The sequence below is a fragment of the Schistocerca piceifrons genome, chromosome 10 (genome assembly GCF_021461385.2).
Source record: "Schistocerca piceifrons isolate TAMUIC-IGC-003096 chromosome 10, iqSchPice1.1, whole genome shotgun sequence".
In the NCBI taxonomy this organism is placed as follows: Eukaryota; Metazoa; Arthropoda; class Insecta; order Orthoptera; family Acrididae; genus Schistocerca; species Schistocerca piceifrons.
The window spans coordinates 123270750-123392645 of record NC_060147.1 but is presented as its reverse complement, the minus strand read 5'-3'; the positions used below and the strand labels follow the sequence as shown (position 1 = coordinate 123392645).

At 41.4% G+C, this 121896-nt stretch overlaps 1 protein-coding gene across 1 annotated transcript; it reads left to right on the top strand.

Annotated features, from left to right (window-relative positions):
- The first annotated feature begins 2765 nt into the window (after positions 1–2765).
- On the top strand, positions 2766–108913 carry LOC124718920 (carbonic anhydrase 1-like). The gene is made up of 7 exons (XM_047244575.1): positions 2766–3064; positions 10736–10774; positions 46760–46924; positions 64631–64769; positions 79839–79944; positions 93344–93571; positions 108686–108913. The coding sequence occupies exons 1-7, from the start codon at positions 3013–3015 to the stop codon at positions 108854–108856; spliced, it is 900 nt and encodes a 299-aa protein (XP_047100531.1). The 5' UTR covers positions 2766–3012; the 3' UTR covers positions 108857–108913.
- The last annotated feature ends 12983 nt before the right edge of the window (positions 108914–121896 follow it).

Genomic DNA, 121896 nt, shown 5'->3' with positions numbered 1-121896 from the left:
AGTTCGTAGTAATAGACGGCAAATCATCGAGTGAAACTGAAGTGATATCAGGTGTTCCCCAGGGAAGCGTCCTGGGACCTCTGCTGTTCCTGATCTACACTCCTGGATATTGAAATAAGAACACCGTGAATTCATTGTCCCAGGAAGGGGAAACTTTATTGACACATTCCTGGGGTCAGATACATCACATGATCACACTGACAGAACCACAGGCACATAGACACAGGCAACAGAGCATGCACAATGTCGGCACTAGTACAGTGTATATCCACCTTTCGCAGCAATGCAGGCTGCTATTCTCCCATGGAGACGATCGTAGAGATGCTGGATGTAGTCGTGTAGAACTGCTTGCCATGCCATTTCCACCTGGCGCCTCAGTTGGACCAGCGTTCGTGCTGGACGTGCAGACCGCGTGAGACGACGCTTCATCCAGTCCCAAACATGCTCAATGGGGGACAGATCCGGAGATCTTGCTGGCCAGGGTAGTTGACTTACACCTTCTAGAGCACGTTGGGTGGCACGGGATACATGCGGACGTGCATTGTCCTGTTGGAACAGCAAGTTCCCTTGCCGGTCTAGGAATGGTAGAACGATGGGTTCGATGACGGTTTGGATGTACCGTGCACTATTCAGTGTCCCCTCGACGATCACCAGTGGTGTACGGCCAGTGTAGAAGATCGCTCCCCACACCATGATGCCGGGTGTTGGCCCTGTGTGCCTCGGTCGTATGCAGTCCTGATTGTGGCGCTCACCTGCACAGCGCCAAACACGCATACGACCATCATTGGCACCAAGGCAGAAGCGACTCTCATCGCAGAAGACGATACGTCTCCATTCGTCCCTCCATTCACGCCTGTCGCGACACCACTGGAGGCGGGCTGCACGATGTTGGGGCGTGAGCGGAAGACGGCCTAACGGTGTGCGGGACCGTAGCCCAGCTTCATGGAGACGGTTGCGAATGGTCCTCGCCGATACCCCAGGAGCAACAGTGTCCCTAATTTGCTGGGAAGTGGCGGTGCGGCCCCCTACGGCACTGCATAGGATCCTACGGTCTTGGCGTGCATCCGTGCGTCGCTGCGGTCCGGTCCCAGGTCGACGGGCACGTGCACCTTCCGCCGACCACTGGCGACAACATCGATGTACTGTGGAGACCTCACGCCCCACGTGTTGAGCAATTCGGCGGTACGTCCACCCGGCCTCCTGCATGCCCACTATACGCCCTCGCTCAAAGTCCGTCAGCTGCACATACGGTTCACGTCCACGCTGTCGCGGCATGCTACCAGTGTTAAAGACTGCGATGGAGCTCCGTATGCCACGGCAAACTGGCTGACACTGACGGCGGCGGTGCACAAATGCTGCGCAGCTAGCGCCATTCGACGGCCAACACCGCGGTTCCTGGTGTGTCCGCTGTGCCGTGCGTGTGATCATTGCTTGTACAGCCCTCTCGCAGTGTCCGGAGCAAGTATGGTGGGTCTGACACACCGGTGTCAATGTGTTCTTTTTTCCATTTCCAGGAGTGTATATAAATGACCTGGGTGACAATCTGAGCAGTTCTCTTAGGTTGTTCGCAGATGATGCTGTAATTTACCGTCTAGTAAGGTCATCCGAAGACCAGTATCAGTTGCAAAGCGATTTAGAAAAGATTGCTGTGTGGTGTGGCAGGTGGCAGTTGACGCTAAATAACGAAAAGTGTGAGGTGATCCACATGAGTTCCAAAAGAAATCCGTTGGAATTCTCAAGGCTGTCAATTCAACTAAGTACATGGGTGTTAAAATTACGAACAACTTCAGTTGGAAAGACCACATAGATAATATTGTGGGGAAGGCGAGCCAAAGGTTGCGTTTCATTGGCAGGACACTTAGAAGATGCAACAAGTCCACTACACTACACTCGTTCGTCGTCTGTTAGAATACTGCTGCGCGGTGTGGGATCCTTACCAGGTGGGATTGACAGAGGACATCGAAAGGGTGCAAAAAAGGGCAGCTTGTTTTGTATTATCACGTAATATGGGAGAGAGTGTGGCAGATATGATACGCGAGTTGGGACGGAAGTCATTAAAGCAAAGACGTTTTTCGTCGCGGCGAGATCTATTTACGAAATTTCAGTCACCAACTTTCTCTTCCGAATGCGAAAATATTTTGTTGAGCCCAACCTACATAGGTAGGAATGATAATCAAAATAAAATAAGAGAAATCAGAGCTCTAACAGAAAGGTTTAGGTGCTCGTTTTTCCCGCGCGCTGTTCGCGAGTTGAATGGCAGAGAGATAGTATGATTGTGGTTCGTTGAACCCTCTGCCAAGCACTTAAATGTGAATTGCAGAGTAATCACATAGATGTAGATATCTGTATCCAGCGACGCCCGTGGGCTGAGGATGACACGGCGGCCGATCGGTTCCGTAGGGCCTTCCAAGGCCTGTTCGGAGAGTATTTAGTTTACTCTCTATTATGTGAATCCGTTGTGTTGATCAAAGTTATGGAAAAACGCTACGACCTCGTCCACTAAGCTAATACGTAGGTAATACTTTTCTAACGAGGTGGATAATCATACGTCGTTAAGCCCCAACCCGGAAAAAGATAACCTTCTTGGAGTCGCCGTGCGGCTCTATTAGCCAGTTTGCCATAATCTGGTGACCCTGAGAGGATAACACGCCCTTGGCATTAGGGCGTGAGCGTTTATGCTACCTTGTCACTCCGACTAATTTACCTAGGGAAGTGACGGTGTCTTCGGAAAAATTTGAAGCAAGTTGTAACGCGTTTCGCACCTAAATATAGAAGAATTATCCTCGGACACGCCTCATTAAGAGACTTTCAACTGGTGCTGCATTGTGTGTGATACCTTATTATGGTGACTGACTAGTTACGAAAGACATCCCCCACCTACAGCGCCACAAGAAACTCTTGTTTTCTACGCCGCTTCAGAAATTGCGCTGTGCAGGTATTTTCTGTTTGCACTTCGCCGTTGCAGGGCGAGCAAACACAAGAGTTCTGCTAGTCCACCAGCATAGCTGAAATATGGTGTTCCACCAGGCGCTTGTCTTGGGCATCGTTCTCTTCGCCGCCACAGGTGAGATAGTAGACAATCATTAGCCGTATTTGCAGATTAGTTTCTTGTGACTTTGATGTAATAAATGATGTGCAGGGCGTCACAGGAGAAATATTCTTTTGAGTCATCAGTCTTCTGGCTGGTTTGATGCGGCCCGCCAGCAATTCCTCTCCTATGCCATCATCTTCATCTCAAAGTAGCACTTGCAACCTACGTCCTCAGTTATTTGCTCGATGTATTCCAATCTCTTTCTCCCTCTGTAGTTTTTGCCCTCTACAGCTCCCTCTGGCACCATGGAAGTCATTCCCTGACGTCTTATAATAGATGTTCTATCATCCTTCCCTTCTCCTTCTCAGTATTTTCCACTTATTCCTTTCCTCTCCGATTCTACGCACAACCGACTCATTCCTTACCTCATCAGTCCTCCTAACTCTCAACATTCGTCTATAGCACCACATCTCAAATGCTTCGAGTCTCTTCTGTTTCGGTTTTCCCACAGTCCATGTTTCACTACTATACAATGCTGTACTCCAGACGTACATTGTCAGAAATTTCTTCCTCAAATGAAGCCCTAACTTTGCTACTAGTAAACTTCTCTTGACCAGGAATGCCCTTTTTACCAGTACTAGTCTGCTCTTCATGTCCTAACTCGGTCCGTCATTGTTTATTTTGCTGCCTAGGTAGCAGAATTCCTTAACTTCATCTACTTCGTGACCACCAATCCTAATGATCAGTTTCTCGTTGTTCTCATTTCTGTTACTTCTCGTTACTTTCTTCGATTTACTCTTAATCCATATTCTGTACTCATTACACTGTTCATTCCATTCAGCAGATCATGTAATTCTTCTCCATTTTCACTCAGGATAGCAATGTCATCAGCGAATCGTATCACTGATTCCCTTTCACCTTGAATTTTAAGTCCACTCCTGAATCTTTCTTTTATTTTCATCATTGCTTCTTCGATGTACAGATTGAACAGTAGGGGCGAAACACTACATTTCTGTCTTACATCCTTTTTAATCCGAGCACATCGATCTTAGTCGTCCATTCTTATTATTCCGTCTTGGTTCATGTACGTATTGTATAATACCCGTCTCTCCCTGTAGCTCAACCCTGACTTTTTCAGAATTCCGCACATATTGCACCATTTTACATTGTCGAAATCTGTATAAATAAAAGTCATTTGCCGCTTGTGTGAAAGATCATCGCTAGAGAATTGTTCGACCGATTTGGCTAATTTTTCTTTTGTTGTTGTTGTGTTCGTAATTGCCAGGAAGAGGACTCTATGAAAGCAAATTTTAGTGAAAATCCAACGGAAAACTGAGAAATTAACGTCAATTGCCGCATGCGTGTAATATCATCATCAGTTAAGAATGGCTCGCCGAGATATATGGTTGATTTTTGTCGGTGTTGTGTTCAGGAGCAATTCTAGAAGTCGGTCAAGGGGAGGAGGGGTATGGGGGGGGGGGGGGTTAAGGAGTTTGGGGGAATGGAATATGGCTTAACAAAAGGAGAGTTGGGGTCCTCTACCGACAAACTGGTAAAATTTGGTTTTGCTTAAAGCAATTTGTGGTAACTGTTTTGGAGTTCAGGGTAAAAAATGTGTGTTAATAAATGATAAGACGCCTATTTTAAGTTAAATATTTATTGGTTTAGGTAGTAAGCTATTTACCGCTCTTATTCTTTTGTTAAACTGTGTTTGAAATACATTTCAACCTATATGGCTATATGGCTAACTATAACAAAAGATTGAATCTGTTTTCTAAAGTCATTTTATCCAGTGTAATATGATACCCCATGGGGAGTGGGGGGGTGGGGGGTGGTGTCTAAAGCCCCCATAGCCCCCAGCTTGTCACCGCCCCTGGTTGTGTTCGTAATTCTCAAGACAAGGTTTATACGAAAGAAAATTTTTGTAAAATCCACCCGAAAAACCCGAAATTAAAGTCAATTGTGAAACATGATCACTCGAGAAACGCTCGTCTATTTGGTTGATCTGTTTCTTCGTAATTGTGGATGGTAATGGTATTTTTGGTATGAAAAGTAAAATTGAAAAAAAATGCTTTGCGTTCGATGTGACAGTTCTGTCGTCGCATATTTTCATAAGTAAAAAAAAATCTGTTTGACTGTTATATATATTGTATAATACATAAATACATGTGTAATATGTAAAGGGAAAACTTTGTTACAGAAAATCTCGATTTACTACACATTTTTACATAACACTCTAATGAACGTTCGAACGGACATAGACTACACATTTTTGTTGTTGTTGTGGTCTTCAGTCCTGAGACTGGTTTGATGCAGCTCTCCATGCACATACAGTAAAGCTGCATGCCCTCGGGAAAAATTACGGCTGTAGTTTCCCCTTGCTTTCAGCTGTTCGCAGTACCAGCACAGCAAGGCCGTTTTGGTTAGTGTTACAAGGCCACATCAGTCAATCATCCAGACTGTTGCCCCTGCAACTACTGAAAAGGCTGCTGCCCCTCTTCAGGGACCACACGTTTGTCTGGCCTCTCAACAGATGCCCCTCCGTTGTGGTTGTGCCTACGGTACGGCTATCTGTATCGCTGAGGCACGCAAGCCTCCCCACCAACGCCAAGGTCCATGGTTCATGGGGGGGGGGACACACATTTTTGTAATATATATGATATACACATATATGTGTAACATATAAAGGGGAAGCGTAGTTGCCACAAATCTCGAAAAGTTCTTGAGTTATTTACTTCAAATTTTTACACGATACTCTAACTAAGATTCGGACTGACATAGACCGACAGACTACATACTTTTGTAATATATGTAATTTATACATGTGTATGTAACATATAGTGTGAGTCAGAAGGAAAGGTACGTGAACTAGGGGTGATAGCATTAGTGATTCTGAACAAAAAACTTGATATAGACATATGCCCTATTCCGAATAGTTTCCGAGACAGGACACTTTTAATGTGCTTTTCTATTTATTTTATGTATTATTCATTGTCATTGTTTACAACGTACCACAGTAGTTAAGAGGAAGTTGAGACGAACATTTTGACACAAGACTCTTGTTGTCTATCAAGTCGGAAAACCACCTGAAACTGGCCAGCAAAAAGTACCTAAGCTACAGCGATTTCCAATATCCTCGCGATCTTTTCGCGCAAACTGTTAGACCTAGACAAAAAATAAATAGGCCCTTTTTTGTTGTGAATTTAATTTAGTTTACTTGTGTACTGAGACACGTTTTCGTTGAAATGTGCGGTTATCGAGTTATTAAAGAAAAACGTACATCTACATCCATACTCCGCAAGCCACCTGACGGTGTGTGGCAGAGGGTACCTTGAGTACCTCTATCTGTTCTCCCTTCTATTCCAGTCTCGTATTGTTCGTGGAAAATCACAACAGTGATATTAAACGTGTCCTGTCGCGGAAACCATTCGCAATAGGGCATATGTCCACATGAAGTTTTTTGTTCAGAATCGCTAATACTATCGCATGTCAAAGCATGTACCTTTCCTGCTGAGTCATCCTACATAAAGGGGGAAGCGTTGTCACGAGAAACCTGGGAAAGTTTTTGACCGATTTACTTCCAATTCTTACACCATACTCTAGTGAACATTTGGACATACACAATATATTTTTGTAATATATTGTGCTACAGTCTTGACTGATTTACTTCAAATTTTTACACGATACTCTACTGAACATTCAGACGAAAATGGACAGAGAGAGGCGGTGGAGGAGGAAGTGGACAGAGAGATGGGAGCAGATGTATAGAAGGAGTGAGAGGGAAGATAAGAAGATGGATTCAGAGAGGGGGGAGCAATGAATTTAGGATATATATGTAATTCCCTAATCAGTATAAATAAAACTCATTGACCGCGTGTATGAAAGATCATCACTTGAGAACGGCTCCACCGATTCAGCTGATTTGTCTTCGTTGAGTTGGTAATTCTCAAGACAAGGCTTGTATGAAAGACAGTTCTTGGAAAATCCACTGGAAAAGTCGGAAATTTGCATTTCAGCTCCGATTCGCGCTCAAAGTCAAATAGCGCTGGCTGTAGGATCACCTGGAATCTCTGCCACGTTGTTAGGAGAAGTACGAAGAGTTCGTTCTGAGCTCGAACTGCCATAGAATTTGCAAACGATAGATGAGTGGTTCGCCACCTTTCTTACACAACTACCCCTGAGTGTAATATAATATTATCTAGTACCCTACCACCCCCCCCCCCCCATGGACCTACACCACTCCCACCCCTCAACCGCTTTCCCCCTCCTCCCGCTCCCCTTCCCCCCTCCGCACCAATAATCAACTTTAATGCCTAACTAAACTTTAGAATGAAAAAGAACAATCTTTGGAAACTTTTGTTTTGAAATGATGAAAGTTACACTACTGGCCATTAAAATTGCTACACCAAGAGGTAATGCAGATGATAAACAGGTATTCATTGGACAAATATATTATACTAGAACTGACATGTGATTACATTTTCATGCAATTTGAGTGCATAGATCCTGAGAAATCAGTACCCAGAACAACCACCTCTGGCCGTATTAACGGCCTTGATACGACTGGGCATTTAGTCAAACAGAGCTTGGATGGCGTGTACAGGTACAGCTGCCCACGCAGCTTCAACACGATACCACAGTTCATCAAGAGTAGTGACTTGCGTATTGTGACGAGCCTGTTGCTCGGCCACCATTGACCAGACGTTTTCAATTGGTGAGAGATCTGGAGAATATGCTGGCCAGGGCAGCAGTCGAACATTTTCTGTATCCAGAAAGACCCGTACAAGACCTGCAACATGCGGTCGTGCATTAACGTGCTGAAATGTAGGGTTTCGCAGGGATCGAATGAAGGGTAGAGCCATGTGTCGTAACACATCTGAAATGTAACGTCCACTGTTCAAAGAACAAACGTATGATTCCGTGCAAGCAGACGACTGCTAACGGGCAGCCTGATGTTGCAAAACATGGCGGCTAACTTTCTAACTGATTTCAAATATGGCGTCGGCCTGACCAGTCTATGTTGTTTGTATAGGCCGCTGCTAACTCTTTAATTGGGGTGCAACACCTTGACCGGTTTTCCCGACGGGTAGTGATCCATTTTTCCCGATCGGACGTGACGTCGGCGTTAGTGGTTCACAAATCAGACTGACAAACCGAAAGAAATAGCAAGAAAATACACAGGGTGGCGCACGATAAGTCACCTGATTTGTTTCATGAGTAACATATTTGTTGTTGACAAGTTTTGTAATTTATTGATGTAGGCGCGCTGGCCCCGGATCGAATGCTCCCGGCGGATTAACGACAACGGCCTGGATGTGGTTTTTAGGCAGTTTTCCACATCCTACTAGATGAATACCGGGCTGTTCCCCACGTCCCGCCTCAGTTACACGACTCGCAGCCATTTGAAACACATTCACACTATTTCGCAATTTATACTAGACGCATACAGCAGGGGTACACTAATTCTGCCCCAGGGGGTATGGGGTGGCAGCAGGAAGGGCAGCTGGCCATCCCTTACAATTAACCATGCCAAATCCGTACTTATCCCTGCCAACCCTGCGCACAATGCGGGATACAGGTGGTAGCAAAAGAAAGAAAGAACGTTCATGTGCCCAGAATCGAACATTCCGTTTGTTCACAACACCGGTCACGTAAAAATAAGCTTCTTTAGAAACCCATGCGTTGTGTGGCACTGCCTCTTGGTCTATCTCGACTACCCACCTTACAAACTGCAGTCTCCACTCCTTATCTCTCGCAGTAAGTTTATGCGCCATAGTCATCTTGCATGGATACAAGCGAAGGTCGGATTGAATAATTCTTCGTGCAGATCGGCGTGAAATTCCCAACTCGACACTCGCTCTTCATGTTGATATACTCGGATTACGAGTCAAAGTCACTCGAATTGCTTCAATGTTTTGCGGCGAACGTACAGTACATGCATGTGGCCGCTGACACTCCAAAAAACATCCAGTATGTCAAATTTTTGATGTAATGTGCGTATTGTCTGTGGGCTGGGAGCTCACCATGTGCCGAAATGAGCACGAAACCATCTCTGTGTCTATGTAATGTTGTTCGTCGCTGCGAACAGTAACACAACTTCGCCTTTTGTGCGACGGTCAACCGTCCTTTGTCCACCATCGCGGCAAACTGAAATGGCGGACTCACAACGGAAGCGACGGACAGGCATCGATATCTGGCCTAATTTCCATGAACTGCACGAAGTTGAGCGCACTATTTGAAAGCTATTGCCCCAACAGTATACTTGCAGGATCAAACTTCAATCGGGTGACTTACCATAGGCCACACTGTAGTTCTAGGCCAAATGACGTTGTTTAAACAATGATATTATACAAAAAGTTTACTCTGTGTGTGAGTAGGCTAACAAGACTAATAGATCAGACGAGTGAGAATCAGGAAACTTTTACTCGTGCAAGTTGCCTCTGTATAATTCGCTGGCAAGAATGATGCTGTGTAATAGAACTGCAGTGACTGGTTTCAGCAGGCAGCAGTGCCGTTCAAGGCAGAAAAACATGCAATGGATACTCTTCCTGTCCTGGTAACTTTATCCCACCTTGCCCTATTTTTTTTCTTTCTTCTTCTTCCCTTCTAATTTTTCTCCCAATTGCTCTCTCTCTCTCTCTCTCTCTCTCTCTCTCTCTCTCTCTCTCTCCCCCTCTTTTCTCTGTCTCTTTTTTTTCTCTATCTGTATACCCCACTGTTTTGGTTTATCCCTCTCCTTTTGCCATATCTCTCACTTATTCTCTTTCTTTGTCACCTGCTTTCTATTTCTCTTACTCTTAGCATTTTTCTGTCTTTCTCTTCAATTGTGTCTACCTTACTTGCTTACTTTATTTCTGTCCAATTCACTGTCTTTGTCTCTAGTTCTGTCTCTCTTTATGCATATTTAACTCACCCTAATTCTCTCTCTCCACACACACACACACACACACACACACACACACACACACACACACACACACATACATACACAAGCACACTATACATGGAGATCAGAAGCAGTCTGAAAAGTTTGTAATGGTGTTGCAGGGTAGGTTGTGCTGAGAAATAGTGTTTAAAAAATTCGATGTATTGTGCCATTTCTAATTATCACTGAGGTTACCCAATCATGCTGTTGTGTGTGCAGATTCGAGTGGCCTGTCAGAGACTGTGTCGCCAAATATGTTCGTTTGGTTTCCTAAACAGACCAATACAAAAATTGGACATGGTACAGCAGTTGAACCAAATCCATGTCAAAGGCTGAGCAGTGTCGTGCGCTATCATTTATGCTGTGAGAACAGCTTTCACTAACTGTATCTGGCAGGCCACTTGAATATGTGCATGAAACGGACTGATTGGCTAACTTCAATGCTAATTAGTTCGAAAACGGCGCAATGTATAGAAGTTTTTCTTAAGAATTGCTTCTCAGCACAACCTGCGCTGCAACATCCTTACAAGCTTTTCAGGCTGTTTCTGACTACTCTGTATGTACACAAATTAATGAACGTATATTCAACAGCTGACAACGAGTTGTAAGAGGAGAGAATTATGTGAGCATCAGAAATTCAGTTTGGTGGGAGAGTTGTGACTGAATTCAAGGGAGGAACCTCGCACAGACCTTCACAGAAAGTATTTCAGACGGAGCTTCTAGATAGGCTGCTCGTCACAGTTGAAAATATTTTAACGTTCTTTTTTCGTTTATTTCAGGAAAAGCGCAGGTGGATTTTTCATACGAAGGAGAAGATGGTGAGTACCATTCTGCATCGCACCTAATTCACAGAGTGAAGAAGCCAAGTGTGAGAAGAAACATCTAATACAGAGAAGTAGCAAATTTTTATTATTATTGTATATCGTCATTGTTTATGCTGAAGTTTTTCCAGCCAAAGGAAGCACTGTCGCACTGCTATGTCTGAATATCAATACTCTTTCCCTGTCGTTCTATTGCCTGTTTCCTTATCTGGGATTATTTCCTTATTGTGAGACCATACTTGTTGGAAACTATTAAAATTGTTTATTCATCATATGACCATTTCGTCGAACGGTACCAACTTCTATTGTTGAACGCCAATTCTGTCGCCTTAAGCGTAAGGTGGAATGCTTCTACGTGTTTTCAATGTTTGTTTTTTTAAACAAGAAATCCATTACTTTTTCTCCAGAAAACTGTCCCACGATTAGTTCGAGACAAACAGCTGTTAGTCATAAAATGATTGTATGGATTGTGATGGACTCTTATCCACGTGTGTATTGTGTTTATTACTGCTACACTCTGACGTGACAAAAAGTCATGGGATACCGATATGCAGATACAAGGGGCGTTCGAAAAGTCCGTGCAAAAATAAAAACTACTTTCGTGTTTGGGGTTAACCTTTTTTATTTTTCTACATAGCCTCCTTTTAGACTTATACACTTGTCGAAGTCCACAAAACAGCTACTAGTTGCTGCAATCACCCCATCCTTTGAATAAAATCTTTGTCCCGCCAGCCATTTGTTCAAATTGGGGAACAAATAGTAGTCCGAGGGAGCCAAGTCTGAAGAATAGGGGGGATGTGAAACGAGTTGGAATCCTATTTCCCGTAATTTTGCGACCACAACTGCTGAGGTGTGTGCTGGTGCATTGTCGTAATGTAAAAGACTTTTTTGCGGTCCAATCGGCGGCGTTTTTCTTGCAGCTCGGTTTGCAAACGGTCCAGTAACTATGGATAATATGCACCTGTAATAGTTTTACCCTTTTACAGATAGTCGATGAGGATTATCCCTTGTGAATCCCAAAAAGACAGTCGCCATAACCTTTCCGAACGAGGGAATGGTCTTCGCCTTCTTTGGTGCAGATTCTCCCTTGGTAACCTATTGTTTAGATTGTTCTTTGGTCTTAGGAGTATAGTAGTCTATCCATGTTTCAGCCGCAGTGACGAAACGACGCTTACAGTCCTGCGGATTCTTCCTGAACACCTGCAAACCATCCTTGCAACACTTCCCACGATTCCATTTTTGGTCAAGCGTGAGCAGTCGCGGAACCCATCTTGCAGATAGCTTTCTCATGTCGAAATGTTTATGCAAAATATTATGTACCCGTTCATTCGAGATACCCACAGCACTAACAATCTCACGCACCTTAACACTTCTGTCCTCCATCACCGTATCATGGATTTTATGAATGATTTCCGGAGTCGTAACTTCCACAGGGCGTCCAGAACGTGCCCATATGGCCACTCCGAAAATTTTGAAACCACTTATAAACTGTTCTAATCGAAGGTGCAGAGTCACCGTAATATTTATCAAGCTTCTCTTTAGTCTCCTGAGGCGTTTTGTCTTTCATAAAGCAATGTTTAATCGCTACACGAAATTCTTTTTCGTTCGTTTTTTGACAGTCACTCGACTTTCTTGATTCACACGAATGCCAAACACAAAGAAATATACCACTATGGCTGAAACTTGGTGTGCATTCTTTCCAAAGATGCTACTAACTAAACATGACCTCGATACGCTCTCTCTCTCGGACTTTGCACGGACTTTTCAAACGCCCCTCGTATATGGATGGCAGTAGTACCTCATACACAACGTATAAGAGGGCAGAGTTGTCATTTGCGGTCGGGTGATTCATGTGAAAAGGTTTCTGACATGGTTCTGGTCACTCAATGGGAATTAACAGATTTTGAACGCGTAGTTTTAGCTAGATGCATGGGACATGCCTTTTCGGAAATGATTAGGGAGTCCGATATTCTTCGATCCACAGTGTCAAGAGGGCGCTGAGAATACCAAGTTTCAAGCATTAGCTCTCACCACAGCTAAAGCAGCGCCAATGGCCTTCACTTAACTGTTGTAACTGCGACCAGGACGTTCGCGGGGTAGCAATGACAGAAGGCGCGGCGGGACCCGCGAACAACACAACGGGAGAGGACTGACACAACCAACGAAGGAAAGAACGAATACAACAAGATCGAACAACGGAGTCAGAAGGAAACAAACTCGTGCACGAACCAGGAAGTAGCAGTCTAGCGCAAAGCGAGGTGTAAACCGACGTAAGCGAGATTAGACTGACTGGATGAGCTTTTTTTTTTTATTGATTTTCAATTCCCCCCGAAGGGGGCGGGCTGGCAGCAGCTTAGTACGCTGCTCTACGGCCTACAGACTTTTTTTTTTTTTTAAAAAAAGGAATAAGAAAGAAACAAGGAAAAGCAGGCGATAAAATGGTGACTTAAAGTGTAAAATGGCGTAAAAGTGCGGAAAGTTAAAATAGAAAGCAAAAGGGGTTGGCAATGTTGATAAAATACACAGGAATCAGACAAGGAACATAGTAGACACACAATTAAAAAAAACAGGGCGACAGTCTGGTGTCTGTTCGCAAGAGATAAAAAACCACACCCAGCGACAGTATGATGGCTGTTCGCTACACTTCCCAAAAGACCCAACACGGAACACTCACAGGAAAAACACACACGGTGAAACACTGCACGAAAATGGCGGCACAAATATGGCACTCCCGAGCCAAAGGCAGATGGGGGGGGGGGACCTGGAGGAGGGGGAAAAACAAGGAGGGAGGAGAGGAAAAAACGAAAAGGGGGGAACCAAGGAGGGAGAGGACTAATAAAGGGGGAGAAGGGCAGACGTGAGAGGGAATGAGAGGAGGCAGAGGAGGGAAATGTAAAAGGACTCGGGGGAGAGAAGGGGGTAAAGAGAGGGGTGGTGGGGAAGAAAGAGGATGGAAGGGGGGTAGAGGGAGCCCGGGAAAAGGACAGAGGAAAGGAGGGGGAGTGAGGATCAGAGTTGATAGGAGGGATAAATGGAGGGAGAGAGGGCATCATCCGGGAGGGGGAGTTGATGGAAGCCACCTTGGGAAAGGAGATGTAGGGTGTAGTGATGGAGGGTAGGGGGGACACAACGGTGAAGACGTGGCAGGGGGCGGGGATGGGAGAGGAGAGGAGCAACCAGGGGGTGAGGTGGTTCTAGGCGGCGGGAGGTGTAGAGGATGCAGATATGTTAGAGGAATGGGAGCAGATGGGTGAAAGGAATGAGATCATAGAGGATCCGCGTGGGTGACGGGAGGCGTATACGGAAGGCGAGGTGGAGTGCATGACGCTCAAGGATCTGGAGGGACTTATAGAATTTGGGGGGGGGGGGGCAGATATCCAGGCAGGACTGGCATAACAGAGGATGGGACGGATTAAGGATTTGTAGGTGTGGAGGATGGTAGAGGGGTACAACCCCCATGTCCGGCCAGAGAGGAGTTTGAGGAGTCGGAGGCGGTTGTGGGCTTTGGATTGTATGGAGCGGAGATGAGGGATCCAGGTGAGGTGACGGCCAATGGTGAGGCCAAGGTAGGTGAGGGTGGGGGTGAGGCAGACAGGACGGGCGCAGACAGTAAGGGAGAAATCCAGGGGCCAGAAGGAGTGAGTGGTACGACCTATGATGATTGCCTGGTTCTTGGAAGGATTGAGTTTCAGGAGCCACTGGTTACACCATGCAGCAAAAAGGTCAAGGTGATTCTGGAGAAGGCGTTGGGACCGTTGGAGGGTAGGAACGAGGGCGAGGAATGCGGTGTCATCAGCATATTGCAAGAGGTGTACTGGAGGGGGGGGAGGGAGGTTGGGGCATATCTGCCGTGTACAGAAGGTAGAGGAGAGGGGAGAGGACAGAGCCCTGGGGCACACCTGCAGACGGGTAGAAGGTGTGGGAATTGGCATTATGGATGGATTGGATGAGCGAGTGGCCGGCGCTTAAGTACGCTCTCGGGGGCGCCGCTATTGGCCGCTGGGACCACGTGTTCCACTGTGGCGCCCTCACACTAGAAGCGGGCCAGGAGGCGCGCGCCGCCACAGCTTAAGGCGCGATGGTGCAGAGACCTCTATGGGTCTTCGACATCCATGACATCTGGCGCGGATTCAAATTCCGCAGCGCGCGGTACCAGATTAACGACCGAGTGTAGCCGCATCTGCATAGAGTTGTCAGTGCTAACAGACAAGCAAATCTGTGTAAAATAACGGCAGAAATCAACATGGGACGTACAACGAACGCGTCCGTTCGGACAGTGCGGCGATATATGCGTTAATGGGCTGTGGCACCAACGACTGAAGCGAGTGCCTTTGCTAACAGCACGACATCGACTGCAGCGCCTCTCCTGAGCTGGTGACCGTATTGGTTGGACCCTAGCCGACTATAATACTGTGGACTGGTCAGAGGAGTCCAGCTTTCATTTTGTAGGAGCTGATGGCAGGGTTCGAGTGCGGCCCAGAGCCCACGAAGCCATTGACCCAAGTTGTCAATAATGCACTGTTCAATCTGGTGGTGGCATCATAATGGCATGGTCCCACTAAACCGATTATTTATTGGAAATAGTAATGTTCGGCTACTTGGAGACCATTTACAGCCATTCATGGGCTTCATGTTTCCAGAAAACGATGCGCCTTGTCATTGGGGTTTGAAGAACACTCTGGACAATTCGAGCCACTTAGATCACCCAGCATGAGTCGAACATTCATGGGGCATAATCGAGACGTCAGTTGTAATACCAGGTGACCAAAAAGTCAGTATAAATTTGAAAACTTAATAAACCACGCAATAATGTAGATACAGAGGTAAAAATTGACACACATCCTTGGAATGTCATGGGGTTTTATTAGAACCCAAAAAAACACACCATATTGCTAGACGCGTGAAAGATCTCTTGGGCGCGTCGTTTGGTGATGATCGTGTGCTCAGCAGCCACTTTCGTCATGCTTGGCCTCTCATGTCCCCAGACCTCAGTCCGTGCGATTATTGGCTTTGGGGTTACCTGAAGTCGCAAGTGTATCGTGATCGACCAACATCTCCAGAGATGCTGAAAGACAACATCCGACGCCAATGCCTCACCATAACTCCGGACATGCTTTACAGTGCTGTTCACAATATTTTTCCTCAACTACAGCTATTGTTGAGGAATGATGGTGGACATATTGAGCATTTCCTGTAAAGAACATCATCTTTGCTTTGTCTTACTTTTTGTTATGCTAATTATTGCTGTTCTGATCAGATGAAGCACCATCTGTCGGACATTTTTTGAAGGTTTGTATTTTTTTATTGGTTCTAATAAAACCCCATGTCATTCCGTGTATCAATTTGTACCTCCCTATCTACATTATTCCGTGATTTATTCAGTTTTCAAATTTATACTGACTTTTTGATCACCCAGTATATTCATTATTCCTTGCTATTGTAGTGTTATCTTGAAGCTGTGAGAAAGGAGGACAGGCGCTCCAAGGCGCAGAAGCAGAGACGATGCTGAGGGCAGACGAAACTAGGAGAGAGATTGTTACGTGAAGTAAACCGTAAGGGGAGAACCCTGCGAAAGTGCAGACGAAGGCAGACGCGGTCCCAGGGCGCTGGTTACTCTTCAAGGAATTAACTTGTAACTTCATATGTCGTCTAGACGCTGTGGTAGGTTGCCACCGTAGAACTTTGTAACCAACAGTCACGTACTAGTGTATAAAGCCAGCTTGATACCAGCCCTGAGAACAGCAACGTCAGTAGGCTCACAAGGGTTAGACAGAGAGCGAAAACGCCAAAAACTGTTGACCTAGCAGTCCCTACTCTGGAGAGCCCGAGGGGCGGGGCTAAATGACGTATAACAATAATGTTACAAGCCTTATTTGGCAGAGAAGTTACGTTTAGCTTTCAGCTGAACACAAATATGGACTTAGTTAGTGCAATTGCATTAACATCCCCGCCTCAGGAGCAGTAGAGGGGACCTAATTAAACAGTGATTGGCAGGCGCCCGCAAGAGACCTGCGAAATTGGCTGGGTGGCTTTAAGTGGGAAAAACAGCGCGACTCTTTAAAACCCCTAGATTTCGCATTTTGGCGGAGTTCTCAGTCAGACGATCTTGGCACCGAATCCGCGTCCGTCGACTCCAGCCTCGGTCCAGCTCCGCGTAAGTCTGCTCACTTGGAGTGCCTCAGTGAACAGTGTCACACTCAGTGTGTTTTGTTTTGTAATTAAGTTGTTCCCTTAAGATGCTGCTAGTGTTTACTATTGTGGTTAGCATCCACTCCTAGGACTTCTGCACTGGCTCCTGTTGTAACAGTTTTGATCATGCTTTTTCTAATCCTACAACTAGCCTTCAGTGTATTAGTTAGTCCTGTCTGGAATAAACAACTATTTAAAGACCTTGTTGGTCCAAGAGTTTGCATAACGAGTTCCCTACGGAGTCTTACCACCTGCATTTCTGGTAAATGCCTGTACCAGTGTTGGCTGAGATAGAAGAAAATAATCAAATGCCTTCACTGTGAATTGTCCTTCTGCCTTCTGCTCTGTACCGCTCGGGAGCGGAGACCGACCAGCAACGCATTTTCTCCCTCTCCCAACTATGTCAGGACACGACACACTTTGTGCAGAAGATCCTGCACCAGCAACGCTTCCGAAATTTCGGACAACTATAGAGACAGCATGGCTCAATGCTGTATTTCTGCAGACGAGTTCCAACGACTTTTTGAGTCCACGCCACGTCGAGTAGCTGCACTAAGCCTGGTGAAAGGAGATCCGGCACGATATCAGGAAATGTCCAGTGACTTTTGTCACCTCAGTGTGATCCATTACATGAACTGTAACGGTGTAGAAGAACACTACTGGCCATTAAAATTGCTACACCAAGAAGAAATGCAGATGATAAACGGGTATTCATTGGACAAATATATTACACTAGAACTGACATGTGATTACATTTTCACGCAATTTGGGTGCATAGATCCTGAGAAATCAGTACACAGAACAACCACCTCTGGCCGTAATAACGGCCTTGATACGCCTTGGCACTGAGTCAAAAAGAGCTTGGATGGCGTGTACAGGTACAGCTGCCCATGCAGCTTCGGCACGATACCACAGTTCATCAAGTGTAGTGACTGGCGTATTGGACGAGCCAGTTGCTCGGCCACCATTGACCAGACGTTTTCAATTGGTGAGAGGTCTGGAGAATATGCTGGCCAGGGCAGCAGTAGAACATTTTCTGTATCCAGAAAGACCCGTACAGGACCTGCAACATGGGGTCGTGCATTATCCTGCTGAAATGTAGGGTTACACAGGGATCGAATGAAGGGTAGAACAACGGGTCATAACACATCTGAAATGTTCAAAGTGACGTCAATGCGAATAAGAGGTGAACGAGACGTGTAACCAGTGTCACCCCATACCATCACGCCGTGTGATACGCCAGTATGGCGATGACGAATACACGCTTCCAATGTGCGTTCACCGCGATATCGTCAAACATGGATGCGACCATCATTATGCTGTAAACAGAAGCTGGATTCATCCGAAAAAATGACGTTTTGCCATTCGTGCACCTAGGTTCGACGTTGAGTACACCATCGCAGTCGCTCCTGCCTGTGAGGCAGCGTCAAGGGTAACTGCAGCCATAGTCTCCGAGCTGATAGCCCGTGCTGCTGCAAACGTCGTCGAACTGTTCGTGCAGATGGTTGTTGTCTTGCAAACGTCCCCATCTGTTGACTCAGGGATCGAGACGTGGCTGCACCGATCCGTTACAGCCATGCGGATAAGATGCCTGTCATCTCGGTTGCTAGCGATACGAGGCCGTTGGGATCCAGCACGGCGTTCCGCATTACCCTCCTGAACCCACCGATTCCATATTCTCCTAACAGTCATTGGATCTCGAACGACGCGAGCAGAAATGTCGCGATATGATAAACCGCAATCGCGATAGGCTACAATCCGACCTTTATCAAAGTCGGAAACGTGATGGTACGCATTTCTCCTCCTTACACGAGGCATCACAACAACGTTTCACCAGTCAACGCCCGTCAACTGCTGTTTGTGTATGAGAAATCGGTTGGAAACTTTCCTGTTGTCTGCACTTTGTAGGTGTCGCCACCGGCGCCAACCTTGTGTGAACGCTTTGAAAAGCTAATCATTTGCGTATCACAGCATCTTCTTCGTGTCGGTTAAATTTCGCGTCTGTAGCGCGTCATGTTCGTGGTGTAGCAATTTTAATGGCCAGTAGTGTATAAAGCCTGTTTAACTGTCTGACGCAGCGGAACATACTCTGAATATAAGAATCCTCTCACATCGAAAAAATAAATCTGCATTATTTTAATGTTTCATTTCGCGTGGCGAGTTTTCTTGGGGCGAGGCGAACTTGAAGTCTTCCACTGGCTCGATTGTTGCTCTGATTCGGGATCGTAGGCATAGAACCAAGTTTCGTCACCGGTGATAATTTTTGAAAAAAGTTTGGACTATTCTTCTTTCAAAGCATGCTTCCAAGCGACCTTGATTTTACTCAATAGTCAACAATCGTGGCACAAATTTGACAGCCATCTTTTTTTCATTCCCAAATCTTCTGTCATAATCCGGTGCACTGAACTCCAAGTCAGTCCCAACAGCTCCATTGTGTGTTGAATGGTCCGTCGTCCATCTTCGCTGATGGTTGCACGAATGTTTTCAACGTTTTCATGTGTTCGGGCCGTGGAAGAACGACCAGAAAGATGTTTCTCATGAATTGACATTTCACCGTTTTTGAAATAGGAAAACCACTCAAATACTTGAGTTTTCCTCACGGCGTCGTCCTTGTGCGCCGTTTTCAACAAAAAATGGTTCAAATGGCTCTGAGCACTATGGGACTTAGCTTCTGAGGTCATCAGTCTACTAGAACTTAGAACTACTTAAACCTAAGTAACCTAAGGACATCACACACACCCATGCCCGAGGCAGGATTCGAAACTGCGACCGTAGCGGTCTCGCGGTTCCAGACTGTAGCGCCTAGAACCTCTCGGCCACTCCGGCCGGCCGTTTTTAACATCTCAAGAGTTTCTGTTCCACTTTTTCCGAACAAAAAGAAGAATTTTACTGCAGCACACTGTTCAGGAAAATCAGCCATTGCAAAAACGACAATCACACAAAACATTTATCACTACAAATGCTGCTGAAACTAGTTTCGACCTTCTCCCGCGACGGCGCTCAGCTTATTGACTCGGGAATGTTCGCTCTATGCTCTCCTAGCGACAAAATGCGCTACTACAAAAGCTCTGCCCTCCAAAACATTAGTTCGATCTCTTTCCGATAAGCCCTTGTATAGCTAGAGGAGGCGCGAAATGTCTGCAGATAATCTGTCTCAAACGAAAGTTGTTCCCCATGACGTGATATGTCACCCATAGGCGTTCGCTGCAAAGACTTCGAAAGAATGGGGCGGGTCACGTGAGTAGTACCACGCATTTAGTTTTGTGAGTGGTTCAGGATATTAGTAAGGGGTATTCACTGAATGGACGTACACAGAGGAACATGCAATTTTGTTGTATCGATGGTAGGCAATGAAAATCTTGCAACTCGTATTTTGTTGAATATTACAGGGGAAGTACAGTCGGCGTCTTAAAAAATAATATTCAGGGTGTCCCATTTATCTTGACCACCCTAAATGACTGTTTGTCCAGATGTAAACTACAAAATGTTTCAAGAAAATGTTCTTTAGCCGCCAGGGGGCATCAGTCAGCACGATTAGCATTGTTGTAGCTTTGTTTTTTTACAAAGATAGGAATAGCGGTACGACTTTTTTAAATGGCACCCTGTATTTTGAATTCGGTAATTCTTTCCTATCCTAAAGACCCATTCAAAAATGTATCACAGTGTACCAATCACTGAAACACTGTTAAAATTACATAAAAATGGCTCTGAGCACTATGGGACTTAACAGCTGAGGTCATCAGTCCCCTAGAACTTAGAGCTACTTAAACCTAACTAATCTAAGGACATCACACACATCCATGCCCGAGGCAGGATTCGAACCCGCGACCGAAGCAGTCGCACGGTTTCGGACTGAAGCGCCTAGAACCACTCGGTCACCGCGGCCGGCCTATTAATAAGATAACACAACATTGACTTTGAGCCCGGGATCACACACTCGTCCACTTGCTGGAGTTGTCAGAAAATAAATGAAAACCAAGTAAAAACATAATACAAAATTGACTTTGACTCTTCTGTACTATTGCCCAGGAGTAGAACAATCAAAGGTGCTCAAAGTGCTGACCCTGGACACCGATATACTGGTGCACTCGTTGAAGGAAAGAATTATTTACAGCTTCCAGTGTTGCCTGCTGAAGAGAATTACAAGCAAGCACGATATGTTCCTGCATGTACTCTAGAGTTGTTGGAATATCGCAATAGAAAACGTCTTTAATGCATCCCCAAAGAAAGAGGTCCAGATGATTTAAATCAGGAGACCTAGCAGGCCAAGTAACTGTTCCTCCTCGACCAATCCAATTGGCAGGATGCCTTCGGTTCAGAACACGACGTGCACGCAAGGCATTATGTGCTAGACATACATCGTGTTGATACCACATAACCATTCTGGTTCTTAGCGCCACTTCATCCAGAAGAGGAGGAACCCACACCAGACGTTTCTCAATTGACGCTGATGTTCCACCTGTCTAAGCCATCGTGGGTTGTCGCTGGACCAATAATGCATGTTCCTTGTATTTACCTGTCCTTTGTTTGAGAAGGAACATTCATCGGTAAATAGGACCTTGAAGAAGTTCGAGTTGGCGAGGATTTGCTGCTGTGCCCACTGACAGAACTGCACACCATTCTGGAAATAATTCCCGTATAATTCTTGATGTGGGTGTACATGGCACCGGTGACGTGTAAGAATACGATGTACACTGGTTTTAGGAATGCCAATGTCGTGTTCAAGCTGTCGTGTGCTCAGATGTGGATTCATAGCAACGGAAGCGAGAACAGTAACTTCGGCAGCTTCGTCCGTGCGAGTGCTACAACGAATGTGTTGTCGTGCGTTGAAACTTCCCGTTTCCTGAAGCGTCGCAAAAAGACGAGAAAAGATCCGTCGGGAAGATGGGTTCTTGTCAGGATATCGCTTTCTATACAGTTCCGCCGCCTGCGTAGCATTTCACCTACATCCAACAACAACAATAAAAGAAACGTTATGTTGATGCAGTTTGTAGGAAGGACAGCCTTTACTGTAAGCCTACTCTACACAACAGTATTTAAAAGGACTACACTACTGTACTAAATGCACACGTACATACGGAAACAGTATTGCAATTACTGTTCTGCTAACTTACATTAGCCATAGATGAGCATCATTTCTACTTTCTCTTCGTTGGTGCACATTCTACTCACACAACTCGTCAACTTTTATTTAGCGTATGGCTAATACAGACATATCATGAAATTATATATATATGTACATATTGGCACACAAGAAACTTAAGTTTGTTTTTACAACTGAATATCCAGTCCTTCAATCCAGCGCACTGCATCTGGAGTTGCTAGCAGGAAGTCCTCTTTGGCGCCGTGATAGGCTCGAATCCTGCATTCACTGACGATGTGGTGAACAGTCTGGTATGGAGCCCCGCAGTCACAAGCTGGATCAGGCAGCTTCTTCCACTTAAAGAGAGCATCCCTGCATCGCCCATGGCTGGTACGGATTCTGTTGAGAGTAGACCACGTCTTGCGTGGTAAGTCGAATCCACTTGGAAGTTTAGCACCTGAGAAGATGTTATGCAGGTGCACATCTGTCACTGCTTCCCACCGACCTTTCCATTCTTCAAGAGGTTTGAAATTCTTAGCCACCATGTCAGCAGCATCGCACAGAGTTGGATGACGTGATTTCAGTCTCTTGCGATTTAAAAGTGGCAGGTCGCTATGCACGGGTAGGTTAGAATTCCTGGAGATCTTGTGGAATTCTCTCATAAGGGCAGTACATCTGCGTAGATCAGGAGGCATTATACCAGTTAACAGTGGAAGCCAATAAACTGGAGTAGATCTGATTGTGCCAGATATTATGCGCATTGTCGTATTCAGCTGGGTATCAACAAGCCTTGTATGATGACTATTCATCCAAACAGGTGCACAATACTCAGCACTTGAGTATACCAAGCCCAGAGCTGAAGTTCGCAGGGTGGTTGCTGAAGATCCCCAGGTAGTTCCGCATAGCTTATGGAGGATGTTGTTTCGAGTCCTCAGCTTTTGAGCTAAGTTAAGAAGATGTTGTTTGAAGCATAGTGTACGATTCAGGGTGACACCAAGATATTTTGGGTTCCAGTTGTGATGAAGAATTCTGCCTCTGAAACTTACCTCCAGTTTTACGTTCGCCAACTGGTTATTTAGATGGAAGCAACACACTTCTGTTTTACTCACACTGGGTTGGAGTCTCCAGATTTTGAAGTAATTGTCTAATGCAGACAGGTCATTGGCTAAAATCTCTTCTGTTGTCTTCATTTCCTGGTGTTTGACGGCTAGAGCCAGATCATCGGCATAGCAGTATTTTCTGGACGAAGTGTAAGGTAGATCAGATAGATATAGGTTGAACAGTAAGGGTGAGAGAACTGATCCTTGAGGCAATCCGTTGTTCAGCTTCCTCTCCTTACTTATGTTGCTTCCAGTGATTACCTGGAACTTCCGATCACTTAGCATGCTGTTAATCAGTCGAGCCATTGTTCTGCAGGGTATGATGCGGAGAAATTTGTAGATAAGGCCTTCCCTCCACACAGTGTCGAAGGCGGCAGTTAGATCAACAAATGCCACAGATGTTTTCTGCTTCATTTGGTATCCTGACTCTATAAAGGATGTGAGAGACAATACTTGGTCGCAGCAGCTACGCCCTGGTCTGAAGCCTGCCTGATCAACTGGAACGTTCTCTAAGATAGCGCTACTTATTCTGTTATATATTAGCCTTTCAAAAAGCTTGTAGCAGCAGCTGAGTAGGGAAACTGACGATGGTTGACGGAATGGCGGGTGTGAAGTCTACTTATGTTCACATTTGCCCTCTGCCAACGTCAGCACGTGGATGTGTTCCATTGCCCCGAGTACCTGCACTAAGCGCTGGGAGCGTCAACGTCGGTGTCGTGTTATGTAATTAATAACGTTGCGTTTCAGTGAATGGTACCTGTGATACATTTTTGTATAGGTCTTTAGGTGAGGAAATACAGGGTGTCATTTAAAAAAGTCACACCGCTGTTCATATCTTTGTAAAGAAAGTAGTATTGTATTCGTTACTGATGTTTTTTGGCAATGTATGTTAAATATTTACAATAGGTTACGTACAGTACATTTCTACAACATTTTAAAGAGAAATGTGGGAGTAAGTGTAGGCCATCGTCTAATTTATATACAGAATCCTGTTTTATCATTTTGGTACTGTAGCTTAATTTCTCCAGTACAGTAACTGGAACGAAGTTGTGTCATTTACGACTATTGTATTGTACGGCACTTTACAACAACTTTTGTACGTGCTCAGTTTTCATATCAAGACCGTGTTCGCCATTATTGAACAATTTACATTGTTGCTACTGCTTTCATCTCCTGTTAAAGATTTTTACGTTTTTCTGGCATTTTATTGCTATATGTATTACATCCTCCCCCCCCCATGAACCATGGACCTTGCCGTTGGTGGGGAGGCTTGGGTGCCTCAGCGATACAGATGGCCGTACCGTAGGCGCAACCACAACGGAGGGGTATCTGTTGAGAGGCCAGACAAACGTGTGGTTCCTGAACAGGGGCAGCAGCCTTTTCAGTAGTTGCAGGGGCAACGGTCTGGATGATTGACTGATCTGGCCTTGCAACACTAACCAAAACGGCCTTGCTGTGTGGGAACTGGGAACGGCTGAAAGCAAGGGGAAACTACAGCCGTAATTTTTCCCGAGGGCACGCAGCTTTACTGTATGGTTAAATGATGATGGCGTCCTCTTGGGTAAAATATTCCGGAGGTAAAATAGTCCCCCATTCGGATCTCCGGACGGGGACTACTGAAGAGGACGTCCTTATCAGGAGAAAGACAACTGGTAATCTACGGATCGGAGCGTGGAATGTCAGATCCCTTAATCGGGCAGGTAGGTTGAAAAATTTAAAAAGGGAAATGGATAGGTTAACGTTAGATATAGTGGGAATTAGTGAAGTTCGGTGGCAGGAGGAACAAGACTTTTGGTCGGGTGAATACAGGGTTATAAATGCAAAATGAAATAGGGGTAATGCAGGAGTAGGTTTAATAATGAATAAAAAAATAGGAGTGCGGGTAAGCTACTACAAACAGCATAGTAAACGCATTATTGTGGCCAAGATAGACACGAAGCCCACGCCTACTACAGTAGTACAAGTTTATATGCCAACTAGCTCTGCAGATGATGAAGAAATTGATGAAATGTATGATGACATAAAAGAAATTATTCAGGTAGTGAAGGGAGACGAAAATTTAATAGTCATGGGTGACTGGAATTCGACAGTAGGAAAAGGGGGAGAAGGAAACATAGTAGGTGAATATGGATTGGGGCTAAGAAATGAAAGAGGAAGCCGTCTGTTAGAATTTTGCACAGAGCATAACTTAATCATAGCTAACACCTGGTTCAAGAATCATAAAAGAAGGTTGTATACATGTAAGAATCCTGGAGATACTAAAAGGTATCAGATAGATTACATAATGGTAAGACAGAGACTTAGGAACCAGGTTTTAAATTGTAGGACATTTCCAGGGACAGATGTGGACTCTGAACACAATCTCTTGGTTATGAACTGTAGATTAAAACTGAAGAAATTGCAAAAAGGTGGGAATTTAAGGAGATGGGACCTGGATAAACTGACTGAACCAGAGGTTTTACAGAGTTTCAGGGACAGCATATGGGAACAATTGACACAAATGGGGGAAAGAAATACAGTAGAAGACGAATGGGTAACTCTGAGGGGTGCAGTAGTGAAGGCAGCAGAGTATCAAGTAGGAAAAAGACGACGGCTAGTAGAAATCCTTGGGTAACGGAAGAAATATTGAATTTAATTGATGAAAGGAGAAAATATAAAAATGCAGTAAATGAAGCAGGCAAAAAGGAATACAAACGTCTCAAAAATGAGATCGACAGGAAGTGCAAAATGGCTAAGCAGGCATGGCTAGAGGACAAATGTAAGGATGTAGAGGCTTATCTCACTAGGGGTAAGATATATACTGCCTACAGGAAAATTAAAGAGACCTTTGGAGAAAAAGGAAACCACTTGCATGAATATCAAGAGCTCAGATGGAAACCCAGTTGTAACCAAAGATGGGAAAGCAGAAAGGTGGAAGGAGTATATAGAGGTTCTATACAAGGGCAATGTACTTGAGGACAGTATTATGGAAATGGAAGAGGAAGTAGATGAAGATGAAATGGGAGATACGATACTGCGTGTAGCGTTTGACAGAGCACTGAAAGACCTGAGTCGAAACAAAGCCCCGGGAATAGACAACATTCCATTAGAACTACTTGGGAGAGCCAGTCCTGACAAAACTCTACCATCCGGTGAGGAAGATGTATGAGACAGGCGAAATACCCTCAGACTTCAAGAAGAATATAATAATTCCAATCCCAAAGAAAGCAGGTGTTGACAGATGTGAAAATTACCGAACTATCAGTTTAATAAGTCACCGCTGCAAAATACTAACGCGAATTCTTTAAAGACGAATGGAAAAACTGGTAGAACCCGACCTCGGGGAAGATCAGTTTGAATTCCGTAGAAATGTTGGAACACGTGAGGCAATACTGACCTTACGACTTATCTTAGAAGAAAGATTAAGGAAAGGCAAACCTACGTTTCTAGCATTTGTAGAGTTGGAGAAAGCTTTTGACAATGTTGACTGGAATACTCTCTTTCAAATTCCGAAGGTGGGAGCGAAAGGCTTTTTACAATTTGTACAGAAACCAGATGGCAGTTATAAGAGTCGAGGAGCATGAAAGGGAAGCAGTGGTTGGTAATGGAGTGAGACAGGGTTGTAGCCTCTCCCCGATGTTATTCAATCTGTATATTGAGCAAGCAGTAAAGGGAACAAAAGAAAAATTCGGAGTAGGTATTAAAATCCATGGAGAAGAAATAAAAACTTTGAGGTTCGCCGATGACATTGTAATTCTGTCAGATACAGCAAAGGACTTGGAAGAGCAGTTGAACGGAATGGACAGTGTCTTGAAAGGAGGATATAAGATGAACATCAACAAAAGCAAAACAAGAATCATGGAATGTAGTCGAATCGAGTCGGGTGATGCTGAGGGAATTAGATTAGGAAATGAGACACTTAAAGTAGTAAAGGAGTTTTACTATTTGGGGAGCAAAATAACTGATGATGGTCGAAGTAGAGAGGATATAGAATGTAGACTGTCAATGGCAAGGAAAGCGTTTCTGAAGAAGAGAAATTTGTTAACATCGAGTATAGATGTAAGTGTCAGGAAGCCGTTTCTGAAAGTATTTGTATGGAGTGTAGCCATTTATGGAAGTGAAACATGGACGATAAATAGTTTGAACAAGAAGAGAATTGAAGCCTTCGAAATGTGGTGCTACAGAAGAATGCTGAAGATTAGGTGGGTAGATCACGTAACTAATGAGGAGGTATTGAACAGAATTGGGGAGAAGAGAAATTTGTCGTACAACTTGACAAGAAGAAGGGACCGGTTGGTAGGACATGTTCTGAGGCACCAAGGGATCACCAATTTAGTATTGGAGGGCAGTGTGGAGGGTAAAAATCGTAGAGGGAGACCAAGAGATGAATACACTAAGCAGATTCATAAGGTTGTAGGCTGCAGTAGGTACTGGGAGATCAAGAAGCTTGCACAGGATAGAGTAGCATGGAGAGCTGCATCAAACCAGTCTCAGGACTGAAGACCACAACAACAACAACAACATGTACTACATAAACATAAGGATAGGGCTCCTGTTCATTGTACTGTACTGTAAATACTTTGAGTGTACTACATTTCTTCTACTTTTTGTAGTGTTATCGTTATGGCAGCCTCTAATTTACAGATGCGAAATTTTTATCAAGAAAACGAAGTAAAAATCCAGTTTGTGCGACTATCGGCTGTAACGACCGTAATCCGTCGGCCCCTTCGACGTCGTTATAACCGGTTTCGACTGCACATGTCGTAAGCACTTAGCATACTGGACAGCAAAACCATTGCTGCCTGTTAATGCTTTAGAACGCCTTGAAGTTTCATTGGTTATAATACAAAATATCCAATACATAATTAGGATCTACTTTCAGTGGCGTAACAACACCCGTGTACGTGTGCTACGACCGCTGAGCTTTGGCCGCACATGGGTTTGTTTAAATCAGGGTCGTTCTTACAATGAAAAGAGGGCTTCGACTTGTAACGGGTAACGTAAATGTGACAGGGCGTGAGAAACTGCATGCTGTAATCGACTTTCCAGACGCAAAAGAGTTCGTCCACACACGGATCTCCTTCAGCACGATAATGCCAGACCACACACAGTGCTAAATGTAAATGTCGTGTGACTAGGGCCTCCCGTCGGGTAGACTGTTCGCCGTGTGCAAGTCTTTCGATTTGACGCCACTTCGGCAACTTGCGCATCGATGGGGATGAAATGATGATGTTTAGCACAACACAACACCCAGTCCCTGAGCGGAGAAAATCTCCGACCCAGCCGGGAATCGAACCCGGGCCTTTAGGATTGACATTCTGTCGCGCTGATCACTCAGCTACTAGGGGCGGACAGCGACGTCTGCAACAATCCGACGCCTTGGGTTCACTGTCGTCGATCATTTTCCACATAGTCTCGACTTGGCTCCATCCCTTTACACCTGTTTTCAGAACTTAAGAACACCTTCGAGGACTTCACATTGAAAGTGATGAAGAGGTGCAAGCAGAGATGAGGTTGTGGCTTCGTCAACAAAGTCAAGCATTCTACAGTAGCGAATCAACAAACTAGTCTCTCGTTGGGAGAAAAGTGTTGGTCGTCAGGGTGATTATGCTGAGAAATACGTATGTAGACGTGAAAAATAGCGATGTAGAATGTCGATAAAGCTTGTTTTACTTAAAAGCTTTTCAGAGTTTTTACATATATACGAGAGTCGTTCGATAAATAATGCCCCCACATTTTTTAAAAAAGCCATTTACATACATAGACAAACGTCCTTGATGGTGCTTCATATTTGATGTTTCTTTTGTGCGCCGGTGAAGTTTCGAACTGTTCTGGCAGATGGCAGAGCCGTAGTACAGCGTCAAAATGGCGTCTACATACGACTCGTGCTATTATTGAATTCTTGTGTGAAAAAAAAAAACGTGCATAAAAGTTTTTGTGCAGTGTATGGCGATGCTGCAGTTGATAGAAGAACAGTTGAGCGATGGGTGAAGAAAGTCACAGCCTCACGAAATGCTGAAACAGAGCTCTGTTATCAACCACGCTCGGGACGTCCTGTCACAGCCACTGCTCCAGACATGCTGAATCGTGCGGATGCCATTATTCGTGCCAACCGCCGCTTGAAGATTCTCTACGGGTAAAACACTTGGAAGATGACGAGAGTGTCAGTCACGCAGTGAAAACATGGCTACACCTATAGGACAAGAGCTTTTACCGGCAGGGAATACATACTCTTCCACTATGATGGCGAACGGCCATAGAGCATGATGGAGACTACGTAGAAAAATAGGACATGGACAAGACATGTTGATGTATATTCTCACCAAATTCTGACTCTTAACAATGAATATGTTCTGAGAAAAAATAATGTGGGGGGGATTGCTTATTACACGATCCTCGTAATTTGGTAGCAGTACTTTGTAGCACGTCCTTGGACAAAAACTACAGGTCTACTAGGTCTGACATAAAGGACGTTATCTGAACTTATCTCCAATTGTGTAGGGCAGGACTTTGAAACCATATGTCGCAGCTGCTCATTGGCATCGGTGTCTTAAAGTAGGGATGCTGTGTTACTTTCACAAAAATAATTTAGCTTCTTTCTGAATAAGGAAATAACGTGTGTGATTGTAGTGATAGCATGCAAGTACGAGGTTTTATTCACGATCGCAATACACCGTTTATTCCTCACGCGTTTTTGGCTAAAAAAAAAAAAAAACAATTTTTCAACATAATCTACGATCGGATTACGGTCGTTATAGACGATAGACGCACAAACAGGGTTTTTGCTTCGTTTTCTTGATAAAAATTTCGTATCTGTAAATTAGAGGGTGCCGTAACGACGTAACAGGATGCGAAATGCATCGCGTAATGAATAAAACACTAAAACTTGTGGCTGAAGGCGTTTTTAATTCATACCCGGAGTGTATTGAGTACAGTCATGTTTGAAGCTGCAAAATATGGATAAAACTAAATTTTTTCGTTTTTCTTGAATCGAAGTTTTATGCTCACAAATTGCAACACTTCTAAACTTTACACCCTGATCAAGGTCACAAAAGCATGGTCTTTTCCGAATTGTACTTTTGACCAACAACCGATTCTGGTAGGCCGGCCGTAGTGGCCAAGCGGTTCTAGGCGCTTCAGTCTGGAACCGCGCCACCGCTACGGTCGCAGGTTCGAATCCTGCCTCGGGCATGGATGTGTGTGATGTCCTTAGGTTAGTTAGGTTTGAGTACTTCTAAGTTCTAGGGGACTGATGACCTTAGAAGTTAAGTCCCATAGTGCTCAGAGTCATTTTTTTGATTCTGGTAGATGGATTTTTATTAATGAGGCCTTTTGCGTTCTTAAGGAGATATTTCCATAGAAACTTTCACCCGCTAACATGTATTTCTTTATATCTAACTGAGAACTGAAATACCAGTTTCAAAGATTAAACTTTAAATTTTTTTAATGTAACGAAATATTTCCTTAAATATTTTCATCTCCTATTACACCCTATTAGGGGTTGGATTTCTGTTTCTAACAGAGAAGGCACGTTTAAATTTTCATAGATTTAGCTTCAAAATATTTTCATGAAACATCTCATCCCCTGTTTCACCTTCTTAGTGGTTGAATTTTCAAAAACACTGAAACATGTCTCTTTTATTTGTAACCGAGAAGTCAAATATCAGTTTTCATAGATGTAACTTCAAAAATATTTAAGTAGTTCTTTAATAATTATATATTTTCAAAAAAACGTTCGCCCTCTATTTCATCCCCATAGGGTTAGATTTCCAAAAATGCTGAAACACATATTTCTTTACTTCTGACCGAGAAATCAAAAACTACTTTCGCATTTCTAGCTTCAAAACTCCCTTAACAGCGATATATTTTCAAATAAGCCTTCATCCCCTATTTCACCCCTTTAGGGATGGAATATCGGAAAGTCTCTTCCGAAACGACGCCTATAGTATAAGATTGGCACTCCGTCGTCAGGCCACGAGTGGCCTACCGGGACCATACGACCGCCGTGTCATCCTCAGTGGAGGATGCGGGTAGGAGGGGCATGTGGTCAGCACACCGCTCTCCCGGTCGTTATGATGGTATTCTTGACCGAAGCCGCTACTATTCGGTCGAGTAGCTCCTCAATTAGCATCACGAAGCTGAGTGAACCCCGAAAAATGGCAACAGCGCATGGCGGCCTGGATGGTCACCCATCCAAGTGCCGACCACGCCCGACACCGCTTAATTTCAGTGATCTCACGGGAACCGGTGTAACTACTGCGGCAATGCTGTTGCCAATAAGCTTAGCACCCTCTGCAAAATGTAACTTTGTTTATAGTTTATCGTACTTTGTTTTTTTATAGTTGTATGCTTCGCGCATCGACTTTTTTGCACACTCTGTTCATCATAAGAATATGCTTGATATAAACAAACACAAACGCGACGATTGGTCAGAAGCCGTAGCACACGTACACTGATATTTTTACGCTCTTGGAAGTAGGTCTTACTTATGTATCAGATATATTATTACTAAGTTACGTTTGATGAAACTTTAAGTTATTATAATGTGTTAACAGCCATCATCTTTGTTGTTATCACGGTTTAGCTATGCAGTGTTTATTTCAAAATTTGTGTACAGTCACAGTCTCTATACCGTTGTGCTCTGACTGTCGTGCTGTTAATACGCAGCATGAAAATGAACGAGGCTGCTTCCTGCTCCGTAGCAAAACATGCGTGTGGAACACGGTTGAAACGTGCCGAGAAATAGGTGGTTCTTAACTATTCTCACAAATTTAAAGAAAAATCGGCTTTGCAGTTTTCTGAGCGACAGTATTTGATACATTCGTGATACATCTACATATCGAATGAATAGCCGAGTACATTGCTAACCTAGTGCAGTTCATGGGTCGCGAGTTCAAGTCTCGCCTAAACTACCTGTTTTTCGTTCAATTTGAAATACCTACATCTCGCAGCTGTAAAATTCGTCATCAGTTTTTATGAATAATGCACGTCTTCTCGTTTTTAATTACATATTGCACGCGAAATTCCTGTTTTCATTTCTAGTATACATTCTTAGTTACCGATATTTTATGAAAGATTGTTAAGAATGGTTGCTTAAATTAAGAAAACATAACTATTTAATTTTTACGGCAAAAATAAAAATTCAGATACTCATTATTTGGACTATGTCCACTGTCTTATACCACATATATAGTCTCACATGTAACATTAACAATGCGAACCCAACAGAACTGATATGGAGCCAAGTTAAGGGATTTTGCCCGAAAAATAACAAGACTGTTAAGCTGTCAGACGTACTGGAACTAACGCAGCCTATTCACGTGTCACTGGCGAGATATAGAACGGCACGTCATAAAAGAAGAGGAGAAAATACAGCGCCTGGGTGGCTACGTGAATTCTGTTGTTGATCGACTCGTTATTAACGTAGTGGATGACAGTTACAGAACTGGAATTTATTTCTCGGATTCGGATAAGGAAGGAGCTAAGAGATTATCAGACGACTGACTAATTAATACACTCCGTGACTTCAGTATACAATCGTACGCTGAAGCCACTGCAGTACGCTTTTGCATCACACACAGCTTGCTCAGAAAAATTACCCTGTCTTTAAGTTAGGAGTTTTCGTCACTCTTGATTGTAATTAGAATTCAATGTAAGGCGAGAACGAGAGTATTTTACGCTTTTTGTCTGGTCATTTAAGAAGCGTGCGGTAGAGCTGGAGATTTGCCGAATATTATTTCATTCCCTTTAAAAATTAATTGACATTCGAAGCTATATTATTTCTTTGATCGTCTCTTTTTTACGTCTTAATTGAAACGGGTTACATCGTCGCAGGTTACGGAGCTGCTGACTAGCCACTGCTGTCGAAGTGGTAAAGCTGTTGTACGCATTATCGCTCAGCCGACATACGTGTTAACACGGCATAAAACGTATTCTAACGCTCGTACTTGTCTGTACTAGACGCAACTTGGCTCCTGCTCGAAGTGAAACGAATACCAATGAGATTCAAGATAAGCGGTTCTAGGCGCTTCAGTCCGGAACTGCGCTGCTGCTACGGTCGCAGGTTCGAATCCTGCCTCGGGCATGGATGTGTGTGATGTCCTTAGGTTAGTTAGGTTTAAGTACACTACTAGCCATTAAAATTGCTACAGCATGAAGACGCGAAATTTAACCGACAGGAAGAAGATGCTGTGGTATGCAAATGATTAGCTTTTCACAGCATTCACACAAGGCTGGCGCCGGTGGCGACACTTACAACGTGCTGACGTGAGGGAAGTTTCCAACCGATTTCTCATACACAACACCAGTTGACTGGCGTTGTCTGGTGAAACGCTGTTGTGATGCCTCGTGTAAGGAGGAGAAATGCGTACCATCACGTTTCCGACTTCGATAAAGGTCGGATTGTAGCCTATCGCGATTGCGGTTTATCGAATCGCGACATCGCTGCTCGCGTTGGTCGAGATCCTATGACTGTTAGCAGAATATGGAATCGGTGGGTTCAGGAGGGTAATACGGAACGCCGTGCTAGATCCCAACGGCCTCGTATCACTACCAGTCGAGATGAAAGGCATCTTATCTGCATGGCTGTAACGGATCGTGCAGCCACGTCTCGATCCCTGAGCCAACAGATGAGGAAGGTTGCAAGACAACAACCATCTGCACGAACAGTTCGACAACGTTTGCAGCAGCACGGCCTATCAACTCGGAGACCACGGCTGCGGTTACCCTTGACGCTGCATCACAGACAGGAGCGCCTGCGATGGTGTACTCAACGACGAACCTGGGTGCACGAATGGCAAAACGGCATTTGTTCGGATGAATCAAGGTTCTGTTTACAGCATCATGATGGTCGCATCCGTGTTTGGCGACATCGCGATGAACGCACATTGGAAGCATGTATTCGTCATCGCCATACTGGCGTATCACCCGGCTTGATGGTATGGGGTGCCATTGGTTACAGGTCTCGGTCACCTCTTTTTCGCATTGACGGCACTTTGAACAGTGGACATTACATTTCAGATGTGTTATGACCCGTCGATCTACCCTTCATTCGATCCATGCGAAACCCTACATTTCAGCAGGATAATGCACGACCGCATGTTGCAGGTCCTGTACAGGCCTTTCTGGATACAGAAAATGTTCGACTGCTGCCCTGGCCAGCATATTCTCCAGACCTCTCACCAATTGAAAACGTCTGGTCAATGGTGGCCGAGCAACTGGCTCGTCACAATACGCCAGTCACTACTCTTGATGAACTCTGGTATCGTGTTGAAGCTGCATGGGCAGCTGTACCTGCACACGCCATCGAAGCTCTGTTTGACTCAATGCCCAGGCGTATCAAGGCCGTTATTACGGCCATAGGTGGTTGTTCTGGTTACTGATTTCTCAGGATCTATGCACCCAAATTGCGTGAGAATGTAATCACATGTCAGTTCTAGTATTATACATTTGTCCGTTGAATACTCGTTTATCATCTGCATTTCTTCTTGGTGTAGCAATTTTAATGGCCAGTAGTGTAGTTCTAAGTCTAGGGGACTGATGACCTCAGATGTTAAGTCCCATAGTGCTCAGAGCCATTTGAACCAAAATTCTGGTCCTACGTAAAATCGCTAAGCGGGTCTTAGTCATTCGTGGAGGAGTATGGTGTGGCAACAGAAGACAACAAAACGAAAGCTTAAGTTTTAAATTTCGCTTTTAAGAAAACGTTCACACAGGAGAATAGTACAAACAATCGCCTGACCATCGAACAGACTCCCATATGGGCGGCATAGTAATAAACATCTCTGGCATAGAGAAACAACTGAGAGTGTTTAAAACAGACAAATCGCCAGATCTGCATACAATCCCAGTTCTGTTTTACAGGGAGTACTATACGGCACCTCCCTTACCTAGCTCCCACATATCGCGTATCTCTTACCCAGTGACTCGAAAAACGCACAGGTGACTCGTGTATATAACAAGGGTAAAACAACTGACCCTCAAAATGGGGTTGCTGCAGAATTATTGAACATATTCTCAGTTCAAATATAATAAATTTTCTTGAGACAGAGAAATTTATGTCCATGAACCAGCGTGGTTTTAGAAAGCATCACTCGCGCGAAACTCAGTTTACCCTTTTCTCATAAGATGTCCTGCTAACCAAGGTCAACGGGCAGATTTCAAATTCCTGGATCTCCGAAAAGCCTTCGACACGGTAGCCTACTGCAAACTGTTAACGAAGGCACGGCCATATGGAACAGGTTCCCGGAAAATGTGAGTGCCTCGAAGGTGTCTTAAGTAATAGAACCCAGTGCGTTGTTCTCGACGGCGAGTCTTCATGAGAGACACGGGAATTGTGGTAGAATCGTTCTTGTTCTCTATACACATCAATGATTTGCCGTACAGGGTGTCCAGCAATCCGTGGCTCTTTGCTGATGATGGTGTGGTGTACGGGAAGGTGCCGTGGTTGAGTGACCGTTGCAGCATACAGGATGATTTAGACAGAATTTCTAGTTGATGTGATGAATGGTAGCTAACTCTAAATGTAAGAAATTGTAAGTCAATGCAGATGAGTAGGAAAAAATAATCCCGTTGCCTTCGGATACAGCGTTAGTAGTATGCTATTTGACACAGTCGGGTCGATTAGATGTCTAGACGTAACGCTGCAAAGTGATATGAAGTGGAACGAACACATAATGGTGATATGAGGGGTGTTTGAAAAGTCAGTGCAAAAATAAAAACTACTTACGTGTTTGGGGTAAACCTTTTTTTCGACATATTCTCCTTTTAGACTTATACAGTTCATCCAGTGCTGTTCTAATTTGTTGATCCCTTCCGAATAACACGAATTCTCCAAGTCTGCAAAATAGCTATTAGTTGCTGCAATCACCTCCTCATTTGAATAAAATCCTTGACTCGCCAGCCATTTCTTTAAATTGGGGAACAAATAGTAGTCCGAGGGAGCCAAGTCTGGGGAATAGGGGGCATGTGAAACGAGTTGGAATCCTGTTTCCATTAATTTTGCGACCACAACTGCTGAGGTGTGTGCTGGTGCATTGTCGTAATGGAAAAGACTTTTTTGCGGTCCAATCGGCGGCGTTTTTCTTGCAGCTCGGTTTTCGAACGGTCCACTAACGATAAATAATACGCACCTGTAATAGTTTTACCCTTTTCCAGATAGTCGATGAGGGTTATCCCTTGCGAATCCCAAAAGACAGTCACCATAACCTTTCCGGCTGAAGGAATGGTCTTCGCCTTTTTTGGTGCAGATTCTCCCTTGGTAGCCCATTGTGTAGATTGTTGTTTGGTCTCAGGAGTAGAGTAATGTATCCATGTTTCATCCACAGTGACGAAACGACGCTTAGAGTCCTGCGGATTCTTCCTGAACAGCTGCAAACCATCCTTGCAACACTTCACACGATTCCGTTTTTGGTCAAGCGTGAGCAATCGCGGAACCCATCTTGCGGAAAGCTTTCTCATATCCAAATGTTTATGCGAAATATTATGTACCCATTCATTCCAGATGCCCACAGCACTAGCAATCTCACACATCTTAACTCTTCTGTCATCCATCACCACATCATGGATTTTATCAATGATTTCTGGAGTCGTAACCTCCACTGGGCGTCCAGAACGTTCAGCATCACTTGTGCCCATATGGCCACTCCGAAAATTTTGAAAGCACTTATAAACTGTTCTAATCGAAGGTGCAGAGTCACCGTAATGTTTATCAAGCTTCTCTTTAGACTACTGAGGCGTTTTGCCTTTCATAAAGTAATGTTTAATCACCACACGAAATTCCTTTTCGTCCATTTTTTGACAATCACTCGACTTCCTTGATTCACACGAATGCCAAACACAAAGAAATAGACAATATGGCTGAAACTTGGTGTGCGTTCTTTCCAAAGATGCTACTAACCAAACATGTCCTCGATACGCGCTGTTGGTGCCATCTCTCGGACTTTGCACGGACTTTTCAAACGCCCCTCGTATTAGGGAAGGCGAATCTACACCTACTACATCTGCATACATACTCCGCAAGCCACCGTAGGGTGCGTGGCGGAGGGTACCATGTACCACTACTAGTCATCCCTCCCCTCTTCCTCTCACGAATACAGCGTGGAAGAAACCACTGTCTGTTACCTCCGTATGAGCCCTAATTTCTCGCCTCTTCACAGTCCTTACGAGCTATTTATGTTGGCCGCAGTACAATCATTCGGTGACCAGGTTGAAATGCCGATTCTCTAAATTTTCTCAATAGTGTTCCTCGAAAAGAACGTCGCCAGCGAAAAAAAAATCATTAACAACTGTATACCAATAAGATTGTAACAATGAGAAGTCTTTTCTATTAGATTCGGAAGCATCCGACCGACTGGGGGTGGGTTACTCTGTACTGTTAATAAAATAAATAAATGATTCCCATTTCAGTTCTCCATCTGAGTTCCCGAAGCATCTCTGTACCTTACGTGTTGTTCGTATCTGCTGGTAACAAATCTAACAGCTCGCCTCTAAATTGCTGCGATCTCTTCCTTCAATTCGGACTGGTAAGGATCCCAAACATTCGAGCAGTACTCAGGAATAGGTCACACCCGCGTCCTGTATGTGGCCTCCTTTACAGGTGAACCACTCTTTCCTACGATTCTCACAATAAACGCAAGTCGAGCATTCGTCTCCCCTCACGTGTTCGTTCCATTTCATATCGCTTTGCAACGTTACGCCCAGATATTTAAACGACTCCATGGTGTCAAGCAGGAAACTAGTAATACTTTATCCTAACATTACAGGTTTGTTCTTCCTACTTCCTACTCATCAACATTAACTTAGATTTTACCACATTTTTTAGCTGCCTTTCATAACACCAACTACAAATTTTGTCTAACAAGGGGACCCTCCATACTGTAAATTACGGATTTTGATGCGCTTCAAATATGTTATAGAGGCACTTACCCTGAGTACCAGGCTATCCGGTTTTTAGCGACGGGCCTTGGTTTTCGAGAAAATCGTTTTCGAATTTCATTAAGCGATTTTTATACCTGTAACATTACACTTGTTCCGAACAAGTCATCGTAGCGCAGCGGTAAAGGTTTACAGCTGCCGTGCTGGAGTTACCGTGTTCGAATACTGCTCCCATATGTTTTTTATGTATGTAAGAAACGTCCGGAAAATTTGGTCCTAACGTTAAAAAACGAGTAGACGAATTAACTGGGAAATACAGAAATGTAGTCGTGTCCTGCACGAAATCCGGGAAGTTCACGAAATTGGTGCACGAAGAATTTTTGTGTTCTGTACGTGAGTAGAAAAAATTTTTGTGCATTATCGATTCGTGGGGAGGACAAACCGACTCAGCTTTATACGATCATCTATTCACTGATGAAAGGAAAGCGGGCACCTGCATCCTAAAAGTGGCCCCACCAAAGCGCACTCCTTATTGCCAGCCCTGCAATGTTTATTTTTACCGAGAGGTGAAAATCTTCACGAAAATTTCAGAATGCTCCTAACTTGATGAAAGACAATAGAGAGATCGCTTCTAGGGAAGGTTCAATAAAATTACATTCGTTAATCCTACATCAATTTAGCGCCTCTAATTTTGAAAGCATGATTAGATACACATGGATCGCATCGAAATTAGCGGATGAAAGATAAATATTTTTGAATGCAAAAGAATTGTGTTTCTCGGTATCGCTCACGAAGAAACCGTGCCCCTGCAATACTGTTCCCTTCATAAAAAACACGTGGTGCTGCGAAAATTTGTGCTTCGGTTGTTTCTATGATAAGTATCACCCATAATATTGTTCTGGCACATCAAGCAATGTGGACGATGGAGAATAAGATTTTGTAATATTGTATGAAAGAAAAAAATTAATAACTGAATACATCTTTATAATTTGGCACACCTTAAACTGTGTTGATATTCTTTGAAATAAAATTGAAAAATTCGGTAGATTTTGACAAAAAAAAATTACACCAACAGGATTCGAACACGGTACGTCCAGCACAACAGCTGTGAACATTTACCGCTGCGCTACGCTAAATTGGTCGGAGCACATGTAATGCTACAGGTATAGAAATCGCGTAATGAACTTCAAAATCGATTTTCTCAAAAACCAAGGCCCGTCGCTAAGAAACCGGATAGCCAGGTACTCAGGGTAAGTGGCTCTACAACATATTTGAAGCGCATCGAAATCCGTGATTTACAGTTTGGAGGGTCCCCTTGTAAGTCGCTTAGTAACTTCCTACAGTCACTCAACTTCGGCACCTTACCGTACGCCACAGTACCATCAGCAAACAACCCACCCTGTCCGCCAAAACATTTATGTATACAGAGAACAACAGCAGGTCCTATCACAGTTCCCTGGTCCACTCGTGACGTTACCCTTGTCTCTGATGAACCCCCGGCGTCGAGGACAACATACTGGGTGGAATGGTGGACTTCAGTTTATCGGGAGGATTTTAGAAAAATATGATTCACCTGTATAAGAGACTGTGTATAGGACACTAATGCGATGTATTCTTGAGTACTGATCGAGTGTTTGGGAGCTCCGTCAGGTCAGATTGTAGGAAGACATCGAAGCAATTCAGAGGTGGACTGCTGCAGTTGTTGCTGGTACGGCCCATCAGCATGCGAGTATTACGGAGATGCTTTGGGGTCCGAAATGGGAATCCCCGGAGGGAAGCCGGCGTTCTTTTGGAGTAGCACTGCTGGGAAAATTTATATAAACGACATTCGAACCTGACTGCAGAACGATACTGCTTCCAACATTTCGCGTAAGAACCGTGAAGATAAGAGAAACTACGGCTCATACGGAGGCATATAGATAGTCGTTTTTCCCTCGCTCTGTTTGCGAGTGGAACAGGAAAGGAAATGACTAGTGGGATGTCTTGCGGAGTATGTGTGTAGATGTATACACATGCTCGAATTTCAAAAGATAAAGAACAAACGTTAGACGTGTTATGGCGTTAGATCGTTGCGTCACCAAACAAGTCTCCGCCAAATTAAATTTAATTGCCAAAATTCACTTCCTACACATGGTTAACTCAGGAAAACTGAAAGGTAGATCATTTGACCAATAAAAGTGCAGTTTGAAAGAAATTGAACCTATTATTGTGGGCAACAAACTTACAACGGAGATACATGTGTACCGTACCGCTGCTGGGAGAGGTAGAAGGAGACAAATTACTGTCGTCTCTTGCGTATAAAAAGCAATTAAAACTTCGGAGAACATATATTGTTATGTAAAATTTTGCAGAGATTAATGTTTCTGAAGCATTGGCGTTTTACAAGTGCAGTTTTTTTACTGTTCTTTTAGCGTTACTATTATAATTCCACAAACATATTAATTGAAGTCAAGTTAGTAATTACTACGCAGAAGCCTATAAGGAGAAATATTACTTTGCAGCGATTTGAAAAGGTGCGCTACACCTTGGTATAAAAAGTTTGAAAACCGTTGGTGTAGGAAGAAGAACACATTAAATTTTAATAATACAAAGGAACAACCTAGTTTTAGAACTGTAAATGCCACAATGGTCCATCTCCAAGTCGAGAATAAACCATAGAACACGGCATTGAGTACGAATTACCACTTTGTCTGAGATTTAAACATTTTAGGATGGTTTTTAAAACATTGATTCTGTCGATGACCTCCTGAATGGCTGTTTTCAGCTCAGCAATGGTTTTGGGACTAATGCTGTACACCTTGTCTTTAATACAGCCTCACAAAAAGGAATCGCATGTGTTCAGATCTGGAGAATACGGCGGCCAATCGAGGTCCATGCCTGTGGCCTCTAGGTACTCCAGAGTCGGAATGCGGTTCCTAGAGCGCTCCTCCAGGGCATCAAACACTCTCCTGCATCGATGGGGTCGGGTTCCATCTTGCGCGAACCACATTGTGTCGGAATCGGTGCCGCTTTGTATAATGGGTATGAAATCATCGGTGCAGCCGAGCGGTTCTAGGCGCTTCAGTCTGGAACTGCGCGACCGCTACGGTCACAGGATCGAATCCTGCCTCAGGCATGGATGTGTGTGATGTCCTTAGGTTAGTTAGGTTTAAATAGTTCTAAGTTCTAGGAGACTGATGAACTCAGATGTTAAGTCCCATAGTGCTCAGAGCCATTTGAACCATTTTGAACCATGAAATCATCTTCCAAAACCTGCATGTACCGTTCAGTAGTAAGCGTGCCATCGAGAAATATGTCACCGTTTATTACGTGACTAGACATTGCACACCACACTGTCAGCCGCTGAGGGCGAAACACTTCTCAATCGCGAAATGTGGATTCTGAATCCCACAAATGCGCCAGTTTTGTTTGCTGACGAACCCGTCCAAACGAAAATGGGCTTCGTCATTAACCAAACCACGCACGTGTGTAAACTACTTCCCATAATACCCCAAAGCCAACTGTGCAGGTTGAATGTCCTAACGCAAACCGCTCAGATGATGATGATGCTAAAGTCCCATACTCCTTCATAGAGCATAGGGGAGCAATGCGGGAGACCTGCACCGTCGTACCAGGTAAGGTCCTAATGGAGGTGGTTTGCCATTGTCTTCCTCCGAGCATACTGGGGATGAATGATGATGATGAAGAAGACACAATAACACCCAGTCATCTCGAGGCAGGTGAAAATCCCTGACCGCGCCGGGAATCGAACCCGGAACCCCGAGCTCGGGAAGTGAGAACGCTACCGCGAGACCACGAGCTGTGGACAACTGCTCAGAAGCTATGACGATTTTATTTAGTCCAATAGTTGTCACCTTGTATGTTGAAACTCCGCCCGAACAGGCCATGAAGGCCCAACGGTACCGACCGACCGCCGTGTCATCCTCAGTCTGCAGGCGTCAATGGATGCGGATATGAAGGGGCATGTGGTCAGCACACCGCTCTCCCGACCGTATGTCAGTTTACGAGACTGGGACCGCTACTTCTCAGTCAAGTAGCTCCTCAGTTTGCCTCACAAGGGCTGAGTGCACTCCGCTTGCCAACAGCGCCTGGCAGACTGGATGGTCAACCATCCTAGTGCTAACCCATCCCGACAGCGCTTAGCCTTAGTGATCTGATGGGAACCGGTGTTACCACTGCAGCAAGGCCGTTGTGCACCCTGTATACAAGGGGCAGCCAAATGAAAACCAAACACCCACCACAACAGCACCATGGAATAGTTGCATTCAAAACTAATCACCACACGTATTAAGAAATTTATCCTATTTGGAGACAAGACGATCTAATCCTGTTTCGTAGAACACGGGCGGATGCTGACGGATCCACAACCGCTCTCACTCTTGCATTTCTTCGTCCGACTAAAGGAGACATCCAATTCGATTCTACACAGGGTATGCGAAAGAACTTGCCCCCCTTCTAACAGCCGTGTACCGCAAGTCCCTAGAGGAACGGAAGATTACAAATGATTGGAAAAGAGCACAGGTAGTCCCAGTCTTCAAGAAGGGTCGTCGAGCAGATGCGCAAAACTATAGACCCATATCTCTGACATCGATCTGTTGCTGAATTTTAGAACATGTTGTTTGCTCGCGTATCATGTCATTTCTGGAAACCCAGAATCTACTCTGTAGGAATCAACATGGATTCCGGAAACAGCGGTCGTGTGGGACCCAACTCGCTTTATTTGTTCATGAGACCCAGACAATATTAAATACAGGCTCCCAGGTAGACGCCATTTTCCTTGATTTCCGGAAGCCGTTCGATACAGCTCCGCACAGTCGCCTGATAAACAAAGTAAGAGCCTACGGAATATCAAACCAGCTGTGTGGCTGGATTGAAGAGTTTTTGGCAAACAGAACACAGCATGTGGTTCTCAATGGAGGGACGTCTACAGACTTTAAAATAACCTCTGGCGTGCCACAGGGGAGTGTTATGAGACCATTGCTTTTCACAATATATATAAATGACCTAGTAGATAGTATCGGAAGTTTCATTCGGCTTTTCGCGGATGATGCTGTAGTATACAGAGAAGTTGCAGCATTAGAAAATTGCAGCGAAATGCAGGAAGATCTGCAGTTGATAGGCACTTGGTGCAGGGAGTGGCAACTGACCCTTAACATAGACAAATGTAATGTATTGCGAATACATAGAAAGAAGGATCCTTTATTGTATGATTATATGATAGCGGAACAAACACTGATAGCAGTTACTTCTGTAAAATATCTGGGAGTATCCGTGCGGAACGATTTGAAGTGAAATGATCATATAAAATTAATTGTTGGTAAGCGGGTGCCACGTTGAGATTAATTGGGAGAGTCCTTAGAAAATGTAGTCCCTCAACAATGTAGGTGGCTTACAAAACACTCGTTCGACCTATACTTGAGTATTGCTCATCAGTGTGGGATCCGTACGAGGTCGGGTTGACAGAGGAGATAGGTAAGATTCAAAGATGAGCTGCGCGTTTCGTCACAGGGTTATTTGGTAAGCGTGATAGCGTTACGGAGATGTTTAGCAAACTCGAGTGGCAGACTCTGCAAGAGAGGCGATCTGCATCGCGGTGTAGCTTGCTGTCCAGGTTTCGAGAGGGTGCGTTTCTGGATGAGGAATCGAATATATTGCTTCCCCCTACTTATACCTCCCGAGGAGATCACGAATGTAAAATTAGAGAGACTCGAGCGCGCCCGGAGGCTTTCCGGCAGTCGTTCTTCTCGCGAACCATACGCGACTGGAACAGGAAAGGGAAGTAATGACAGTGGCACGTAAAGTGCCCTCCGCCACACACCGTTGGGTGGCTTGCGGAGTATAAATGTAGATGTAGATGTCTTTCTTCCACATGGTGAAAGGTCCGGCTGTGTGGAACACACTGCAGTGTTCCCAACCACATCGCTGAAGCGTAGCCTTCACCCGATTGCCAGTGCTGGGGTGGGCGTCATCGTGCAACAGGATGATTCCGTCCGACAGCATTCCTGGTCGTTTAGACTTTGTGGCACATCACAGTTTCTGCAAACTGTCTTCACAACACTGCACATTGGTTGTGGTTCCTCGATGAATAGAAGGCCCCTGTAGTAGAAGAAGAAAGCCACCGTGCCATCAGCGGAAACTGCGTGAACAGTTTTGAATTTGTTTTGTGGGAGAGCTGTGGGATGTTTCCACTGTTTGCTCTGCCGTTTGTACCCAGGTTCGAAATGGTGGCGTCAAGGAAAGTCATCTTGATCTTACCATAACTTACGTGAACAGTTTGGATTTGTTTGGCGGGGAAGATGTGGAATGTTTCCACCGTTGGCTTTGCCATTTATCCTTGGGTTTTGGGAATGCTTTTTTTAGGGTCATCAGTCTTATGACTGATATGATGCGGCCCGCCACGAATTCCTTTCCTGTGCTAACCTCTTCATCTCATAGAAGCACGTGCAACCTCAACCTACGTCCTCAATTATTTGATGGATGTATTCCAATCTCCGTCTTCCTCTACAGTTTTTGCCCTCTACAGCTCCCTCTAGTACCATGGAAGTCACTCCCTCATGTCTTAACAGATGTCCTATCGTCCTGTCCCTTCTCCTTGTCAGCGCTCCACATGTTCCTTTCCTTTCCGATTCTGCACAGAATTTCTTCCATTCCTGCTGTCAGTCGGAATCGTCCACGATTACGCCCACCTCAACTCTGCCAATGGGACGAATGCTACGCTTCAGCGATTAGGTTGGGAAACGCTTCAGCATCCCCGGTACAGTCATGGACGTCGATTTCAGTCGGACGAGACAGAAAAAGAGTGGTTTAAGTTGTGGAACTGTCAGCGGTCGACTGCGTTCTACAAAACAGGAACTGATGGTCTGGTCTCCCAGTGGAATAAATGCCTCAACTTGTGCGGTGATAACTTTTGAATGAAACCATTCTGTGGTCCGATTGTGGCTCGTGTTTACTTTTCATTTGACTGCCCTCGAATGACAACAGATCCAAAAATCTACCAGTGAAGTTGGGTCCCCAAATGAGACAATTTCAAACATGTGGTTATGAGAGACCACTGTACTAGTCGGTATGAGCCAGTAAACCCAAATTCTTGAAATATTCTGTCTGCTGTCCGATTCGATGTGACTTCGCTAGTAGAAGTGGACACAGAAGACCCACTTCAAATTGCTCTGATTAAAGGTGCATATGCAGCGCCCTCAAGGGCTGTGTTCAGTGGCACCTGGGTGCGGTATGTGTATACTGAGGAGTTACAGTGTTAGCAATTCATCTGTTGCGGTCGTCAGCGATCAGATGTAGCTCAGGAGTCCTGTCTCTGTGCCCTCTGTTTTGGCGTTGCAGGCAGTAACTGTACTGAGCGTAGAGATGAACAATACTTGAGACATTCATTCTATGGTAGAACCGTGCCCCGTCGACGAGTAACGTACTCCTGTTGAACAGCTTTAACCATTTGAAAGGGGTCGGGGGTAGTGGGTCTGTGGAAATCTGAAAGGACGAATTAACGGGCTGTCAAATGTAAACTTTCATGGCTGGAAATGACAGTTATGGAAATATTCCCAGTTATTGTGCCATGGTCGAATGCATTTCACATTTAAACCCAAAGTTTCTTCCCCACCTGTGGAGGACGTTTTGAAGGGGAATCGTCGCTTCTTTGAGTTTCTGAGTCACATCCTGGCTCGCTACTGACTGCAGCAAAATTCCTTTTACTCGTGCTTCCGCGCAGTGGCATGACGTCACATGTTTTGAATGCCTGGGCACAACTGACAGTTGTCGGTTGTCTTCCTACGCAGTTGCTGGTACCCCATGGTTGAAGGCATAATGATCCGGAATATTTTATTAATTGTGGAACTGATGAATTGCTGAACATGTTGGACAAAACGTATCACTGGTGTGCCGCTGATTTCAAAAATGGTTCAAATGGCTCTGAGCACTATGGGACTTAACGTCCGAGGTCTCAGTCCCCTAGAACTTAGAACTACATAAACCTAACTAACCTAAGGACATCACACACATCCATGTCCGAGGCAGGATTCGAACCTGTGCCTGTAGCGGTCGAGCGGTTCCAAACTGAAGTGTCTAGAACCGCTCGGCCCCACCGGCCAGCCCCTGATTTCAACAGTAGTCTGCGCAGCATTCCCACACCTGTAGACCCAGGTTTTGAACGTCCACATAGCACAAATAAGCATCAAGGTCGACACACTATGATGGCAGCAGTGGGTGACTCAACATCGTCAATGTATGGAATATGGGCCCATGTTGCGCCTGATGTGTTGTTAGCCACCACTGGGAACCATGTGCTTGCAATGGGGTTAAGGTCACGTTTGCCTCTGGCCGGCTAGCAGTGACACCATGATACTGCCAAGCACAGCTACTCTCGTGTCTTCAAAGGGTCGACTGGAGACTGGAAAGCTGTTCAGTTCTCTTTAATGATGAGAGTAGTCTCTGGCTGCATGTGCGAGACGGATGTATAGCTGTATGGCATAGATCTGTGAGCTGCCTATTCCAGAGTGCATTCGCCTACGACACCCAGTCCTCATCCCAGGTTTCATGGTAGGGGAGCGGTGCATCAGTCACAACTCGCAGCCACATTTCCTGCAGATTGGAGTAACCAGTGTCCACCAAATTGCACTGGCTGTTATTGGCATGCTGTCATTTCCTTGACAGGAAGATGATGTGGGTTTTCTAAGTCGATGGAATCTGGTTGTTATCCTGTATCTGTCATTTGCAACATAGTCATGTATAAGTGGTTCCCTGGTGTTGTAGGTCCGGACCACTGGGCAGAGCTGTATCCCATGTGCGGAGGCAGTCGGCAGAGCCCGGTCAACATCCAGGAGAACCGCACAAAGAAGACATCTTCCCCAGCACTCTGGCTGTACTATCCTGGCTCCATCCCATGGGAGGCCAACCTCACCAACAATGGACACACCGGTAAGCCATCCATAGGGCGACCAAAATAAAATTGTCCTGGAAAAATCTTTCAATCACCTTAAGGGGACATTGTACATGAAATTCGTTGAAATTTGACTTTTCTGTTTTCTACTCCATAATATACTTTGGACTTTCCTGAACATTTTGGAATATAATACATTAAAATCAGAAAATTGTGAGACCTTAAAAAAATGTATTGAATGTTGATGTGTGACTGACTATGCATATACTGCTGCAGTTGAGCAGTCATATCTTGGGAACTACACAGTTTAGAAGGCTGTGAATTGCTTTGTTTTATCCTACTGCTACGTCTCAGAAGTTGGCATTACGAATAAACAAATCAGTCCTAAAAACCAAGCTGGGTAACACCAGACTGTCTGATCGCTAGACAATAAAATGTGCTGGAAATCTAACAGACAAAGTAATTGATAAATTACAGAAATATTATGGGAAGGCCATTAGAGATAACTGTGACAATTTAGAGAAAATGAAAAGAGCTGTGAGAAGCACTTTCTTTCATCGAATATCAACCGATGAAAATCTATGTCATGCTTTGTGTCCACCTCCACCAAACACTTGGTGTAAACATCGGCAAGCTGAATTTTCTGGCACCCTGCATGAATTAACGTATAAAAATTCCCTCCTTTTGGCAGTAATGGAGGCAATCAAACCTATTTACGGAGATTAGCAAATCCTGAGCTACTAAAGAAGTATTTACATGGGTAGACCCAGAATGTGAATGAGTCCTTCAATAATGTTGTGTGGTGCCATGTGCCTAAAAATGTATTTGTTGGCCCTAACAGTTAGCAATGTCTGATGCTTTAATAACTTTTAATGGTGGGAAATATGGAAGACTTAAGGTTCTGGAGAAGTTAGGGGTAAGATTGGGACAGAACACAGATAAAGGACTGTGAGAACTGGAAGAGTTTCATGTATGTCACGCAGAAGACAAAAAAAGCAAGAAAGAAAAGGAAGAGGCAAGCATTGGGCTGTCATGACACTGAAGAAGACACAGTCTATGGGCCAGGGCAGTTCTAGTGTATAAAAGACGCAGTAATCTAAGTCTGTATAAGAATTTGTAATAAAAAAGTTTTAAACCTCAATATCTCTGACCTACATTTTTTTGCAGTAAATGACCCTTTTTCTAAAAAAGTATTGATGGTAGAGACATGAAATATTCTCAGCATGCCAAGTGTGAGATTCAACACATATGGAACCAGATATCCAGAGTTGTTTTGTTTTTGTGTTAATTTATTTACAAAATTCTGTCAAAAAATTGAGTGTTTGAAAAAAAAAGATAACATGCCCCAACAATAAAAATTTAGTAATAATTCTATTCACTGTATCTAGAAAGGTGTATTCAATAATTATGGAAAATTGTAAGTTGGTGTCTTAAAAAGTTTCCAAGATAATGGGCCACAAGATAAGATAATTTAACATTTGCAGCATAGAACATACAATGTCCCCTTAAGATAGGCAATCCGACTAACATCACCTGCCACAGGTGTGGATGTCTGTTGAGTTGCCTGTCTTAGGGCACATGATGTATGGGATCGCTGCGAGAAACGCATGCTTGGACGTAAATATAGACACTAACCAAGCTTGCAGCTGGTGCTGCTGTATTGGACCAGGACTGCCAGCTGTGAAAGGTCTTCATTGCATTGCAACTGTCAGTCAAGGTCAGAACAGTGTGCTGTGTCGGAGCTGTGTGAGTTCGAATGTGGGCATATTGTTTGAGCTCATATGGAGGGTGCTTCTGGAACCAAAACAGCCGAAGTGTTTGGTGTACCAAGGGGCACTGTATCCGAGATTTATACTCTGTAGAGGGCAAGCGAACACACATAATCCACTAAATCACAATTCGGGCGGAAGTGTGAGGTTAGTAATCGTGCCAGACAGTCACTGAAGAGGATTGTGACGAAAAGTAAGGAGACGACAGCTGCGAAAGTTACTGCAGAACTGAATGTCACAGTCATGCACATTGTTAGCGCCCAAACAATATGGAGGGACGCAAATGCCAGAAACAGGAGAATTTGGTGCTGTGCCTAAACAACATAAATTGGATGATTTTGTAGGTTCTGTCACACTAGCTCAATTTTATAAAAAATAAAAAATTGCTCATTAATACTCACAATTTTGTTATTTTCACAAAATTGGCCTAATTATCCAGAACCTACAAAATCATCCTACTATCCCTTGACCTAATAATTAATAATTATGAACCATGGATCTTGCCATTGGTAGGGAGGCTTGTGTGCCTCACTGATACAGACAGCCGTACCGTAGGTGCAACCACAACGGAGGGGTATCTGTTGAGAGGCCAGATAAACGTGTGGTTCCTGAAGAGGGGCAGCAGCCTTTTCAGTAGTTGCAGGAGCAACAGTCTGGATGATTGACTGATCTGGCATTGTAATACTAACCAAGACGGCCTTGCTGTGCTGGTACTCCGAACAGCTGAAAGCAAGGGGAAACTACAGCCATAACTTTTCCCGATGGCATGCAGATTTACTGTATGGTTAAATGATGATGGCGTCCTCTTGGGTAAAATATTCCGGAGGTAAAATAGTCCCCCATTCAGATCTCCAGGTGGGGAATACTCAAGAGGATGTCGTTATGAGGAGAAAGAAAACTGGCATTCTACGGATCGGAGCGTGGATGTCAGATCCCTTAATCGGGCAGGTAGGTTAAAAAATTTAAAAAGGAAAATGGATAGGTTAAAGTTAGATATTGTGGGAATTAGTGAAGTTCGGTGGCAGGAGGAACAAGACGTCTGGTCAGGTGAATACAGGGTTATAAATACAAAATCAAATAGGGGTAATGCAAGGTTTAATAATGAATAAAAAATAGAAGTGCAGGTAAGCTACTACAAACAGCATAGTGAATGCATTATTGTGGCCAAGATAGAAACGAAGCCCACACCTACTACAGTAGTACAAGTTTATATGCCAACTAGCTCTGCAGATGATGAAGAAATTGATGAAATGTATGATGAGATAAAAGAAATTATTCAGGTGTGAAGGGAGACGAAAATTTAATAGTCATGGATGACTGGAATTCGACAGTAGGAAAAGGGAGAGAAGGAAACGTAGTAGGTGAATATGGACTGGGGCTAAGAAATGAAAGAGGAAGCCGTCTGTTGGAATTTTGCACAGAGCATAACTTAATCATAGCTAACACCTGGTTCAAGAATCATAAAAGAAGGTTGCATACATGGAAGAATCCTGGAGATACTAAAAGGTAACAGATAGATTATATAATGGTAAGACAGAGATTTAGGAACCAGGTTTCAAATTGTAGGACATTTCCAGGGGCAGATGTGGACTCTGACCACAATCTATTGGTTATGAACTGTAGATTAAAACTGAAGAAATTGCAAAAAGGTGGGAATTTAAGGAGATGGGACCTGGATAAACTGACTAAACCAGAGGTTTTACAGAGTTTCAGGGACAGCATAAGGGAACAATTGACAGGAATGGGGGAAAGAAATACAGTAGAAGACGAATGGGTAGCTCTGAGGGAAGACGTAGTGAAGGCAGCAGAGGATCAGGTAGGTAAAAAGACGAGGGCTAGTAGAAATCCTTGGGTAACAGAAGAAATATTGAATTTAATTGATGAAACAAGGCCCCGGGAGTAGACAACATTCCATTAGAACTACTGACAGCCTTGGGAGAGCCAGTCCTGACAAAACTCTACCATCTGGTGAGCAAGATGTACGTGACAGGCGAAATACCCTCAGACTTCAAGAAGAATATAATAATTCCAATCCCAAAGAAAGCAGGTGTTGACAGATGTGAAAATTACCGAACTATCAGTTCAATAACTCACAGCTGCAAAATACTAACACGAGTTATTTACAGACGAATGGAAAAACTGGTAGAAGCCGACCTTGGGGAAGATCAGTTAGGATTCTGTAGAAATGTTGGAACACATGAGGCAATACTGATCTTATAACTTATCTTAGAAGAAAGATTAAGGAAAGGCAAACCTACGTCTCTAGCATTTGTAGACTTGGAGAAAGCTTTTGACAATGTTGCCTGGAATACTTTCTTTCAAATTCTAAAGGTGGCAGGGGTAAAATACAGGGAGCGAAAGGCTATTTATAATTTGTACAGAAACCAGATGGCAGTCATAAGAGTCGAGGGGCATGAAAGGGAAGTAGTGGTTGGGAAGGGAGTAGACAGGGTTGCAGCCTCTCCCCGATGTTATTCAATCTGTATACTGAGCAAGCAGTAATGGAAACAAAAGAAAAATTTGGAGTAGAAGAAATAAAAACTTTGAGGTTCGCCGATGACATTGTAATTCGGTCAGAGACACCAAAGGACTTGGAAGAGCAGTTGTACGGAATGGACAGTGTCTTGAAAGGAGGATATAAGATGAATATCAACAAAAGCAAAATGAGGGTAATGGAATGTAGTCGAATTAAGTCGGGTGATGCTGAAGGAATTAGATTAGGAAATGAGACACTTAAAGTAGTAAAGGTGTTGTGCTATTTGGGGAGCAAAATAACTGATGATGGTCGAAGTAGAGAGGATATAAAATGTAGACTGGCAATGGCAAAAAAGGCATTTCTGAAGAAGAGAAATTTGTTAACATCGAGTATGGATTTAAGTCTCAGGAAGTCGTTTCTAAAAGTATTTGTATGGAGTGTAGCCATGTATGGAAGTGAAACATGGACAATAAATAGTTTGGACAAGAAGAGAATAGAAGCTTTCGAAATGTGGTGCTACAGAAGAATGTTGAAGATTAGGTGGGTAGATCACGTAACTAATGAGGAGGTATTGAACAGGATTGGGGAGAAGAGAAGCTTGTGGCACAACTTGACTAGAAGAAGGGATCGGTTGGTAGGACATGTCCTGAGGCATCAAGGGATCACAAATTTAGCATTGGAGGGCAGTGTGGAGGGTAAAAATCGTAGAGGGAGACCAAGAGATGAATACACTAAGCAGATTCAGAAGGATGTAGGTTGCAGTAGGTACTGGGAGATGAAGCAGCTTGCACAGGATAGATTAGCATGGAGAGCTGCATCAAACCATTCTCAGGACTGAATATCACAACAAAAACAACTCATTATAATAATATCTATAATAAAAAATCACTTATTTTACATAACTTTCCCATAGGTGAATGTGATACATTAAATATAAATGTTGTTCGTAAATTTTTTCGGGGGGGGGGGGGGCGGGGGGGGGGCGGGGGGGGGGAAGCAGCCATAAGATTATTAAGATTTGTTGTTTGTAAATGTTTTTTTGGAGGGGAATACTTATTTAAAGTTCTACTACACTCACAAGTAACTTTAATTTTCTGACGTTCTTTGCAGAATTCTTTATATACTTATCTATGTACACCTGTTCGATATTTATCATTATGAAATTCCTCAATACTTTTTTAAATCATACATTAAGCACACGGTCTTAACTGTGGCTTAATGTTGTACATTTAAATAAAATAAAATTAATGAGAAAAATAATTTTTTAAAAACATTTTACATTGTGAACATAAGTAAAAAACTAAAATGTATTAACTAGCAAACCCTGTATCATGAAATTCATTATTTCTATTTTTAAGTTTCTTCTTTCCTGTATATATTAATTTCATTTGTCTTTTTTCAATTATTTCAAAATCCAAATCATCAATTAATTTAGAAGATATATTTGCTAAATTAACTTAAAAATCATTAATGAGTTCTAGACAAAGCAGTTCTCCGAACCTAGTGTTTAAATATTCACAGTTCGTAATAATATATGAAACATTTTCCTCTAACACATGTACTTTTCTCATTTCTTTAGAAATACTTGCATTATGTAGCTTCTTGATTAAAGTAGTTTCCATTTATATAGAAAATTTTTATTGGTTTTTCAAAAATAAATTTATAGATTTTATTAAAGACATTTTTAAAAAATTGTATTTTTGAACATATAGCTAAATGATTCATTGAAAATTATTATTTTTTTATACACCTAATAAAAATTATTTCTTATAAATGGAGATCCTAAACAAAATGGAAACTACACTAAAAGAAACTTATATACTAATTGAGCTATGTGAAGAAGATATCGATTGTCCTACTTGTTTAATTAATTTTTTTCATAAATAATGTATTGATAAATCGTTAAAGGAAAAAGAAAATTGTCCACATTGTAAATTATTATTAAAAATAAATAACCAACATCAGTTGCTATAATGACAACACTTGAGTCTTTACCAGTAACTATAATTAGATCTTTTGATCAATTCTTTGATTCTTTACCAGTTAACTACAAGATCTTTTTATCCTTTGTTTGCTAGAATTCAACAATTTAGAAATCAGTATTATGAATCTGATTATTCTGAGGATTCTTATTTCAAAAATAATTTTCATGAATCATTTAAAATTAAAAATTTTTTTCACAAATCTAATAAATGTTTTATTTATAAATGGAACAAGTTCAACAAGATTGTTCTGTGAAAACAAAATTTTGTATATATTGTAATACAGAGATATCAGTTGATAACTTTACTTTATAATAATATACAAAAGATGGATATAGAACTATATGTAGACTATGTATAAATAATTATCATGTACAAAATTACAATAAAAATTGAGATCCTTGTATATGTGGAAAAAGTGTTGCTAAATATTATTTTAAAGAGCATTTAAGACGAAATTGAAGTGAAGAACATACAAAAATATTATTAACAATGGATAGTGAAGAAAAATCGGAATCTACAATGAATAATGATGAAGTTGTAACTGAAGAAATTACTACATCTACAAAGAGATGTAAAATTTGTCAGAAATTAAAGATTTAAATTGTTTTTTTTATAAATAAATTATATAAAGATAAACATAATAATAAATGTAAGAAATATACTTTAGAATACATTAAGAATAAGGAAGCTTTAACTTTATGATTTGTTATTTATTAAATAATAATCCTTTATGAGTAAATATCTGTTATAAAATAATATTTATCCATCTATGAAATCATCAACATTTTATTGATAAAAATAATTTTTATAAATCTAATGAATTTTTTGTATTAAATAGAAGAGCAAACTAATTGATTGCTAAATTGAATAATAAGCTAATTGTTTAAAAAATTTTTATTGTTAAACTAAATAATAAAGTAATTCTATTTTTATTAATTATCTATTTCATAATGATCCTTATCCATCTATTAAATAATTATCATTTAATTAATAATTTTTACAGATCTAATTAATTTTTTAATAAATATAAGAGCAAAATGGAAAGTAGCATTGCCGCTCAACTAAATCAACTTGCTAATCAACTACAACAATTTTCTGTTGAAAGACTATGTCAGTCTTGTTAAATAAATAATATACAAGGATAGTCAAGTTTATGTAAATCTAATTTAGTTAGATTTGTAATTAGTAATTGTTCAATTATTATTAGTAATCATCCAAATTTTGTTAGAAATAATACAACTGTTAATACAAAAGGAATCTTTTGACAAAGATAAAATAAAGTTTTACAAAAGTCAAATAAAGCGTAAAGATTGTTGTATATAAAAAGTACATAGACTGAATAAATTAAACAATAAAATTATTAAAATAAAAGATAGTAGAATTATATTAAAAGATGAACCATTAAATTAAAAGATGAAAGAATTAAAATAAAAGATGAAATAATTAAATCCAAAGATGTTTTATTCAAAATGGAAATATTTGATACATATTTTTTAAAACCTAATTGATTGTTAAACTAAATAGTAAACCAGATCTTTATAAAATTACCTTATAAAGTTACTTTATCTTTATGTATCCAACAGCTGTGTGATTTCTCAAAACCTAACCATTTCACATAAACGTTACCTACTTTCTTTCTTAGAACTTTCTGGACTAAGTATACGACTGGATATGTCGTTTTCTGCAGTTCTTGTTCATTAATTCCTTTTATATCTTTCAATTTATTTGTAATCGGATTAGAATGAATAACAATTTCAACTTCAAATATTTCTGTTGACCTATTAGCTGTATATTCTTTTTCAAAAAGACCTCTAAATTTACTAATTCTAACTTAATCACCTTTTCTAAACTTAGTGTCAGCTAAAGCAGACTTCAGGCTGTGATTAGGTGCTACATTACATATAATATTAGTTATTTTTAAATTTAAACAATAAATATGATAGTCATGTGAAGTATATTTTCCATTCATATACATAAAAAATTTAATAAAGTTAAAAATTATCTAATGATTTCAATACTTCTAGATCTTCATTTACTTTCTAAACTAAGCATTTATTAATTTGTGATTCTAATGATTTAACATTACTTTCTACTGAACCAATTTTAACTACTGCACTAAGAAAAGTAGTTTTTGTATTGTTTATTTCCTTATTATTATTATGTTGCAAGTACCATCCATAATACCATTTCTTTGCTTTAAATCTAAAAGTAACTTGTTATAATCTTCTTTTTTAACATAGTGATTAAATTGTGTTAAAATGGTTTTGTATTCTGGTTTTGTAAATATTCTTTTTCTAGGAATTGTTTGTTAACTACATCTTTTAAATCAATTGGATCATTTGCATTAGCAACATTCTATTTTTAAAACCAATATATTCTTTAGTTGTTTTAAAAATAACATTAAATTCTTTTTGAAATTGTTTAATTGCATTAGTTATCTTCGGATCTATTGATGACTGTAGTTGTTCAATGCTATTCTCAATATTTTCTAAATTTAATGCAGATGTATTAACTACTTGTTCATTTTGTTTAATTAGATGTATTTTATTTCCAAAAATGTCCATTCATTGAACCTAAAATATCATTGAAATTATAATTATCACAAAGCAATTTTAAAACAAAAAGCACAAATGACCACATGTTACTTCATCAAAATTTTGTTATATTTCTGTATTGTAGTATAATTCATTACTTCCTAAATAATTAACTAATTGTTTTGGTATATTACCACCAAATAAACCAAAAACAACTTTGTATTATTTTTATAGTAATAAATCCAATGAGTACCAGGATCATCTTACATATCCAAATTAACTATACCACATTCAGTTTTCAATGGTTTATTTATTAATTCATCAATCATGTATACACAACAAAAGTTTTTAAGTTTTAATAGTTTATTTAATTTTTCTATATCAAAATAACTTAACGCATTAGGACGTTTATTAATGATTTTTTGAAATTTTTTTTGTTTCTTTCATTCCATTTCCTACTTCCTTTTCCATTTCTAAGTTATGTCTTTTTAGTTCTTCTAAGTCTTCATCATTTTTCTTTTTATTTAATACTGCAATTGCAATTGCTGCAGAACCACCAGCTAAGGAACCAATTGTTGCTAAATATGGTAAAGCAGCTACTAATAATGGTAAAAATCCACCTTCATGTGGATTATAATCAGAATATAATGCTCCTGAATTAAATATACACCTGCATAATTAGATAAATATACAGTGTCAAACTGTATTTAAATCTTCCATTGTAATTTGTTTTTCAGTTAAAAGTTTCATTAATCCATCTATACTTACATATGTTTTATCACAATTTTTTAAATTATCACCATTAAATTCTACAGGTAAATTACAAACATATTTAAACATTCCAACAGGTTTTAAACCAAATACTTTATCTTCATTACGATTTACATACATTAACATTCTTTCACTAACATTTATCTTTTTAATTAGGTTTATATTTTTACTTTTATTTTCATTTATATTTTTACTAATTTTCTTCTTCATATTTATTAAATATATCATTAATTTCTGTTTCATTTAATGTATAATCATATTTTCCAGGAATATCATCAGACCAATGTTTTAATGTTTTAATTGGTGATAAATTTCCAAAATCTTCTGTATGATGACGATATGGAATATTTGTTTTTCAACTTCCAAATTTTCTTTAACTGCTTTTAAAACATTATTATCTAAACCTTCCATTTTCAATAGTATCAATAATAGGTTGATATTCCTTTTTATATTTTACATATTCTGTTCTTGAATCCTTTTTCCAAAGTTTAAATTTTTCTTTTAATTCTTCATCTAAATTCCTATTTTGTTTAGCCTTTTTAACATCTTCTTGATCATACTTTGCAAACATTTATTAAGGAAGAAAAACCATTAATTATGTTTCATGTTTAAGTTTAGTTTTTATGTTTATGTTTTTGGTTTAATGTTAAAGTTAATGTTTTTATTTAATGTTTATGTGGTTAAGAAATGTTGTATTTTATTTCTAAGTTTGCCGTCATTTAGTTTACTAGACATATCTATTGTTAAAAGAACAAAGATATCATTCCAACATTTACTACACATTTCTTTAAAATAATCAAATTTTAAATCACCACCAACAAATTCATGATAAATATGTTTTAAGTTTGTATCATCTTGTCTAAATATATTTAAAAAATTTAATTGAGGACGTTTGAGCAAAATGTAAAACAATATATACATTTGTGTCTGCCTCTAGTAATATAATCTTTAACAATATCTTGATTTATAAAATAAAATCATCAAATACAACAACTGAATTTTTGTTACACTCATCTAATGAAATAATGTCTTCATTATTTTCGATAAAGCTATAAATTTCTTTATTAATTTTATCTTCAATTTTGTTGCATTGTTTTATATATTCCTGATACATAAGTTGTTCTAAAATTTTTGAATACATATAGAAATGTTTACTTTTATTTCAGTTTAGCCATCTTGGAGCTAATATATAATTATCAATCATTAATGTTGTTTTTCCACAACCAATTGATCCAATTATTACACATCATATAGAATTTGGTAAAAGTTTACCATGTTTGTTTTTTAAATTATTTTTTGGAATTCTTACTTTAGGTTCCCACTCTGTTTTGTCCATTTATTTCATAATTTATTTATTTATATTTTTCATTTATTTGTATTTTTACATTTATTTTACCCTTTTAATAATTTTTATATTTATTAATAATGTTTCCAGTAGTAAATGAGCCGCCTTTTCAACTTAGTGATAAATCTAGTATACTTAGAAAAAGATTACCTGTGATAATTATACTAATGTTTTATTAGTTGGTTTTTATTCAACTTTTTTAACACGAAATATTACAACAAAAATAATAAACTTTATTGTGATGGAGAAACAATAGAAATTCCTGAAGGTCAATTTAGTTTTAAAAATAAAAAAAATATACATAAAAACCTAATATGCATATTAAAATCAGATGTAATTTTAAATAGAATTATTATTGAAAGTGTTGTAAAATTATATGTGGATATACAAGATAGTATTGGAAATTTACTTGGTTTTAATAATCAAGTTGTTTTTACTTAATGAAAAAGCTGTAGCTAAAGATGATCCTAAAAAATTCTTTTAGAATTAATAAATATAAATTTCAATCAGGCTGATGGAATGTATGCAAAACATAATGATCATTTCCATAAAGAAACTAATATTTTTGCTTCACTTGAACCTAATGCAGAATTTGGTGGACCAATAATTTATGAACCAAAATAATCTGTAAATGTTCCTTTTTTTAATACAATTCAAGATTTAGAAGTTACTATAACTGATGAAAAAGGCATTTTAATTGACTTTAATGGTGCTACTGTAACAGTTATTTTAAAAATATCGTAATAAATTTTTTCCTTAGCAAATAATTACTATAACAATATTAGACTATGTCGTGAATAAAATTGAAAGTTATCAGTTTTACTCATTTCCTGTTAATGAAAAAAATAAAAATATTTTAAATGTTCCTAACAAAGATACAGAAATTGAAATAAATATTCGTGACGGTTGGCTAGATCCAAATGATGCACAATTATACATGGATTTTAGTATTATTGGAAATGATGGTACAGATTATCCAACTTATGATGGAAAATCAAACAAAAAGTTAATTGATAATTATGTCACAAAATTGTTTGACTTTGTAACAATAAAAAATGGAAATAATATTTCATCTAGAATTGAACATTCTTTTATTTCATCAACAGTTTTATTACATTTAACTTCATCTGTTACTGACAAAATACGTTTAAAAGGACATATTCTTAATACAGGAGAAATAAATAGTAAAAGTAATGAAGTACTTTATCCATTATCATTACTTGGTGGATTTTTTTAAGGATTCTGATTCCATAGAAATATGGGAACATGTGAGGCAATACTGACCCTACGACGTATCTTAGAAGCTAGATTAAGGAAAGGCAAACCTACATTTCTACCATTTGTAGACTTATAGAAATCTTTTGACAATATTGACTGGAATACTCTCTTTCAAATTCTGAAGGTGGCAGGGGTAACATACAGGGAGTAAAAGGCAATTTATAATTTGTACAGAAACCGGATGGCAGTTATTAGAGTCGAGGGGCATGAAAGGGCAGCAGTGGTTGGGAAGGGAGTGAGACAGGGTTGTAGCCTCTCCCTGATGTCATTCAACTGTATATTGAGCAAACAGTACAGGAAAAAAAAATCTGAGTAGGTATTAAAATCCATGGAGAAGAAATAAAAACTTTAAGGTTCGCTGATGACATTGTAATTCTGTCAGAAACAGCAAAGGCCTTGGAAGAGCAGTTGAATGGAATGAACAGTGTCTTGAAGGAAGGATATAAAATGAACATCAACAAGTGCAAAACGAGCATAATGGAATGTAGTCGAATTAAGACGGGTGATGCTGTGGGAATTAGATTAGGAAATGAGACACTTAAAGTAGTAAAGGAGTTTTGCTATTTGGTGAGCAAAATAACTGATGATGGTCGAAGTAGAGAGGATATAAAATGTAGACTGGCAATGGCAAGGAAAGCATTTCTGAAGAAGAGAAATTGGTTAACATCGAGTATAGATTTAAGTGTCAGGAAATCGTTTCCGAAAGTATTTCTATGGAGTGTAGCATGTGTGGAAGTGAAACATGGGTGATAAAAGTTTGGACAAGAAGAGAATAGAAGCTTTCGAAATGTGGTGCTACTAATGAGGAGGCATTGAACAGGACTGGGGAGAAGAGGAGTTTGTGGCACAACTTGAGTAGAAGAAGGGATCGGTTGGTAGGACATGTTCTGAGGCATCAAGGGATCACCAATTTAGTATTGGAGGACAGTGTTGAGGGTAAAAATTGTAGAGGGAGACCAAGAGATGAATACACTAAGCAGATTCAGAAGGATGTAGGCTGCAGTAGGTACTGCGAGATGAAGAAGCTTGCACAGGATAGAGTAGTATGGAGAGCTGCAGCAAACTAGTCTCAGTACTGAAGACCACAGCAACAACAACAAAGAAATTATGTTTGAAGGAGACTTAACTGTAATTTTTACATGTAGTTCATCTTCTGGAGATGTAATTCTGTGTTGGTCTGATACAAATGACGCTGGAATTGAAATAAAAGAACATTACCTAAAGAAGGCAACATTATTATAGGATCTATGGAAATTCGTGTACCTGTTGTTAAATATGAACCAAATTATGAACTTGAATGACGTGAAAATATTTTTAAAAATCCTAAAATTCCTCTTTCTTTTTATGAATTTCAAACAGAAGAAGTTGCCAGTTCATCTAGTAAAAACAGTTTTGTACTAGATACAACAAATTACTATAACTCTACAGAATTTGATATGCCATATTTTGTTTTTGTTGTATTTCAGACAAATCGTAAAAATAATCAGTTAGTTGATTCATCATTATTTGATCATGTTAAACTAAATAATTTTCTAAAAGCATATGATGCATTTTTAGATTTTAAAATAATTACTTTACTACAATCAGATATTGATATTAGTCCATTTAGTTTTATAAATAATTATCCAATTTATGTAATTAATATGACACATAGAAAGAATTTGTAACTACACAAAAAACAACTATGAAACTTGTGGAACTTTTAATGATAAAATTCCAAATGATATACTTGCTTATGTCGTTATGTATGGTAAAAAGAATCTTACTTATGATGTGCAAAATATATTACTTACTGAAAATTTTTAATTATTAACATTTGCTTTTATATAAATGAATGAAGAACTTAAAAAATTATAAAAATGTTATCTTCATGTTTACATAAATTTCTAAAACATTTTAAGAAAGATACAAAAAATAAAAACTGATTTTTTAAATATAATTTACCTTTGTTAACTAATACATTTTAATATTTTTATTTACGCTCATAGTCAAAAATTTTAAATATAACTTACTTTTGTTAACTAATACATATTATTTAGTTATTTTCTTAATATTGTGCATTTTTTGTTGTCCATTTTATTTTTAATATAATTTACCTTTGTTAACTCATACATTTTAATTAATTTACTTACATTCACAATATAAAATTTTTAATGTACTTTACCTTTGTTAACTAGTTCATTTATTTATTTTATTACATTCAACTATGGGAAATGTATGTAAAATAAATTATTTTTTATTATAGTTATTATTATATTATTATTATATGATATTATAATTATTAATTATTAGGTAACGGCATAGTAGGATGATTTTGTAGGGTCTGGATAATTAGGTCAATTTTGTGAAAAATAACTAAATTGTGAGTGTTAACGAGCAATTTTTTATTTTTTATAAAATTGAGCTAGAGAACCAGAACCTAAAAAATAATCCTACTCACAGAAATGGACTATGGAGCAATAGAAGAAAGTCTTTTGGTTGGATGAGTCTTATTTCACACTATTTATGTGGCTGAGTTTACATTCATATAGTGGACCATCGCAGGAGATCACCAGATCTCAATTTAATTGAGCCTCTGCAGTCTAGAGAGAAGAGTTCATGATCGCTATCTATGTCCATCACCGTTTCCTGAACTTGCCACTATTTTGCAGGAAGAATGGTATATGATTCCCTTGAAAATCATACAAGCTCTATATTCATTTCGAGATGACTCGAAAAAGTTTTGAATGTCAACGTGTTCAGCACACAGTATCACGCATGGGACTGACTCCTGTTTGTGATGTTTTTATACATTTCTTCAGTCCCAGTGTGTCGATAGTCTGTAAGTGAAGTGACTATGTGAGCTCCGACTTACAACCAGCGTTGTGACTTAGCGGATGATCTTTTCCCACTTTCCCTATATATGGTATAAACCTTCGATACGGCACCTCTTGAAGCAACAAACACACAGAATACGGAAGGACGCAACATAAGACCACCAACAATTTGTCGACAATGCCCTCACAACTACGCAGAATACTATCCTGACCATGGCAGACACTAGTAATGTTTTGGGGACTTTGCACATGCGCCGACCGTGGCCAAATGCAACAGCATAAGCTGCAGGCTTGGCTTGAGGCGTAGCGTCGATTATCACGCCTATTCAAGATTGACACTAGCGAGCAAACAGCTTCATACATGTCACGCTTCCAGCATGACAGATGTTTGCTCTGATCCAGCATCACTTTCAAGTAGTAATGACTGTGGCCCAGGGGTGTTAGCATCTTGTACACTATGGAATCTAGTAGTCAAAACAGTACATTTTGGAAACAGTACTGTATCTTCAGTGAATATTATGACTTCTATTAATATTTTTTATTTAATGGGTTTAATTATTACTGTTAATGATGATGTGAATGTGATTTAATAAATGAAGATTGTTATGTTTGTTAACTGCGTGTATGGTATGATGAGGACTGTGGATGTACAGAGAGAGTGAATCATACACTCAGGGGAAATTTGTACAGTGCATCTAGCCCATTTATGGTACTGGGAAACAAAAAACATTTTGCAATAATTAAATCATTTATGGAAGAGGTTATTTTGATAATTGGAAGTTTTCTAAATTTTTCATTTAATGAATTGGTCAAATGTAAAAGACGTGGGATTGCGCCATTTAATATTAATATCGGATTGCATATGATGTGTAGCAGCCAATCAGAGAACAGTCCGTTCGCACGTAATTTATGAGCTACAGAATTGCTTTGTAAAGTGTAAGTAAAGTTTGGAAGTCAGCCATGTTCATGTATACACACTTATACTGCTGAATGCTTACTCAGTCTTCTTAAACTGTCGTGTGAAACTGAACGTACTGTCTCTTTGCTTGTGTTTATCATTTCAACACTGATCTACAGAACTTTCCCTGACAAATTCAGCACAAAGTTATTCTATTCATTTATGACACACAACATACAACGATACGCAATCTGACTGCTCAAATAATTAACACAAAAGAATGGACCTGAATTAGGAGAAATCCTGACAATAACCTATACATTTCATAAGACACTTACCTCACAAAAAAATCTTCATTAAACGAACTACAGTGATACAGCAAGCACCAATAGAGTCAGCTAAATAAAAGATTCTAACTACTGTAGGATCTAATTACTAATAGGTATGTGGTTAGCACAGAGATTTTGTTGCAGATCAAACAACGTATTTAGCAAATTTTACCTTAATAATGTGACATCCAGTTCCAAAAATGATATAATCGTCCATGACATCCAGTTCCAAAAAAATTATATAATCATGAACAATCTTACATTTCCATGACAGACACATGTCCAGACCATCCGCTCGCACTAACACTTCAAACCTCTAACCCCACTGCTACCTATTATCATCCAACCTCCAACACTGCTGACTATTCACCTCGAACTGACATCACTGCTAACTATCAACTTCTAACTTCCATAACTGCTAGCTATACGCTCCTAACTGCGAGTCTGACCAGCCGCAGAGTCTCTTTCAGAGAGCGCACAGCGCTGTCAGTGATATTAATGCAGACTAAAGGGCTGCCAACATACAAACACATAAACAGGCTACTTACAAACTCAACGGTGGAGGATCGCAAAATGAACGCGAACGTGTCAGAAAGACGAATGCAGGAAAGCCCGACTTTGTGTGTGAACTGTGACTTTCAAAGAACCAAAATACACGTGGTATATTGTACAAGTCGGGACCGAGAACTGAACGTTCAAAGACATCGATTTGGATAAAATTAGTGGTAGAATTCTGTCACAGGCAATTCGTCTTGTAATATTTTTGGTAACTGGTTTCGTCGGACACCACAAGCTGGCTATTACGAGTGGCTTTTATCGCATTTGAATGTTGAAACAATAACTTAAGATTATCACAGGCTTGGCGATGTTTTTGTATCAAACAAGCAACAATATATTGAGGTTTTCACTCACAGATATCTGACTTTTAATAGATCTGCTGAATTGATACCAGAAAACATATTCTGCAAACACTTCCTTCCCCTATCCCAACGTAGCGTGACAATTCGTTCACTGTGATGCGTCTGTCAGCAGTCACCAATTCGTTAACTCTCTGCACATTGTCTGGAGTGTGTGCAGTACGAGGCCTGCCGCTGCGAGGACAATCCTCAATATTGTCGTGCCCGCTTTCATCACGTAACCTGCTCCCCCACCGACTAACTGTATTGCGATCAACAGCAGCATCTCCATACACCTTTTTCAACCTCTTGTGGATTTTTCCCACTATCTCGTTCTCACAGCACAGGAATTCTATGACAGCACGTTGCTTCTGACGAACGTCAAGTGTAGCAGCCATCTTGAAGACATGCTGTGACGGCGCCACTCACGGGGACAGGTTGAACTAAGTTTGAAAACAAGCGGGAAGAATGTATCTACACACTGTAAAACTTTCACACATGCAGAATGAAAACTGTATCTTTACAAAAATAGTGTGCATTTCTTTTGAAGTGACCCTCGTACTTACCAGTAACACTGCACGTAGTGTACAGTAATGGTCTGAAACACTACCTTGTGGTCTGCTCAACTTCCGTGTCGTTGCTTTCAGCGCTGCTGCAACTGGATCCGGCACTGCCCATCACGCTGCACGGAGGACCTCTGTCGGCGCCGTATGCCTTCCAACAGCTGCACTTCCACTGGGGCAGCAACGACTCCGTCGGCAGCGAGCACGCCATCAACTCGCACTTGTAAGCTCTCACTACACTCTCTCTAACATCTCAGCACATTCTGCCTCACATCGGATGGCGTTTTCAATAAACACCTGTACAGTGTCGGCACGTGCGACTGCTTAGTCCAGGGGTTGATAATTTTTTGACATATTATTTCGAAAGACGGGCATTGCCTCGGTACCCGGCATACAAGAGGTGTGGTACAGCTACATTGGTGATGCTTTTGATGTACGGTATCATGACGAAAAACAGCTCTGTGACTTCCTAAGAAATCTAAAGTCTCGGAGCCCGTGTCAGATTTACTGTTGATGTGGTCTTCAGCACGAACTGTATACGCTCTCCACCCTACTCTATCCTGTGTAAGCCTAATTACTGCAAAATACGCTACTGGCCATTAAAATTGCTACACCACGAAGATGACGTGCTACAGACGCGATACTGTGATATGCAAATTGCAAATGATTAGCTTTCCAGAGCATTCACACAAGGTTGGCGCCGGCAGTGACACCTACAACGTGCTGACATGAGGAAAGTTTCCAACCGATTTCTCATACACAAACAGCAGTTGACCGGCGTTGAACGTTGTTGTGATGCTTCGTGTAAAGAGGAGAAATGCGTGCCATCACGTTTCCGACTTTGATAAAGGTCGGATTGTAGCTATCGCGATTGCGGTTTATCGTATCGCGATATTGCTCCTCCCCTTGGTCGAGATCCAATGACTGTTAGCAGAATATGGAATCGATGGGTTCAGGAGGGTAATACGGAACGGCGTGCTGGATCCCAACGGCCTCGTATCCCTAGCAGTTGAGATGACAGGCATCTTATCCGCATGGCTGTAATGGATCGTGCAGCCACGCCTCGATCCCTGAGTCAACAGACGGGGACGTATGCAAGACAACAACCATCTGCACAACAGTTCGACGACGTTTGTAGCAGCATGGACTATCAGCTCGGAGACCGTGGCTGCGGTTACCCTTGACGCTGTGTCACAGACAGGAGCGCCTGCGATGCTGTACTCAACAACGAACCTGGGTGTACGAATGGTAAAACGTCATTTTTTCGGATGAATCCAGGTTCTGTTTACAGCATCATGATGATCGCACCCGTGTTTGGCGACATCGCATTGAACACTCATTGGAAGCGTGTATTCGTCATCGCCATACTGGCGTATCACCCAGCGTGATGGTACAGGGTGCCATTTGTTACAAGAGTCGGTCACCTCTTGTTCGCATTGACGGCAGTTTGAACAGTGGACGTTACATTTCAGATGTGTTACGACCCATTGCTCTACCCTTCATTCGATCCCTGCGAAACCCTATATTTCAGCAGGATAATGCACGACCGCATGTTGCAGGTTCTCTACCGGCCTTTCTGGATACAGAAAGTGTTCGACTGCTGCCCTCGTCAGCACATTCTCCAGATCTCTCACCAACTGAAAACGTCTGGTCAATGGTGGCCGAGGAACTGGCTCCTCACAATACGCCAGTCACTACTCTTGATGAACTGTGGTATCGTGTTGAAGCTGCATGGACAGCTGTACCTGTACACGCCGTCCACGCTCTTCAATGCCCAGGCGTATCAAGGCCGTTATTACGGCCAGAGATGGTTGTTGTGGATACTGATTTCTCAGGATCTATGCACCCAAATTGCGTGAAAATGTAATCACATGTCAGTTCTAGTATAATATATTTGTGCAATTAATGCCCGTTTATCATCTGCATTTCTTTGTGGTGTAGCAATTTTAATAGCCAGTAGTGTATGTACATTTGCACTTGCTTACTCTAGTCAAGTCTTCATCTGCCTCTACACTTCCCTCAATTACCAAACTGAAATTCCTTGATGCTTCAGCTTTTAGGGGAAGGGTCGGGGGTGCGGCAGGAGGGAGTCTTCACTGTTCCGACTGGTTCGACGCAGCCCACCATTAATTCCTCTCCTGTGCAAACCTCTACCTCTCAGAGTAGTATTCACAACTTACGTCCTCAGTTATTTATTCAGCATACGGAGTGAATCACCTAAAACTTGCACCACAAATATTGCGGAAATGGAAAGTGCTATTGATGTGGGGTTTTCACAGAATGAATTGATAGTCAGGATCTCGTATTGGTAGCCAAAAAACAGATTCTAATAATACTTAGAAAGTGTACTTTTTTGTTCAAGCATACACGTTTTTGAAATGGAACAATGCCTGTTGATATTAACAAACTAAAAGTAGGTTAAATTAAAAGGTCTATGGTGTTTGTTGCAGGATTCTAATGCAAATCGCTTACAAGATATCGTATTTTGGAAAGTTCCCACACCAACACTAGTACAATGTGGTAGCACACGCTAAAGAACAACATAGGTGCATACATTAGTTACATAGATTCCGACAGTAACCAGATAATTGACTATCATAGGTTGTGTTCAAAATTACCAACGGCAGCGTCAATGCACGCTTCCAGTCTGGTACAGAACGACTGGTGCACACTTGCTAGCCTTTCAGTCGAGATGTCCGAACAAGCTACAGTGATACATTGTCGCATGTCATCTGGTGCAGTTGGTTTGTCCTTGGAGACAATGTCATTCAGCTTTCCCCACAGAAACAAAGTATATGGGCGTCAAATCTGGGTAATGGGCCAGCTAAAGTATAGATCCTCTGTGTCCAACCCAACGATTTGGAAACAATGCGTGAAGACATGCTGTGGTACTTCGTGCCCATGGGTTGGACATCCATCATATTGGTACCACAGGTTCCTCTTAGTCTGAAGAGGTACGTGGTGTAGCATCTGTGGAAGATGGTCTGTTAGGAGGTTGCGATACTTGTATACTTTCAGTGATTCATCTATGAAAAACGGGCCTATGAGCTGATGGTTCACTATCCCACACCACGTGTTTACACTCCAAGGACCAATGGACCAATGGGGACTGTCAACAGATATATACTGCATGTGTCGACGGTTTATCTGGCAATGATTGGTAAATGTGGCTTCAGCTCTAAACAAGATACATGATACATATTCAGTGTCCTGTCTCAATGCACATGTACAGAAGTTAATGCGATTTTCATAATTGTTTCCCTGCAGCTCTTGGTGAAGAGCGACGTGGTAGGGATGGCCCCTATTTCAATAGAGAATGTGTAAGACACTTGCCCGATTCATTGCACTTCCTCATGCTCGCGAAATAACATGCTGATCTTCTGTAAATTTCCCCGTCTGTTGTCACTTGTTTCCTTTTGTTACGTCATGCAGGTGTTACACTACCACTTTCACGTAACTGACTGAAGAGGTCGATAACTAACTGCCGAGATGGTTGACATCTATTGGGACATCTTACCGCATACACCATCCAAGAACGAGCAGCGTTCTTCCTACACTCTCCGTACACCATGAGCATATTGCTTTTTCTGCATTGGTAAATCCCACCGTCCGCTCACGACCTACACCTTCAACTGTCACACACTTACTGACTAGCATGTCGCAATGCACTCAAGGAACACACAAACACAGTCAGCAAACATAACAACCTAACTACTATGCAGGTTGTAGGACACACAAGGGTCAGTGTGGGAACTTTTCAAATACGACATCTAGTAAATGACGTGCACTAGAATCGTGCAACTGACACCACTGGCGTTCTGATTTACCCCACTCTTAATCTGTTAGTGTCAGTAGGCATTGTTCCATATACAATGTGTATGTTTGCTGAAAAACTTAACTTTCTAAGTTTTATTACAGTTTGTTTATTGGCTAACAATACGAGTCCCTGACTACCAGTCCAGTCTTTGAAAACAGCACATTAACAGCTTTTTCCATACCGTGCAACATTTGGGGTGTATCTTTTAGGTGACTCCTCCAGTATGAAGTGTTAGGGGTAGAAATTCAGGTATTTTTATTGCTGATTGATGACAGAGCACTGATCAACATTACATCATTATTTACTTCATTTGCAGATTATTAATTATAGCTGGCCGCTGTGGCCGAGCGTTTCTAGGGGCTTCAGTCTGGAACCACGCTGCTGCTACGGCCGCAGGTTGGAATCCTGCCTCAGGCATGGACGTATGTAATGTCCTTAGGTTAGTTAGGTTTAAGTAGTTGTAAGTTCTAGGGGACTGATGACCTCAGATGTTAAGTCCCATAGTGCTTAGAGTCATTTGAACGAATTAATAATTATAGCTATTAGGAGTAGTATATTTTTAGGTTGGTTAGTACCTCGAAGTACATGTGGCAAGAGCAAACTATTAAAGCTTATTTTCCCCTAGGCACCATGTTAGGTGTTGAAGTATGGACACAACGACGCAAAACGGTTAGTCTATACTGACAGGCGTACTCCACTTAATTGTGCTGTTATGATCACGCAGAAAGCAGCGAGAAGTAAATTATGTGACGTGTTTGAGGGAGGACTGTTAGACACAGAGGACGAAAGAAAAAAATAACACACTGAAGTGGGAACATAAATTATGTGTTTGCAGGAAGAGTTTTAGATGCAGAGGAAAAAAAACTTTTAAGTAGGAACATATTAAAGTACCAGTGATGACAATATTTGCAGTGGTATTCCTAACATCCTGCATTATAGTTCTTGACTTCCCCTGTCGTTTTCACTCTCTGCAGCTCCCCTTAGTACATGGAAGTTGTTCGCTGGTGCCTTAAGACACGTCTTATCATCCTGTCCGTTCTTCTTATCAACACCATATATCAAACCTTTCAGTTATCTTCTTTTTAGTTTTTCCCACAGTCCATGGTTTTTACCATACAATGTTGTACTCTGATGTACATTCTAAGAAATTTATTCTTCAGAATACCGCCGATGTTTGATACGAGGAGACTTCTTATGACCAGAGATGACCTGTTTGCCTGTGTTAATCTTGCCTTGCCTTGCTTCGTTCGTCAGGGTTATTTCACTTCGAAGGCAGATAATTCCTTTACTTCATCCGCTCCATGTTCACCAACTTTGATGTTAAATTTATCGCTACTGTGATTTTTGTTACTTCTCATTGCTTTCCTCTTTCTTCAAATTACTCTCAATCGACGAGGGTTGCCCAGAAAGTAATGCATCGCATTTTTTTCTTCAACAATTCTTTATTGAACATTATGAGAATTACACACACGAAAAAATGGTGTTTCTTCTACACATCCTATTTTTCCACGTAATCTCCATCTCGTTCTATGTCGTTCCTCCAGCGCGAAACAAGGGCGTGTATGCCCTGTCGGTACCAATCCTTGTCCTGGTGGCAGAGGCAGTGCTTCACTGTGAGGATCACCTCCTCATCATCGTCCTCAAAATGTCTTCCACAAATGGCATCTTTAGTTACCCAAACAAGTCGCAGTCCGAGGGGGCTAGGCCAGGGCTGTAGGGTGGATGGGGTAACACTGTCCAACCCTCTTTTGCGATGTGTTCAGCAGTCCTCAGAGTTGTGTGGGGCCGAGCGTTATCGTGTTGGAACATAACATCTCCCAGGCTGCTGTGGCGCCAAAGTCGCCCGAACCGTGTCTTCAGTTTCGTTAATGTGTTGACGTATGCTTCTGAATTAATGATACTGACACTTGGCATCAGATCAGTGAGAATCACACCTTCACAGTCCCAGAACACGGTGATCATGACCTTACTGGCGGAAACAGTTGCTTTGAATTTTTTCTTCTCTGGGGAGTTGAATGGCGCCATTCCATCGACTGTCGTTTTGTTTCGGGCTCAGAATGGTGAACCCAGGTTTCATCAACTGCCACAATTCGGGACAGCTTCAAAACGTTCCAACAAATCAAGACAAATGTTTTTTCTGTGCGATTTGTGATCCACCGTTAGACACTGCGCGGCCCATCTTGCACACACTTTTGAATATCCAAGAGTGCAGATAATTGCATCCACACTTCCTTTGCTGATTGACAGATGCAACGCCAACTGCCGAGTCGTAATGACAACATCAGCTCGCTGCAGCACGTCAGGTGTGACAGCCGTGGACGGTCTCCCCGACCGCTGCAAATCGTGGAGCTCCGCCGAACCGCCTTCTGATGACCTAGCCCTCCGTGCCCAGCGACGAACAATACTTTTGTCGACAGCAGATGATCCACAGACTTTGCAAATGCGTTTTTGAGTATTCCCCACAGTTTCTTTCTCTGCAGTGAAAAATTAAATGACGGCACGCTGCTTGTAGCATACGTCACCGACAGGTGCCACTTTGAAACTGTTCTGCAGGTACGCTATCTGTCGGAAACTTGGCGCACTTAGTCAGGAGACTTCAAATAATACATACGTAACATTTCAGATTTGTAGCATTGTTTTCGGCTAAGACAAAAAAATGTGGTGCATTACTTTCTTGGCAACCCTTATATATTCTGTAGTCATTAGACTCTTCATTCCATTCAACACATCCTGTAATTCTTCTTTATTTTCACTGAGCAATGTCATCAAAAAATCCTATCACTGATATCCTTTCACCCTGAATTTTAATCCAACTCTTCCACTTTTCTTTTCATTCCCATATTGCTTCTTCGATGTGTAGATCGAACAGTTTAAATGAAAGACTACATTCCTATCTTAAACCCTTTTTAATCCGATCACTCCGTTCTTAGTCTTCCACTGTTATTGTTCCTTCCTGATTCTGACACAAGCGTATATTTCATCACGATAAAGGATGATAGCCAAAACAGTTGCAGGATAAAAATTTATTAAAATTCTTGACCAAGGTTTCGGTATATATAAATATACCTTCATCAGAAGTAAAAAAATCTAAATTACATCATGCAATGGAAATTAATAAAACAATTGTGCCAAAGGCGTCGTCAATAATTAATACATCATCTCCATTTGCACAACATGACTATAGGCACAGGGTCAAAGCGAACAGTTTAGCACCAGCTCATGGGCACATTAAAAAAAATCATGATTCGGTCGGAAATCAACCCAGAAGATGTTAAATATGTTCAAAAACCAATAGGAATGCGTTTCAAAATGATGTGAATAATCGATTGGCCAATGTGTGCTGGATGCTAGGCGCTTTGAGAAACTAGGTTTTCTTTCTTCAATTATATAAATTTGGCACTCCCTGAAATTGCCGCTCGCGGCAGATACCCCGGTTTGCCCTCCCTCCCCATTCCCCATAGATTCGGGTCAGCGTGGTCTTAGTGTGGATAACATTTGTAACTTATTTTCTGAAGACCCTACGTATTTCTGTTAGCATCAGCTTACTTAATTCGACGACTTTACTGTTGCTTACTTTTGTTCAAACTTTTGTGGAGATATAAAAGGGTTGTCAGTTACTCTCTCCAGGTGTGCTGAATGTGAGCAATGGTGAGACTGTGCATTACATTATGTATCAGAAACAGACATGCACAGGCCAGTACCAGTACAAACTTTCAAATATTTTATCGTGTCTCATAACCAAATATCTGTACCTACTGACAGCATCCTAAGCTTCTTAAAGTCGATGCTAAATTATAAAACAAAATTATTCTTGATAGCAGGAACGACAAGTTAATTATAGAGTCGATATTTTTGTAAATAGTGGAAGGAAAAATTTAGAAGTCCTAATAAACTTTTAGACAAGTAGAGAATACAAGCTTTCGAAATGTGGTGCTACAGAAGAATGCTGAAGATTAGATGGGTAGATCACATAACTAATGAGGAGGTATTGAATAGAATTGGGGAGAAGAGGAGTTTGTGGCACAATTTGACCAGAAGAAGAGATCGGTTGGTAGGACATATTCTGAGGCATCAATTGGATCACCAATTTAGTACTGGAGGGCAGCGTGGAGGGTAAAAAACGTAGAGGGAGACCAAGAGATGAATACACTAAGCAGATTGAGAAGGATGTAGGCTGCAGTAGGTACTGGGCGATGAAGAAGCTTGCACAGGATAGAGTAGCATGGAGAGCTGCATCAAACCAGTCTCAGGACTGAAGACCACCACAACAACAACAACAAATAAACTTTTGCAAATATGTCTTTAATTTGTGAAACAGTAAAGCTTTGGATCAAGGCAATCAGGTTGATGCTGTATTTCTTGATCTCCCAAAAGCATTTCATTCAGTGCCACACCTGTGTTTATTTGTCAAATGTACAATTAATCATATGGGGTCAATAAAATTTGTAACTGGATTGTGGACTCTTTGGTAGGGAGGACACGGCATGTTATTTTGGATGGAGAGTCATAGTCAGATGTAGACGTAACTTCTGGTGTGCCCCAGGGAACTGTGTTGGAAAGCTTGCTGATCATGTTGTACATTTATGACCTTGCAGACAATGTTAATAATAATCTCAGACTTTTTGCACATGATGCAGTTTTCTATAATGAAGCACTATCTGAAATAAGCTGCATAAATAGTCAGTCAGATCATGATAAGATTTCAAAGTGGTGCACAGATTGCCAACTTCTACATTTACATCTACATGATTACTCCGCTATTCACAATAAAGTGCCTGGCAGAGGGTTCAATGAACCACCTTCATGCTGTCTACCGTTCCACTCTCGAACGGCACGCGGGAAAAAACGAGCACTTAAATTTTTCTGTGCGAGCCCTGATTTCTCTTATTTTATCCTGATGATCATTTCTCCCTATGTAGGTGGGTGCCAACAAAATGTTTTCGCAATCGGAGGAGAAAACTGGTGATTGAAATTTCATGAGAAGATCCCGTCCAACGAAAATGGTCTTTGTGTTAATCATTGCCACTTCAATTCACATATCATGTCTGTGACACTATCTCTCCTATTTCGCGATAATACAAAACGAGCTCCCCTTCTTTGTACTTTTTCGATGTCATGCGTCAGTCCCAACTGATGCGGATCCCACACCGCACAGCAATACTCCACAATAGGGCGGACAAGCGTAATGTAAGCAGTCTCTCTGGTAGACCTATTGCACCTTCTAAGTGTTCTGTCAATGAATCGCAGTCTCTGGTTTGCTCTACCCACAATATTATCTATGTGATCGTTCCAATTTAGATTATTTGTAATTGTAATCCCTAAGTATTTAGTTGAATTTACAGCCCTCAGATTTGTGTGCTTTATCGCGTAATCAAAATTTAGCTGATTTCTTTTAGTACTCATGTGAATAACTTCACACTTTTCTTTATTGAGGGTCAGTTGCCACTTTTCGCACCATGCAGATATCTTATCTAAATTATTTTGCAAGTCGTTTTGATCATCTGATGACTTTACAAGATGGTAAATGACAGCATCATCTGCAAACAATCTAAGACGGCTACTCAGATTGTCTCCTATGTCGTTAATATAGATCAGGAACAATAGAGGGCCTATAACATTTCCTTGGGGAACACATGATATTACTTCTGTTTTACTCGATGACTTTCCGTCTATTACTACGAACTGTGACCTTTCTGACTGGAAATCACGAATCCAGTCGTGCAACTGAGGCATTATTCCGTAGGCACGGAGTTTGGTTAGAAGACGCTTGTGAGGAACGGTGTCGAAAGGCTCCTAGAAATCTAAAAATATGGAATCAGTTTGACATCCCCTGTTGATAGCAGTTATTACTTCATGAGTGTGAAGAGCTAGTTGTGTTTCACAAGAACGATATTTTCTGAATCCGTGCTGACTGTATGTCAATAAATGGTGTTCTTCGAGGTACTTCGTAATGTTCGAATACAGTATATGTTCTTAAACCCTACTGCAAATCGACGTTAGTGATATAGGCCTGTAATTCAGCGGATTACTCCTGCTTCCCTTTTTGGGTATTCGTGTGACTTGAGCAATTTTCCAGTCTTTAGTTACGGATCTTTCTGTGAGCTAGTGGTTGTATGTAATTGCTAAATATGGAGCTATTTTATCAGCATACTCTGAGAGGAACCCGACTGGTATACAATCTGGACCAGAGGCCTTGCCTTTATTAAGTAATTTAAGCTGCTTTGTTACACCGAGGATATCTGCTTGTATGTTTCTCATCTTGGCAGTTGCTCTTGATTGGAATTCAGGAATATTTACTTCGTCTTCTGTGGTGAAGGAGTTTCGGAAAACCGTGTTTAATAACTCTGCTTTAGTGGCACTGTCATCAGTGACTTCACCGTTGTTATCGCGCAGTGAAGGTATTGATTGCGTCTTGCCACTGGTGTGCTTCATGTGTAACCAGAATCTCTTTGGGTCTTCTGCCAGATTTCGAGACAGAATTTCGTTGTGGAAATTATTAAAAGCATCTCGCATTGAAGTACGCGCTATATTTCGAACTTCTGTAAAACTTTGCTAATCTTGGGTATTTTGCGTTCTTTTAAATTTGGTATGCTTTTTTCGTTGCTTCTGCAACAACGATCTGACCCGTTTTGTGTACCATGGGGAATCAGTACCATCATTTATTAATTTATGTGGTATATATGTCTCTATTGCTGTTGATACTATCTCTTTGAAAACATTCCACAACTTTTCTACACTTACATGATCAGATCGGAAGGAGTGAAGACTGTCTCTTAAAAAGGCGTTTAGAGCATTTTTATCAGCTTTTTTAAGTAGATATACTTTGCGTTTCTTTTTGATGGTTGTAGGTGTTACGGTATTCAGCCTAGCAGCAACTGCCTTGTTGTCGCTAATCCCCGTATTCGTCACAACACTCACTATTAGTCCAGGATTATTTGTTGCTAAAAGGTCAAGTATGCTTTCGCAACCATTTACGCTTCGAGTGGGCACATGAACTAATTGTTCAAAATAATTTTCTGATAAAGCACTCAGTACAATTTCGGATGATGTTTTATGCCTGCTGCCGGCTTTAAATGTATCATTTTTCCAGCATATCGAGGGGAGATTGAAGTCACCACCGACTATAATTGTATGAGCGGGGTACTTATTTGAAATGAGACTAAAGTTTTCTTTGAACTGTTCAGCAACTATGTCTTCTTGCTTTAAATGTTCAGAAATGTAAAGTTGTGCACTTTACAAAGCTAAAATAATGTAGTATCCTATGACTATAATATAAATGTGTCACTGGTGGAATCGGCCAATTCCTACAAGTACCTGGGTGTAACGCTTTGAAGGGATATGAAATGGAATGATGGTATAAGCTCAGTCGTGAGTAAGGCAAGTGTTGGACTTCGGTTTATTGGTAGAGTACTGCAGAAATGCAGTCAGTCTTCAAAGGAGACTGCTCACAAGTCACTCATGCGATTAGTTCTGGAATAGGACTAACAGGGGATTTTGAACATGTACAGAGAAGGGCAACACAAATGGTCACAGGTGTGTTTGATCCATGGGAGAGTGTCTCAGAGATACCGAAGGAATGCAACTGGAAGATTCTTAAAGACAGATGTAAACTATCCCAAGAAAGTCTGTTAACAAAGCTTCAAGAACCAGCTTTAAATGATGACTTTAGAATATACTGGTATCCTCTGTGTGTCGCTTACACGAGGACTGTGAAGATGAGATTTGAATAATCAGTGCACGCACGGGGGCATGCAGTCAGTCATTCTTCCTGGACTCTGTACATTAATGGAACAGAAAGAAGCCTTAATAATTGCTACAATGGTAGGTATCCTCTTCTATGCAACACGCGGTGGTTTACAGGGTACGGGTCTAGCTGCAGAAATGACTTTATATGAGGGTGATTCCAATGGGAACCTTAAAAGCGTAATAAAATTCCTAAAAGTTGTACTGTCAAATTGGCAGGCGGCAGGATTTATCCAAGAGCTCTACAGTTGGCAGAGATCTTGTTGCATCACATAAAACGAAGTGGTGTCAGTGCAAAGATGGACGCTGCAGTGTCTACTTGCAGCATATTAGAGGAGCTATCTGTGATAAGTTTCTTTTTTCTGAGAAGTTAAACACGTAGAAAGGCATTGTAGGAAGAAAGTGCAGTATTGTGATTTGTGTGTAACACTGCAGGAAGTGTGCAAGTGGTGTAGAAACCTTGAAAGAGGCATACCCTCTGTGGAAGGTGCTCCGTGTAGTAATGAATGAAAGGTCTGCCACGGTTGCAGGGCTTGTGAAGGTAAATAGACGTGTTAGTGGAAACTGATTAGCCACCATTTTAGATATCTGTGTTGCCTCAGCACACAAATTCATCTGTGTTGTGCTGTGATCGAAAAAAGCATCCACAAGGTGGGTGCCATATCATCAGAGTGCCGAACTGAAATACTGTTGCAATAATGACTGCGAGAAATGTTTGTGACATTTCGAAATTGTAGGTTACGGTTTTCTGGGCAGAATTGCCGCAGGAGATGAAACTTGCACACACGATCACCAACCTCAAATGACAGGGTTTATGAGGAACTCTTTCTCTTCTCGTGTGCAACAACATTAAATTCATGGTGTAGATGTAATATACTAATATGCAATCAGATCAATCAATGTTGAACTAGAATAGAAAAAACTTGCAAATTTGAAATTGTCTGTTATTTACATGAGTTAATACAGTTAATTATTACTAACTCTCCTAGGACCTGTGCCGCAAATATACTCATGGTATTTCTTTCAGCTATTTAAATCTTTTAATTGTCTTGCATGTGGTGTGTACCTTCCTTTATGTTTTTCTCTTTCTCTTTTTTACTCTCTTTTTAACTGACTGAAAACAATAGAACATATTCTCTAATTTTGAACCTTCAGTCTATCAAGTTATATCTGTGTCCTCAAGCAAAAATGTTGTATCTGACTTACATAAACCAGCTAAAAAACATACTAAGGAATTGTAATAACGAAGTACTGTAGCACAAAAATTTTATTTAGATGGCTAAATGGTAAATGACCTAAAAGCTAATAAATAAATAAATACCAAAAGATTTCCAGCAATGAATGGTGCCATAGTTCATGAAAACCGAAAAACACTCTGCACTCAACCATTGGCAGGTAAAGTCATCATCAAATGCCTTTTGGGCTTCAAAAAGGTAATTTTTGAGCATTACATGGAAAGGAGATTAACAGTGACCATAATTAATACTCAAATCTGCAGTGAAATCACCTTCACCATGTAATCACGAGTAAATGGCAATGACTTTCAGATGCAAGTGTTATGTTACTACACAAGAATCCTCTTTGCCATACTGTCACTTCAGTCATAGCAATTATACAGGTCATGAACTCTGAATGTCGTGAACACATATTTTACTCACCAGACCTTCCCTGGAAGATTTTCATGCATTCAGATGGCTCACAGAAGCAGTAGGAGGAAAGCATTTTGGAAGTGGTAATGAGGCAAAATAAATGGTGCACCAGTTCTTCATTAACAACCAAAATAATGCTTCTCACCAGGTTCCAACATAGTCCTAAAGTGGTGGAATGAGTACACTACACATAGTGGAGAGTACATCGAAAAATGATGTATCTGTAATTTTTCTGTATTATCTTTAACACCTGCCACCCCACAATGAGAAAAATTGTGCATTTGAATTTCATATGCTTTTACAAAATGGCATAATTACAGAATATTGTGGTGTCAGGAAAAAGTCACAGTTATTTTTGAGATTCTTAACCTGAAAGTTTGATTGGCCACTGCCCACTGCAATAACATAGGCCTGAACAGTATTATTTGAGTTGGTTGGTGTCTCTCTCTCTCTCTCTCTCTCTCTCTCTCTCTCTCTATATATATATATATATATATATATATATATATATATATATATATATATATACGCAATTTAATGGTGCATAAACATTTTTGACTGAATTTTCACCAAAAAATCAACTTTAACATCAGATGTGCATACTGGTATAATGTTGTGCACTCACATAAACTGAACCTAGAGTGCCCCGACACACGTCAGTAGGTTTTATCGATCTAGCCGCGTAACTACAAATAAACTTTTAGCAATCAGAACCAGTTCAGTTATTACTGATAATAGTATTTAACTTAATTATAATTTTTAGAAATGAAGATGACTTAGTAAAATTCACAATTCCATAGTACACAAAATATAAATACGGATTTTCTACTCAGAATTCAGTAATTTACATTCTTTTAGCTTCAAATTGACTTCATGACTGCTTTCAACAATCAGAAATTACCAGATTTTAATGAAATTCATAATAACTTTATCTATCATTTTACCACCTTTCGTGTTTGAACATCATATTGTATTGAATGATGTCATATGTTCACATCTATTTGAAATTATGTAAATGCTAGGAACATAACAGTGCTTAAACGACAAATAAACATTGGTTGTATGAAATAATGAATCAATAGTTACACTGAGTGGAAAATTAAAATTGCAGTGACAATTGCTTATGTACATAGTCCAGTGTGTATCAGGTCAATTACTAAAGATGTGTACAGCATTTTTCATTACCTCGCTCAATCTCTTTCATTACAAAACTCATTTACTTAATAATAAATAATTTTGGTTTGCAATTTAATCATCCTAGCACACTATCCATTGGACATAAATGTTATAAAATGTATTTAACCACTGTACACAAGCATGCCATTTGAAAAGGTCAGTATTTGTTGACTACACGCAATAAGAAATGTAAATATATGAGTGTTCTTCATCTCCCTGTGTGTGTGTGTGTGTGTGTGTGTGTGTGTGTGTGTGTGTGTGTGTGTGTGTGTGTGTAGCATATTTTTTATTAAAGGAACGATAGGGAAGGGTAATAGCATGTTTATTCCACAGTGGTGTCGTAGGCATCGTTGGACGCGCATTGAAGAATGTTGAATGTGGGATGACTAGCTGCCAGGGAGTGGGTATAAAGAAGAGACAAAGGGGGTCTAATTCATATTTTTTTATGAAAGGAACGATAGGGAAGGGGAATAGCATGTTTATTCCACAGTGGCGTCATAGGCATCGTGGGATGCGCGTTGTAGAATATTGAGTGTGGGGTGACTAGCTGTCAGGGAGTTGGTATAAGGAAGAGGCAAAGGAGGTCTATTTGTTCAGATGATTGAGTTTTTGGTTTAGTGGGTATTTGGAGGGGATAATGGGAGAGCAGGAGGCAGTATTCTGATGATCAACTGTTGGGATGTTATTCTACTATTTTACCTGTTAGTGTTAGTGGCTACACCAACACACTTGTCTGTGATGGATGAAACAGAAGTAGCTCTGAGACACACACGTGCACGCACACACACACACACACACACACACACACACACACACACACACACACACTTGTACTCTCCTCCAGTGTATCGCATTTCACCGACGTCCCTCTGCTGACTCGAGCTCTTTAGTTTTTCCTCATTTTCAGCTCCACGATGGAGATGCACATGGTGTTCTACAAGGACGAGTACGGAAACCCATCCAACGCCGCCAAATATAGCGACGGATTTGCTGTGCTGTCGGTCCTCTTAGATGTAAGATTTCACCACTGCATGTTTTATCATCTGCTTTATATATACCTACAACATCTACAGGGCTATTACAAATGATTGAAGCGATTTCATAAATTCACTGTAGCTCCATTCATTGACATATGGTCACGACACACTACAGATATGTAGAAAAACTCATAAAGTTTTGTTCGGCTGAAGCCGCACTTCAGGTTTCTGCCGTCAGAGCGCTCGAGAGCGCAGTGAGACAAAATGGCGACAGGAGCCGAGAAAGCGTATGTCGTGCTTGAAATGCATTCACATCAGTCAGTCATAACAGTGCAACGACACTTCAGGACGAAGTTCAACAAATATCCACCAACTGCTAACTCCATTCGGCGATGGTATGCGCAGTTTAAAGCTTCTGGATGCCTCTGTAAGGGGAAATCAACGGGTCGGCCTGCAGTGAGCGAAGAAACGGTTGAACGCGTGCGGGCAAGTTTCATGCGTAGCCCGCGGAAAATTGGCTCATGCCACAACTGGAGACCGACAGCGCCGACTTCATCTTTCAACAGGATGGTGCTCCACCGCACTTCCATCATGATGTTCGGCATTTCTTAAACAGGAGATTGGAAAACCGATGGATCGGTCGTGGTGGAGATCACGATCAGCAATTCATGTCATGGGCTCCACGCTCTCCCGACTTAACCCCATGCGATTTCTTTCTGTGGGGTTATGTGAAAGATTCAGTGTTGAAACCTCCTCTACCAAGAAACGTGCCAGAACTCCGAGCTCACATCAACGACGCTTTCGAACTCATTGATGGGGACATGCTGCGCCGAGTGTGGGAGGAACTTGATTATCGGCTTGATGTCTGCCAAATCACTAAAGGGGCACATATCGAACAGTTGTGAATGCCTAAAAAAACTTTTTGAGTTTTTGTATGTGTGTGCAAAGCATTGTGAAAATATCTCAAATAATAAAGTTATTGTAGAGCTGTGAAATCGCTTCAATCATTTGGAATAACCATGTATGTGAGAAAATAATGTGGCATGGCACAGGTTCCTTATTGGGTGTGTGTAATTTCTCCAATGATTACCAGTGATTAGATTCCATCCCTGTTCTGCGAATTTGGAAAGTTCATCAAATACCTGTCAATGGCTTCATTTTCTATGCATCGAACTGGAAGTGTTTTGCCCAGATTTACGTCATGTGAGAGTATCTGATAGTCAGAAGGTGTCAAGGCCAGTAAAGAGAAGAATGAAGATTATAATTTAATGTGCTGTCGACAGTACTGTTATTACAGATCGACTGAAGACTGATTTGAGGTACCTCCCGGTGCTAGTCTTCACTCTGCATAACTATTGGAACCAGCTTCCATTGGAACCTGTTTAGTTTACCGAAGCCCTGGTCTCCCTCTACAATTATACACCCCTTACTCCTCCCACCCACTGTTTCTCTTAGTTGCAATTTCTTCGATATTACACTAAACAGATGTACTAAACACTTACACTGATCAGCCAGAACATTATGACCACCGATTTACTATCGATATAAATCTGTCCAGGTACAGCAGCGTCACCCGGCGAGGAATGACTAACAGACACATGCTCCGTGCATGTAGTATCAGTGAGTGGGCTGTCCACGTGTAGAAAGAGGAAGGCACGCAATCTACCCGAGTTTAACCGAGGGCACAAAGAATTCGGAAACTGGATGACGTATCTGGTTCGAGGAGTGCTGTGGTGAGTGTCTTCAACACGTGACGAAACCAAGGTGAAAGCACGTCCACGTGTCATCAGGCTGGAAAGCCACACCTCGTTACATATGTCAGATTTTGTAGGCTGGGCAGACTAGTAAAACAGGACAGGCGGCGAACTGGGGCAGAACCAACAGCAGTCTTCAATGTTGGGCAGTGTACAGTTGTGTCAGAACACACATTGCTCTGAACACCCCTAAATATGTGCCTCCACAGCTGGTGACCTGCGCAAGTGCCAATGTCAATACTATGACATCAGCAACTGCGACTGAAATGGGCACGTGACCATCAGCACAGGACGCTGGCGCAGTGACTGAGTGTTGCACGGTCTGATACTTTCTTAATAATGCCGATGGCAAGCAACGAAGCCGTCACCTTGTAGAGTGACACCTACTCATCACCAGTACTGTGGGATAAAGACAAGCTGCCGGCGGCTCCATTATGCTCTGGGGTCCAATGGAGCTCATGCAAGGCATTATGAAGGCCAAGAAGTATCTTACACAGGTTGCACCCCTTCATGTCGATCATGTTTCCCAATGGCAGTGGCATTTTTCAAGAAGATAATGCTCCATGTCACGAAGCCAGCAGTGTGGTGGAGTTGTTCAGCGAACACAGTGGCGAGTTCCAATTAATGTGCTGCCTCCCTTCCCCCCCAACTCGCTAGATCTGAACCCGATCAAACACATCTGGGATGTGATTCAACCTGGCATCGGAGCTTATTGACCCTCTCCCCCTAGAATTTACAGGAATTATGTGACTTGTATGTGCAGGTGTGGTGCTAACTCCCCCCAGTGACCTGTCAGAACACCACTGCTTCCATGCCATGACTCGTCGCCGATGTTATCCATGCGAAAGGCTGAGATACTGGCTCCTAGGTAGAGGTGGTCGCAATGTTCTGGCTGATAGGTGTATGTAAACTCATTACTGCTGTTACCAGAATGAAAAATGCTCCTATCATAGCACGAAAAAGAGCGAATATGTCCTGGGCACAGTTAGAGACTTACAAGAAGGAAACTAGCTTTTCGACTTACCTGATAGTTTCAAAGACATTTAAATCAAAACATCTTGACATATGCGCGCTTTTTTTACTTGTTAGCATTACTTCCACCTTCAGAAACTTTATCCCTCCAGAAAAAGTTTCTTAGCTATTACATGTGTGGTCTTCAGCCATTTGATGTTACATAACGTTTACCATGGCTGGTCGATCTTCCTGATTTTGGGAGCAGATTCAGGGACTTTAGCTCATAAATTGCAAAATACAGGTGCGCCAACACCATGCAACTAAGAGAACTCACTGCGCTGGAGAAGTAGGGTTAATTCGTAAAAATGAGCTAAACCGTCAAGATGTTCTCATTAAAATGTCTTTGAAGCTCGCAGGTAAGTCGAAAAGCTATTTCCTTTCTTTTACATCTCTAACTCTGCTCAGGACATATTCGCCTTTTTTGTGCAATGAAAGGAACATTTTTCATTCTGGTTCCCAACTTAATCTGTACCATAATTTTGACGTTACACCACCATAGCTTAGCAACTGGTATAGATTTTTCTTGACAAGGGCAACAACTGATCAGGTATAGGTATTTTTATTGTCTCTATTTATTTATTTACACGTCAAGTTCTGTAGGACCAAATAAAGGAGCAAATCTCCAACGTCGTGAAACATGTTGGTAAATGAAATTACAACATAATAGTAATAACAGATAAAAATAAATGTTTATGAACCCAAAACAAGTCAGTCCATAAGTTTAATTAACGCAATCAACAATACAATAAGAATCACCTTAATTTTTCAAGGAACTCCTCGACAGAATAGAAGGAGTGACCCATGAGGAAACTCTTCCGTTTCGATTTGAAAGCGCCTGGATTACTGCTACGATTTTTGAATTCTACGGGTAGCTTATTGAAAATGGATGCAGCACTATACTGCACACCTTTTTGCACGAGAGTTAAGGAAGTCCGATTCAGATGCAGGTTTCATTTCTGTCGAGTATTAACCAAGTGAAAGCTGCTTATTCTTGGGAATAAGCTAATATTGTTAACAAGAAATGACAGTAAGGAATATACATTTTGAGACGCTAATGTCAAAATATCCAGACTCGTGAACAGGGGCCGACAAGAGGTTCGTGAACTTACACCACTTATTGCCCGAACTGCCCATTTCTGAGCCAAAAATATCCTTTTAGAATGGGAAGAGTTACCCCACAATGTAATATCATACGACATAAGCGAATGAAAATAAGCAAAGTAAACTAATTTTCGTGTTGGACGATCACTCACTTCTGATACCATTCGAATAGTAAAAATGGCAGTACTAAGTCTATGAACAAGATCTTGAATGTGGGCTTTTCACGATAGCATACTATCTATGTGAAACCTGTTCACATAGATTGTGAACTGTTCAGTTTCACAAATCATTTGCCTGTTCTGCGAAATTTGTCAGATTTTGTTGAATTGTGTATTAGAAACTGTAAAAACTGAGTCTTACTGTGATTTAGCGTTAATTTATTTTCTACAAGCCATGAACTAAGGTCATGTACTGCACTATTTGAAACTGAGCCAATGTTGCACACAACATCCTTTACTACCAAACTAGTGTCATCAGCAAACAGAAATATTTTAGAGTTACCCGTAAAACTAGAGGGCATATCATTTATATAAATAAGGAACAGGAATGGCTCTCCTCACTTGACAGGACCCCACATCACAGCCATTATCAACATTGTGAATAATGACCTTTTGTTGCCTGTTGCAAAAGTAAGAGATGAACCAATTGTAAGCTACTCCCCGTATTCTGCAATGGTCCAACTTCTGGAGCAATATTTTGTGATCAACACAATCAAATGCCTTAGTTAAATCAAAAAAAATGTCAAGCGTTCGAAACCTTTAGTTTAGCCCATCCAGTACCTCACAGAGAAAAGAGAATATACCATTTTCAGTTATTAAACGACTCCTAAAGCCGAACTGTACATTTGATAGCAAATAGTGTGATATTAAATGATCAATTATCCTTACATACACAGCCTTTTCAGTACCTTTCGCATGGACCAATAACAATAAATTCTTAACTACTTGTTTTGGTACTGCAGTATCTGTCAGCTTCTTCAGAAGTCGATATCGCATACGACATTCCTAGGATGTTTATAAGTGCATATTGCAGACAACTTCGAACAAAATTTGAATGTAGCTTCGTAAAAGTTCCGTGATCAAACGATTTGAGTTGGCGAATACAGTTTATCCTCACTAGACAGTATATATTATCATTATACATGACGTGAAAAGGGTTTCGTTGGGTGCGGTGGCCGAGCGGTTCTAGGCGCTTCAGTCACCAACCGCGCGGCTGCTTGAGTCGCAGTTTGGAATCCTACCTCGGGCATGGGTGTGTGTGATGTCCTTAGGTTAGGTAGGTTTAAATACACTCCTGGAAATGGAAAAAAGAACACATTGACACCGGTGTGTCAGACCCACCATACTTGCTCCGGACACTGCGAGAGGGCTGTACAAGCAATGATCACACGCACGGCACAGCGGACACACCAGGAACCGCGGTGTTGGCCGTCGAATGGCGCTAGCTGCGCACCATTTGTGCACCGCCGCCGTCAGTGTCAGCCAGTTTGCCGTGGCATACGGAGCTCCATCGCAGTCTTTAACACTGGTAGCATGCCGCGACAGCGTGGACGTGAACCGTATGTGCAGTTGACGGACTTTGAGCGAGGGCGTATAGTGGGCATGCGGGAGGCCGGGTGGACGTACCGCCGATTTGCTCAACACGTGTGGCGTGAGGTCTCCACAGTACATCGATGTTGTCGCCAGTGGTCGGCGGAAGGTGCACGTGCCCGTCGACCTGGGACAGGACCGCAGCGACGCAAGGATGCACGCCAAGACCGTAGGATCCTACGCAGTGCCGTAGGGGACCGCACCGCCTCTTCCCAGCAAATTAGGGACACTGTTGCTCCTGGGGTATCGGCGAGGACCATTCGCAACCGTCTCCATGAAGCTGGGCTACGGTCCCGCACACCGTTAGGCCGTCTTCCGCTCACGCCCCAACATCGTGCAGCCCGCCTCCAGTGGTGTCGCGACAGGCGTGAATGGAGGGATGAATGGAGACGTGTCGTCTTCAGCGATGAGAGTCGCTTCTGCCTTGGTGCCAATGATGGTCGTATGCGTGTTTGGCGCCGTGCAGGTGAGCGCCACAATCAGGACTGCATACGACCGAGGCACACAGGGCCAACACCCGGCAACATGGTGTGGGGAGCGATCTCCTACACTGGCCGTACACCACTGGTGATCGTCGAGGGGACACTGAATAGTGCACAGTACATCCAAACCGTCATCGAACCCATCGTTCTACCATTCCTAGACCGGCAAGGGAACTTGCTGTTCCAATAGGACAATGCACGTCCGCATGTATCCCGTGCCACCCAACGTGCTCTAGAAGGTGTAAGTCAACTACCCTGGCCAGCAAGATCTCCGGATCTGTCCCGCATTGAGCATGTTTGGGACTGGATGAAGCGTCGTCTCACGCGGTCTGCACGTCCAGCACGAACGCTGGTCCAACTGAGGCGCCAGGTGGAAATGGCATGGCAAGCCGTTCCACAGGACTACATCCAGCATCTCTACGATCGTCTCCATGGGAGAATAGCAGCCTGCATTGCTGCGAAAGGTGGATGTACACTGTACTAGTGCTGACATTGTGCATGCTCTGTTGCCTGTGTCTATGTGCCTGTGGTTCTGTCAGTTTGATCATGTGATGTATCTGACCCCAGGAATGTGTCAATAAAGTTTCCCCTTCCTGGGACAATGAATTCACGGTGTTCTTATTTCAATTTCCAGGAGTGTAGTTCTAGGTCTAGGGGGCTGATGACCTAAGCAGTTCGGTCGCATAGTTCTTAGAGACATTTATTGAATTTTACATAAACGGCCGTATCTTTAAATTGCGTTGACATAGAAGCTCACTTTTTTACGCCACCAAGGGACCGTATACCGCAGGAAGTGCGATACATTTCCGCTTATTATGTCTTCCCGTACGCGAGGTAAGCGGGCTTTAAGGGTTGGGTAGACAGATAGACGGTGAAGAAAGTGAGACTACTAGGATTCCATTTTTACCGATTTAGGTGACGAAATCCTAACAACGAAAATAGCTACGACGGTTAGAAACTGAGGATGAGGGCCGCATAAATAATTCCCCCTACTCTTTATTCTAAATGTTCTAGTTGCAGTCGATACTTCAGCATATTAATCGTAGCTACGCTTTCCATATAAATTGTGTTTACAGGAATGCAAATAAAATCCATTTGCCTCTACACGTGGTAATTCAGACCCCAGTATTAATGTCACCGCGTTTTAGAAGTGCGAGCATTCCCATTGCTAGCTAGCGTAAGAAACACTTCGGCTAATGAAAGTTTTTTGGCTGTGGCGAGTCTAATGGAAATTCGAAACGTTGTAGAATACGTTTGGCAGCTATGTCGCCGTTTATTTCCTGAGGTGGTGCAGAATTGTCCTACTAAATTTACTCGCTACTAACAGTATTTTGTTATTTCGATAAAAATCCCGAATGACTGTCACGTAAGCGGTGACATAAAGGTAGAAAATTCATGTTTTCGAGTCCAGAAATCTCAACGCAACAGAAACTGCAGATCATTTTGCCATTTTCATTGCGAAATTGCCGAGTTATTCTTATCTGCGGTAATAATAGAGGGCTGTTTGCCTGGGTTGTCTGTTAGCGTAGTGAAAGGTGTTTGCTACTACAAGGGAGGTGTGGTTTGTTTTTGGTTCTAATCTCCATTGAGGTAGATAGACTATCAGTTAAGCAATTTTAAGAAACTTTCGCGCCCCCAATACGTTTTATTGCTACCTTTATTCTGTACTGGCGCCCTGTAGATATCAATATGAAACTCTTGTAGAATTTCATACTTGTTACTGCCTACATTTTCCGCTTCTGTCAATAATTGAATTTAAGTGTGACACTGAATGCTTTTTAACTGAATTTCGTTATAAATCTTCACGCATTGCTATATTTACACACTTTCATGGTGGGTCAACATCGGTAATCCAGTATGACTGGTCTGAATGTTGCCACAGACCGTTTCGCCGCCGAATGCGCTTAATATTTTGCTATTTCTTAACGATCTGGGGTACTTAGTGAAACAGTTTTGTTATCTCGATAAGCTAAAATTAATTTTTATTACTACAGTTCATACTAATTAGCGTTTCTTCTTTCATTTATATCTTATATTTATGTGTTGTGTTTAACACACTAATCAGTGTTCGTATAGTCTTACACATGGTTGGAAACAGTCTGACGAAGTTCGGATAGTTTTTCAATTTCACGCCCGTGCATAGTATGTTGGTAGCACTTCGTCGCCTTGCCTGTTATGCTGTGTAGCAGACTTTAAAGCTGTGCGAATCAGCATAACGAAAAGGCGATGGGTCTCGCTTGTTTGGGCACGACTGTACATGATTAGCATTTCACTCACGTCGGTTCAGAATGTGTCCTGTTGAATAGTACGCACATTGTCCGCCATGGGCTCTGATAATTCGTTCCGTGCATGATGGCATCGGTGTGAATGAGATGTAAATTGCGTCCTGTGGTATAGCAATCACTGCTGCATTCAGCTGGTTCCAAAGTTCATCTGTAGTGGTTGACATTGAGCGCTGCACCCGTAATTTCACCAAATCCCACACATTCTCCAGTGGTGACAAGTCTGCTGATCTGGCGGGCCAGCGTAGAAGGCTGACATCCTGTGACACTAAGAACACGTGTGTTGGTACAGCAACATGTGGTGGCGTCTTGGTTGTTGTGCAAAAAGGCTATGGCTACAGGTCGCAGGATGTCATTTACTGGTCACAGTGCCCTGGACACGCACCAACTGCGATTTGTGTTTGTAACCAAATTTCTAAAATCATTGGGGGAAGTGGCAACAAATCGACTATTCACGTTGGTGTGTAGAATATATGAGTCTGGCGATATACCATCTGACTTTCGGAAAAGCATCATCCACACAATTCCGAAGACGGCAAGAGCTGACAAGTGCGAGAATTATCGCACAATCAGCTTAACAGCTCATGCATCGAAGCTGCTTACAAGAATAATATACAGAAGAATGGAAAAGAAAATTGAGAATGCGCTAGGTGACGATCAGTTTGGCTTTAGGAAAAGTAAAGGGACGAGAGAGGCAATTCTGACGTTACGGCTAATAATGGAAGCAAGGCTAAAGAAAAATCAAGACACTTTCATAGGATTTGTCGACCTGGAAAAAGCGTTCGACAATATAAAATGGTGCAAGCTGTTCGAGATTCTGAAAAAAGTAGGGGTAAGCTATAGGGAGAGACGGGTCATATACAATATGTACAACAACCTAGAGGGAATAATAAGAGTGGACGATCAAGAACGAAGTGCTCGTATTAAGAAGGGTGTAAGACAAGGCTGTAGCCTTTCGCCCCTACTCTTCAATCTGTACATCGAGGAAGCAATGATGGAAATAAAAGAAATGTTCAGGAGTGGAATTAAAATACAAGGTGAAAGGATATCGATGATACGATTCGCCGATGACATTGCTATCCTGAGTGAAAGTGAAGAAGAATTAAATGATCTGCTGAACGGAATGAACAGCCTAATGAGTACACTGTATGGTTTGAGAGTAAATCGGAGAAAGACGAAGGTAATGAGAAGTAGTAGAAATGAGAACAGCGAGAAACTTAACATCAGGATTGATGGTAACGAAGTCAATGCAGTTAAGGAATTCTGCTACCTAGGCAGTAAAATAACCAATGACGGACGGAGCATGGAGGACATCAAAAGCAGACTCGTTATGGCAAAAAAGGCATTTCTGGCCAAGAGAAGTCTACTAATATCAAATACCGACCTTAATTTGAGGAAGAAATTTCTGAGGTTGTACGTCTGGAGTACAGCATTGTATGGTAGTGAAACATGGACTGTGGGAAAAACGGAACAGAAGAGCATCGAAGCATTTGAGATGTGGTGCTATAGAGGAATGTTGAAAATTAGGTGGACTGATAAGGTAAGGAATGAGGATGTTCTACGCAGAATCGGAGAAGAAAGGAATATGTGGAAAACACTGATAAGAAGAAGGGACAGGATGATAGGACATGTGCTAAGACATGATGGAATGACTTCCATGGTACTAGAGGGAGCTGTAGAGGGCAAAAACTATAGAGGAAGAAGGAGACTGGAATACGTCAAGCAAATAATTGAGGACGTAGGTTGCAAGTGCTACTCTGAGATGAAGTGGTTAGCACAGGAAAGGAATTCATGGCGGGCCGCATCAAACCAGTCAGTAGACTGATGACCAAAAAAAAAAAAATCATTGAGTTGGGGCTGCATGTCTTGTGCGGATGCAGTCGCTGTGATGCTGCTCCCCCTGTCTGTGGTGAACCAGAATACGACCATCTTATTTAACGAAATCGTCTATCGAAATGATTGGGATTGATTTGAAATTTCGTTAAAGAAGAATAATAAAATTTATCTGTTGTTTTTAAGTTAATTTTCTTTCGTGCGAACTTTGTTGTAGAACCACTCTCTTATTTTCGTGTGGTAATAAAAAATTTTTACTTACTTAATTATTACGTACATTTAAAGAAAAAATAATATTTACGTGAACTCATATGAACTGGTTAAGAATATTAGGTTGAGAATTGGGTCCTTTAAATCATTCGGCCTTGGCATACACTTTCCTGATGCAGTGGATTTTTTGTTAAATATTTTTACTGAATTTTATCCCGGCACTAGCCATAGAACACAAGATTACCTCTATTAGCAGAAAATGTTTTAATTATTGCCAAGCCGACATTTATCACTGATCAAACCTACTTCATTACACATTTAAGATATTTTGAAAGAACCAAACTGTTTAAATTTCAATGTTAACTAACATTAGCTATCCGCTTACGAATGCACAAACGTATAATTAATTCAAATTTTATCAGCCACAGGATCACTGAAAAAGAAGAACAATTTCTTAATTCACCATTGATTTTTATGCATCTGTTCCCGATTTACAGGTTTGCTATTGTTGGTCGCGGCACAGCCCAGCAACACCGCTAAAAAATGCTGAAAAATTCTTAAAGAAATTTTATAGATGACGTGGGCAAGCTAATTTACATAAATAATTCACACTTTTGATAAACTCTAATATATTTAGATCAAACAACAATACAACTCACATTAATTCGTAACGCATCGTCTAATGGCGGCTAAGTCCAGACAGAGACAAAAGAAGTCTACCCATTCGTAAAAAACTCTTTCACAGTGTCCTACCGCAATGACTTCTGAACAGAGAAGACCAAAGAATACATAATGCATTGTGCTTAAATAGTATTGCTGACTATTAACATTTCTTTGCAAATTGACGATATTATTCTCTTCTGACAACATTTTATATATATCTCTGCTATCGCAAATACTGACACATTTTACAATCACATAATAAATACAGAAAAATTCCTATCCTAAATACAGAGAAATATTACAACAAAAAATATAAGGAGAATAACAAATGTCTTTTACACCACATTCAGTAATATTTTTTGTTCAATAATTACGATATATACAACTTGCCCAGAGCGGCGTATATGGTACAAATAAACTCTTGTTTAATAATGTGAGTTTGCCAGGGAACGTTACAATGTCTTGTGCGGATGCAGTCGCTGTGATGCTGCTCCCCCTGTCTGTGGTGAACCAGAATACGACCATCTTTTTCAAAGAAACGGAATCTGGATTAGTCTGAAAACTCTATCCGACGTTATTCCTATCCCCAGTGAGGTCGTTCCATACACCATTGCCGTCTAGCATCTTTCGGCACATTCGTCACTGACAGGCGGGGAAATGGACGACGCACACGTAAGCCATGCCATTGTAAAAGGCGACGGATTTTCATCCGTGATGCACCAGGGCCGAGGAGGATGCAGATCTGTTCTGCAACGTCATTGGGATGAAAAGTCGGTCTATTTGAGTGTGTGTGTGGGGTGGGTGGGGGGGGGGGGGGCGGCGGGGATCAGGGTGGTGCGACTTGACCCATCTTGCCGTGTCCTATGGGCTCCCATGAACCATTTTGCACACACCTGTTGCACTGCCGAAACACTACGTCCCACATGAGCAGCAATTTCCCAGTGTACCGGATGGATGGGACTGATAACCCAGCAGTTTAGTCCCTTCACTCCCCAAACCAACCAACCAACCAACCAATTGGATGTATGCATCACATTCTCTCATGCCAATAATGCACCCTCTTTCAAACTCACTGATTTGACAGTACGGTTCAAGCATACGTCCGCAAGGCATCCTGCATGCCTGCTGAACTCACACTGATCCATTACCTTCGGTTTACAGTGATAATTTGAGCCGTAGGCACATTTTACCGGTAGGTGGTGTTGCGTCGCGATATCGATGTTGATCCTGAACCAGCAGGCTGACATAGTTCAAATGCTAATCATTTCTACAGAATGTACTATTGTACATGTCCTGTGATTATGAAGTGCAGTCTCTGGTCGTTCAAGGTGTTCTGTTTTTTTCCTGAACATGAGTATATTTGTATTGTGTTCGCTGCTATTATAGTTCCCAAAATCAGTTGCATGAATATGCAATCTGATCAAATAGACAAATGTAATGTATTGCGAATACATAGAAAGAAGGATCCTTTATTGTATGATTATATGATAGCGGAACAAACACTGGTAGCAGTTACTTCTGTAAAATATCTGGGAGTATGCGTGCGGAACGATTTGAAGTGGAATGATCATATAAAATTAATTGTTGGTAAGGCGGGTACCAGGTTGAGATTCATTGGGAGAGTCAGAAAATGTAGTCCATCAACAAAGGAGGTGGCTTACAAAACACTCGTTCGACCTATACTTGAGTATTGCTCATCAGTGTGGGATCCGTACCAGATCGGGTTGACGGAGGAGATAGAGAAGATGCAAAGAAGAACGGCGCGTTTCGTCACAGGGTTATTTGGTAACCGTGATAGCGTTACGGAGATGTTTAACAAACTCAAGTGGCAGACTCTGCAAGAGAGGCGCTCTGCATCGCGGTATAGCTTGCTCGCCACGTTTCGAGAGGGTGCGTTTCTGGATGAGGTATCGAATATATTGCTTCCCCCTACTTATACCTCCCGAGGAGATCACGAATGTAAAATTAGAGAGATTAGAGCGCGCAAGGAGGCTTTCAGACAGTCGTTCTTCCCGCGAACCATACGCGACTGGAACAGGAAAGGCAGGTAATGACAGTGGCACGTAAAGTGCCCTCCGCCACACACCGTTGGGTGGCTTGCGGAGTATAAATGTAGATATAGATGTACCCGGACAGCTATGAGTGGACATTAATTTCGGTTTGTCCATCTTTCGCTGGGGATGCTCTCAGTGAAGTGTCTTGATGTCTATCGAGAGATGGCAGCGCAATTGAAAGAATTGAGGAACAAAGTGGTGTATTTAAATTGTGAATAAAACCATCCTGCTTTCAGAAAATAAATGTTGCATTATTTGCTGGACAAACTTCATAGAAGATTTTATCTTCAGACAAGAAAATAATTATATAACTTTATTTTTTTTTTCGAGGTTATAATTAAGGCTTTGTGACTACCTCTCGTATGATAGGTGAATACAAATTCGACAGAGATCCCCAGTTGTAGGCACGATTGGTGGGATCTGACCTGACTGACATGTACACTGGTTTTGCAGCACAACGAAAACGGCAACCCAGTGCTGCCTCCAGTTGTGTGGGCACTGCAGCGCATCCAGAATTATGGTGATGTGACCAACCTGGACACCAGGTTGGCCCTCGAATCACTTCTGCCCAACGACAGGCACCTGTACTACACGTACCCTGGATCACTGACGACACCGCCCTGTGATCAAGCCGTCACCTGGATCATCTTCCACCAGCATGTCCCCGTCTCCAGCGAGCAGGTAGTACTGCACCATTTTATGTAACGTACAGTGTACAATGGTACGATTATATGGTTGGGAACAGGGGTATCAAACAAAATTTGTAATATTATAACGTCTTGGATGGAGAGTCATCAACATAAGTAGAAGTTACTTCAGATGTACTCCCAGGAAGTGTGTATTGGGATGCTTGCTGTTCATGTTGCAATGTAACAAACCGAGATTCGCCAATTGAAGAACACGATACACACGATTGATACACATTATGATGCACTTCCATATTTCAGTTTTCGTAGCTAATGTTTCAATTTTTATATGAAGACCTTGACTCTGCATGTGATGAGGAACAAGCTGGTTGTTTTCAGAAGCTGTGCATTAAAGTTTCGCTCAGATCTCATAAATAAGATGTTTCAAGTACATCCATTGTGTTTCCTGTAATTCAGATGGGTGTCTATTTTCAAATATTTCTAGAATAACGACTTTTTCAGAAATTGCACATGAAAGATTCAATGAAATCTCAGAGAAGATATTTTAAATACATCCACCATTATTTTTAAATTCAGATTGGCCTTCGTTTTCAAATATTTAAAGTAACAATGTAATTTTGAAACGGTAAAATCTACCCAAAATTTTCTTCTTAAAAATTCGTCAATGTTGCTTAACACTATTTACGTACAAATTCAGTACAACTGACATTGACTTCCCCACTGTTCACTTGCTGAGCAAGTTAACGAAGCATTATTCTGAAAACTCTCAAATATACAAATCTAAAAGGTTCGAATTGTTGCACTTTATGATACTAATATATGCACTACCGACATTTGCAACAATAAAGTATTACAACCCCAAAAATTAATCTGCAATTCTGCACAATATAAAATAAAGTTTAGCTAGCATCTTACTACAGCATGTACACAATGTTAAGGATGGGCTGTAACATTTCTGCCATCACTCTGTCACTTAAATTCAAGTAATCTGTGGTAGGGGACACAATTCAACACTGCTTGCGTGATTAGCAATAACTTCTGACACGTTGCACCCTCAGGAATATATTCAGAATCTTTATTTGAGTCACAGTTATCCTCAGATTCCCAGTATCATCCATAAGAGCAGTTTTCTGGCATGGATGCTACTACTGGTAGTCACATTTTGGCAGCTACCACTGTTTATACAAGCACATCTTATCGAAGTTGTCATCAACGAGAATACGAAATTAGAGATGAGATGCCACTTCTCAGTTTTGTCGTGGAACTACCAAATATTATGAATTAAGCATATCACGTATCATGTTTTGCATGTGTCATCGAATGGGTACCATTATTTGCAGGTGACATCTTCATAAATATTTATTGATAGTATTAAATTATTACTATCCAATTCTGCTCATTTTTCTGTAAGTTTTCTTTTGTTTTCATTCTATATTTTATAAATGCAGCAACAGACCAGATGAAACAATCATAGATATATGCAGGAAACTGTCTAATATGTCCTCCTATCTGCAGCCAATTATGTAACTGCAATAGTGCAGTGGACTTAAAATAATAATATCTACATAAAAAATTCTTAGTATAACACATTTTTAAAATTGACTAAAAAGTATAAAATAATTTCTCCTAGACCTATACATATTCCTAACCCCATACAGATAGTCCTGAAAATTTGTGCTTGTGAATTTGTAGGCACTATAAAAATATATGTAGAATAAAATACCATGAAAATATTAAAAAGTGTGGGGCACATCAAATTGTTATAGTAAGTTGGTGAACTATTCATGTACGAATAATGTATGAGATTTTCACTCTGCAGCGGAGTGTGCGCTGAATAATGTATTGGATGTACCCCATGTTTTTCATTTGAAATTCTACAAATATTTTCACAGCTTTTAAAAATTCACAAGCACAGATTTTTAGAAGTATCTGTATGGAATTAGGAATCAGTGTGGGGCTAGGAGAAATTGTTTTATATTTTTTTGTCCATTTTAGAAGTGTACTATATTAGAAAGCTTTTTTAAAAATAAGTATCTTCTGCGTTTTAGTCTTCTGTGCATTAAATTTTTCAATCAATTTGAGACATTTTAATGAGATTACAACAGAAATATGTAGTAAATTTCGGTATTATTTCAGTTTTCTCTTCACTTGGGTCAACTAATTCACTGCTCCCTCCTCCGATTACCTCATGTAAAGACCTTGAAGGTAAAGAACGACGAGCTCACACAGGGGCTTCACCAGTAATCGTTCTTACCACAAAACATTTGCAAGTAGAACAGAAAAAGTGGGAAATAGCAGTGGTATACCCTCCGCCACATACCAGACACGAAATCGGGTTAACATTGCACTATCATCGAGTTCTGCGCTATGTTGATAGGTTCAAGTCTTAAACATATCAGGAAATGATAGTGGTAAACAAAGTATGCTCCGCCACATACCAGAGAAGAAATCCAGTTCTGAGCTATGTTGAAAGTTTCAAGTCTCTTAGCTCATCGGAAAACGATAGTGGTAAACAAAGTACCCTCCATAACACACCAGACAAGAAAACGAGTTAATACTGCATTGTCATTCAGTTCTGAGATATGCTGATCAAGTCATTGGGAAGCAATTTTAAAATCAATTTGTGATACCTCTAATTAGTGGTAAAAGAAACGATATAGACTTAAAGTATGTTTATCACAAGTAGTGTATTGAAATTTTAGATTTCTCGGTGACATATAAAGATTTCATGAACTACTATATAAAGGAAAGACGTCATGTTATCTGTCTCTTATCGCTTGTGCTTTTGGTCTTGTTGCTTAGCTCCTGTCTTTTCTTGCACTGTAGTTCTGTATGCCACTCGATGTATAGTGGGTTGCTGCCTATTCATGTAAGTTCATTAACGTTAAATAATAATTAACAGTGTTGAATTTTAAAAATTTGTTCATGCTTTGGAACGGAAATCTTTTCCTCTCCTTACCATTTACGTAACTGTGGCCAATTTTGTATGGGTGGAAGCTCATGTGGTATTTCAGTTTCATTCTAAAAGTAGGTTAAAATTCGTTTTCTTTCATATTGCGCACTCTGAACATCCTGCATTTTAATGTTACGTATGATGTCTGATTTTTTAACACAGCATGGTTATCTTTGATTGTTGAAAATTTATCTTTATCTAAAACTGCAGTAGCAGAAGCTTGCATTAACTGTGCCTTGAGCACGACTAAGTGATATTTGAGAATTAAAAGAATTTTCAATTTATTTCGAGTCAGAAAGAAAAATATTTAATACCCATACCACAGATAATTTTTCGTAACTGTAAAATACGAGGTAAGTCAATTATTATGCGCAAAGTAGTTACAAAATTTTATTGTAATCAAATAGGAAACGTATAAGAACATCAATTTTCGACAGACTCCTTGCGTTTCAATGCACTTGGTCCATCGTTGTACAAGCCTCCTGATGCCCTCATAAAAGGAGGTTCTCTGTTGAGCTGCGAGCCAGGAATGCACCGCTTCTTTCACTGCTTCGTCCGAGGCAAATCTACGGCCCCTTAATGCCCGTTTGAGTGGACCAAACAAGTGATAGAAGGAGCAAGATCGGGACTATATGGAGGATGATCCAGTACTTCAAATCTGAGTTTCTGGAGCGCTTCAGCAGTGTGGGCAGCAGTATGCGGACGGGCATTGTCGTGCAACAACACAACACTTTTTGACAGCAATCCTCGGCGTTTGCTTCGAATTGCAGGCTTTGGCCTGGCAGTAAGCATCTCACTGTAACGTACCCTGTCTATTGCTGTGCCCCTTTCTCCATAATGTTCCAGTACTGGACCTTGCACGTCCCAAAAAACCGTAAGAATCAGTTTTCTTGCGGATGGTTGGGTCTTTAACTTTTTCTTGCACAGAGAATTTGGATGTTTCCAGTCCACACTCTGCTGTTTACTCTCCGGCTCGTAATGATGGATCCATGTTTCGTCACCAGTAATGATTCTGTCTAAAAAGTTGTCCCCTTCGTTCCCACAGAGATCCAAATGTTTTTGCAGATGTCCAAGCGCGTTTGTTTATGCAATTGTGTGAGTTGTTTTGGGACCCATCTTGCACACACTTTATGAAACCCAAGTCTTTTGTGGATGATTTTGTGGGCAGAACCGTGACTAATTTGTAAACAATGTGCCACTTCGTCAATAGTTCATCGTCTGTCTAAGAATCATTTCACTTGAACGCTCAATGGTTTCTTCATTTGTGTTGGTAAAACAGTCGTCCGGCTCCTTCATCGTGCGAAACACTTGTGCGACGATTTCGGAATTTTTCAATCCATTCGTAGACACTACACTGTGGCGAAATACTGTTCCTGTACTGTACCGAAAGTCTTCGATAAATTTCGGCCCCTGATACGCCTTCCGACCACAAATAAGTGATCACTGAACGTTGCTCTTCTTTGGTGCAGCCATGATTAACAGCACAGCAGCGATAACGAAACTTTGAAAATTGCAAAGATATAATGACAAATGAACAAAGCATGCGTCATCAACGTAAAACGACAGTACTACGAAAATAAAGAAAAATATAACTAAATTGCGGATAATAATTGACTTACCCTCGTATATTTAAGATCTCAAAATAATAATTCCTAGCATCACGATATTTTCACATTACATAAAGGATATAGCTGAAGTGTAACTTATACCATTAATTGTAGAAACACAAGTTCATAATAATAAAAGGTATTATAACTGTTTAGAGAGATATTTTCTCAATTCCCTGTAATAAAATGACTCAAGTGATAAGAAAGCAGTAATAGGAACCAGTTTAAATTGCAAAAACCGGTCCCAAACAAATAGACAAGAAAGCGACCTAATGAAAAGATGTTTGTGTTTTCACAACAGGAACATACTGAATCACAAAAATAAAATACTTACTTGGTAGGTGTCAATGGTCGACCAGAAGTATATGCTGCAGGACAAATTGTTGTTGTTGTTGTGGTCTTCAGTCCTGAGACTGGTTTGATGCAGCTCTCCATGCTACTCTATCCTGTGCAAGCTTTTTCATCTCCCAGTACCTACTGCAACCTACATCCTTCTGAATCTGCTTAGTGTATTCATCTCTTGGTCTCCCTCTACGATTTTTACCCTCCACACTGCCCTCCAATACTAAATTGGTGATCCCTTGATGCCTCAGAACATGTCCTACCAACCGATCCCTTCTTCTGGTCAAGTTGTGCCACAAACTTCTCTTCTCCCCAATCCTATTCAATACTTCCTCATTAGTTATGTGATCTACCCATCTAATCTTCAGCATTCTTCTGTAGCACCACATTTCGAAAGCTTCTATTCTCTTCTTTTCCAAACTATTTATCGTCCATGTTTCACTTCCATACATGGCTACACTCCATACGAATACTTTCAGAAATGACTTCCTGACACTTAAATCAATACTGGATGTTAACAAATTTCTCTTCTTCAGAAACGCTTTCCTTGCCATTGCCAGCCTACATTTTATATCCTCTCTACTTCGACCATCATCAGTTATTTTGCTCCACAGAGCGAGAAACATCGTTTTTCATTTCGCGTAAATGTGTAATCACTCGACACTTTGAACAAGAAGACAGCATCCAAATTTCACAAACTGTGTTAGTAATTGATACAAATATAGCACACCACTGATACGAACTTGAAGTCTTTGCAGTTACCCTGGATCATGAAGCAAATACCCTTTCGTCTCGCATCCATTTTCATATAAATGATTATCAGTTATCAGCAATTTTGTATGGTCAAAATTTTAACTTATGAACTTTATCTACAACGATGAATTCAACGTTCACAAAGTTTTAGTTATGACAACATATTCTGCGTAAACGAATGACCCATTTGAGATAACGATTTTCGTTAAACAGGAAACTTACCTGTACAAAGTTTCATAAGATTAATTTTTAACAATGGAATAAGAAACACAAAAATTTTGAAAGAAGTCGTTAACCAGTTTTATTAGTGCCTTTTACTAATGTACAAATACTGAAATACTACTGGTGTATACATCAATGCATCTTTAAGACCGCGTTAAAGCTTATGAATATTTGAACTACTTATATTTTGACGATTAACTATGAGGTTTACAATGTTTTTGAGAAACTTCTATTCTAAAATTCAACGTATTTTATACCAAACATTGCATTACATGAACGAATATCTGCCTTCCTGGATATGAAGCTGTTGAACTTACCCAAGACAAAAATTTTCACGCAATGTTCCAGTTTGTACAGATTCGTAATTGTGTGTAAGAAATGATATGATAGACTTTATCTTTGCAGATAATGATTTCAAATGTTGTTTAATGACTAATATGTATGAAAGAAAGTACCAATTCCGTAAAAATACAGCAACATAATAAAATATATAATGTATGGTGTACCATACTTCACTAGGAACCCGTATTGACTGCTCCTATGTGAATTTGCTATCAGGCATTTCATTCACCGTTCCCCTAATTGTCTGTTTACCTCTCATTTGGAATTCGTGCTTTTCATCTTCTATTTTAAAGACTTATAACACTATATTTATAGTAAACAATGATTCAGCTACTTACAGAGTTAACAGGAACAGTCTGAAAAATTGTAAGTGAAGTCGTGCTAAATATAATTATTAAGAAGAAAACTTTATACTTTGCGCCATTTATGACTTAATTAACAGTGAAATTAGCTAATCAGGCCACTGCATGCGCAAATTCAAGTGGCCCGCCGGAGACAGCAAATGTGTTCTTAGTTTGTTTTCCTCAAACCGCACAAGAGCAGGATACAAAAATTGGACATGGGATTGAATTCGAGCCAAATGCTGAACAGTCTCGGCTGCTATCATTTACATTACAAGAACGGTAGTATCTGGTAGACCTCTTGAATTTGCGCGCACAATGACTTGACTGACTAACTTCAGTACTCATTTAATCGGAAACGGCGCAACGTATCTAATTTTTTTTCTTAATAGTTATTTCTCAGCACATTCTTACCCTGCAGTACCCTCGAAAGCTTTTCAGACTGCTTCTGACAGCCCTGTATAATGAACTACTGTCTTTAAAAAATCTTCACTGACATCCTACATATTTTGATAATATTTCGAAGTGGTGCAAATACTGGCAAGTTTCTTTAAAATATTCAGAAATGTACAGTTGCGTAAACCGAAAAACGCTGACAAGTACTATCCCACGACTACAGCATCAGTGAGTCATAACTGGATTCAGCTGACTTGTAAAAATACCTGGATGTAACAATTTCGATGAGAATATTGAGAAACACTGCGTGTTAATCGCTGTATTGTGTACCGAGGACACTGTGATCACTTTACATCTGTATCTGCCATCCAAGAACATTCTGTGTCGTGCCACACCGTTGGTCGAAGACCCGGAGTAGCTGGAATAGGTAATTACCGTCCCATGCACAGGTTGCCATTATCGTCACAACACAAATGGAGTAGTGTCATGACTGGAAAGCGTGGACTGCCAATGAATGGCGTTGCATTGTGTTCAACATTGAATTGTGGTTATGCACCACACCAGATGAACATTGTTGGTAAATATGGTAGAGACCTGGCAAGACGTCAGACATTCTTCCAATGTTTTTGAGAGGCATAGCAATGTTACTAAAGGTGTCTTGGTGTCCGAAATCATTAGGTTTGAATTCAAGTCATGGCATGTAGGTATTGGGGAAACTATAACAACACGACAGGAGTGGAAAAGTTTCTAGCCTTGTTGTTGTTGTTGTCTTCAGTCCTGAGACTGGTTTGATGCAGCTCTCCATGCTACTCTATCCTGTGCAAGATTCTTCATCTCCCAGTACTTACTGCGACCTACATCCTTCTGAATCTGCTTAGTGTATTCATCTCTTGGTCTCCCTCTACGATTTTTACCCTCCACGCTGCCCTCCAATACTAAATTGGTGATCCCTTGATGCCTCAGAACATGTCCTACTAACCGGTCCCTTCTTCTAGTCAAGTTGTGCCACAAATTCCTCTTCTCCCCAATTCTATTCAATATCTCCTCATTAGTTATGTGATCTACCCATCTAATCTTCAGCATTCTTCTGTAGCACCACATTTCAAAAGCTTCTATTCTCTTCTTGTCCAAACTATTTATCGTCCATGTTTCACTTCCATACATAGCTACACTCCATACAAATACTTTCAGAAACGACTTCCTGACACTTAAATCTATACTCTATGTTAGCAAATTTCTCTTCTTCAGAAACGCTTTCCTTGCCATTGCCAGTCTACATTTTATATCCTCTCTACTTCGACCATCATCAGTTATTTTGCTTCCCAAATAGCAAAACTCCTTTACTACTTTAAGCGTCGCATTTCCTAATCTAATTCCCTCAGCATCACCCGACTTAATTCGACTACATTCCATTATCCTCGTTTTGCTTTTGTTGATGTTCATCTTATATCCTCCTTTCCAAGACACTGTCCATTCCGTTCAACTGCTCTTCCAAGTCCTTTGCTGTCTCTGACAGAATTACAATGTCATCGGCGAATCTCAAAGTTTTTATTTCTTCTCCCTGGACTTTAATACCCACTCCAAATATTTCTTTTGTTTCCTTTACTGCTTGCTCCATATACAGATTGAATAACATCGGGGACAGGCTACAACCCTGTCTCACTCCCTTCCCAACCGCTGCTTCCCTTTCATGCCCCTCGACTCTTATAACTGCCATCTGGTTTCTGTACAAATTGTAAATAGCCTTTCGCTCCCCTGTTCTAGCCTTACAAATAAAGAAAGACATAAATTTCACAACACCCATTTATTTTTCAATATAATACAGACTAACATATTTGTGGGCTCGATCAGGTAACTTCTTCAAACCATTCTAATAAAAGGTCTTCGATGCCAAGTTCAACCAAGCATTCACAACATCATCACTATCAAATCGTCGTTCTCTGAGGTCTCTTTTTTTGGTTTGACTAAAGAAAAAAGTCTGATGCAATGACATCTGGAGAATATGGTGGATGATGTAATTATTCGAACCCAAAGTCACACAGAGTTTCCAGTGTTGCGAGGGCTTTGTGCGTTGGTGCATTGTTGTGATGCAAAAGAAATCTGCTCGCCAATTTTTCTGCATTTTTTTCTTTATCTCTTCCCTATGGCGCAGGATAGTGTGATGCATTGATAATTACGCCCTTTTGCAAGTAATCCACCATAATTACTCATTCTGCATCCCAGAGGAGCGATGCCATCACCTTACCGGCAAATTTTTGCACCCAGATTTTTTTTTGTGGGTAGGGGATGAAGGATGTTTCCATTGTTGTGACTTGTCTCAGGATCAAAGTGGAGACCACACGTTTCGTCCATTGTCACATACCTTGCTAGAAAGCCACCTTTTTCACTTCAGATTTGCAGACGATTTTTTCACAACACTGCACATGTTCCCGTCTCTGATCTGCATTCAGGTCTTTCAGTACTCATCGAGATGAAACTTTCTGCATTCCCAAAATATCCAAAACAATGTCATGAGCACCCACATGGGAGATTCCAATGTAGTTTCAATCTGTTGCGACGTTGTTCGAGGAACCTGCAAAATCGTATCTTGAATTGCAGTCACTGTTTTAATGACAGGCCTTCCACTCCTTGGCGCATCTTCCGCACTCGTTCCTGCACGTTTGAAGTCGGATATCCAGATTTTCACTGTTGCATAAGACGGAGCACCATCCTTAAAAGTATTCCGCACGTCCTCCGCAATTTCCTTTGGCGTTATTTCGTTCAAACGAAGATATTCAATCACAACACGCTTGTTGATTCTCTCGATACTCTCCATTTTGTTTACACTACGGTAGAACACAGCCTAGCGGCAAAACTAATGAAGCTGGAGCCGCAAAATTTGACTTGCATACCTACAGAGGGTCACTATGGTGTTGTTTGAGCGAGACCTTTCGGTAACTATCTCGAGCAAGAAACTTTTAGACCGCTCCTCATAGTAATACAATGGTATGCCACAGACAACCTACATCCTCATCTATTATCTCTTATTGGATAGCACAACAGCATGTTTCGGACACCTTCTGACCTCACGTACTATCTTTCAAAGCAATGGTATTGTGGTGTCATTTTTCAGCAGCCAGTGCTCATCTACACACAGCATGTGTTTCTATGAACTGTCTGCATGATGTCAAGGTACTGTTGTGGCCACAAAGATCTACAGACCTATCTCCAACAGAACATAAGTGGGACACCTCAGTCTTCAGACTATCGCAGAGCCAGTATCGACTATATGAAGGACCAGTGAAACAGTTGTGGGGCAGTTTGCCTCAGGAGAGAATATAATGACTTCATAACACCTTACAGTGAATCAATGCATGCACCGAGGCCAGAGGTGGGAACAACTACACAGTGATAAGTGGGCTCATACTGCCACATTGTTTCCAAATTTGACTTGTTTTTGCAATCACTGCATTAACATCACATACTCTCCCTACACATGCAGTTCCATTTTGTTTTCCCCTCCTTTTTTGGGTGCTCTACCTGTTTTTTACCAAGAAGTAAAGTATATTGGGGCGGACTCCAGCTACAGAATGCAAATATGAAAAACACTATATATAGAGGGTGGTCCATTGATAGTGATCGGGCGAAATATCTCACGAAATAAGCATCAAACGAAAAAACTACAAAGAACGAAACTCGTCTAGTTTGAAGGGGGAAACCAGATAGCGTTATGGTTGGCCCACTAGATGGTGCTGTCATAGGTCAAACGGATACCAACTGTGTTTTTTAAAATAGGAACCCTCATTTTTTATCACATATTCGCGTAGTACGTAAAGAAATATGAATGTTTTAGTTGGACCACTTTTTTCGGTTTGTGATAGATGGTGCTGTAATAGTCACAAACGTATAAGTACGTGGTATCACTTAACATTCCGCCAGTGCGGACGGTATTTGCTTCGTAATACATTACCCGTGTTAAGATGGACCGTTTACCAATTGCGGGAAACGTTGATATCGTGTTGATGTATGGCTTTTGTGATCAAAATGCCCAACGGGTGTGTGCTATGTATGCTGCTCGGCACCCTGCACGACATCATCCAAGTGTGTGGACTGTTCGCCGGATAGTTACGTTATTTAAGGTAACAGGAAGTGTTCAGCCACATGTGAAACGTCAACCACGACCTGCAACAAATGATGATGCCCAAGTAGGTGTTTTAGCTGCTGTCACAGCTATTCTGCACATCAGTAGCAGACAAATTGCGCGAAAATTGGGAATCTGAAAGACGTCAGTGTTGAGAATGCTACATCAACATCGATTGCACCCATACCATATTTCTATGCACCAGGAATTCCATAGCGACGACTTTGAACATCGTGTACAGTACTGCCACTGGACACAAGAGAAATTACGGGACAATGACACATTTTTTTGCACGCATTCTATTTAGTGACAACGCGTCATTAACCAACAGCGGTAACATAAACTGGCATAATATGCACTATTGGGAAACGGAAAATCCACAATGGCTGCGACAAGTGAAACATCACCGACCTTGGTGGGTTAATGTGTGGTGCGGCATTATGGGAGGAAGGATAATTGGCCCCCATTTTATCGGCGGCAATCTAAATTGTGCAATGTATGCTGATTTCCTACGTAATGTTCTACCGATTTTACTACAAGATGTTTCACTGCATGACAGAATGGTGATGTACTTCCAACATGATGGATGTCCGGCACATAGCTCGCGTGCGGTTGAAGCGGTATTGAATAGCGTATTTCATGACAGGTGGTTTGGTCGCCGAAGCACCATACCATGGCCCGCACGTTCACCGGATCTGACGTCCCCAGATTTCTTTCTGTGGGGAAAGTTGAGGATATTCACTATCATGATCCACAGACAACACCTGACAACATGCGTCAGCACACTGTCAATGCATGTGTGAACATTACGGAAGGCGAACTACTCGCTGTTGAGCGGAATGTCCTACACGCATTGCCAAATGCATTGAGGTTGCTGGACATCATTTTGATCATTTATTGCATTAATGTGGTATTTACAGGTAATGATAGGTTCACAAAGATACATGTATCACAATGTAAGAACCGAAATAAAATGTTCAAACGTACCTATGTTCTGTATTTGAATTCAAAAAACCTATCTGTTACCAACTGTTTGTCTAAAATTTTGAGCCATATGTTTGTGACTATTACAGCCTCATCTATCACAAAGCGAAAAAAGTGGTCCAACTAAAACATTCATATTTCTTTACATACTACTCGAATATGTAATAAAAAAATGGCGGTTCCTATTTAAACAAAACACAGTTGATATCCGTTTGCCCTATGGCAGCGACATCTGGCGGGCCAACCATAGCGCCATCTGGTTTCCTCCTTCAAGCTAGACAAGTTTCGTTCTTTGTAGTTTTTTCGTCTGATACTTATTTCGTCAGATATTTGGCCCAGTCACGATCAATAGACCACCCTCTAATATACTACACTAGAAGAAATGCCCCTAACGAACTAATTAACTAATTATATATATAGTTAATTACTAGTTAATTAGTTCGTTAGGGGCATTTCTTCTAGTGTTTTTCATATTTGCATCATTCTGTAGCTAGAGTCCGCCCCAAACAAATAGTGCTCATCACGACTTTCATATGAAGCCCAGAGCTGATGGAAAGCGTGAATTTGTTTACTGTTGCAAACAAAATTATTTTTAAAGCAGAATTTTACGTGCCCATTCGATAGAGCTCTTCCAAATTAGCCTGGTGCAATATTTATGATATTGATACGGTATGTTTTGCAGCGACGGTAAAACATGAAGGATACGCAGTACCCCAACAGAGACAGCGGTGCTCTGGTGCGCGCTGACTGCTACCGCCATGCATGGAGCGCTGCTGGATTGCTGTTTATTCTTTGCATTTTATCGCCTCTGTTTGCCCATATCACGAATATCGGACTAGGATAATTTGGGAGTGCTCTGTCTAACGAGCACATAAAATTCTGATTTAAAAAGAATTCTGTTTGTAATGGAAGACAAACCAATGCTATCTGTTGACAATGGGCGTCGCATGAGACAAGAAGTATCTGTTTTGCTATTATCTGCTGAAACACCAAATAAAATGCGCCTGACGATTCTTAAGAGAAACACCTGACTATAGCATCGGGTGAGAGAACCGATATGGCCTGTGCAGTGTACAACACACTAAGGTTGCTTGAGTGATGTGTCATTTACTGTGTGACCATTAATATATACTTCTATTGTCAACAGGTCATTATTCCTTGTTAGAAATTGTTAGATTCTTTGTGACCTTAAGACTGAAACTGTTAGCTGTCAACAATTGTAGGCATTTTCAGATAGCATCTGACATGACTACTAAATTTGAGTTGGGACCCGTGAGTAGTGTGTTTGTGTCATCTATGAGCATTACGGTGGTTTTAATTGTCTTTAAAGTCACTGCAGTATCATTTAAGCAGAGTGTGATAATTATCAGACCCAGCACTGACCCTTGTGGGAACCTATATTTTAGAAAGATTAAGGTGTTTACAAAGGTGTGTAGATCGTCGTTTATTCCATTTTGTTTTTGTGTGCTAGTGGAATAGGTCATAGTGTTGCTTATGATTTCCATACTGGGAAAGGTGTGAAATCATTAGAAAGCTAGCCATATTGTTAACTACCAATGTGACTCACCAGTTTTCTATTACCTTCTCTTATATCTCACAATACCTCTTTTTGAAAGTCCTGTGTAATGCACATATTGCAGGAACCTCCACTATGTACCTCAGGTAGTTGGAGCAAAAGTTAATGTGGTTAATTATTTTAATTACAGCCACTTACAGATGCTGCTTAAGTTACATTATTTGGTGTATCCAACTACCCCTGTTAAAGATCATTATCTACTGAACTGTTAACAATTTCAGTAATTAGTCACGACTATACTCAGCGTTTTTCTTGAACTTTCTGTCTATTAATTTTACGAAACAATGTTACATGAGTGAATCATCATCTGTCTCGATTAGAAACTGTTGTTTTTACAGAATGAAAATTTGCATATATGAAATTTGAAACTGTATCTACAGCTTTCTCTTTACTCCGCAAACCACTATACAGTGCATGGCAGAGGATATGTTCCACTGTACCAGTTCTTAGTGTTTTTTGTCATTACATTCATGTATGCCATGTACCCACCAGGATAGCCGTGAGCGCTAACGCACTGCTTCCTGGACTTGGGTAGGCGCGCCGACCCCAGATCGAATCCGCCTGGTGGATTAATGACGACGGCTGGTGTGCTGGCCAGCCTGGATGTGATTTTTAGGCGGTTTTCCACAGACTACTAGGTGAATACCGGGCTGGTCCCCACGTCCCACCTCAGTTACACGCCTCACAGACATTTGAAACACATTCACACTATTTCATGATTTACACTAGATGCAGACAGCTGGGGTACCCTAATTCCGTCCTGGGAGGTACGGGGTGGCAGCAGGAAGGGCATCCGGCCACCCCTTCCAATTAACACGCCCAATCCGATTAACCATGGCCGACCATGCGTAACCGCAGGACAAGGTGCCAACGATAGATAAAATTCATGTATGATATGTGGAATGAATTATTGTTTAAATGACTGCATGGATGCTGTAATTAATGTAATCTTGGCTTCATGAAACCTACAGTAGTGATAAGTAGGGGGCTATGGTATATTCCTAGAATCATTCTTTCAAACCAGTTCTTGAAACTTTGTAAGCAGGCTTTCTATAGTAATTTTTGTAGATGAAGTACTACAACTACCATTTTATGACACGAAAGGTGGAAATAAACACAAGTCTAAATGTAAAACAAAACAATGAAAGTTGTAACGTATCATTACATTTAGTAACCAGATGTATCCAATACTACAATAAGTAAATCTCAGTCTATTACATTATAGTGCCCAAATAGCAAAACTTGTTGACTACTTCTACTATCTCATTTCCTAATCTAATTGTGTCCACATCACCTGACTTAATTTAATTACATTTTATTAGCTTTCTTTTATATTTGTTATTATATATGCTCTACATATGATTTGATGGATCATGTTTTTGATTAAAATATGGAATTGCTTTCTTCATTAAAATGAGTGTTGTACAATGTGCAGTTTGATACTGAGGTGTACAGGAACTGTCATTGACTCACTGGGGCCACACCATACCGAGTGCATTCTGATGCCGACAGGTGGCTGCCTTCCGCACCCTGAAGACAGAGGACGGCAGCCTTTTGATCTCGAACCGGAGGCCGCTGCAGCCACTGGGCAACCGTACAGTCAGCTTGGTCAGCTTCAGCAGCAGCCGCCGCCGTGGTGCTGCCACCAGGAGAAGGGGACAGCACGGCAGGCGCCGCCAGTAGATGCCGAGCTCAGTCTTCCAGTGTATAACAGCCGTCAATAAAACTTACTGAGCAACACACTGCTTGCAACATATTCTTTCCCAGCCATTCCAGCTCATCTAGTATACCCTCCTATCTAATTTGGAGCATAAAGCTGAAAGAAAAAGAAAAAGAAGGGAGAGGGAGAATGAGTGAGTGAGTGAGTGAAAGGTGGAGGAGGAGGAGGAGGAGGAGGAGGAGGAGGAGGAGGAGGAGGAGAAGAAGAAGAAGAAGAAGAATCCACATAATGGTTTGACAGGAGGAGTATATACACTGACAGAAAAAAATTGCAACATTAAAAATTATTAATGCAAAGTAACTAAATTTTGGGAATACATCTGTTTAGGTAACATATTTAAGTGATTAGTATTGCAAAGGTCATAGGTTAATTTATGTGCGAGATAAGCCATTGAAAATGTGAAATACTGGTACATAATAAGCTGTGTAACCAGCAGAACATTGAGTGCAAGCTTGCGATAGCGCACACATTGTGTTGTCAGATGTCAGGTAGTGGGGTGAATTTCCAAGCCTGTTGTACTTAGACAGTGAAGGGACAGTAAATGGTGTTTGTGGATGACGATGGAGTAGTTGCCTGATGTCCCATATACAGGGTGGTCGGAAATTACCATTACAAACTAGGACTTGTAGAGGGTAGTGAGTACAGAACATTTTGAATAGGAGCCCATGTCTGGACTCTTATTGTTTCTGTTCTATGACAGTTTCAATTCAGATGTGTACCTCATCAATGTCTGCTTAGGGCAACAGAAATGTCTCAGAGTTCCCTGTCCTGGTATGCAACAGGGTAGACACGATGACATGTACTACGTCAAAAGATCCCCATATGTCATTTATTGTCCACTTTGCTGTGAGATTGAGTCAATAACTGTGCATCATCAATAGAGGAAACATGGTGCAGGACACGTTTGGAGAATACACAGACGTGCTCCTTGCGTATGGCGAAGCTGGAGGTAACAGAAGAGCTGCTAGTATGCTGTATCATGAACGTTTTCCACACCGCCACACTCCATCGCACAAACTGTTTGCCAAAGATACACAATGGCTACGAGAAACGGGTACCTTCAGCATGAGGAGGCAACTCCACACTCCCGAATTTGAAGAAGGTGTACTGCGTCGCATTGAAGATAGACCATCAACGAGTTCACGAACAATTGCATGTGCAATGGCTGTTGGTCACAGTACCATCTTGGATGTCCTGCATGAGCAACAATTACATCCGTACCACTTACAAAGGGTACACACTATGGGTCCAAAGGACTTTCCACAATGTATTGCCTTCTAAACATGGTTCCTGCACCATTGCGTTGACGCGCCCCTGTTTCCACAATGAGTTCTCTTCACAGATGAATGCAGGTTCACAAGGGATTGTGTTCTGGATGCTCAAAATAGCCATGTCTGGGCGGATGAAAACCCTCATGCCACGCATGTTCAGTGATTTCAAGACAGGTTTGGAATTAACGTGTGGGCGGGTATTCTGGACGGTCATGTGGCTGGACCATACCTCCTTCCATCCAAGCTCACGGGCCCCGCATACTTAGTCTTCCTACGACAAGTAATGGACCCATTCTTGGAAGCTGTGCCACTGAATGTCAGTCAGGAAATGTGGTTTCAGCATGATGGAGCACCACCTCAATTTTCACTGGCTGTCAGGAGGCATCTCAACGGATGGTATGGTGAAAGATGGATAAGCCATGGTGGTCCAACCGCATGGCCACCACAATCGCCGGATTTAACCCCTATGGACTACTTCATGTGGGGTCGTATGAAGAGCCTAATCTATGAGACACCTATAGAGACAGACGAAGATCTGCTGGCACAAGTTCTGGCCACTGCACAAGACACTGAAGAGACATCAGATGGGATGGAGAGAGTGTACCGGAACATGTTTCAGAGGTACAATGTGTGTAACAATGTTGGTGGTCGCCACATCGAGCCACTGTTGTAATGCATCGGTACATTGCGGCTGGCGCCTTAGATGCTGGGTTCTTGTTGTTGTTGACTAATGTAAACCACGAGGTGTAAGTTGTAATGCAAATGCATAAGTAATAACCGAACGAGTCAGTATTCTTTTCAAATGGATTGCAACAATTGTACTGGGTCACGCCTAAGTACACTACTGGCCATTAGAACTGCTGCATCACGAAGATGACGTGCTACAAACGTGAAATTTAACCAACAGGAAGAAGATGCTGTGATATGTAAGTGATTAGCTTTTCAGAGCATTCACACAAGGTTGGCGCCGGTGGCGACACCTACAACATGCTGACATGAGGAAAGTTTCCAACTGATTTCTCATACACAAACAGCAGTTGACCAGCATTACCTGGTGAAAAGTTGTTGTGATGCCTCGCGTAAAGAGGAGAAATGCTTACCATCACGTTTCCAACTTTGATAAAGGTCAGATTGTAGCCTATCATGATTGCGGTTTATCGTATCGTGACATTGCTGCTAGCATTGGTCGAGATTGAATAATTGTTAGCAGAATATGGAATCGGTGGGTTCAGGAGGGTAATACGGAACGCCATGCTGGATCCCAATGGCCTCGTATCACTAGCATTCGAGATGACAGGCATCTTATCCGCATGGCTGTAACGGATTGTGCAGCCAAGTCTCGATCCCTGAGTCAACAGATGGGGACCCATCTGCACGAACAGTTCGACGACATTTGCAGCAGCATGGACTATCAGCTCGGAGACCATGGCTGCGATTACCCTTGACACTGCATCTCAGACAGGAGCACCTGCGATGGTGTACTCAACAACGAACCTGGGTGCACGAATGGCAAAACGTCATTTTTTCGGATGAATCCAGGTTCTGTGTTCAGCATCATGATGGTCACATCCATGTTTGGCGACATTGCGGTGAACGCACATTGGAAGCGTGAATTCGTGATCGCCATACTGGCATATCACCTGGCGTGACTGTATGGGGTGTCATTGGTTACACATCTCGGTCACCTCTTGTTCACATTGACAGCACTTTGAACAGTGGACGTTATATTTCAGATGTGTGACGACCTGTGGCTCAACCCTTCATTCGACCCCTGCAAAACCCTACATTTCAGTAGGATAATGCACGACCGCGCGTTGCAGGTCCTGTACGGGCCTTTCTGGATAGGGAAAATGTCCGACTGCTGCCCTGGCCAGCACATTATCCAGCTCTCTCACCAATTAAAAACGTCTGGTCAATGGTGGCCGAGCAACTGGCTCGTTACAATACGCCAGTCACTACTCTTGATGAACTGTGGTATCATGTTGAAGCTGCATGGGCAGCTGTACCTGTACACGCCATCCAAGCTCTGTTTGACTCAATACCCAGGCGTATCAAGGCCGTTATTATGGCCAGAGGTGGTTGTTCTGGGTACTAACTTCTCAGGATCTATGCACCCAAATTGCATGAAAATGTAATCACATGTCAGTTCTAGCATAATATATTTGTCCAATGAATACCTGTTTATCATCTGCATTTCTTCTTGGTGTAGCAATTTTAATGGCCAGTAGTGTACATTCCTCACATGGGTGTGGATGAGATAATTCTAATCATCTGCATTGAAACTGTCGTAGAATGGAAACGATTTATTTCTGGACATGGGTTCCTATTCAAAATGTTATGTACTCACTACCCTCTACATGTCCTAGAAGTTTGTAATGGGAATTTCCAACCACCTTGTGTTTGCTCAATTGGAGATAGATCTGGTGATAATGCAGGCCAAAACAACAGACTGGCACATAGAACTGCACTCAAGGTGCATGGGATAACCATGTGAGGGCTCCTGCTATACAAAATCTCGCCCCAGACCATAACTTCAGGTGTAGGTCCAGTGTGTCTAGCATGCAGACTGGTTGGGTGCAGGCCCTCAACCAGCCTCCTTTTAACCAACACACGGCCATCAGTGGCACCGAGGCAGAACCGGGTTTCATCAGAAAACTCAACAGACCTCCATGCTGCCCTCCAGTGAGCTGTTGCTTGGCACTACTGAAGTCATAAATGGCACTGGACTGGAGGCAGTGGAGTGCATGCTGCAGGGCATCTGGTTCAGAGCTATCCTAGAAGAAAACAGTTTGTAACAATTTGCTGTTTCACTGCGGTGCAACCCCTGCCCAAGTTGCTGCTGCATAGGCAGTACTGTGCACCAGAACTGTACACCAAACGTGATGGTTTTCCCTCTCAGTATTGCCATGTAACTGTACAGAACTCCATCTTCTTGCGACCATGTATTCTTGTGACCACTGCTGCCACCAAACATGTACAGTGGCTAGTCTTTCTGCATTATCACAGAAGGTAAATCCAAATTCTTTTAGCTCTCTTACATGACATTGTTCAGACTCAGTTAGGTGTTGATAATGGCATCTCTGTCACCTTGAAGGTGTTCTTGACTAACATCAATTCACCACTTCCAGTCTCACAGGTGACTAATGCTTATGACCATTACAGAGTGTATTTAAAACAAACCAGATTTGCAACATCATAGTGGCTGTACTAGTGCCACTCTTATGCAGCTGGTGTGAAATTGGAACAGATATCATCTTTCAGATATAGAAACGTGCCTACCAGCTTTCGTTCAAGTCACTCAGCTCCTGTCCGCCCCTAGTAGCTGAGTGGTCAGCACGACAGACTGTCAATCCTGCAACGGTCTACCCGACGGGAGGCCCTAGTCATACGACCATAGCACAACTCAGCTCCTTCTTGGAGGTGCAATATTTTTCTACCAGTGTAGAATCTTAATAAGCACTTATCTGTTAAATTTGGCACATTGGGTAAGATCATAAAAGGTCCATGGCATAATTCCAATTTCAAAGCAAAACATCATTTTTAACATCATATTATTATGTATTGACTCATCATTTAAAACACTGTCATAATTTCAAACTGTTGAAGAATAATACATTTTTGATTCAAACAAGTCTGCCACATAACTAATACAAAGGGAGAACTTCTCTCCAACAATCAACAACTCTCTTAGCCAACCTTGCGCCAGTCCTTATGTAGATGTGTAAAACTACAAAGTTTTTCGTTTTTACAATTTTAACTTTTATGATTTACAATGAAGAATCAAAAATCCATAATGTGTTGAGTATGAGAATATACTCTCCATAAATAAATAATACATACAAAATACTGATTTTTTTAACAGAAAACTTTCCTGTAGAAAATTTCATAAAATTTTAACAATGATTTTCAAAATATGCAAATTTACGTTAATTAATTATTAATTATATTTGTTGCATATGTTTTCAAAAGTATCAGTGCTTAAGTTTCATTAATTCATACAAAAAAATATCATTAACACCATGTAAATACAAGTTTCCCCCTACTACAACTCCTGTTATTTTAATTTTTGTTGTAGGGTCAAATTTCACATAAAACTGGTCATTTTGTATATTTAAGCAATAAAATACACCACACTTGCATGTATTTGCCTGACATTAACTATGTCAATTATAAAATCTAATTACAAAATCATGCAACATCCTCTAATTAGCAAACAAAAGTATCAAAAATCTACTCCAAACTTTATAAAGTGTCAAAATCATGAGCTACAAATATCCACGTATTAGGTGATACACAGACCACTATTGCACTGTTACCTGATTGAGACAAATAAATTTAATTCTTAATCTTCTCCCTCTGGATTTTCTCTTTCTTGTGTCCGCATTGTTCTTGGTTCTTTACAGTATATGTATACCTTTTTCCTGCCTTGATAGACTTCTAAATACAGGATCTTAGTCCTAGAAGAATTTCCACCTCTTGTCTCTGACTTTTTTATACTGTTCTTTTCTTATTTTTGGGATCCAGTATATTGCTGACTTCTTTTCCAAAAATACAGGAATATTTGGTTTGTTAACCTATCTTCTTCCATTTCGTAAAGATGTCTGAAAAAGTGTAGTCTTCACTTTGCTATTATCTATTATTGTACAGCGTATGTACGTTGTATCAGATCTCATCATTGTTTCTTATTTTCATTTTGCTGGTATTACTTTAGTGATGATTCCTTTTTCAAGTGCCTATAACCTATCCTGCTAGTAGAACAGTGCTAAACAGTTGCATGCACATGAATATACTGGCTTTCCTTCTGTAATACAGTGCTTCAATTTTGTAGCTCTAGAGATGCAGTTGTTTTTCATTTATTAATTATTATGCCTATTTCAGATCTTCCCACATAATTCTTTTGTATGCTCATGTGAAGCAGAGATCAATGCCAGAATACAAGCAGGAAACTGATCTTACTACAGCCCTGCACAACTACTTCAGTCTAGATCTCTCTCTAAACAGTTCAAGATTCAAATGTACAAAACCCTGATCCAGCCTTTTGTTCTATATGGCTGTGAGACATGGAGTATCCAGAAACAGGACTTCCATAAGCTTCTCGTTTTTGAGAGAAAAGTGTTTCGGAAGATCTTTGGTCCAGTTCTGGATGTAGACACAGGGGAATAAAGGATCAGATACAACCAAGAGCTTGAGGAACTATACCAGCAGCCCAACACAGCAGGAACTGTCAAAGCCAAACAAATGCAGTGACCCAGCCATGTGGCTCGGTACGGGCTTTTGTTGAAGTTTCGAGAACATACCTTCACCAAGAAATCAAGCAGTATATTGCTCCCTCTTACATATATCTCGCAAAAAGACCATGAGGATAAAATCAGAGAGATTAGAGCCCACACAGAGGCATACCGACAATCCTTCTTTCCACGAACAATACGAGACTGGAATAGAAGGGAGAACCGATAGAGGTACTCAAGGTACCCTCCACCACACACTGTCAGGTGGCTTGTGGAGTATGGATGTAGATGTGGATGTAGAAGATCGCAGATGGCCTCAGAAGCTCGTGGAATTCACACCTACGGGGAAGAGAACCCCAGGGAGACCCAAGAAGCGTTCGAGGGATGGCCTGCATGAAGATTTAAACCAAGCATCAATAGATGTAGATGGATAGTGGATAGCAGCAATGGACAGAATATAATGGAGGAGGAAACTTGTAGAAGCATGCGGTCCACTGGGGTTGATCACATAGTAGTAGTAGTAGTAGTAGTAGTACCAGTTTCTCTTTTGCCTGTTTGTGTTTTTATGTGTAAGGTGTGATCACAAAACTTCCATTTGAGGGCATTGTTGCAGCATATATGCAACATAGTATGACTCTGATGTGGGTATATAAGCACTGACATGTAGGCAAGGCCATGTGGCATTCCCGTCTTTCCGACATGCATCCAAACATGACCAATGTGCTGTTATTCTGTTCTTGGTTGCCAAAGGACAAACACTGTTAAGACATCCATCCTAGAATTAAAAATGTGTGCGGGGCAGCATGTCTGACAAAAACCACCATCGTGGAAAGATGGACCAAGTTCTGTGCTGGTCATGATTTGACACAAGATGCCTGTTGATCTGGGAAACCAGCCTCATCCACTGTAGACCAACTCAAGTTTGGGACACTCAAGCACCTGCCCTACAGTCCAGATCTCTCCCCCTGTGATTATCATTATCTCCTGTCTACTAAAGATGGTCCTGAAACGCTAACAATTCCCGTTGGACGAGGAAGTGCAGCAAGCAGTTATGGGCTCCTTTATGCGGCAAGACATAGTGTTTTACCAAACAGGCATCTTCAACCTGGTGCATCAGTGGGATGATGACCTCATTCTCATTGTGATTTTGTCTGATTGGCATACCAATTCTGGACTGTGAAGCCTTTGAATGGAAACTTTTCAACAGTTTTTTTTCTTTGCAAGATTAAGGTTTAAGCTATCAGCTGTGAACCACCTGTAAGTCCGTTCCATTAGTATATTTGTATTCTGGCTTTGGCTGGAATGTTTAAGTCTGAGTCCTTCATCAGTACTGGTTATGAGCTAAAAATTTAACACTTCATTTGACAGGAACACACCTAGGACAGTTTAACACTATACCATGTGCCAGTGTTGTGAATATCAGAAGAGGGGATATTATGAAAGCATTACATACTTTGATATGGAGAAACCAATAGCAATTGACTTATTGAAATGTCTTTTATTGCAGTCTAATGGCACACTCTTAACACTAATGATGTAGTGTTCTGAAGATGAGCTTCCATCAAAGTGAGGATATGACAAAAAAATCAACAATGCCACAGGAAAGTTCACTAAACTGTGTAAAATCAAACCTGCTGGACGTGATACGTTCGATTCAGGATGCACAGTTTTTGTGCTTGCTGAAGGAACACTTAGGCACAAACAATAAAACTGTTTGTGGAATTCACATATACCATATAAAGTACAAGATTTAAAAAAAGTAGCACAGCACACATATGTACTTCATACTACCACAATGAACTGTTCCCTCAACACTCTGTAGGAACTAATTGGTTAGTTTTATGTTGCATGCATCATCTGTATGACAAATCGTACTGATGAGGAACCAACAATTTTACATTCACATTACATATTCATATGTAAATATGGCCACATGCTGGCAACTATCTGCAGAGCTTTTTCTTATGCAGATATAAATTAGAAATCCACACACAACACCTTTTACATATTATATAAACAGGAATTTTTCTCCAGTCCAGGAACTGTAAGGGAGAAACTTTTTCAGTTTGTTTTCAAATTTAACTATGTAGTCCATCAGATAAGTTACATCACTGAGCAGGTGATCAAAAAATTTTTATGGCAGCTTGTGCTAAAGGCAACATTAGCGTGGAATAACAAATCTCATTTTTGAATCTGGTAATTTAATCATGTACATTTTGCTGTAGTCTCCCTTTGTACACACAGGCAAAAAGAGACAACAGTCAATTTACACTCACAGTCAAATAACACAACTCTTTATTTAGTATTTAATGACACTTATCTTTATAGCTCTCCACTGCTGTGACTGATGGGAATACTTGCAACTATGTGCACATATATAACTCTTGATTTTCAAAGTAAATACAGAATCAGCCAAAGACAATGAGCTGTGTGATAAGACAAGTCGTAGATCTTGCACTCTAAATGTTCAAAGTGCAGTTACCACAACCTCTGTCCATTAGACACAACTCTGAATATACAAGCCTGATGTAACTTTGGCAGAGTAATGACAAGATGAGTACGTGCAACTCAGAACATACTCCAGTTGGAACTCGAGACAGAACTACCTCACTTGTCCCTTGTGGCCATATTTCATAACCACTGCAGGATGGTAGCGCCTTGCAACTCCATGGGAGGTGTAGCTCAAGCTTCATCCTTATTGATGTTGCCAGTGATGTTGTGTGGACATGCACCGTCTTTGCGGTCATCAACTCCTGGTTGATGTTAACGATCATTGATGGAACTACAATCTTTGTTCTTTTAAAACTGTAGTGGATTATTCACAACAAACTTCATTAGGGGGTGTATATATATATATATATATATATATATATATATATATATATATATATATATATATACATATATATATATATACATATATATATACATATATATATATAAATACAGGGAAACATTCCACGTAGGAAAAATATATCTAAAAACAAAGATGATGTGACTTACCAAATGAAAGTGCTGGCACGTCGACAGACACACAAACATACACACAAAATTCAAGCTTTCGCAACAAACTGTTGCCTCATCAGGAAAGAGGGAAGGAGAGGGAAAGACGAATGGATGTGGGTTTTAAGGGAGAGGGTAAGGAGTCATTCCAATCCCGGGAGCGGATGGATATGTCTGTGTGTGCCAGTGTATACCCGTCCTTTTTTCCCCCTAAGGTAAGTCTTTCCGTTCCCGGGATTGGAATGACTCCTTACCCTCTCCCTTAAAACCCACTTCCTTTCGTCTTCCCTCTCCTTCCCTCTTTCCTGATGAGGCAACAGTTTGTTGCGAAAGCTTGAATTTTGTGTGTATGTTTTTGTTTGTATATATATATATATATATATATATATATATATATATATATATATATATATATATATATATATATATCTAAAAAGAAAGATGATGAAACTTACCAAACAAAAGCGCTGGCAGGTCGATAGACACACAAACAAACACAAACATACACACAAAATTCTAGCTTTCGCAACCAATGGTTGCCTCGTCAGGAAAGAGGGAAGGAGAAGGAAAGACAAAAGGATATGGGTTTTAAGGGAGAGGGTAAGGAGTCATTCCAATCCCGGGAGCGGAAAGACTTACCTTAGGGGGAAAAAAGGACAGGTATACACTCGCACACACACACATATCCATCCACACATACACAGACACAAGCAGACATTTGTAAAGGCAAAGAGTTTGGGCAGAGATGTCAGTCGGGGCGGATGTACAGAGGCAAAGATGAAGTTGAAAGACAGGTGAGGTATGAGCGGCGGCAAATTGAAATTAGAAATTAGCGGAGATTGAGGCCTGGCGGATAGCGAGAAGAAAGGATATGCTGAAGGGCAAGTTCCCATCTCCGGAGTTCTGACAGGTTGGTGTTAGTGGGAAGTATCCAGATAACCCGGACAGTGTAAGACTGTGCCAAGATGTGCTGGCCGTGCACCAAGGCATGTTTAGCCACAGGGTGATCCTCATTACCAACAAACACTGTCTGCCTGTGTCCATTCATGCGAATGGACAGTTTGTTGCTGGTCATTCCCACATAGAACGCTTCACAGTGTAGGCAGGTCAGTTGGTAAATCACGTGGGTGCTTTCACACGTGGCTCTGCCTTTGATCGTGTACACCTTCCGGGTTACAGGACTGGAATAGGTGGTGGTGGGAGGGTGCATGGGACAGGTTTTACACCGGGGGCGGTTACAGGGGTAGGAGCCAGAGGGTAGGGAAGGTGGTTTGGGGATTTCATAGGGATGAACTAAGAGGTTGCGAAGGTTAGGTGGACGGCGGAAAGACACTCTTGGTGGAGTGGGGAGGATTTCATGAAGGATGGATCTCATTTCAGGGCAGGATTTTAGGAAGTCGTATCCCTGCTGGAGAGCCACATTCAGAATCTGATCCAGTCCCGGAAAGTATCCTGTCACAAGTGGGGCACTTTTGGGGTTCTTCTGTGGAAGGTTCCGGGTTTGAGGAGATGAGGATGTGGCTCTGGTTATTTGCTTCTGTACCAGGTCGGGAGGGTAGTTACGGGATGCAAAAGCTGTTTTCAGGTTGTTGGTGTAATGGTTCAAGGATTCCGGACTGGAGCAGATTCGTTTGCCACGAAGACCTAGGCTGTAGGGAAGGGACCGTTTGATGTGGAATGGGTGGCAGTTGTCATAATGGAGGTACTGTTGCTTGTTGGTGGGTTTAATGTGGACGGACGTGTGAAGCTGGCCATTGGACAGGTGGAGGTCAACGTCAAGGAAAGTGGCATGGGATTTGGAGTAGGACCAGGTGAATCTGATGGAACCAAAGGAGTTAAGGTTGGAGAGGAAATTCTGGAGTTCTTCTTCACTGTGAGTCCAGATCACGAAAATGTCATCAATAAATCTGTACCAAACTTCGGGTTGGCAGGCCTGGGTAACCAGGAAGGCTTCCTCTAAGCGACCCATGAATAGGTTGGCATACGAGGGGGCCATCCTGGTACCCATGGCTGTTCCCTTTAATTGTTGGTATGTCTGGCCTTCAAAAGTGAAGAAGTTGTGGGTCAGGATGAAGCTGGCTAAGGTAATGAGGAAAGAGGTTTTAGGTAGGGCGGCAGGTGATCGGCGTGAAAGGAAGTGCTCCATCGCAGCGAGGCCCTGGACATGCGGAATATTTGTGTATAAGGAAGTGGCATCAATGGTTACAAGGATGGTTTCCGCGGGTAACAGACTGGGTAGGGATTCCAGGCGTTTGAGAAAGTGGTTGGTGTCTTTGATGAAGGATGGGAGACTGCATGTAATGGGTTGAAGGTGTTGATCTACGTAGGCAGAGATGCGTTCGGTGGGGGCTTGGTAACCAGCTACAATGGGATGGCCGGGATGATTGGGTTTGTGAATTTTGGGAAGAAGGTAGAAGGTAGGGGTGCGGGGTGTTGGTGGGGTCAGGAGGTTGATGGAGTCGGGTGAAAGGTTTTGTAGGGGGCCTAAGGTTCTGAGGATTCCTTGAAGCTCCGCCTGGACATCAGGAATGGGATTGCCTTGGCAAACTTTGTAAGTAGTGTTGTCTGAAAGCTGACGCAGTCCCTCAGCCACATACTCCCGACGATCAAGTACCACAGTTGTGGAACCCTTGTCCGCCGGAAGAATGACGATGGATCGGTCAGCCTTCAGATCACGGATAGCCTGGGCTTCAGCAGTGGTGATGTTGGGAGTAGGATTAAGGTTTCTTAAGAAGGATTGAGAGGCATGCCTGGAACAGTTCCGTCCTCCGTCACAGCAGGACCCACCTCCTCTTCCTCAAAATCACCCTCTCCTAACCTTCCAGGAATTTCTGACTTCCAGCCTTGCCTCTCAATCCTTCTTAAAAAACCTTAATCCTACTCCCAACATCACCACTGCTGAAGCCCAGGCTATCCGTGATCTGAAGGCTGACTGATCCATCGTCATTCTTCCGGCGGACAAGGGTTCCACAACTGTGGTACTTGATCGTCGGGAGTATGTGGCTGAGGGACTGCGTCAGCTTTCAGACAACACTACTTACAAAGTTTGCCAAGGCAATCCCATTCCTGATGTCCAGGCGGAGCTTCAAGGAATCCTCAGAACCTTAGGCCCCCTACAAAACCTTTCACCCGACTCCATCAACCTCCTGACCCCACCAACACCCCGCACCCCTACCTTCTACCTTCTTCCCAAAATTCACAAACCCAATCATCCCGGCCGTCCCATTGTAGCTGGTTACCAAGCCCCCACCGAACGCATCTCTGCCTACGTAGATCAACACCTTCAACCCATTACATGCAGTCTCCCATCCTTCATCAAAGACACCAACCACTTTCTCAAACGCCTGGAATCCCTACCCAGTCTGTTACCCGCGGAAACCATCCTTGTAACCATTGATGCCACTTCCTTATACACAAATATTCCGCATGTCCAGGGCCTCGCTGCGATGGAGCACTTCCTTTCACGCCGATCACCTGCCGCCCTACCTAAAACCTCTTTCC

Bases quoted from the DNA above. Each gene is read 5' to 3' on its own strand.
- LOC124718920 (XM_047244575.1), top strand. From the start codon at position 3,013: ATGGTGTTCCACCAGGCGCTTGTCTTGGGCATCGTTCTCTTCGCCGCC. The intron at 3,065-10,735 runs GTGAGATAGTAG...CGTTTATTTCAG, and splicing joins CGTTCTCTTCGCCGCCACAG to GAAAAGCGCAGGTGGATTTT. The intron at 79,945-93,343 runs GTAAGATTTCAC...CTGGTTTTGCAG, and splicing joins TGCTGTCGGTCCTCTTAGAT to CACAACGAAAACGGCAACCC.